The sequence below is a fragment of the Suricata suricatta genome, chromosome 1 (genome assembly GCF_006229205.1).
Source record: "Suricata suricatta isolate VVHF042 chromosome 1, meerkat_22Aug2017_6uvM2_HiC, whole genome shotgun sequence".
Lineage (NCBI taxonomy): Eukaryota > Metazoa > Chordata > Mammalia > Carnivora > Herpestidae > Suricata > Suricata suricatta.
The window spans coordinates 129,862,981-129,988,710 of record NC_043700.1 but is presented as its reverse complement, the minus strand read 5'-3'; the positions used below and the strand labels follow the sequence as shown (position 1 = coordinate 129,988,710).

Below are 125,730 nucleotides of genomic sequence, written 5' to 3'. Positions count from 1 at the left end.
GGTCGCCATTCAACTGGGGTTGTTATCCTCTTAAATAAGGGCTTTCTTATTTTGGAACTGAGAAAGAAGGGGAATTCCACGAAAAAAGCAACAGGGGAAAAAAGTGAGGTTTAAAACACACACTCACCCAAATATTCATTTAAATTTAGAAATATTCACACAATATCATCAAATCACTCTCCTGTTTTAGATAGCAGAGCTTAATCATCAATTAGTCTTCCTCGTTGCTTTGTATGAGTCTGTCTTTGAAGGCTGGTTCTATGGGAGCCGTTGTCAAGGCAACCTGGACCACCAGGCTGGTCTCCTGAGTTCATCCTGCCGGTCCCCAACTCCGTCCCTAACTCCAGGAGAACCGTGGGTCGTGTGTCAGTCGTGTGATGGGGACTTTGCTTGCACTTTCTTATAGCTTTACCTTGATTAAAATTAATAATTGCTGAATAATTGGGGGAAATATTTTACATCTTGTGATGAGGTGTTGAAAAAAATGATACCATCATTTTGTTCACCGTCTGGGTTTTAAATCATGTGCCCCCTAACAGTTCACTAATATTGTGTATAATTTGTCACCCCCAGAGACTTTTATATGTGGATTTAAAATGGTGTCCAAATGAAAGGCTGAGTAAGGAACACTACTCAGATTTTCAACTCTGCAAAGAGTTGAAATATTATTCACAGTCTCCCTTTCTCTACTGATGTCAATGTAAGACTCAAGGAATAAGAATCCTTACACTCTCAGTATAAAATTTTAAATGTTTCTCTCAGGACATCTTTTAGAAGTTTTTTTTTCCTGAAGCCATTGTCTTGTAATGTAAGGGTTTTAATACCGATAATTTCTCATTTGTTTTGCTTAGGGAAAATCCATAATATGCTATCATTTGACTCTATTCTGAATTTAGCTATTCCCTAAAGTCATCTTTTAAATGAAACAAGGAACTTGGAAAAATAATTTTGTTTCCAATATAGTAAGAAATTAGTAGATCAACTTTCCGAGCTCAGCAACTTTGTACTAATACTTGTACTAACAAAATTATTAGGGAGCATGCAGAGATTACTATGGTTCAGTCCCTGCTCTCAAAAGGCTTGTAGTCAATGGGGTACCTGGCTGGCTCAATCAGGGGAGCAAGAGTCGGTGAGTCTTGATTTTGGGATTGTGAGTTCAAGCCCCACATTGGCATGGAACTTACCAAAAAAAAAAAAAAAAAGCTTACGGTCTACTGGAGGAAACAAAAATATCTGTATTTATTCATCCAATAAATATTTAGACTTATGCTAAGTTTTAGAATGTCAAAAAACAAGATATTCATGATCCCTGCTCTCATGACATTTATGCACTAGTTGGGAAGAAGCACTTATAATACAAATTAAAACAAGCAGAAGTACAAGAAAGACTTCAGAGAGATTCTGATGTGGCGGGTTTTAGAGAATGAATGGGAGTATGCTAGATTTGCAAGGAAGCCAGGCATGCTATAGATGGAGTGCCTAGGATATGAAAGGAACAGAGGCATGAAAGGGCACGGTGTGTTCGAGGATCTACATGTTGGTACTGTTAGATGATAACACCGCAGGCAAAGCGGGGTGAGGAGAGATCTCATATGCAGTAATAAAAGGTTTGTGTCCTTATTGCCGCAGATGAAAGCCACTGAAAGATTTTGATCTGGGAGCAACATAAGTGACTGGGAGCAGCATGAAGGATGAATCGGAGATGCCGGAGTGGAAGTGGGCAGACCAGTGAGTGTGCTCATGGTCCAGGCAAGCCTGATGGAGGACAGGACGCTCAGGATGCTGTAGAGATGTTCATCCGGTAGAATTGGGGAGATCCGACCGATAGCAGGTGCGGGGAGAGGTGGGGCGGACTTAGAGTCCCAAGCAGTAGAGAACGGATTCAGGAGGGAGGGAGGGGATGCAGTCATCCGTGAGAGGTGTGGAGCTGGAGCTGCCTGAGGGGAAGTGAGGCAGAGCCGCCCCCTAGCCGGCAGCCGGCCCTGGAGCACAGGGGTCCAGACAGTCACGCACCTCTGCCATCTTCACTCTTCAGCCTCGGTGCTGGCTCTCTGCTTCACAATCCTCACTCTCAACTCTCCCAGGCCTTACCGTGATCTGCTAACAGGGCTTGTCCAGGCCTCAGCTCCAGGCCCTCCTCCACGAAACTCTCTGTTCGTGCTGCCCCCAGCACCACGCAACTGAGATGTGAATCTGTCAGGTCCTTGTTAATTTCCTTAAATGACATTTGATGTCGTCTCCTGATGAATTCCTTTTGGTGGCCCACACCTAGACGATCTGATAAAGGCCGAGCTTTCGGCATAGCCCATGAGCCCTCTGTAAGTGGCCTTGCCCATGTCACAAAACATCCCTAGCTCACATATTTTGTTCTCACAGCAGCGGCACTGACGCCCCCTCTAGCTCCCTGACCCCACTGAGCTGTTTTCTGCTTCTGCTGTCACTTCTTACCTGTGAGGTTGAAGAAATAGGAGCAAATGGGCTAATCTGTGAGACCAGGATGTGGAGGAAAGAGAAAGCAAGCAGTCAAGGACCCAGGAAGAAAGGCGTGCAGAGAGCCTCTGTTGGCATTTTAGGACAGGCCTGTTGATGGTAGGGGATGTGGACAAATGTGTGGGTGGTTGAAAGGATGGAAGTTGGATGCAGAGGGAACGTTGTCTCTGGGACATTTCTGCCAAACACAAGATCCCTCTGATGGGCAATTTTGGCTCAGGGACTTTCCCATGACCTGACCTGGATTCTCTCAGAATGATGTTGCATTCAGAAGCTCTTCTATCTCGAAACAGAGACCCTCCTACACTGTTGATAGGACTGCAAACTGGTGCAGCCGCTCTGGAATACAGTGTGGAGGTTCCTCAAGAAATTAGAAGTAGAACTACCTTACAACCCAGCCATAGCACTGCTAGGGATTTACCAAAGGGATACAGAAGTGCTGATGCATAGGGGCACGTGTACCCCAATGTTCATAGCAGCACTTTCAATAGTAGCCGAATTATCAAAAGAGCCTAAATATCCACCCACTGACGAATGGATAAAGAAGATATGGTTTATATACAATAGAATACTACTTGGCAACGAGAAAGAATGAAATCCAGCCATTTGCAGCAATGTGGATGGAACTGGAGAGCATTATGCTAAGTGAAATAAGTCAGTCAGAGAAAGACCGATACCATATGTTTTCACTCATATGTGGATCTTGAGAGACTTAACAGAAGATCGTGGGGGAGAGAAAGGGGGGGGAAGTTACAGAGAGGGAGGGAGGCAAACCATAAGAAACTCTTGAATACTGAGAACAAACTGAGGGTGGCTGGGGGGAGTGGGGCAGAGGAGAAAGTGGGTGATGGGCATGGAGAGGGCACTTGTTGGGATGAGCACTGGATGTTATATGGAAACCAATTTGACAATAATATTAAAAAAAAAAAGAAGTTCTTCCATCTCAACCCTTCCCACTCTCCTTTCACAGATGTCAGACCTGTGTCCTGGGTGGAAGCTTCTCCCCCATTACTCCTGCTCCCTCCCCCCTTTATCTTCACAGGTATTTCTCTCCATAAATCTTCCATATACCTAATTCCATCTTGGTGTCTGGCTCTTCGAGGCCCCAAAAGAACATGAAGAAATAACCACATGCCTAAGGATTTGGAGGTGAGGCCACTGGTGAGAACCACCGAACTTCATTTATTACATAAAAGGATCAAATAGCTGAGATGATAGGAGTGAATCTCAGCATTTTGGAAGTTTCTTGAAGAATATTAACCCCCACACTTCCCCTCCCACTGTTTCTTTCCCACTCCTAAAAATGCTGCGTGAACAATAGGACCAAATTTTCAGAATCCCAAAGGAAAGACACAGTGCGATCATAAGTGTGCTATGTCAAGAGGCCGAAATTCTTGAAACTAGAACAGTCTTCAAAAATGTGGCCTCGATGTTCAGTTCTCTATGACATTTGCTTTGTATAATGAAGTTAATTTTGTTTTTAAGATTTTGTGGCACTCATCCTATTTTAAGAGAATTAGAAAATATGTGCAGTGCTGCAAGTATAGGAATTACTAACCAAGGTATCTCCCAAAAGTCTGTTAGACATCCCCCGTCCCAACCTAGGCAATTTCAGAATCATCGTGCCTGCAGAGAACCCCCACTTCTTAATCTTTAGAGAGCGAATTGTCCCGAAACTTCCAAATAGCCCAGTGCCCAGTGAGTAACAAGTTTAAGTTCCAAGGTTTATGAAGAGACTGAGGGCCTTTCTGATGCTACTTTTGTCTCACTGCTTCAGTGATTTTGGATGTTTTCTTCCAATGGATTAGGATTAAATGCATTTTCCTAAAGTTCTGTTGACAAAAGCCAGGGACCTGCACTTATTAATCACTGTTCCCCCGCTCTTCCCGCATCCAGCAGATTCTCCCCATCTCTCCAGCCTCCCCTGTTATCTCAGGATCCCCTACACAGGCCTGGATGGGCCAGGCTGGGAGCATGGACACGGACGGCAAGCAAATGCAGGTGGGCTACCCAGATGGTGACAGGAACTGGAGTCTCAGTTTCCCTTCTTTGTTTATGGTCATGGGCAGGGCAGCCCTGGAGGGGCTCTGGGGCTTTTCCTCCCCAAGGCACAGTATGAACTCAAATGGAGAGCCATTCAATGAATATCAAGGTCTCAGGAGAGGGAAGAGATGCTAGTAGGGAAGAGATGCTACAAACAGGGTCACTGGAGAAGAGATTTAAAAGGACATGTGTTACACCTGGGTGGCTTAGTCGGTTGAGCCTCTGACTTTGGCTCAGGTCATGATTTCATGGTTCATGAGTTTGAGCCCCATGTCAGGCTCTGTGCTGACAGCTCAGAGCCCGGAGCCTGCTTCAGATTCTGTGCCTTCCCCTCTCTCTGCACCTCCCCACCTCACACTCTGTATCTCTCTCAAACATAATAAATAAACATAAAAAAATTAAAAAGGTATGTGTTAGATTTCCCAGAAAGCAGATGCTCGGGCAGGAGTTAGGGGTGTAATTGATTTGTGGGAGTTATGTCTGTGGAAGATAACAGGAGGGAAGCAGGAATGCACAGGGAAATACTTCATTCTCTGATGCAGATTGGATACCTATAAGAAATGAGGAAAGAAGCACAATTGGGCGGGGGAGCCTCAGAGCACGATTCAGATCTAACAAAGTCGTAGCTGGCCCAACAGGCACTGGGAGCCATGACTGCCAGTTTGTGGAGTCTTTCTTATTGGGCAGAAATGGTGCCCACCATGCTCAGTCATGGGCCAGGGCTGTTCAGGAAGAGCATGGCAAACAAACAACCAAGCAACAGGTTCTGACGTGTGAGGGTCATCAGTTCACTGCAACTTTGTTCGGGTGCAGCAAGTTCTTTCTTGAGAGAAGATCTGACAGGTGCACTTCCACAGCTGTCTTATGGGCTACTCCCAAAAGCCCAGGTTGAGTGTTGAGCAACCATAAACAATAGAGTTGGTCAGAGTGGGGCAGCATTACTCTTTTAGCTCCAAGGACACAGACAGGATCATGACTGTCAGGTCAGGGGGCAGCCTGGAGTCTGGAAATAAACACCTGGACCTCCCCTCCTCCCTCTGTCCTATTGGTGCTCCCCATTCTCCATGCCAGCTCACTGATAGGATGCATGCCTGGCAGCCTCTCTGAGTAGAGAGCAGTGTGGAGGGGCAAATAAAATGGACCTGAGCATCCAAGGGCAAAGAGGAGAAACAAAGTCTTTAAGGGAGAGAGAATCCAGCCTTGGAGAAGGCATGAGGCAGGGGAAGAGGTTGCCTTACTGTGCTTCTCCCGGCTGTCTGCCTCCCAGAGTCACTGGAGCTTCTGCGCGATCACTCCCCACCCCTCAGCAGCTCCACTTGCAAAAGCAAGGGCCTTAGGGACCAGCTATAGAAAGTTATTTATTGGAGGTTGGGGAAGGGAGGGAGGGGAGGAGAGAGAGAAGATAGGAAGATGGAGAAGGAGAGGGAGAAGGGGGAGGAGAAGGAGAAGAAGGAGAAGGAGAAGAAGGAGAAGAAGAAGAAGAAGAAGAAGAAGAAGAAGAAGAAGAGGAAGAAGAGGAAGAAGAGGAAGAAGAGGAAGAAGAGGAAGAAGAGGAAGAGGAAGAGGAAGAAGGGGAAAAGAAGAAATGGGAAGAGAAGGAGGAGGGGAAAGAGTAGTAGGAGGAGAAGGGGAAGGGGAAGTAGGTGGAAGAGAAGGAGAAGAATGAAGAGGACAAAGGACGAAGAAGGAGACATTGAGAGGGAGAGGAGAGGAGGTGGAGGAGAGATGCAGAGAGAGAGAGAGAGAGTCCCCATTCACACACATCACACACACGCACATACATTGTTCTACTTTTGTAGCTCTCACATCAGAACTGATGAGAGGACCAGAGCCTGAACCCAGTGATGCTCCCAGATTACTTATAAGCCTGTCTATGCGGTCCACACTCCCCAGTTCTGCCCATCTTTCGGAGGTCTCGGCGCTCTGCAGAGTGACCTGTGGCCGTCTGTGCACTTGGCGCCATAGGTCTTTCCTATCACTTCCTACAGAAGGCTCCTCTGTTATCAGCTCACTTTCTCCAGTGGCCGGTAGGCAGTTATCTTGTGATGTTATTTCACAGACATTCACAGCCACAGGAAACATTACTTCTGCTTCAGAGGAGTGGACAATGCTGGGCAAATTACTTTTGGCAGTGAGCAGTTGAGATTATTTTTTAATGATTCGAGGCCTCAGCCAATCGTATTCAAAACAGATCTGCTGGAGCTGAACCCAGAGCTGACAGATGGTTTCTCTCCTAACTTCGTTTGACTGAGTGAAACATTTGATTTGAGCTTCTATTAACGGGAAATAATGTATTTAATTGCTTGATGATGTTTGGCTTATGTTAAGTGAAAGAATGTGACTATTTTTGTCTATAACACTGACCACTTCCCTCCCCCATGTAATACGTCTAAACTCTTAAGTGCATGCTTAGGACTTCCTAAGTCACTAATTCATCTACAACATTTAGAAAAGTTATTGTGAGGGGCACCTGGGTGGCTCAGTTGGTTGGGTGTCTGACTCTTGAGTTAGGCTGATCAAGCCCTACAATGGGCCCTGTGCTGAGCGTGGAACCTGCTTAAGATTCTCTCTTTCCTCTCTGCCCCTTTCCTCTGCTTCTTGCACATGCTCTCTAATAAAATTTAAAAAATAAAAAAAATTATTGTGGAAAAAATGCGCAAGTGATGGCATCGTACTTGCATAATGGGATGGGAGATGGGGAAGGTTTGATTCCTTACCTTCCCGGTGAATTTGTCTCCTTCTTAAGAGTCAGAAACAAGATCCATCTATCTCCCCACAATGCTCCATCCTATGCCTTCCCCATAGTGGAAGCTAAGTAAATTTCTGTTGGTTATTAAGATGAAAGGCAGAACATTCTTTGGTGATATGATGCTGGTCTCCATGGAATCACCTCCAGTGCAAAATGAGGAGAAAGACCTGGTTGAGACAAGGCTTAACTTAATCACCTCTTTAAAGATTCTCTCTCCACACACAGTCAGATTCTGGTGTTGGGGGTCAGCCCCTAACACCATCTTGGCCTGTTTCCCTTCTTAGTATGATCTTGGTTTTGTGGCTTCGTGGGCAACTCCTCAGAACGGACGTGCAACTTTCAAATTCTGACCATCTCAGAGTGGCTCTGTGATTAGACAATCCTCACAAATTTAGGTGGACCTTGTGTCTCCCACCACATGTATTTCTTAAAAGTTGGTGAAGGGGGCTTCTGGGTGGCTCAGTTGGTTAAGTGTCCGACTTTGGCTCAGGTCATGATCTAGTGGTCTGTGAGTTCGAGTCCCGTGTCAGGCTCTGTGCTGACAGTTCAGAACCTGGAGCCTGCTTTGAACTCTGTGTCTCCCTCTCTCTATGGCCCTCCCCAGCTCATGCTCTATCTCTCTCACTATCAAAAATAAACATAAAGAAATTTTTTTAAGTTGGTGAAAAATTTTTTAAATTTGAGCCATGTTTTCAAAGCCTGCTTATGAAAAGAAATCTGTACCAAATACTTTTGTAAAATTAAGAATTGTTTTCTGATTTTTTTATTTTTGTAAGTTTGGATTCCTGGGTCAACTGTTGGTAAAAGTAGGGCCTACTTGTATCCATATACAATGACAGCTCAACCAAAATTTTAGAGGTCCTGCTTACATGTTAAGCTCTCTGCTGGGAGCTTACGGTACAATTGTGCCCAAGACAGAGAGGGGTTTGCCTTCCTGTGATTTCACATTTGACAGGGCAAACAAACAAACGAGTTACAAAGGTAAGACACAGCAATGTTAAAAAAGGTTCCTTTCTGCATTGCTGTACATTGTATCCATCCACTCATCCATGCATCCTTCCATCCATCCATCCATCCATCCATCCCTTCATGATCTTTGCATTCACCCACCCCATGCATGCATCCATCCATTCACCATCCTTCCATACATCCGTCCCCATTCATCCATATACCCATGCATCTATCCATCTATCCATCAATTTGTTCTTTCATTCATTCATTCATTCATTCATTCATTCATTCAGCAACACTTCTCTCTCAGGCACTATTCTGTGGGTTGGAAAAACACTTGGCAATTAAGACCAGCATAGTTTGCATGGCTCTTAAATGAGAGCTGTGAATTCATTGTGCATTGGTTTTTTATGCCATTGTAATAGATTTATAAAATCGAGTCAATTATAGTCAAAAGTAGGTGTAGTTTGGGAAAATACTTTCCTGATGAAGATTTTTTTCTTTTTCTTTTCTTGGTCATTATTTTTTTTCTAAAGGTGGTGTGTTGTGACTTGAGGTGTTATCTGTGGACCAGTTTGCTGGTGTTCTATGATAATGTCAGTGGTCTTTCAAGTCTGATGTGCTTTCATCTGATTTCGTTTTTTGTGCAAAATAAATTAGTAAGATGCATTATGATAAGTGGCCTAGAAATTGTCATAAAGGATGCTCTCCTCAATTAAAAGTAGCCTGTAAGTGGTATATACACAGCAGCCAGGGGCACTCATCTATTTAGAACGGGAAAGCCCAGTGAAACGGGGGTAGCAGAAAAATAGATAAATATGCGACTTTCAAAAGAGTAATTCTATTTTTACACCTCTTCAAGCTGTCCCATTTTCTCTTTCTCTCTCCTGTGGCAGTGCTGAATTTAAAGTAAATGGAAAAACAACAGACTGAATGTTCCAATCAGATTCTATCAATCAGAAGAACAAGACAAGCTTGTTGGGAAGGTTTAAATTATTCTCTGTGCACCCTCAGCCTCTTTCTAACACGAAGTATGGCTCCTTGGCAGCCAAACCATTATGGCATGTGATGGTTGGTGACCTTATCCTGAAGCCTGTTCTTGTTTCCAAGATTTATAATGCTGGAAATGTTTGACACAGCAATGCTCAATTTAAGGCTGTCTCTCAAATGGAAACTTAAAAACCAAACAATACAAAGCAAAACAAAAACACCCCCTCCCTTGCAATTGTTGAGAAATATTTAGCCATTGCAATGGCATTCCAGAAAAATCAACCAGCCTCAGAATTCTGCCTTTCCATCTACAAATGTTTACTTTGCTTCGACAGAGGCGATTTCCTAAGAATGCTCTGGCCTGCAGTCTCTTCCTTTTTTTTTTTCTTTTATAAGGACACAATATTGGGATGGCTTCTAGCCACATGTTTTGCTCGGATAGGGCAGAATCTAACATTTTCTAAGCTTGCATGCTATTGATTCCTGTAGTTTTTGATCAAAGAAGGGACCTAAGCAACCATTTGTTTCGGTGCTGACATAGATGAAGAAGCGGAGGTATTGCATATTTCTCCTAAGGCTGTTTATCTCCCAACAAAGTAGCAATCTAACCATCCTTAGGTTGTGTAAATGTAGGCCACAGAGCCAAATAATGTCAAAAAACAAACAAACAAACAAAACACATCAAAATGGCCTGTCCAGAGAGCTGCCCCTGCCGCCACCAAGATGGGGACTTCGTACTGGGTCCTGATCTTAGCACTCAAATGCCCCAGCCTGAGGCTGAAGGTGGTGGTGTCTTATATCCTCATTGTGGGAAGACTACTTTATGATGTTATTGTTGAACTTCCAAGTATTGGCTCTATGACTGATGAAGATGGACATCAGAGGCCAGTAGCTTTCTTAGCCCACAGAGTAAATGGACACTATATTATGGAAGGACTCGCACCAGCTTCCTATTTGCAGCAGAAGGCTTAGGATTCATAATCTTGGACCGATCAAATGCACCAGACATTCCAACCTCAATAAGATTTCTCCTTCTATTCATTGGATTTGTCTGTGTCCTATTGAGTGTTTTCATGGCTAGAGTATTCATGAGAATGAAACTACCAGGCTATCTGATGGGTTTAAATACCTTTTGGGAAGAGATCAGTGGATATTGGATTCGCTCCTGTTAATGAAGTTTTAAAGGCTGTACCAATCCTCTGATGTGAACTATGGGAAAGAATGAAAAGTGGCAGAAAGAAGCATCTAGTGAAAACATAGGAAGCATGTTAAGGCTTGAACTAGGATGTCTTCTTGGCATCAAAGAGATGAGCTTATCAGTATTTTCCCCCGCTGACTTTTACTGACCTACCAATGATGTTAATGGCATTTTTTTGTTTTTCATTTCTTAGAGAAAATATACTCCATTTCTACAACTATAATATTGAATAAAGTAATTATTTTTTACAGTTCCTTTAATGTGTTTTGGAAATGACATTTCTGACTTTCAAAAGTTAATATAAAATGACAAAGCAAGAAGATCCCATGAGCTAAGATACTCTGGACAATCAGCTTTACTTATGGTGCTTTGCCGTTAGACAGTACATTATTCAGATGTGTATGCAAGCCTGTTTCATGCATAGTAAGATGTATGATAGAAGAGGAAATGAGTAATTTTTCTAATAAAAAAAAAACCCCAACGCCCTGTCCATTTCAGTGTCTTGAAACTGATCCAGGCTTCTGGCTTCAAATAGACTTAAAAAGGTAGTTGGAAAGAGTCCAATATATCATTGCTGAAAATTTCCCACATAGAGGCAAAAATCAAGGTCTTCACTTTTAAAAATAGCACTGAATCCCTAAAGGGGATCAAAGATCCACTTTGAGATCATTTTTCACCTTGGTTGGCTGTGGTGCATCTGTGTACACATTCTTGCTAACAAGCTGATTTACGTGTGTGTTACAAACAGCTCATGCCAGCAGGGCCTGTAGAGAACAGTGCAAATACATGTGCTCATTGTTTGGCACATCTGGAACAAGAACTTTATGACGCTGGGCTTTTAAATTCAGAGAAATGAGTTGTTGTGTTCACAGGCAGCAATTTCAGGACCAGGAGAAAATGAGTGGGTCTTCTGGATCCCTGTACCTCAAGTGTGAGAAGGTTGTTTCCTGGCCCTGGAAAGTCATCACCTCCACTGATGATTCACTCTTCCTTTGGGACACTGGCTATCCCAGTTTACCAGTTCGTCCTCACTCAGTGATCACAATGGTCACAACATGTACCAGATAGGGTCGCCCCTTCCCTCTCACCGCCACCCTCACATGGTACGTCCTGAAAAAGGAGCACTCTCTACAATTAGCTCTTCTATTTTATGATTCGTACACTGTGAACACCAGCTTTTAAGAAACCTGATAATAAAAATACAACCATGCCCTGCTCCAGTGGGACCCAGCTACTATGTCCATTGACAGCATAGGGTTTGGTGACGCCACCCAGCCGTCGGTGCTTCTATCAGAAAAGCAACTTTGGAGATTTCTCTCAATGACATGAAAGATAGCCTTGCAGAGGATCCAAGAAGGGAAGGATGGGGACATCGATTTAGTAAATCCTGAGTTGCAGGGATTTGAACCAGTGGTCAAAGGCCAAGTCAACTTCTTCACTTAGTAACTGTAGGTCAGGAGCTGAAGGAAGGAGACTTTCTCAGGGCATAGGATTCCTGGCCCTAGCTAACTGGGGCTGTGGTCTGCTGGTCTTTTCCTCTTTACCGGTGGGAAGTTGAGGCAGCCTGCCTGTGCTGACTGGTATCCCAGATGCCCAGGCAGAGGCATCATGGGAGAGCAAAAGCAAGTGAGAAGACTGTCACAGAGGCACAGTAACTGCTGGAACACAGGCTTGCAGCGTTGCAACCGCCCTCCACCTCCCCCCACCAAGCCAGCACTTTCCTTCCTCTTGCCTCTGACTTGCCAATTTAGAAGTCAGGAACTTTCCTGGGAGTGGGGGTGGGGGCGGGCAGTTACGAACTCCATCACCCAAGGGGAGAGTGGAGAGGCAGTTCCAGGTCATTTATAGCACTTCCTTGACGTAGAGGAAAGGGAAGGAAAGGATTTGGGCGAATACTTTGAACTAAAAATGGGGAAATATTTTTAAAAAGGTTATAAAGGTTAGGCTACTTATTTCCTTCCTTGTTTCACATGAGCCCCTGAGAAGTCAGCTGGCTTCCAGTGTCTTCTATAATTGAGGACAGGAGTGACATGGATAAGTGAACGTCACAGATAATCCCCAAAGCTCATTCTTCTCCATTAGTTTCAGCCTTTTCCCTCTCTCAGTCTTCTATCCCGGCTCCTGCTGAGGAGAAAAGAAGTGGGGCCTGTCCTCTGAGGGGGGTGCGAAGGCACAGGAAGGAAGCCAAGGTTGAGAGGGACTCTCAGGGGGACTGGACAAAGGTCCTGTGGGTGTGCCAGGCTTCTTCACGTGGAGGGAATGGCTCCCAGCTGGATAGCTGGGTGGGACAATCCAATCCACAGTCTGGTTCCTTTACAGAAGGGCTGGCTGAGGCTCCTTTGTAGGAGAGGCAGAGCTTTCCCTGTAGCCTCTTGGGGTCAGGCTGGGCCCCGAGAACTAACCTAACATTAAGACAGATTAACGAGAGAGAGAAGCAAACAGACTTTATTATTACTTGCTTATGGGAGCCTTCGCAGGAAAGAGAAGACCCAAGAAGTGGTTGGGCCCAAGTGCCGTGTACCAGACTGGACAAAGAGTACTAATTGTGAAAGAGTGCCAGAAATATATGGGAACGCCCAAGGAATGTAAGTGTTACTTTAACAAGGTTTGCTTGCACTGATTCTCTCGGTGCCTTCTCCCTGTCTCTGATGATAAGAATGTTTCTTTCCTCCTGATATAGAGAAGGCAGCTCTCACACCAGAGTTTCATCTGCTTTTAGGGAGAAAAAAGGGAGATCAGAGGGCCCTTTTTGCATCTGCTGTTTTCAAGCGATTTATTTATTTATTTATTTAAAATAAGCTCTACCCTCAAGGTGAGGCTTGACCACATGACTCAGAGATCAAGAGTCCTATGCTCAGGGCACCTGGCTGGCTCAGTCACTAGATCACATGACTCTAGGTAACACACCAAGTTAGATGATGAGTTAGAATTCAAAATCTTGCCATTTATGACAACATGGATGCAACTTGAGAGCATTAGGCTAAGTGAAATAAGTCAGACAGAGAAATACAAATGCCATATGATCTCTTGTATATGTACAATCTAAGAAAAAAACAACTATGAAATCATAGATACAGAGAACAGATTGGTGGGGGATGGGCGTCAACAAAATGGTGAAGGTGGTCAAAAGATATATACACTTCCAGTTATAAAATAAATATCATGGGGATGTATAGCAATGTGATTATAACTAATAATATTGTATTTCATATTTGAAAGTCGCTAAGAGAGTAGATCTTAAAAGCTCTCATAAGAAAAAAAATTCTAACTGCAAATGGTGAAAGATGTTAATAAGACTTATTACTGTGGTGATCATTTTGCAATATACACAGACTTAGCCAGCCAGGTGGCCCTGCCCCCCCTTTTTTTCAATTTATACAAATATTGAATTATTATGTCATACACTTGAATATAGAGCTGTATGTCAATTCTACCTCAATTTAAAAAAAGGGAGAATTCAAACTCAAAACTTGAACTCGAATCCATTGCTATTTCTGCTACTTCACTGAGCCAGAGCTTTTTACAATACCTTTCATTAAATTGTTTTTCATGAATTATGTTCATTTTTGTTGTTTCATTATATTTTGAAAATGAATGAAACACGTGCATTTTTTTTTTTTTTACCAATCACATTCCTTTCAGCCTTGGTCTGTGTTCTCTCACTCGGAGTCAATGATTTCCCCTCACTTTTGACCTTCCAGATTCCAGAAAGGATGGGTACAACCTGAGGTGTTTCAAACCCCAAATCAGGCACGTTCCTATCTCTGTTGCCGTCGGTGACCATCAGGGCTTGGTGGAACCTTAGCCAGATTCTGGTTTCATCCTCTCTCTTTGTAGAGGAGAAAACTGGATCCAGAAAGACTGTTTCTCAAGGCCACACAGCCGGCCAGTAGCGCACTTGGGTTGGTTCTGCCATATCAGGCCAGCTCCATGTAGCTGCCATGACACGCATGGAATCCCTTCCCCTTGACTCCCCTCACCTGGGTGCATGGGCAGATGCTTCTGAAACAGGCCTTGTAAGACATCCCCTTGCTTTAAACTGTACCAATCTCGTTAGGGCCACCTTGGATAGTCTTGGGAAATACCTCCCTTAGATGCTACTGAGATCTACAGGCAACATTAATATGGAAGACTCCAGAGTGATCTAACCTTCACCTATCCACTCCTTCAACAAAATCATCCCCGTCCTCATTCATGAGCAGATATATACATGGTACTTAGATTCAGAGGAGTGAGGTTCTGGATTTCGTTTGACCACCTGGGGGATATCCTCCTTCTGTGAAAAGATTTCAAATAGTTTTTCCAAACTTAGCCTTTTCTATTAATGGACAAGCTAGAAGGTTAGTACATTTAAGGGGTCAAAGATTCACAGAAATACTCCTAATCAAGGTCTTTTTAGGTCGTGTTGATACAAACTCATCTTGGGATACAATTACCCTCTGCCAATACTCCATACAAGGTCTCAGCAATGTGTGGCTGCAATACAAAGCAGATAGAAGACGCCACAGTCATATCCGAAGGGTCCAGTGGCTGGAACCCCGCTCAGCTGCAGGCAGCCTAAGAAATCTGTATCTGACGGCAGGGGCACAGGCGCTTCAGGGCAAAAGAAGGACACAGAGTGATGCAGCACAAGGGAAAAGTTGAGGGGCAGGACTTGAAGGAGAGCTGAGCCCACCTCCCACTCCCCTGGTCACCACTAGTGGGGTCTGGTGGGGTTGGGGGAGGAAGGTATCCATGCTCTTTTGGGTGACAGGTAAGCTGGAAGCAATACAAACTTGGAGAGTGTTGGATAGTGAGAAGTGGGGAACGACACCACTCAGGGGTCCACATTCAAAAAAAAAAATAGCCAGTTTTCCCTCTGGCGTAAGGCTGATGGGATACAGGAGGCCTGGTCTTAGGGGCGTTGTTAGTCCAGTGCTGGAATCAAACGGGAATCACGTGGTTATAACGGAGCTTCAGGTACCCTGGAGAGAACATCCTGTGAACATCATTTAAGTACCTGGTCAAGAACACCGATCACTTAATAATCATTTATTGTAAATCACTCATAGCGTACACATTACGAATGGCAAAATTACACAGTTAAACACCTGCTGGATGTAGAACTTCATTGTGACAATTTCCTGTTGGCATCACTTCTTTTTTAAACATTTTAAATTAAATTCTAAAGGCCCACATCTTTCCTGAAAAGACCTATCGTAGAAGCGCGCCATCTTTCTTTTGCTCTAACAGCAAACACACAGGGCACGCGGCCCCATTAACTCCACACGCCCTTTACAAGGCAACTTAACACACAACATTGTTTTTAGCCCAGAAGCTACATCATAATCACTTTATATTTTTCTGCAAAATCAATGAAAGCGGCATGCAGGGGAAACATTAGTAGACATTGAGTTCTAGATAACTCAGTTATTAAGATCTGATGGCCTAGTGTGGAAAATTAATATGCTTATTTAGCAGGAGTAGTTAAAGTACATGCATCAGTGGCTGAGATCAATTAGAATATAAATTAGGTGTCTAAACATTTAAATGAGAGCTTAATCTGAGCTTAATTTTATGTCTGGCACATCTGAGTTATACACCTTTAAAATGACAATAGCGGAGAGAACAAAACCAAACACCTAAACAGGCACTGATTTATAGGGTCGGCCGGCCATAATCAAGACACAAAACTAGTCGGGCTGTGAACAGATCTCTTTGGAAGCAAAGACAGTGGAGCATTAACAAGCTGTAAACAGGGCAAGAAAATAAGAGAGCCATTTCCTGTATTGTCATTTTTTAAACTTTTCAATTGTCTTATTTAAAGAAGAACAAGAAACACACACACACACACACACACACACACACACACACACACACACACACGGTAATTACAAAACAGAAACTTTCTTTAGTTACTTAGACCCTCTCTTTAGTCTTCTATCCTGCCTCTCTGCTCCTTCAGATAATGTGTTTAAAACCAGTTCTGGGTCAACTGGTAGAAAAGAAAGCAAATGCTCTCCTGAATCACACTGAAAGGATATGAAATTCCTGCATCCTGTCAGGGTTAACATCATGTACAAGCACATGATCCTGTATGTGTGTTTGACATATTGTAGCTACAGCGATTAAATCACATGTTCATACTCTAATGCTAAATCATAGTTACACAGATGCTACATCGATGGTTATACCTTCACATTATTTTGAGACAAACGAAAAGTTCCCAAACCACATAGATTCCGTTCCCTCCCCAGCCTCTACGCCCTCCCACATCCAATGAACAAGAGAACTATAGGAACAAAAGCCATGAACTAAGGTGTCAATCGCAGACGTGTTGGAGGCCAGTTCCGGGTTCAAGTGCTGCCATCTCCAGTCCTGGCTTTCCGGGCCTTGATCATCGGCTTGGTTGCCCGTTTGCGGTCAGTGGCCAGTCCCAGCCAGCACATGAGGTCAATGAACCAAGTGGTTGGGTTAAAATTTAAGCCAAATTCACTTGCAGAGTAATCAAAGGGAAAGGTGTGGTGGTAATTGTGGAAGCCTTCACCTGGAAGACAAAGTGGACATTGAAATAACCCATCCTCACCTCTCTGCACAGATTTATCCCCCTCCCCCATTTATTGAGAATCTACATGTGCAAGGCACTATGTCAGACTCTCTGGACAGCAGAAGACTTGGTGTCTGCCCTTAGGAAGAATTTACTTAGTTGGCTACACTAAATCTGAACAGAAAAAAAAAGGTTATCAGCGCAGAGTCACAATATTAATTTCCCTGTATGAACTACTACCGTGATTTTGGAGCTGTACTTAGTAAGCTCAATGCTAAATGAACTGATCAAACAGATCCTCCTTTGGATGTATGTTCATAACAGGCAAATAGCTCTGCGGGCTGAACTGATTAAAGGAAGGCTCACTGGGGAGAGCTTGGATGACCCAGATGAGCACTGATCAGATAGGTAAGTAAGCTGAGGGGCCGGACCTTTACATGTCCCAAATTTGCCCATGCATTAGTCTCCCCTCCGGGAGAACAGCTTTTCCTCCCTTACCTTTTTTTTTTTTTTTTTAAATTAAGGTGTTTTCAGGAGGGATCTCAGGGCTTCTTTCATTTGACTTTTTGTGTGTGTGAGACTCATGTCTAGTTTTATTGTTTCCAAAATCATTTAATCAATTGTCCCTGATTAGGTTTAAAAAATTTTTTTAAATTTACATCCAAGTTAGTTAGCACATAGTGCAACAATGATTTCAGGAGTAGATTCCTTAATGCCCTTCACCCATTCAGCCCATCCCCCTCCCACAATCCCTCCAGCAACTCTGTTTGTTCTCCATATTTAAGAGTCTCATGTTTTGTCCCCCTCCCTATTTTTATATTATTTTTGCTTCCCTTCCCTTATGTTTTGTATCTTAATTATTTGACTTTTTAAAACAGCTTTATTGAGATATAATTCAACATATAATTCATCCACTTGAAGTACAATTTAATGGCTTTTAGTATTTTCACCAAGTTGGGCATCCATCACCACGATGAATTTTATAACATTTTTATTACCTAAAAGGAAGGTGCACACTCCTGAACTGTCATCCCCTACCCATCCCACCATCCCTCCAGCCCTCCTTTCTTTCTCTGTCATGGTTAATTCTCTGTGTCGGTCTGACTGGCCGGGGCACGCCCAGATTAGACATTTCTGTGTGGCGTGTCTGTGGGAGTGTTTCTGGAGGAGATGAGCATTTGAATCAGTGACCTCAGTAAAGCAGATTACCCTCCCCAGTGGTGCTGGCCATCACTCAATCCGTTAAGGGCCTGAACAGAACAAATGGTGGAGGAAGAGGAATTTGCCCCTTTTTCTCTGACTCACTCACTGAACTGGATCTATCGCATCTTCCCTTGCCCTCAGACTGGGATTTACATCATCTGCTCCCCTGGTTTTCAGGCCTTTGGACTCATATTTAATCGTATCACTGGCTTTCCTGAGTCTCCAGCTTGCAGACGGCAGATTGTGGGATTTCTCAGCTCCCGTAATCATGTGAGCCAGCTCCTTATAATAAATCTCTCCTCTCCCCATCCCTCTCCTCCCCTCCTCCTTTTCCTATACATATCCGCATATGTATATATATATGTATGTATACATATATACACACATGAAACAGGAGGATATCTATTTATGTCCTACAAATATATATCTATTTATATTTATACAGATATTGTACTGTTTCCCTATATATATGGAGATTTGTTATGAGAACATACAATATATACTACAGTATACATAAAAACTGTATAGTGTATGTATAACACATATATACATATACATACATGTACTGATTCTGTTTTTCTGGACAACCCTATTATAAATATCTGTACATTTTCCTATTCTGAACATTTTATATTAAAAAATTTTACAATATGTAGCCTTTTGTGACTCTGGCTTCTTTAACTTAACATCATGTTTTCAAGGTTGTAGCAGATATCAGTACTTCATTAATTTTTATTGCCAGATAGTTTTCCGTTGTATGGATGTAACATATTGTATTTAATTGACAGACTATTGAATTATTTCTGGTTTTTGGCTATTAAGAATAATGTTACTATGGTATTCATATACAAGTTTTTGTGTGGACCTATATTTTTATTACTCTTTATGTATAGTGGAGTAGTTGGATCATATGATACTATTTTTAACTACTTGAAGAACTAACTGCCAGATTCCACCTTCACTTCTTAAGGAGGCCCTGGTCATCATGTAGTTCTTCTCTTGACCACAGTTGAAGGATTTTGCTCTGTAATGAATACATCAGATGGGTGAATCTGTGATTCAGTTTTCTTTTTTATTTATTTTTTGTGTTTATTCATTTTTGAGAAAGAGGGACAGAGCATGAGTGTGGGAGGGGCAGAGAGAGAGAGGGAGACAGAATCTGAAACAGGCTCCAGACTCTGAGCCATCAGCACAGAGCCCTACGCGGGGCTTGAAGTCATGAACTATGAGATAATGACCACAGTCAAAGATGGATGCCCATCCAACTGAGTCACCCAGGTGCCCCTGCAGTTTTCTTCTTAATTTAGGTCTTCTTTATCCTGCCCCTTCCACCCTTATAATTTTTAGTGTTCTTCCTGCACTGGAGTTTAGTATAAAGGAGTTTCCGCCACTACTTTCAGAAGCAGACACTATTCTGAGAACCCTGTATGTACTCCGCATCTATCACACAGTGTAATGGGAGTCTTTCCAGGACCTCAATGAAGAAAACTGACTAGGAGGCCAGTGTTGACCTGGATGGACTTAAAACCAATAGCCAGCTCTTCAGGGCCAGTGCCACAGTCACATTCCTTGGGTTTTCTGGCCTACTGTCCCCACATAAGATGGTAATGGTCCATCTTGTCCCCTTCCTATCTGTTCCTAGGGTCAACATCGGATGTGGCCCCCCTCATTGAAGTCCTGGTGGAAGATGAAGGAGGAGATGGGGAGGAGGAAGAAGTAGAAGTGTCAGAAACTTCTTCCAAGACACTTTTCTCTCTGCTTAGCCAGTGTTTCCATAGTTAAATTTGGGTGCTTATTCCACCTCAGAATGCTGTTGTCAACACGACTACACGAGATTAAGACACGGGTCTTAATAAGTACATGAGCCTAACAGTGTGGTGGCAGAAACTCCTTGCTAGGTGATGCAGAGACCATTGCTGCTTAGCTACAGATCTTTCTTACCCGGAGTCGATCTCAATGCTCAAGACTCAGCTTATCAAGAAGCCTGAGTTACTTCTAGAAAGATACAGCTAATGCTTATTTCTTATTTACTGTGTCCCAGCCACAGTGCTGAGTGCTTTAACGGGTATTAACGCCTATAAACCTCACATCTCTAAGCTAGCTGCTATTATTTTCCGCATTTTAAAAACGAGGATGTAAATGTACAGAAGGGACAAGTAACTTCCAAAAACCACAAGGCTAGTCATAAGCTAAGCACTTATTTCATGCTCAGCACTGCTGCAAAGACTATGTATTAGCTCCTCTAGCACTCCGGTGACCCCAGGAGCAGGTGAATGCCACTACTGTCTTCACTTTACAGATGAAGACACAAGGTGCGGAGGAGCCAGACAAATTTCCCAGGGAGTAAGTGGAGGAACCAAGACTCAGCCAAACTTGTCAGAATCCAGAGGCCTTGCTCCGAACCGTTTCGTGGCACCATGAGATGCCACACTCTTGTTTCTTCCCATCTCTCTGTCTGAAGGCCTTTTGTATTACAGTCAGTCAAATGATCGGACAGCTGAATGGTCAGGGCAAATGAGAGAAAAGCCAGCTGCTACTCCCCCTTTAGGAAAATTTCCATAGTAAAATTAGTTCCTAATTATTGATCATTTACTATACAACAGCGTTGGTGGTATAGTGGTGAGCAGAGCTGCCTTCCATTTACTATATGACAGACATTTTACTAAGCAGTTTGCATACAGTATCTCACTTAATCTTCACAACATAGCTATGAAGTCAGCTTCACTGTTCCCATTTCACAGATAAGAAAACTCTAAATCAGAGAGCTTAGGTTACTTGTCCAAAAACCAGGATTCTAATATTAAAGCCCAAGTTCATCCTACCTGACTCCATTCCACTGCCTCTCTTTACAGATTCCAGAAAACCTTTGGAAGGTTGAGAAAATCTGAGCTGCCATCCTCTCCATTGGTTCTCATGCCCCTACTCACCAATGGCACCCAGGGTGACGAGTGGGTTCTGCCGAGGACTGATGTGTTTGTCATAGGGCCGGTTTCCATACATGTGGGCGGCACTGTTGACCAGCCAGCTGATGTTGAGTGAGATGGTATAGCGGAGGATGGAGGCCAAGAAGTAGGCGTTCCACAGGCTCTCTTCCCAGGCGCACCAGGGTACCAGCGTGGGGATCGCAAAGCACATGAGCACCACGGTGATCTTGTAGTACCTGCAAGGCAGGACATTACGCTACCATCGGGCACCTGTTGATGGTGGCAGGAATGAGATGAACAAGCCACAGGAAAAGCCGAGAATTGTGCCAGTCAGTTCCTTCAACTCCTTCTGTATAAGTACCCTGTCGCATATTGCTCTGTACAGGGGTCACAAACCTATCATATACCTACAAGGCGACGCAAGTAAACCCGATCTGAGAGTTAGGATGGGTAGAACGCTATGGGAAGTGGCAGGGCCTGTAGCGTACGTCAGAGGAATTGCAACATAAAACAAGGCATGCTGTGCTGGTGAGACCCGTGTACCTCAGAGCTCTCACAGATCACCAGTTTGACAACTCCTAGCTATTTCTTTGACCGATCAACTTGGTAATCAGGCTTTCCTAAATGATTTCAAGAACTGTGTATTACTTGAATAATCTCCAGACACATGATTCTGTACTAACTTAGCTTGAGAAAAACGTAAACAATCCAATCCCCTCTCAAAAATGTTCTCTGTTCATTGGTGATTACATTCCAAGCCAGCATAAAAAATAGATGGTAAATAAAGGAATAAGCACAGCTGCATAAAAAGTAATCTTTACAAAGAAACCATCAATAGTTTGATTTCCAGACCTGTGTACACAGGAAAGATTTACTGAGCACCTACTCTATGCTAAGTCATGAGTACTGGTGATACAAAGACAAATTCGACACAGTCCCCACCCCAGGCTTCAGTCAGGTGTAACCACTGTTCTCCACCCGCTAGCCCTGTGAACCAGCTCTATGCAGCACACTAAAGGGACGGTGACAGGAGTTCATGGCTTTCCCCTCCCTGGCCTCGCCCGGGCTAGTCAAGCTTCCAGAAGGCCTCTGTTAAGGTACATATGTATGAAATGGGAAGTGGCACAGTATGGAGCAATGACATTCAGGAGGTAGAAGACTTGAACTTGAGTCTAGATCTGATTCTGGATGTTGAACAAACCTTTTTTTTTTTTTTTAATTCTTTCACTCTCCTCTTGTGCACAGTTACATGGTTCCACAAAGAGTGAGCACGCGGCAAGGGCATGTATGTGGATAGTCTATTTTGGGAAAAGTGAGACAGGGAAGGAGGGAATGGCAAGCCAGGGGTGCCCATGCTTTGGACACCTGAACTTGGGTCTTGATGGGACAGAATATACCTCAGGGTTATCCCATTGGCTCTAACTCCCTCCAGGTCAAGGGATTCACAGGGGATATTAGCTCCCCCACAATTCCACGTTCACTCGGGTCAGGATTGAAGAGTGCATTTCTGGAAGCATCTCAGGTGGCAGGGGCAAAGCAACCAGGAAGGAAGCAAGAAATAAGCAGTCCAGCTGAGCAAGGTGCCGTGGGGTTACACCTGGATTACACGGCAGCCACGGCTGGAGTGAAAAGATGGGCAGAGAGTAGGCGGTGGGGCACAAGAGGTGTCTGCCACAGGCAGTAATGATAATACTCTAGGGGGTTTTGTGAGGATCTAATAACTAATGTATACTATGTGCATATTATATGTCACAGCTACTCCAAGACCTTTTTTTATTAGACTCACTTAAGTCTAATAAAAACTCTAGGAGGAAGCGAGCATTATTATTGCCATTCTACAGAGCAACAGAAAGATTATGTAGCTGGGCCAAGATCACAAGACTAAGAAGTAGTATGACCAAGATTCAGATCCAAGCAGAAACACTCCAGAGACTATCATGCTATTCTGCTTTTGCAAATGAAATCACGTGCCTAAGTGTGTTTTGCAGATTGCTAGCTGCATGTGTCGTTGCTATAAAATTTGCTTTTCTTGGGCAAATGTTAACCCATCAACACCCATTTTCAAGACACTGGGATACAAGATAGCTGCATTTTAGTGGAAAGAGGGTACTCAGGAGGTCAGATGAGTGGGCTATGGCTGGGAGGGGCAAAGACAATAGACAATGAAGGGACTGGTGGTCTTAGATTAGGCTCCCTGGAGTCACATGCAGAAGGATTTGGGAGACTGCTCTTAAAAGACACTTGTAAGGAAGGGAGGAAGGCGGGTTGGGCTGAAGCAGCTCATCCACAATGAGTTTCAGCAGATCCAACAGGGAGCTCTAAAGGATGACCCTATGAAGTTGTCCCAAATGGGAAGGTATACCCACATCATCCAGCCTTTGGCCTCAGGGTGCAGGGCAGTTCCATGTGGGTGAGGGCAATTCCTAGAGAGGACAGGAACTGCAAAGTGGGAGCATCAGCTGTAGAGCGGATCTGGGTGAAGCGCGCAGATACGGGTGGTTTGTGGTGGGATTGGGGGCGGGGCGTTTTTATGTTGTAAAGCATCATAGAACGGTAAACCTCCTGACTCTGTCATTTCCTAGCTGTGTTATCTTCAGCAAATTATTTAACTGCCTTGAGCCCCAGGTTTCTCTTCTGTAAAATGTGGTATTAACAAATTTATTGAGTTCTTACTATGTACCAAGTACTGTCCTGGTACTAGCGATATAAAGTGAACAAATCAGACAAAAATCCATGCCCTTGGGGAGTAGGGGTATTCTGGTAGAAAGATTTGATAAATATATATATTATGTATATACCATATAAAAATTTACACATATATATTCTGGTAGGGAAGAAAGCTAATAAACAATGTAAATAAACAATATATAGAGCATGTTAGTGGTAAATACTAAGGTAAAAATAAAGCAGAGAAGGAGAATATGAAGTCAAGGGCAAGTGCTGAAATTTAAAATAGGGTGTTGAGGGAAGAACTTCGTGACATTATAGCTTTTGAGTAAAGACATGAAAGTGAGAAGTTAGCTATGTGGCTAAATGGAGCAGAAAATTCCAGGCAGAGGAAACCCCAAGAACAAAAGCCCTGCAGCCAGAGTGTTCCTGGCACATTCGGGGACAAGCAGGAGAATTGGGGCTGAAGCAGGTGAACAAAGAGGAGAATGTAGAAACTAAGAGAAAAATGGTGGTTGAGTCACAGGAAGTGTGGCAGGTCGTCAAAAGGGTTTCAACCTCTGAGTGAGATGGAACCTTGGGCAGGTTTGGAGCTGGGTGATCTGACTTACAGGTTAGCAGGGTCACCCCAAGTGTTGTGTTGAGAATGGACTATGGGGTAGGGTCAGAAGCAGGGACAGTAATTAGGAGGCTGCTACCAAATCTGGGCAGGAGAAGACATTGGCTTGGACCAGGCCAAGGGTGGCGGGTGTTAAAGTCAAATTCTGTATATATTTTGAAAATAGAGTGACAGGACTTATTACCAGACTGAATGTTGGATAGAAAGGAGTCAAGGATGATACTAAAAATGGAGATGTCATTAGCCAATAGCGGGAAGCATGGATGGGGTGCTGGTTTTGAGCAGCATGTGAAGAGCTCAATCTTAGACATGTCAGGTGGGAAATGCCCACTATGCACTCAGGGGGTGATGTCAAGTAGGCAGCTTGATGTTCAGGTCTGGACATTAGAGGTGCTCTAGAGAGAGGTTTGACAGGAACCAAAATTAGGAACTCATTAGCATACTAATGTATGACACTCACATACATATATTTTTTTCATCTGGGTTCCACAATAACTCTGTAAGATATCTATCTATCTATCTATCTATCTATCTATCTATCTGTCTATCTTTTATAATTTTTAAATTTTATTTAAATCCAAATTATTAACATATAGTGTAGTATCAGTTTCAGAAGTAGAACCCAGTGATTCATCACGTACATATAACATCCAGTGCTCATCCCAACAAGTGCGCACCCCATCACCCATTTAGCCCATCTCCTCACCCAATACCATCCCTGTGAAGTGCTCATTATACCCTCACTTTGTAGGACTTTTCTGGAGCTCCGGGGAGGTCATGGGACTTCCTCAAGGCCATACTGGTTGTACGAAGCATAGGCAGCCTGCTACTTACTTGGTTTACCAAGAACAGGACACAGGGGATAGGTTTTACCCAGAAGTAAACCAGGCCAGAGTGTGGGCTCTGGCCATTGTCCTAAGAGATGCACATCTCTAAATAAAAATACTACATCCCAGCTGGACTGAACTTCTTCCCATTTCTCAGGCACCACCTTCCCTCTCCCGTGTCTATGACACTCTTGGCGTGACTTACTTAATGTTTCCAAATATCAATCTAAACATCACTTCCTCTGGCAGGATTTCCTTGGTCCGTCAGAATAGGCAGAGTGCCCCCCTATCCAGTGCTGCTGATGCAGCATGTTGTACTTCTTAGCTTCATACTCGCTGGTGTAGTAGTGGCCTCACCTACTAGGTCAGTGGTTTCAGCCCTGACTGTACATTCGAATCAACTGGGTGAACATTTAAAAATGACTGATGTTGGGAACCTACTGCAGACCAGCTCAATTGAATCAGAATTTCTGTTCTGGGCATTGATATTTTTAAAACCTCTCCATTGCAGACAGACATTGATGGTGGCCTCCCATTAATCCACCTCTATGCTTTCTTTCTTGTTGGAATGTCCTGATTTTGTTCAGGATCTAACTGTTCTCCCTTGCAGCCATGTCCTTCAGGGAATGTGGACTCTACCCAGGATGTGAGTCCTTACTGGTTTGAGGCAATCAATGGTAATCTCATTCACTTTCCCAATAATTAATTTGGGAACTGGCCAACAGTGGTCAGTAAGATATGAGGAGGAAATGGGTATAATTTTTTTTAAAGGGAAATAACAAATGTTGGTAAAGATGTAGAGAAATTGGAACCTTTATGCATTGCTGGTAGGAATGCAAAATGGCATAGCTGCTATGGAAAACAGTTTCTCAAAAGGTTAAACCTCAAATTATCATATGGCCCAGGGATTCAACTCCTAGGTATATGTTCAGAAGAATGGAAGGCAGGGATTTCAACATATATTTGTACACCAGTGTTCATAGAAGTGTTGTCCAGTGTATCCAAAATGTAGAAATAGGCCAAGTTTCCATTAATAGATGAGTGGATAAACAAAATGTTATATATATATATATACACCACGGGATGTTATTCCACCATAAAAAGGAACAAAGTTTTTATATATGCTATAACATGCATGGATGAATGGACCCTGGAAACATGTTTGGGGAAATAAACTAGACACAGAGGACAAATATTGTTATAATTCCACTCATATGAGGTACCTAGATTTGGAAAATTCATGAAGACAGAAAGTAGAGTAGATGTTCCTAGGAGCTGGAGGGAAACGGAAGTGCCCATTTCATGGGTATAGAGTTTTTGTTGGGAGACATGAAAAAGCTTTAGGTATAGATATTGCTGATGGGTTATACAACATTGTGAATGTACTTAATGCCACAGAATTGTACACTTATGCTTAAAACAATAATACTATGTTGTGTATGTTTTACCACAATAAAAAAGAGTGAGACGAGAGAATGTTTTCTTGACGAGAGAATGTTGTCTTGACCACAGAAAGAACACACGGGCAGAGACGGCTTCTCTTTTCTCACAGTGACGCCAGGTGTGGCCTTCTGTGACCATGAACAAGGACTAGGAAGAAGACTGAAAAACAAAATGGATCCCTTAGGCTAACAGAGCAGAAAGATGGAAAGGTTCCTGGAACGAGTCACTGACCTGACCAACCCCAGAGTGGCTTTACCCCCAGTGCCTTATTCTGGGACAAACCAGCTGAGTCAGGACCTTCTGTGGAGCATCTGAACACATTCTAGTATCTGTAGTGGATTCTGTTGTGCCACCTGGATCTCCTTTCAATGGAGAGTTGCTGGCGGTGCTGCCTTTGCTAGAGAGAGCCGCTCTGCCCTAGGTCACGCCCTCTCCTAACAACCCTATCCAGTGACGACTTACATAAGGGGAGTAGTCCACTGCCTGGTCCCACGGCCTCACCTCTCCATGACTCTGTTACCCCAACTTCAGTGCCCACTGTAAGGGAGGCTGAGGCCTTCACTGGGACCGATCAGGACCCAGCTTCTTCCTTTGCCCAGTCTTGTTTCCATCACTTCTTCCACAGGGGTTGACCCAAAGACTCCCTCCGGTACACTTCTTATGACATAATTTCCATCTCAGAGCCAGCTTCCGAGGTAACCTGCCATGCAGCGTGGATACACTGCTGGGCCAGCAGAGTCCAGCAAAAGGCCACTCTCCAGAGCCTGGCACAGGGGCTTGCACATAAGCAGGCATTCCCACGTATTTGCGGGACAATTAAGTAAAGGATTCTTTGGTTAATAAATTATGAGCTCTCAGCTTCTCAGGAACATGAAAAACCTACAGTGACCAGTAGGGCATAAAGCAAGAGAGATAAAATGCCCAATTTTCAAAAAAAACCCACAAACCACACAATAAATGTGCAGCCCACTTTGGGGTTCTTCATGAGATTCCTATCTCTTGGACTGGTGCAACACAGAATTGTGAATACGAAGCCAGCAACTTGATTAAAGACATTTGTGCTCATCCGGGCCCCAAACCCCAGCTTCCAACAAGTTTCACTGTGAGACGTCGCAGCTCCAGTTTAACAGAATGATTTCTGAGCATAAGCTTCTAGGTCATGCTCTGAGCTGCCAAATATGGCGAAATATTGGCAATATTTAAGAGAACAGTCACTCTAACGGGTTTGGTCTTGATTTAGAATGCGGGTGATTTCTTCCCTGTCTTCCTGTGAACACTCAGACCCTGAGATAGGAGAAGACCCCTCCTATCATCAAGGGAGAACAAGATAATGGGGAAGGACTAGAGAGAAGGGTTGGTGTGAATCCAAGAACGTCCCAAGGAAGAGTAGTTCTCTTCCACAGATTTAAAACCAGAGAACCACAGGTTTGAGCGCAAAACACAAAAGCCAAAGTACTCAAGCTCCCTCTATAAGCAGCTCTGGAGCCCCAGCTATTGCGTTAAAGTGACAGCTTTGGGGCACCTGGGTGCTTCAGTCGGTTAGGTGTCTGACTCTTGGTTTCGGCTCAGGTCATGATCTCTCGGTTTGTGAGTTTGAGCCCTGAGTCCAGCTCTGTGCTGACAGCATAGAGTCTGCTTGAGATTCTTTCTCTCCCTCCCTCTCTGCCGCTCCCCTGTGCACTCTCTCTGTTTCTCCTTCAAAATAAATAAATAAGCTTACAATTTTTTTTAAGTGACAGCTTATCAGAACAGACCTACACCAGATGTTGGAATCCTTCCCATTCCCACCACCTCACAATTCCTCCTAACACCAATTTCACAGTGGGAAGACGCTTTTCAGCATTTAGCTCAAGATAAGAAGTCCATTCACCAAATCAAATGCCATCACACACCATGATACCCCAGCGCAAGTAAGTTTCAGTGGTGGGACACAGATGAAGATATAGGCCCTCATCTTGCAACTTTGGCAATGCTTTGAAAACTTTCCTTATTCCAATAAACTGGATCACAATAAAGAGAACTGAAACATTAAACATAGAATTGAAGTGCCCGTGTAGCTCAGTTGGTTGGGTGTCCGACTCTTGATTTCAGCTCAGTTCATGGGATGGAGCCCTGTCTCAGGAATGGAGTCTGCTTAAGATTCTCTCTCTCTCTGCCTCTTTCCACTGCTTGTGTTCTCTTTCTTTAAAAAAAAATAAATAAAATAAAAATAGACCTGGAACCAAAAATTCTATGGAAAAGAAAGGATTTGGAATTTCTTTCTTTTTTTTCTTTCCCGCTGTTCCCAAATCTGGGTGTGCAAAGCATCTTAAAATCTCTTTTTCTTTAGATGAAAAAGAAATTGATGTTCTCTGCCTGCAAGTATTTCCTATTGCTTGACTAAGCCTAAGCACAGTGAGTGGTCCAGAGCCGATGGAGTGTGAGATCTCCAGAGAGAAAATCACGAGAGCATGAAAGAAGGGGGAATATCTGCCCACTGCTGACTTCTGAGGGGGGCTGGCCCAAAGAAATGTGAAAAGAAGCAAATACCACCACGGGTCGGAGAGAAATTACAGCCCCACAGACATTCTCTAATGATGAGCAATGAGCTGTCACTGGCATCTTGATTAAACTTATTTGGTTTTGTGATTTCACTTAAAGCCTAGCCAGAAATTCATTTTCCCTAAAACTTTTGCATCTTGCAGGGAACCAGACAAAAATCATCTGGCTGCTTACTCAACATTCATTTAGGGGACAGATAATACGCACTGGCAGTTTGTAAATGGAATGGATGAACACTCTCTCCCCCCTCCTTTGTCCCCTCCGGCGTTGCCCACAGGAGGCGAAAGATGTGATTCGTTTGGATGCAGACCTGAAGATGGAAGACCCCTGATGGGGGAGCTCTTTGGAGTGTTTGAGAAAATATTCCAGACTGTTTGAATTGTTTAGGTTGAAAATGGGCTCCACTGCTGTGATTTTACCTGTGGATTTTACCTCTCTGGTGTTGCAAGGCTTTGAGTGAGACAGCTCAGGATGATGGCATTTGAAGCGTGCTCTGTAAGCCGTAATCATTCCAGATTTGGCTCTGACCCTCAATTAGTGTTGACATCACTTCCCCTGTGCTACTTCATGATAAGCATTCCCGTAGAAGAAAATCTTTTAATTGGACTATCTGGATGCCTAATCGTCATCTTCTGGATGCCTCTTCTCCCCCATGAAGGAAGCAGAGATGAGGGACGGCTGCCCCATGAAAATGGCTCTGCTGGAAACTGCGACACAGTGGGGAGAAGATGTATTTTTATTTTCTTTCCGACCTTTCGCTTTATTTACTTTTGAGGTCTGAATGTGGAGGTTAGTTGCATCCATCCACTTGACTTTAATCTGTCTTTGTAGAAATAGTTTGTATTCATTTGCTAAGCAGCTTAAAAGATAAACACAATCATTTCAGAATTTCAACACAAAGAGCGTTATTGGACCTCACTGGACAACAACATTGGACAATGAAGTGCTTAAAGTAAGGACCCCGACATGCTGATTGCTGAGACCGAGTAAGAAGGTTTAAAAGGCCTTTTCCCTTTTTCAAAGCTTTGATTCCATCATGGTAAGTAGATGGCAAGTTCTTTGTGGGCAGGATTTGCCTTGATCCAAGTCAGATCGCCCTCAGTTTCTTGAACACAAAATGCTTGTTAACACAGTAGGTGCCCAGGAAGCAGCTGAACTGATGACCTGCACCAGGAGTGAGGGGCAGAAGGCATCTGTCTTTGGTAAAAGCAATTAGGTCACTTCATCCTCCTAATGGTTTGCTACTTAGAGCTTCTCTAGTTTCTCAATACAAACTTAAGTTCATTAGACTGATACTCTGTTCTCTCTCCAGGGCTCTTGGTCTCTGTCTTTGCCTTTCTCCGCCCTTCCTCCCACCCACTCACCTCCCTCCCTCTTCCTGATTAGTTCCGAACACAGACTAATTCCTGATGGTTTGTTGAATCGGGTGACTAAAATGAACACTTAAAGTCGTGTACAAAATAATTTTTTAAACAAAGTTATAGCTGCCATGCCACTTTCTCTCACACTTACAACTGTGTTCCATTTTCATCCCTACTGCCTCAGATAAAGTGAGCACCGCAGGAAGAAATATAACCACTTTTCTTAATCTGGGTGCCATGAAATTGTGTGCAAACACTTTTGTGTATTTCCATTTGCTGAGGTTCAAAGTCCACAGCTTTCATCAAATTCTCAGAGATACTCAGTTTCCAAGACCCCAAACATTTGATGTGGTTGCCAATGACCTTTGGTTTTCTTTGTTTACTTTAGAATTTGGCTTGGGATTTAAGTAAGAAAATCTAATTCACTTTCAGGAAGGGTGAACTGAAAGAATTTAAAGAATAGTACTTTTAAAAATGATGATTGCCCTGCCTACTTTTTTAGCAATAAAATGTTAAAAGGGACTGCAGTGACACTAGATACAAGTGTGTGTGTGTGTGTGTGTGTGTGTGTGTGTGTGAGTGTGTGTGAGTGTGTGTGAGTGTGTGTGTGCACCTGGACACTTTCCTGATCATTCTGGACCGGATATGTGGACCTTAAAGGATGGTGACCAATTGACAGAATTCAACTTTCCACCCCCACCCAAGGGAGCAAGTTTACTTCCAAACTCTCATCAATGATAAGCTACTCACGGGCAGCCAGTCTCTGTGTCAGAAAGGAGACAATGTAGTCATTTCAGCCACTTTCATTATCCATGTCAACTGCTGCCATTGAACTGATTAGACAGGCTGACCATTTTTTTTGTTTTGTTTTTGGGTTTTTTCTTTCTTTTTTTTTTTTTTTTTGCTGTTGTTGAGAATGAATAGGCTGATATACACATGGCTTCTTCATCTCACATTTGAAAGCTTCAGAGAAACTACCTCACATTGACATGCAGTCAGAAAAGGGAGGACCTCACAGACCTCCTAAAAGCGACTTGGGGCTGCCCCCCAACCCTGAGAGTCCTTGAACTGCTGACCTCAGCTTCCTGGAAGTGAGTTTTGAAAAATGAGTAAAGACTGTCTAGGAGAAAAAGAACATTCTAGATCAGTGCTTCTCAAACAGTCATGGTGCATCTAATGAGCTCCCAGGTGACACTGATGTTGCTGGTCCCACAACCACAGGTTAAGTAGCAAGGATCTAGGCCAGAGAAATAACACAAGCAAAGGCAGCATCACAGAACAGCCTGAGGTGTGAGGGGAATGGCATAGAGAGTGAAGTACAAGGCAGAAGTACCAAGACGTAACGTAAGCAGGCCAGAGGGATAGCAGACAGTTGTACCTTTTCCCTAGGGGAAGTCTTGAAAAAGTTTTAAGCAGGAGACAACTCTGGCTCACACATATGTATAATTTCTTATTCTCAATAACTCAGAAATGCAACAAATATAAAACTCACATGCAAAGTAAGCGGGCAGCAGGACGAAGCAGAGGAAGAAGAAAGCTGATATTCCCTATACTATTACAACATAGCTTAGTAGCAAGCGCACGTGCTTTGGACTTAGACAGAGTTTGCTTAAATTCCGTTTACAAAATGTGTCCTGAGTCAGCTTCTCAGAGCTCAGATTCCATCATTTGCAAGGATAGGAGAGATACTAGTTATAAGGGCAGAGAACAGAATCTGCTACATCGTGAGTACTCACTATACTGAAATCTATATGATAAAGGAGGTTATAGAGTAATAAAAAATAACAACTGGAGGCTATTATTGTTATTCTAAGATTAGATGTAGGCCTGAAGTAAGATCATCGAGCTTATTAGAATTTTACATTTTTGGGGCACCAGAGTGGCTCAGTCAATTAAGCGTCTGACTTCGACTCAGGTCATGATCTCCTGGTTTGTGGGTTCGAGCCCGGCATTGGGCTCTGTGCTGACAGCTCAGAGCTTGGAGCCTGCTTCAGCTTCTGTGTCTCCTTCTCTCTCTGTCTCTCCCCTCCTCACACTGTCTCTCTCTGTCTCTGTCTCTCTCTCTCAAAAATAAACATAAAGAAAAGAATTTTGTATTTTCAAGAGCAAAAAGATTCTGAAGGGGAATCTGAGAGGAATCACCTAACAATGTTTTGCTCATTTGCATGCCAAGCCGCGTCAGAGGACGAGGCCGACAGCTACAAGACCTCAGGTCTCCTGCTTACCATCCTTTTGGACAAGACAACTTGGACCCAAATTTTCAATACAAACTTTGAATGGCTTATGTTGCTGTCTCTCCACTCTTCTTGCTCTTTTCCTAGTAGTACTTGTACCAATAATAAGGAGCAAAGGCACAGAGAGCCCAGAGGGAAAGAATAATGATTGCATATTAAATAGAGCCTTCACAGTTTACAGAATCTCCCTCTGCATGGGCACTTTCATGAGAAAGGCTTTCCTAATTTCTATTCCTCTTTTTCTCTGAAGCACTTGCCATTAAAGATCCAGAAAGCCCCTCATCACCCTGGGATTCTGAGACTCTTCATATCTCATTCCTGCCTTGAAGGGTTAGTTAGTAAGTCACCCGTGATGCATTGCTTTCTCAATCCATTAAAACAAATATTGGCTCTTTGACTGTAAATGAAAGTTTTCATCTAAAAATCCAGGTTCTTAGTTGGACAGAATTTGAAAGCCTGTTCATTTATCTAGAAACACACATGTAGAAAAATGGGGTTTGTCTCAATCCCTTGATAGTTAGGACATCTGAGTAATTGTTTTTCTCTGTTTTTAAATGAAAGACCAGAGTAGGTTTATAAGAGGAAGCCAAATGTCAGAAGAGATAGCACACTTCAGCTGAGTCAATGAGCATGTTTTGACAAATCACGTTATCTCAGCACTAAGAGTCTTTGTCTCTGTGTGACAGATTTGTTACTGTTTTATTTGAAAATAGGTAATGTGAGGAGAAGTAAATGACTTGGACAGGGGGTCAGCTCAAAGCAGATTTCTGACAGGGTTTCCTCAGCCACTGGGCTGATGGTAATGTCTCTGGTTTTTCTTTCACCAGGAATTCATCCTTTTTAATTTTTATAATTTTCAGTTTTTTAGACTTAAGAATTGGATTCTAAGAAGACCCTTAGCAATAAGGAATGTTCCCCAGGAAGGGAGGATTCACTTATGCTCTCATTCATTTTTTTTTTTTCATTTTCTGAATCCATGGAAGCATTTCTTTAAGAAAAAGCAAAAGCAGAAGTGGCGGGGGGTGCCTGGGTGGCTCAGTGGGTTGAGTGTCTGACTTTGGCTCAGGTCATGATCATGCAGTTCGTGAGTTCGAGCCCCACATCAGGCTCTGGGCTGACAGCTCACTGCCTGGAACATATTTTGGATTCTGGGTCTCCCTCTTTCTCTCTCTCTCTCTCTCTCAAAAATAAACATGGACATTGTTGAATTAAAAAAACAAGAAAAGAAGCAAGGAAGAAGGAAGGGGAATTTTTAATTTTGAAAGCTGCTTAAGTCCGCTATGTGGACGGTGGTCTGGAGCCCCCCGCCTTTGGGCAACAACCTCAACGGCATCCTCTCAAGGTGCGGCGCCCAGTGGTGCTTGCTTACAAGAAGTCAGGGGTGCCTTGACAGTTTCCACTGTTCATCGGGGGGGTGGGGGTGGGGATGAGTTGTCTGGGTGTCCACTCCCTGTCCTTTTCATTAAGATAAAACCGGCAATTCTTGTTAACAGTAACCACAAAAATTATAGAATATTTAGGACTAAACCCAACAAGAAACTTAGAAGATCTATATTTGGAAAACCACAAACATTTACTGAAAGATGTAATAGAAGTGGTAACAAAGGGATAGACTGTTCTGGGAGAATGAGAGTGTCAGGAGAAGGTCATGAGCCCGCAGACCTCAAGGGCCTCATTCTACCCTTTTCTCCTTTACTGTGAATTCTCTCAGCTACTTTCATATATGGACTTGGAAGCCTCTGGCTATTTTATAAATGTGTGTCTTCTCTTCCCAATTAAATGATAGGATTAATAAAAGCAAGGACTATCCCTTTTCCTTTCTTTATATCTTCCATATCCCTTAGTACAGAAATGCCTTTACTTACAACTTTTCCATTTAGAGAAGTTCAAAGTATGGAGAACGCAGGGTGAGAAAGCGCACCCACTCTGCCCACCACCAGCGGATGGCGCTAGCAGCTACACACAATCACTCCGCTGCACACTGTCTGCCAGGCAGGGCGCTGTTGGCTGGGTTTGTGCTCAGTTTTAAGCCATTTGATGAACATCAGTAACATCACCAGTTTGAAAAGCATAAAAGTAATGATTCCATGTAAAATGCTGCAAAAATAGACACACAATTGTGACAGAAACAAAAGTGGAGATAAGTTTTCAGGACTGAAAGCGGTGAGAGAATGCTTAATGTTGGAGGTGCTCCTGGCAGAGCTGGAAGAACCCTGAAGGCCAAGGACTGAATACTGATTGAAAAGGAAGGAACGGGGATTGGTGGAACGAAAAAGGCAACTTTCAGGGGTTGTGGCTAAATAGTAGCAGCAACGAGCGATATCCCTTGGTCTAAGCTTTGTCAATCCTGGCGAAGGCCCGGAGTTTACGAGTGAACTTAAGCCTAGGCCTGGTGAAAAGTGTTGACGAGTCTGCTGTGAGGTAAAGGTGGCCTCGTGGGTTCAAAGTTGCTGGGTTCATCCGAATCAGCAAAACCTCATGTGGTGGTGAAGGAGGGTGATGGAGCCATAAGAGGTCCACGTTTGGGGGGAAATGTTGGAGAGAATGTAAGGAAGAAAAAGCACTCCTGGCTGAAAGCTTTGAAGGGCCCATTTATGTTTTTATTTATGGAGATGGATCTGGGAACCGGTAACTCAAGCCTCTCTTAGTCATTTTGAACTAATGAAAAAAATGGACACCTGAGCAGCGTTTGAGAACTAAGGTCTCCTTGAATGGAATAGCTTCCGTACACTCCCTTACGTGTGGTCAACTGCACAAATATATAGTGCACATCTCCTCTGTGATGGACACTTTCACATACATTAACTAATTTATTCACTCAATAATCTGGTAAGATGTATATCACCACTATCACCACTTCATGGCTGTGGAAATGAAATCCTGGAGAATGCCCAACGTGGGCTCTTTTGATTCCAAGATGCTGTTTTACCTCACCATACGTAGTTGCCTCATTGTGTCAACCAAATTAATGAATGAATAAATAACCCAATACAATATACATTGTAATTCTACCTATGTTTCACAGTTAACAAAGGGCTTGATTTTTTAAAATGTTTTATTTATTTTTAATACAGAGCATGAGATGGGGAGGGTCAGAGAGAGAGGGAAACACAGAATCAGAAGCAGGCTCCAGGCTCTGAGCTGTCAGCACAAAGCTGAATGCAGGGCTCGAACCCAGGAACATGAGATCATGACCTGAGCCGAAGTTGGAGACTCAACTGACTAAACCACCCAGGCACCCCAAGGGCTTGATTTTTGAATGACATTTATTACTTTGTATGTCACAAATACATGTAATATACATAATGCCACCAGGGTTACTTTATGTAATATCACCAAGTCCCATTGCTGAGTGTCTCTCTTCTGACCTTCAAAATATCTCTAGGGGCGCAGAAGGGGCATTCAATATTAAGAGACACTCTGAAGACTGCTTTCAGTGAGAGTATAATGAAGTCAAACAGGACACCCTGGAAGGGTCACTTTTCAATATATATTTTTGATCAATTCACAAAACATCTCATAGTGCAGACTCCTGGTTAAGGATCCTTTCTGGTCTCTGGAAATCCTTTGTGCTGATAAGAAATAGAGAAAATGGTCAAGAATTCTAACCAGGGTTGTTTAGTGTTATTTTTCTAGTGCTCCTGTGTAAAGTGTGGCTATCTCTCAACCTAATCATTCCATGACACGTTCAATAAGATATAACATGGTGATATGAGGCTGAGGAGTTAGAATAAATTGTGTCAAAGGAAAATCTCCCTAATAGCTCTGACACGACAACCTGCACATGAATAATCTAAGTATTCATTTTGAGTAATCAAAATCAATATTTGTTGAGCTATCAACAAATTCATTACTGAAGAAAATATTTTCACTTGAACTGTCAACTGACAGGGGGTCCCCATAATAACTGCCATTAGCAGTTTGCATCAGTGACAAAGAAAATACATTTGAATTTCGCAAATATGTATGAATTGTACTCTTTGAATTTTAAAAAGGGACTCAGCCTCATTAAAAATGTTCACAAAATAGCTGTCACAAGGACACTAACCTCGTAAATCATTTCATGGCAAGAACTACCAGTTGGAAAGTAAGTAATGGATTTGTTTCCAGTTAAACTATTTCTTACCTTAAATACATGCATTTGTGCCTTCTGATGCTTCTTGTTTAAACAACTTATACTATATTACTCACTTTCTAGCTTAGTAGTTGCTGGATTCTTTAGAGAGTCTTCCACAAAGCAAACCAGCACTAAAATGACTGTTATTACTTATCTAGTAAAATATCCCAGCCCAGAGCACCAGGGACAGTAGGAACAAGAAGTATGTAAATGTTCAATGTGTTAATTTGCCTGTGTAGACAGACTCATTTGTGGCTGTTCTACCTTCCTGTTCCAGGAGGGGCAGAAGGATTCTGGGTAGGAAAGTGGGCTTTGGCATCTCACTTTGTCAGATCTTCTTCTTCAACAAAAATGGAGGAAGGAGATGAAAAGATAGTATCTCTGTCCTTGACCAACAGTGGATTCGGAGGTGTGAGGAAAATAAACGCATATTGCTTTTAAAAGGCAAATGGCAAAAAAACACATGAACAAATATTTAGTCTCACTAGTAATCAAAGATCTTCAAATCCATTATGACGATGAGTATCACAAGCTGAGAAATTTACATATTATTTGACTCAGCTCTTATGATTTTAGCCAAAGGAAGATATCATAGTTATGATCAAAAATTTATCTATAAAGTTATTCATCTCACCATTGTTTTCATGGTGAAGGTGAAAATCTTTCAAAATTCATCAGAAATAATGACCCATCTTCACAATGAAATATTAAGTAGGCACTAAAACTGGAAAGACTTCACAGGATTCCATCAGGCAAAAACTCTAGGTCCTATTAAATAGGACACAGAGTTCTGCTTCCACTTATAAGGAAAGTCACAAGTGAACATTGTTTCCATCAGAACAATGAAAAAGGTGGAGAACATACAAAATAATAACTTTTCTTGAGTGCATCAGAGAGTTGAGGTCACAAGGCAACTAAATGAATTGAATTCCAAAGAGTGGTAAGCCCATCCACAAACTTCTTTGCTTGGCAGAGCATATGGAAGGATGGGGCCACCATGTTAGTAGATGAGAAGAAATCAGCTAAAAATGTAATGAATCCTTAAAAGCCAAGTGTGGGCTAATTTGTCACTTTGGAATAGCTTAGAGCCTCAGACACAAGGGAGTTTGCACTCACATTCCAGGTCTTTTCTCTAGACCTGCATTAAGTGTTCACAAAAAAGTCAGAGGTAAAGTAGGAGACTGGAGAGAGTTCCCTCCCACTGTATAGACATGCAGGAGATGACCAGCTGCCACCAAATGACAAGCACAAAGCGTTGACCTCTTCCCCAGAGACTTCTCTTGCAAAGCCAAAGTCTTAAGCGCCTGGGGGAGGGCAAAAAACCTTTTGCCCCTAGGACTGGGAAAAAGTCCAATGCTTCTGGGAGAATAAGAGAAATAAAACCGGATTGTCTCTGAAGGAGAAGTAGAAAGCTCTCCCCCACTCTCAGACATAGGCAGAGTTATTACTGCTGAAGGAAGTAAAAATCTGGCTTATGCCCAGGATCTTGCACTGCTCAAAGCAGAGATCTCCTATTGTTGGGGGAGATGCAAAAACGCTCAAGGTTCAGACACACAGAGGTTGCCTAAGTCTGATACAGCACTAAGACAACAAAGAAATCCCAACCCCTTACATTAAGACATGCATAGAGAAGCAACAATAGAAGTCCCCCCTACTTCAGATAAGGGCAAGAACACACAGTGAGATGCCCTCTGTGGTGCAGGTATACAAGGAAGCTGAAAGCTGAAGGCAAAAGCATTAATACTTTGAAATCCTCCCTGGTACTCCACAGTCTATTTTAAGCATTTGGTAACAGCAGCTATCCACTGATGTCTGTGGTACACTAAACCCAAATCTAACTTAACTCCTGATTCCCTGATTCAACCTCCACCCTTTCCCATCCCCTCCCCCTCACATTAAAGGCCAGAAAGAAGAATAGGTGTGGCCATTTTAAACATAAATTGTGTTTACCTTAGTATTTCTATTCTTGTAGGCATTGTCAGCATAGAATTAAAAATCACAAATCACATAAAAATGCAAAAAAAAAAATATGGCCAAGAGATAAAGCAATTAATAGAACCAGACTCAAAGATGATTCAGCTGTTGTAACTATCAGGGACTTTCACTATATTTAACACATTAAAGAGATCTAGTGAAAAAGGTGGACAGGTGGGAGGCATCATCAGAGAAATAAAAGATATAAAAGTGCAAATGCTCTATGTAAAAAACAGTATCAGAAATAAAGAATTCCTTTAATGGGTTCATGGCAGACAAGACATAGCTAAGGAAAGAATTAGTGAACTTGAAGATATGTCAATAGAAATTATTCAGATGGAAATATAAGATAAAAAGAGTGAATTAAATAAAACAGTACCTCTAAGAGTTGTGGAACAATATCAAATGGTATAATATAGGTGTCCTTAGAGTCTCTGAGGAAGGAGAGAAAAAACAAGGCCAAAAAGAGTCTGAAGAGCTGACGACTAAGAATTTCCCAAAAGTTACAAAAGAAAACAAGTCACAGATCCAAGAAGTCCAAAGAATCTTGAACAGGATAACTGCTTCCTTGCAAACAAACAAACATAAACAAAACCAAAAAACCCTTGACACATCAGAATCAATTGCAGAAAAGCAATGACTAAGAAAAATTCTTGAAGACAGTGAGAAAAAGAAACATCACATGCAGAGGAATATGGAGAAGAATCACAGCAGACTTCTCAGAGACCATGCAAAGAATAAGACAAGGGATTGACATCTTTTAAAATCTGTAAAAGAAAACTTGCCAATCTAGAATTTTATGTCCAGTAAAAATACCTTTTGAAAATGGAGATAAAGACCTCAGATAAGCAAAAGCTGAGAATGTACTGCCAAATGGCCTGTGCCACAAGAACTGTTAAAGGTAGTTCTCCAGGCAGAAGGATGATATCAAATGCAAATTAGGATACACACACACACAGAAAACAAAGAAGCTAGAAGTGAAATAAAGAAGGCAAATATAAAATATGTTTTTCTTATTTAATTACTTTGAAATGGTATATAGGGTATGAATAAAGTTTTATAAAAAGAAACCAGAGCATGGTTCATTACAAAGAACTTTAAAGGATAAAGTGCAAAATTTTAACTGATTTTCTTCCTAAGTGGAAGGATTACAAATGATTTTATCCTTCATGAAGCTTATTTGCATTTTCTAAATTTTCTGCAATTAACTTTTATGACATTTTGTACTAAAAATAGAATTTATTTTTATGTTCTCTCTTAATTATTTTTTAAAGATGATGTTTGGGTCCCAAGCTTTACCACCAAAATTTCCCTATTTTTCTGGTTAAAATTTTGGGCAAGGGAGAAACAATAATATGAAAAGTTTTCTCTACTTTTTTACCTTTCTTGTGAAAAAGAGACAATGAAAAGGCAAAAGGAGTCTTTTTCTCTGAGGGCAAAAGCCACTGGTAATACATCTAACTTTCAGGAGAAGAAATAGCATTAAACCAAAGCCTCTTGTAAGAGTTATAGACGCTCTCTCTATTGGATAAAGCCTTGGAGCATAAAGCCCTTGACTGAAGGGCTTTGTATCCCAAGAAAATATTAAAAGATGATTCTCTACATGGTCACAAAAGAGAGCCAAGAGTTGATGATATCTAAGTATTACTGAGAATTTATGCGTCTACAAAAATGTCTTTCATAAAGTTTAATGCTTGACGGCTGCACAATTGCTTAATTTTTACATTAAAACTTAGCTAAGATTTCTTCGCAGCTTTGGTAGCAACTAATATTTTAATAAAAATAATAATTCAGTGCAAATATTTGCTATTATTTTTTGACATGGTTAATTGAGGCCACAGGGAGCCAGGATATTTGGAATTCAAGTCCAGAATCCAGATACCATCATCTATGCAGTTATTGAAAACATCAGAGATAATGGGTGAAAAGATACAAGGCAAATTCATAATAGGCAGTTAATAAATGGTAGTTATTATTGGCTACTGAAGGATATCAAAGATGCATGAAGACACCTTTGCTGCCAACAACAATGAAGCTAAGATGACACTTTTAAAAACAGCAGTTCCAGAATCTATTATCACCTGTTAATTAATGTGTCTAACATGCTAGTCAACGATGTATTCAGATTCCAGACATTTGAGAAACTGTCTCCTCATCTTTCCAGGGGAATTTCACATAGAAATGGAATGGTCAGTGTGGGGAAAGAAAAATGACTAGTAAGGCAGTTGATGTATTCTTATGTGTGTGCGCCCACACACACGGAGAGAGAGATGCAAGTTCTCACAAAGTTCTCATAGGAAAAGTACCTCTTACAGAGGCAAACAAATAACATTTTGACCGGGAAACTTTTAAAAAGTCAAAATCAGCCACTGAATTAATATGCCACACTGGTTTCTCCCTTGCCCAAAATTTTAACCAGAAAAATAGGGAAATTTTGGTGGTAATGCTACAGCTTCAATATTGGACCATCTTGGTCTTATAACCCAGAGTATAATTTGGCTCTTTGGTTATAGTGATCGGTTGCTTTAGAAAGGCCAAAGGTTTAAGAAGAGTAAAGGACGTTCTATGTCTTCCATTGACTTTTAACAAAAGAAATCTAATTAAACACAGTTCACCTTTCTTTAGTTGATTTGATCATCTTCCGTGGAACTTAGAGATTCATAATTTTAACTTCTGGCAACTACAGCTGGATGCAGGGAACACTATTCAAAGAAAAATTATATCATCCTCCAAACTTTCACAGCATCAGGACAAGATACAATGATTTGAGGTGAGGACAGAATGGGAGAGAAGATTCCAGGGCTCAAGCTGTTAACCAAAGATAGACTGTCCCTCAGAAATGGAAGCCAAGATTCAAGGAGAGAGAATATTTACATGCACAAGTAATGTATGCAAAGAATAAATCAGAAAAAGATCAGGATGTGAGGAGCGAATATAAGAGGACAAAAAATCCTCATCTCCCCACAAAAAGAAGAAAAATTCTGCCTGAGCAACTCGCTAAATGGCTTTTATTCTCTAATAAAACTATGCAAGAGGAAGAACATCATGGCTTGGAGAACATGGTGTGATCAATGAGGGAAAATGTCCTCATGGAGAGAAGGGCACAGAGGAAGGAACAAAGCCCTCTGGCAGATGAAGAGACAAAGACTATGAGGGCAGAAAGAGGCAAATAGACAAGAGGAAGTGAACCAAAAAAGATTCATGGAACAGGGACTGAGTACCAGGAGAAATGTAACGGGGAGCAGCAAATGTCTTTCTGTGGAGAGAGAGGCCCGGTCAGGCAGGGGGGCAGATGTATGGGGGGCATCCTCTCTCACATTCCCAAACCCAAATGGGGAACTCTAGAAAGAGGGAGCAAGTATCTTCCAGAATCTGGTTCTCCCGTCTCCAGCACCTAGAACAATTCCTGGCATATAGTGGGTGCTCAAAATATAGTTGTTGAATGGAAAGTGATATATGCAGAAACGAGAAGAAAGCTGAATCCTGAGAAATGCCATGTGCCTCATGGCTTACATGATTTATTTTTATTTTTACTTTTAAATTTTATGTAAATTCAAGTTAGTTAACACGTAGTATAATAACAGTTTCAGGAGTAGATTTTAGTGATTCATCACCGAAATATAATACCCAATGCTCATCCCATTATGCATTTGGCCCACCCCTCCCCCACCTCCCCCACCCAGCAAGCCTCAGTTTACTCTTTGATTTTAAGAGTCTCTTATGGTTTGCATCCCTCTCTGTTTTTATCTTATTTTTTCTTCCCTTCCCCATGTTTATCTGTTGTTTCTTAAATTCCATATCACGTGAAATCATATGATATTTATCTTTCTCTGACTGACTTATTTTGCTTAGCATAATACATTCTAGTTCCATCCATGTTGCTGTAAATGGGAAGATTTCATTCTTTTTGAATATTTGTAATATTCCATTGTGTATATATATACACACACACCACATCTTCTTTACCCACCTTATCAGTCGATGGACTGATTATGGAAAGAGCCCATAATTTGGCTATTGTTGGTAGTGCTGCTGTAAACATTGGGGGTGTATGTGCTCCTTTGAATCAGCATTTTTTTCTCCTTTGGATAAATACCTAGTAGTTCAATTGTTGAGTTGTAGGGTAGCTCTATTTTTAATTTTGGGGGTAGCCTCCATATTTTCTAGAGTGGCTGTGCTGGTTTGCATTCTCACCAGCAGTGCAAAAGTGTTCCCCTTTTGGGGCGCCTGAGTGGCTCAGTCGGTTAAGCGTCCGACTTTGGCTCAGGTCATGATCTTGCGGTTTATGAGTTCGAGCCCCACATCGAGCTCTGTGCTGACAGCTCGGAGCCTGGAGTCTGCTTCCGATTCTGTATCTCCCTCTCTCTCTCTCTGCTCACATTCTCTTTCACTCAAAATTAAATAAACTTTAAAAAAACGTTAAAAAAAAAAAGAAGTGTTCCCCTTTCTCCACATCCTCGCCAAAGTCTGTTGTTTCCTGCGTTGTTCATTTTCTCATGGCTTACATTATTAAAGTATGAGTTGGCAAAGAGTATACCAAAGAGCTGGGGTCTGCATATAGCATAAACAAGTGATGTTCACCTTGGGACCAGTTGGTTTTGCTGCTGCAGGACCATTAGTGACCCAACTAAGACAGGCAGTGATCAAACTAAGGGTAATTGATGAGCAAAGGAGTAGCAGAGGGTGGTTGTGCTTAAAAGGCACTGTCTCCATGTCCCCAAATTTCACTCATGTGTCTAGATGTTTGAATATCTCACCATCCAGGGCCTCTCTTTGAGGATCATTTTCTGTAGAGTTTTCCACAAAATGCAACTAACCAACCAAGGCCTTGAATGCACTCAGCCACTCAGCATCACTAATATCTAGAGAAGAATTGTTCTATTAACTTAGCAACAAGGTCTCCAAGAAAAGTGGACTCAGAATAGAGAGACTCCCTGGGGGCCCTACATGGAACCCTGAGGAAGAGCAAGGATTTTGTCTGCTAAGATGAGGTTATATTGGTTGTAAATTCCCAGATGACTCATCTCACTCCCTAGGGGATCCCCCACATGGAAGATATGGGGATGAGATAGAGAAGTGAAGATGAGTCGATTGTAGATTTGTCTGACTTGCTCTGCCCTGGCAATCTGATGTCACCAACACAGAAATACATGTGGGGTTTAGACACAGGATTGACAAAAATCACAAAAAGGAAGGTAGCACTAAGAGATGTGATACTCATTGTTGAAGAAAGAAAAAAAGACTAATGATAACAAACTGGGGGAGAAATGGAAGTAAAGGAGGTCTCAAATAGATTCTAGCCATTCAAGTCTCAATCTTATTGGAATGGCAAAATGTATACATTTTCATATCTTTCCAGGGTACCAAAACAGAAGTGCTTTACCCTTCTGGATCATTCCAACCATATTTCTCTTAGCTAATCCCATCACTATGGCAATGAGGCAAGGACCTTGCTTTTGTGTGTCTGGACTAGACTAGCAGCCTTGTCAATTACTTCAAAAATGCACATGATAGTATCTGCATGCTACTTCTTTTTTTAAATTTTTTTAATGTTTTACTTATTTTTGATACAGAGAGACACAGAGCATGAGAGGGGGAGGGCCAGAGAGAGAGGGAGACACAGAATCTGAAGCAGGCTCCAGGCTCTGAGCTGTCAGCACAGGGCCTGACACAGGGCTCGAACCCACGAACGTGAGATCATGACCTGAGCCGAAGTCAGAGGCTTAACTGACTGAGACACCCAGGTGCCCCTGCATGCTACTTCTAAGGGGATTTCTTATCCAATATGGGAATCAATTGGATAAGCAAAGCATTAGGAGGAACAGCTTCTGGATTTTTATCCTCATTCTGCCATCTTGGAAAAATGATGTGAGATTCCAGTTTCTGCTTAGAAAATGGTGGCAGAAAGGCCACTCATTTGCTCTATGAAAATACTGTCAGGCTGAGCCACTTGGGATGGTTAGTCATTTTGCTTAAGTAATTAATTAAGTACCTATGGGAGAGCCTGCTAATTTCTTACCTCATATCAATTCACACTGTCTTCCATAGGAACAAAACCAGGAATTTATGCAAGGGTGCAAGGCATCAACCAAGGGCCTACCATTTCCTGACATGGGTAATAAGAGGTGCATGGATGGGCTGTGTGTGTCTCCTCAGAAAGCTCCTTATCGGTGACTGACTCAGGTGAACAGTGTCATCCCTCACCCTCGCCCTCGCCCTCACCTTCCTTCTGATTAGGGCTCTAGTGGTCACACTGGACCTTAAACTGAAAGAATGAAGTCACACGCTAAGGTTGGTGGAGCAGAAAGATCAAAGAATCCCGTTTTCAACTGACACTGTGGTGCTACTATAACCTGGGCCTTCACAATTCTTTGATATGTGAAGGAAATAAGCTTCTATTCTGTTTAGGCCAAACACAATTCCTAACTGACATACCTACTGCCACTCTTATGAGTGGCCCCTTCTGGTCTTACTCTGACATTCGTAGGGCCCAGACCATGAGCAGAGGTGTAGGCCCTCAGCCTGACAGCCCTATTCTCTTTCCATCCCGAGCTCTGTCCTCTTTCCATACACAGCCAAGCTCATCCCCAAGCTAACACTGCCTCTTGGCCACTGTTCAGGACTAACGTATAGACCCCTCTATACCAGGAGGACAGAGCCCTGGAGAGGCTGGTGTAGACTCTGGAAGTAGGCTCAGAGCCATTTGGACAGGGAATTCTAGGTTCTGTGGAGCCCAAGGCATGGTATACAAGTGGGAGAAGATTCCAGGTGGTATGTGCCTCTGCCCTGTGATCTCCTCACCCTGTGGGGAAAGCACAGCCTTTGTAGGCATAGGACCTAGGGCAGGGCTCAGTTGCCAAAGTCTGAATGTAACACTACTAGCTTCTCTCCTTCTCACCTCCGAATGCCTGCCTTTTTGTCATTCACAACTGGGCAGTAGAGCAAACCTTGAAGTAATCCAGTTAACTACTTGTTACCATAGCTTTGGTAAAATGATCCTTTAGAGGAAAAGTCTAGAATTATAGCTTGAACTGTGTTGTTTTCCTGTTATCTTTAATGCCACTAGCCTCTCTTTTATTACACTGTGTAATGGAAAGCTGAGCAAGCCTGGCTCTCTGGCAAGCTCTTCTTTGGTGCGTTGTCATGAGGATGGCTGAGCACAAATTTATCAACCAACTGCAATGTTAGTGCTGGGTCAGCGCTAGAGTTAGTGGGGCGGCTGCGAACCCCGGGCACCAAAACTGGAACAAAGACCGGTGCCCTCAGAGAATCCTAGAAGAGCAGGTGGGGATTCTGACTCCGAGAGGTGCTCTAGAAGGTGTGCTATCGAAGTGATCCAGGACTGAATCTCTGTTGCGCAAGGAGTTCCCCACTCAGCTGAGGGTAGCAAGGACAATCCTGATGTGGCAGTGCTGCCAGTGACAGGGCCGCTCCTCCTCCAGCTCACACCCCAAGTGCAAGAACATTGTCTTTAAGGAATCTGTTGCCTCCACATAGTCTGATGGCAGGAACAATAAAGCTGGCATCTCAGACTTGAAAATACCAAAACCCTTGTGTATTCTGGAAGCTCTCCCCTTTAGTGCAGTGATTCTAAGCCTCATTTTGGATTACGGATCTCTGTTCTCCAGGCTGGATAATTACCAAAGAACATGGGTACTCCCCTACACAGCAGATAACCATTGTAACCCTTTTCAGACAGCAAGGTATAATCAAAGAACATGGAGCAAATAATTTGAGATGTAGGAGCTTGCCACAGAGTAAATATATGTGTCCCCCCAAATTCACACAGTGAAATCTAATCCCCAAAGCAATGGCATTAGGAGGTGGGCCTTTGGGAGGAGATTAGGTCATAAGGGAGGAGGCCATGGGATTAGTCTCCTTACAAAAGAGACCCCAGAGAGCTCCTTCCCCCCTCTGCCATGTGTAGAAATTGCAAGAAGTAGGCCGTCTACGAACCAGGAAGAGAACTCTCACCAGACACCAAATCTGTGGCACCTTGATCTTGGACTTCCCAGCCTCCAAAACTGTGAGAAATAAGTGTAGTTGTCTAAGGTATCTAGGCTATGGTATTTTTGTTATAGCAGCCCCACAAGACCAAAGCAGTACTTCTGTCTCCAGCTTTCAATCTACATTTTGTTTATTCATTTTCTCATAGGAGAAATGGAAGGCATGAGCTAAATGATTTATAAAATACCTCCCTATTCTTTTTAAAATATAATTTATTGTCAAATTGGTTTCATATAACACCCAGTGCTCATCCCAACAAGTGCCCTCTCCATGCCCATCACCCACTTTCCCCTCTGCCCCACTCCCCCCATCCACCCTCAGTTTGTTCTCAGTATTCAAGAGTCTCTTATGGTTTGCCTCCCTCCCTCTCTGTAACTTTCTCCCCCTTTTCCTCCCCAACGATCTTCTGTTAAGTTTCTCAAGATCCACATATGAATGAAAACATACGGTATCGGTCTTTCTCTGACTGACTTATTTCACTTAGCATAATGCCCTATGGTTCCATCCACGCTGCTACAAATGGCAAGATTTCATTCTTTCGCATTGCATTGTAGTACCTCCCTATTCAAAAGTTCAATGGCTCTATAGAGTCCTATGTATTGACAGATACATTAAATATCCTTTCCCTCGTCTTCATCTAACTTCCTGTCATCTTTCAGGTCTGGGTTTAGAAGCGAGTTCCTTCCCTAGGCCCTCCCTCACCCGCACCACCCTTCAGTGTGCGCCCATGTGCCCTGCACCACCCTTTTATAGCGCTTCTCTCACTAGAGTATAGTTGTCTGTACATTATTTGTGGGTTCCCTGCTGGTCTGCAAATTTGGGGGAAACAGACACTAATCTTTAAGGTTGTATCCTCAACTCCGATTCTTAGCAGGGACTCAGTGTCATATATGAAGTGATGATTGAGTGGATGACACAAGTGGGTGGACGGCTGCGATCCCCTCCGGTCACCGGGCCGGTGAGGAAAGATGTTCTCAGGTAACTATTTAGGGAACATGCTGAAATAGTCTCTGTTCTTCTGCCTACGTCTAGAAATAGTCTTTGGACATAAGTGCCATGAGTATATATCTAATGAATCAAATTACCACATTTTTAAGAAAAAAAATGAAAAAAAGATCTTCCATTTTTATGGTGAGAGAAACCCAGACTATTATACTCAGCTCAGTTCTCATCAATAAAACAAGATCCTCAGAGCTCTTCAAATTAATCTAAGGCCTGATTGTCCCAAAGCATTACTAATTACAGAGCAACATCATTTATATCACAGAATTGGAAATGACACACATATTCAGTTGCAGAGTGATCGGTAAATAAACCATGACACTCAACTAGAGAACTCACACATCCTTCAACAATGGTGCCTCCAAGATAATCTGAAGTGCAAAAGCAAGATATAAAATTACATATGCAGTGTGCCTGTCATCATGGGAAATATATCAGATATGTGGATAAAATGTGGAAAGATATACCACAGATTATTAGTGGCTGTGTTTATGTGTTAGGACTTGAGTTGTTTTCTTTCTACTGTTCTGAATTTTGCAATTTTCTTTAATGACTTTTAATACTTTATGTTTATGGTGAAAAATCAAAATGAATAAATCATTTAATTATTAAGTGAAAACCTCTTGTTATTTTCTGCCAGAGAACTTTTGACTACTGATACTGGGTGTGTCCACTGAAGGAGCTGTGTTGAGGCTCACAGTGACCCTCTGGAGAAACCGACGGATGCAGGGGATGGAAACACACTGAATCCTCCTCTGGACTAGCAACTGCCTATGTGTTAAAAATAATCACTAATATTAGCTCTTAACTATGAGCCAGGCATTTCCCATACATTTTTTTCCCATTATGTCTTCATAAGAACTGTAGGACATAATGGCCAAGAGCAAATCTTTGCTAGCACATGGAGGAGCCACAAAGTCTGATCCTAGGCAGTCTATCTCCATAGTCCACCATTTTCTCACTACGTGCTGCTGCCCACTCCAGTGTAAAGAGAGAGGCTGAGGGGAAAGTGAGCACAATTCTAAGCCATACTTCTTTCATGAAAGAATCACTGTGTCAGGCAAAGGTACAGCCTCTATTTCTATTTTCAGGACTTTCTATTTAGATAAGATCTCAAATATGACTCTTGCTTGTCAGTGGAGATGGTCTCTGGCAACCATTTTTCCACCATATTATCTCAAGGCTCTAACCAAAGTACAATCCATAAATTGTTTCTCTTTCCACATAAATTCATTACATTGGGGCAAAAAGCCCATGTATAAATGTTCTCCTAGTGGCCAACTTTGCAGATCCAGACCAACATGGATATAGTCTATGCCAGCTTCCTGGTTACAAGGTGAAAAATAGCCACTCTCTATTTGTTAGCACAATTACAAGTGATTTTCCCCATGTGCCTGTTGAGAGTAGATTTACCTTGCAAATGCTGACTGGCTGAATATATTCAGCCAACACCATGAGTGCACACAAGCATTTTGAGGCTTTCTGTTACACGGTCCCAGTTTCTCTGCACAGAAACCCACTCGTGTAACATTTCCAGGAGTCAGGGGAAAGGAGCCATCACTATCAGAGAATTCCAGGAGAATAGAGAAGGATACCTGGAGACAGTCCAGTGTTGTTGGAGTCAAGGATCACTGGAAACTCTAATGGGGGAGTAGGCAACTACAGAAACAGGTTCTATGAAATCAGCCATGTGGATTGGTCTGAAGGAAATGACACTGAACATAAAGAAAACACATTTAAAATTAAAACAGCTGTGTAAACAGGGAAGAGTTAATGAGCAAAAGAAAACACAGTAACAGAGATAATCGTAACAAGAAGGGTAAGTGCTCAGTATGAGGAGAACTACTTGGGGATATATTTACACCCCACTGTGCTCTGTCTCTTGGTCCTGTCCTCTGAGGGACAACTCTATGGTGTCTGTTCACTTACTTTCTCTGGAATTGGACCACGGGATCAGCCAGCAGGTCTGTGAGGTCAAGCTTTCTTCCCTTCTCAATGACGTCTGGATGTTTGCGAACCAACAGCCACCCAATATGGGAGAAGAAGAAGCCCCGGCGGGCATTGTGTGGGTCAGCGTCAGTCTCTGAGTACTTGTGGTGCACTCGGTGGTCCCTGGACCACTCGAAGATGTCATTCTGCAGAGAGAACACACACCCTGAGTGAAGAGACAAAGCACCCTGGCGCCATCTTGAAAGTTTCTCAGACGCCCCCTGTGCTGCACCCCCCACTGTCCTCACTACTGACTTCCACTTTGCTCCCATCTTCAACCCACAGTCTCTTCACTTCAAGTTCAATCCCTGGGATTGGTCTGGGATGGTTTCCATGAAAACAAGAGGAAATCCTCATTTAGTAGGGATCTCGCTTGGGTTGAGGGTGTGTCCACTGTAGGAAGTTCAGGCTTGCTGAGTGAATGAGAGGAGAAACCTGGAAGTTCTGGTGGAGGGGGGGGGGGGGTATTGAAATCTCCTGGGACAGCATTCAAGTCAAGAAGAGAGAGATCCAGTCTCAAAATTAAGTCTTGTTGTCAGAGGAGAGAGGTCATCTTGAGTATGAAAGAAGGTTGGTTCTTGGCCTGAGTCTCTCTGGCCACCCTCTCATTCTTTAATGGCCTTCGTGTCCAACTTACAGAGAGCAAGAAGCCAGGAAGTAAAAACCCAAAGAGCTACTTTACCAAATCTCTGCAAAATACCAAGACACAAATAATACTGTTTGAAGACTGTTCTATCAGTGTGTCACAGGAAGGGAGAGGAAGTGATTTTGGTTCCTTGAGGAATCTGATGTACTTGGTCATAGAAGCAGAAATGCTTAAGGTACAGGCTGTGCTTCCTGGAATCCCAAGAGAGACTCTGGTTCCCAGGGAAAGAGAAGCATTGTCTAGCAGAGTATGCCAAACTCAGGCACACTTGGGGGACACATCCTACTGACCGTCTTATAATAGGAGCCAGAAGGAGAATGTCAAAAGACTGGAGGTCCTGGATGAGCTGTCAAGGGCAAGAACCAATGTCGTGTAGGCTGATATTATTAATGAAACCTTATCCATAGCCATGGCCAGTGGGATCTATAGACTCAGTTTATACTCAGTTTTGTTTTTCTCTGACAATGCTTTCAAAATGTTGAGCAGGCAAATTATGCCAGGAAGTAGTTCTTTTGATAGGAAAATAAGTTTGAAAATAAAAATAAATTTATAGGGGTACCTGGATGGCTCAGTCAGTTAGGTGTCCAATTTTTGATCTAGGCTCAGGTCATGATCTCATGATTCATGAGTTTGAATCCCTCCTTTGGCTCTATTCTGATAGTGTGGAGCCTGCTTGGGAGTCTCTCTTTTTCTCTCTCTCTCTCTCTGTCTCTGCTCCTCCCCCACTTGTGCTTTCACTCTCTCTTTCAAAATAAACAAACTTAAAAAATAAAATAAAATAAATTTATAGAGTGCATAAGCCCCCTCTTTAAAAAAGTCATAATGCATTGACACCATACTATTCAGGACATAGTTATGTTTTCACTAGAAATCTGTCATTTCACAGGCTGGCTTCATCCTGCTGATGAGAAGAGAGGGAACTGCTTTATGCTCAAAGTTCCAATAGTTTCTTTAACCAAAATGGGGTTCACTGAGTTTTTGTTTTCTCTGGCTCATCCAGTACTCCTGGGAGGCTTTTCAACTTTGTTTATCCAATAGCACCACTGAAAGCTTCTCAATTTGTTTTACCCTTGGGTAACAGGACAGAGAGGGGGCAGGTAGAAAGACGTTAGGAGTTATGTGCTCAGCTTTGACTATAAGAAGAGAAAAGAAGCTTTGCACAGTGGCAGTATCATAGCCAAAGGTTTATCCAAGGCCCGATTATTGCCAGTTAAAAAGAGAAAAGAGGTTCTTAGTAGTCTGTGCAAGGCAAAAATTATAGCCTGGCTTAGTGAGATAAGAAAGAGGTCTTTAGATTTTTACCAGATTATTTAAACACAGTGGTTGGAAAGAAAAAGTATTTGTTATTTATAATCATAGAATCTGGAGTTAGAAAGGAATTTCAAATGTCAGTCAAGACCACTGCAGCCCAAGGAATAATTTATTCCTTTTGCATTAGTTTACTGCAATGCCCAAATGAACATAGGAAGAAAGGGGAATACTCTGTCTCCAATTCACAGACAGTAAAATTAAGGCTTAGAAGAATTTTGCTCAAGTTCGTTGAGTAGGTCAAAACAGCAATGGAAAAAAAGATAGTGCTCTTCAGTTTTCAGTTCCCTGTCTTTTCAACAAGGTATTTCCCCTAGTCTCTAAATTTAGAGGGGGGAAGTCTTTTATAGAGAACTCTCATTTTCCTTGTTAAAAGGTTATATTTGTTGTTTATCACGATGCAATTTTATAAAAATCTGAGGAGAGGGTTCCAAAGAACTAGAAACATTATCCTCACACAATTAAGCATAATACAACTACAACAAAAGAATGGTAATGAAGACAGGTTGGAACAGAGATATTTATTTGCTTTAACTCCTCTTACTTGGATATTTTCCCAAAAGAGGCCACTTAGCCTGCAACATTGGAATGAAGCAAGGGTTTTGGCCAGATTCCGAATGGCTGAGCATATAATCGAGCCCAAAATACTTTAAGATGAATTTTTTTAAATAACCTTCTTTTATTGTTTTGTTTTTGTTTTTAATGCTAAAGCGGAGTCCAATGAAAAAGTGATTCAAAGATGTAAGCCACCAACAGGGCAGAAGAGAGCAAGATTCATATGTTTACCCAAGGGCCTTTTTCTTCCTCTTTATCTGCATTTGCTTCTGTCCTGGAGTGACTGGGAGCGGAAGCCGACCTGTGAATGGCATCTGTCTTTGATCTGTGTGTACCTAGGGTGTGTTTGGTACAGTCAATATATGTGGAAGGGCAAGTGGAGGGCTGATGAGAAGGGCGAGGTTGCTGATCAAACCTCAGGGGCGGAGAGTGAGAGCAAACAGCCCGTAGCTGCCGCCACAGCCCCAGCAATCTCCTGGTCATCTCTTCCGAGCGTGACCGCTCTTGTCTGGAACTATGTGCACTACTCCATCGTTCTCCCTTCACGGTAAAGAAAAACAACACTGAGGCATAGAGAGATGGCGAGCTTCCATCAATGAGCTGACTCTCGAGTATGTGTATTCTGTCTGTGCCCTGTGCGCACATTTCAGTAGGGCGTGATATGAAACTCAGTGGCAATTTCTGAAGACTAAATACTTACACGTTCTAACAAATCAATTGACAAATGATTCCATCTGCGACTCAGAGTTTATACCTTACGGTACTGGGAGATCACAGTCTTAATCTGCCACCTCATTACCTTCATAAGTGGACGCTCACTTTTATGGAGTTTATTGATCATTCCTGGCAAAGAATTGGGGTGGCAAAAAGTGCTACATTAGTTTTCTAAGAGTCGTGGGTATAAATGAGGCACAGGCAGCTGGGGGCACTAGAGAACAGGCAGAGGAAGAGAAGCAAATCAGGGGTGGATGGCTCAGGTGGTAGGTTTTGTTATCTGAGGAGCCATACTATGTCCTATTTTGTGCTGTCCAAAAGAAACATAATGCAAGAATACATGTAATGAAAACTTTCCTGGTAGCCTTAAAAAAGTAAGAAATAAGTAAAATTAATTTTAATAATATATTTTGCTTAATACATCCAAAATATCATTTCAATATATTATTAGCATAAAATTATTGATGAGATATTTTATATTATTTTTTGGCACCAATTCATTGAAATTGGGCATTTCTTCTTAGATTTCTAGCATACCTCAATTCAGACCAGCTACAGTTCAAGTGCCCAGTAGTCACGTGTGTTTAATGGTTACCATATTGAACAGTGCAGGTCCAACTCATGACTTGTCCACTTTTCTGTATGTGTGTTATGCTTTTCGAAGTTTAAAAACATTCAGTGTCGTTTACTGGTAAGAGTGTCAAACTGTCACAAGCCATGTGAAGGGCAAACGAGCTGCACATATCAAAAGCATTAAAATTGTGCCTATCTTTCAATTTAGCAATTTTGTTTTCTAACCCTTTTTTTAAAGTTTATTTATTTTTGAGAGACATGGAGACAGCTCGAATGGGGGAGGGACCAACAGAGAGGGAGAAAGAGAATCCCAAACAGGCTCCATGCTGCCAGCACAGAGCCTGATGCGGGGCTCAAACCCACAAAACCGTGAGATCATGACCTGAACCGAAACCAAGAGTCAGATGCTTAATCAATTGAGCCACCCAGGCACCTCTAGTAATTTGTTTTCTAGAATTTATCTTAAGGAAATAATCATGGTTGCGTGCAGAGATTTAACAGCAAATATGCTCACTGAAGTGAAAACTGGAAATACCCTGGATTTCCACATAATGGGATTTGATTGAGTACTTTGTGATACACTAATTAACTGAATACTATTCTTGTGTGTGTATGTGTGGGTGCACATAGAAAGTTTCTGGAGATAACTATTAAGAGGAAGGAAAATCTTAGGGTTCCCTCAGGGGTGAGACTGGAAGGGAGGAGATGAGGAGAAACTTTCATACTTTACCTTATACTCTGAAATTTTCAACAAAAGCATCTGTTGGGTTTTTCTTTCCTTACTCTTTTTTTAAAAATATTTTTTATTTAGTTTTGAGAGAGAGAGAGACAGCGTGAGCAGGGGAGGGTCAGAGACAGAGAGGGAGACACAGAATCCGAAGCAGGCTCCAGGCTCTGAGCTAGCTGTCAGCACAGAGCCTGGCGTGGGGCTCGAACCCACGAACCGTGAGATCATGACCTGAGCCAAAGTCAGATGCTTAACTGACTGGACCACCCAGGTGCCCTGCATCTGTTGGTTTTGAATTAAAAACCAGTTAACAAAAAAAAAGGATACTGTACACTGACATGGAGTGATGAAAGGGAAAATAGTTAAGTGAAAATTAGTTTTCAAAATAAGTACAATTTTAACCAAAATGGGTGCATAGAAAAATAAAGAAAGTATGTTAAGTCAACCTGTTTTAGAGTGGTTCTGTCTAGGAGATGGGATGGTGGGTGAACTTAAAAATTTTTTCCCCTGCATTTTCTAAATTTTTATAATAAACAAGGTCTTTTTTTTTTCTTTTCTTGTTTTTTGGGGGGAGGGGTAAATCTCAGGTAAACAGATTTTTTAAAACATTTCTATACTCCTGAGTCTAAACAACCCAGCTTCCGCCATTAGCTCCATGTTAGGAAAAACTCCATTTAAGAGTACGATTCGTTTAGTGATCAGGTCAGTTCCACATCTTCACACCGTTCTTCTACTATCTTTTTTCTTCTTAGCACCCATCAACCAATCCCACCTCCATCAGCGTGACAGTGCCCTTGCTGAAGGGCACCCTGTGTCTTGTACCTTTAATACTTCACTCTCTGTCATAGACAACGTCCCTAAACAGGGTCCCTGCTGAGACTGTGGAAATTGAAATTGATCGTGGGGTGATTTTTCTCCATAAGCACAGCCTTTGAGTATTATCAAGGTCTTGGGCAAAGGTGATCCATCTCAAAAGCTCCACTGAAGCAGATTATAAAGCAATGTGCTCTATCAGAACTACTTTGCTCCAACTTCCTTTTATGTTCAAAATAAGTTCTTGAATCCAGTCCTCTAAAGTGGCAACAGGGAAGCCTGTCTTTTCAAGCCCACATAATTTCCACTGGTTAGCTAGGTGAAGGCTAAATGTAAACAGTATTTTTGGCTTGTGCCGGTCAACAGATCTGAAGCCAGAAGCGTTGATCAGCTTTCCCCCAGCCTAGCTGCAAACAGATGTGTGCTTCTGACCAGACACCACTGAGGTCGTTCTGTCCCCTAATTCAATTGTGTGCCTGCTTAAAGTTCCAAAAGGGGAAATTTACCAGGTGGCCTCAACACATAGCCAAAGGGAGTTCCATCTGTGTTCATAAGACATCTTTGTTTCTTGTCAGCAGTGGAAAACAAACTAGGACCAACATGTCCCCTCCAACAGTCCAACAGTCAGGTTTTAGAGGAGAGAGAGAGAGAGAGAGAGAGAGAGGGAGTGTGTGTGTGTCTTGTGAACGAATGGCATCTTATCTGGAAAAATAGTCATTCTGCCAAGGGAATCAGAGAGGAGAACACACCGCTGCCTCTACTCTTTGGGGCCCACAAAGCTAATCTGAAATAGACTTTACCTCAGTCTCTGGGGTCTGAATTTAATCTCCTCCAGTTCAGATGCCAACACTGTACTATTCAAACAGTGAGGAACACTCAGTGCTTTCCCCATTGTTGATATTGGGTCGGCATTGATATCCCTCCAGAGAACACTGACAATCTGTAAGAAGAACCCAGAAGTCTATACCACCTGGCAAACTGTAGCTTCCAGAGCACAAGTTCCCACCTGCTGCACAGCCTTCATGTGGCACTCGGCCTGGGGAGGTTTGTATAAGTGTTGAAAGCCAACTTTCATGATTCAAAAAGTGCTGACAAAACTTAAAGATTGGAAAGAAGGAAGGGGACGTTTTATGTTTTCTTTTATTACTCCACTGTTTAAATCTCTTACAATGAGAAACATTTTTTTAAGGCATATTCTGAAAATGGCTTGGGCAGTCTTCTTGGTAGACAAATTGGCCTCCTGTGAGTCTTCCCAATATGGCTTTTGGAGATATTTTTGGTCAGTTATGTGACACTGTTCTAGTATCCTGAGTTATATCTCCTTCTCTCAATGAGTCAAAATTTCAGGGAAGAAAGAGCCTCAAAAACAATGACAGCCCAGCGGCCAAGGGCACACCTTGCTCCTCAATCTTGCTTTTTAAATACCACCTCTTACACCGTTGGTGGGAATGTAAACTGGTGCAACCACTTTGGAAAACAGTGTGGAGGTTCCTCAAAAAACTATCGATAGAACTCCCATATGACCCAGTAATAGCACTGCTAGGGATTTACCCAAAGGATACAGAAGTGCTGATGCATAGGAGCACATGTACCCCAATGTTCAAATCATGGAAAGAGCCTAAATGTCCATCACCTGATGAATGGATCAAGAAGATGTGGTATATATATATATACAATGGAGTATTACATGGCAATGAGAAAGAATGAAATCTGGCCATTTGTAGCAAAGTGGACAGACCTCGACGGTGTCATGCTAAGCGAAATAAGTCAGGCAGAGAAGGACAGACACCATATGTTTGCACTCATAGGTCTAACAGGAGAACAGGAGAAACCTAGCAGAGGACCATAGGGAGGGGAAGGGGGAAAGAGAGTTGGGGAGAGCAAGGGACACAAATCATGAGAGACTATTGAATACTGAAAACAAACCGAGGACTGAAGGGGAAGGGGGAGAGGAGGAAGCGGGTGATGGTCATGGAGGCAGGCACTTTTGGGGAGAAGCACTGGGTGTTGTATGGAAACCAATTTGACAATAAACTATTATAAATTTTAAAAATGTAAAATTTAGGCTTGAAAAATAAATCTTTCATGAAATAAAAGAAAGAAACAGACTTTTAATTCTAGAGAACAATCTGACGCTTCGCAAGGGGTGGTAAATGGGGTGATGAGTTAAGTAGGTAATGGAAACTAAGGAGTCCATTTGTGCTGACCACTGGGTGATGTACAGAAGTGTTGAATCACTATATTATATATCTGAAACTAATATAACACTGCATGTTATCTAACTGGAATTAAAATAAAAACTTAAAGGTAAGTTAAAAAAATAAATAAATACCACTTTCCATTAAAAAGTGTCAGGACTTTAATGATATGGCAGATGCCTAAGGCAGGAAAAATATAAGAGGAGTGTGGTCTGTTTTGTTGTGCCAGAAAGTCAAGAATTGCTCAAAAAATGATGGGAATGTGTCAAAAAAGACAGCAAAGTCCATTTGTAGTGCCTCCCACTGAATAAACTGGGATAATTTGATAAACAATCTGGGGCATTAAGATGACTAACAGTAATGGATTAAAAACCATTTCATAAAATAAGCAAGCATCCATGAGCCAATAAACAAACAAACAAACAAACAAACGATCAATGTAGAGGTAGAAGAGATCACGGAGTGAGACCAGCACTGTTTTGCAGGTGCCATGGCAATAACTGATTCCAGCAAGAATCACCCATGTATGCCGAGACTACCAGATAAAAGGTTGATGAAGGAAAAACATTTACATAGGCTTATAGTATCTCAGCTAAATCACTTATTCATTACAAAAGGAAAAATAATCATTTTGCAAAAGATATTGAGTAAACACCACCTTAACTAAGTGATCAAAATTCGTACTACCTATCATGGGATGATGACAAAGTATATCACGCACCTCTTATTTGGTGCTCAGGACACAGGGTTATTCATGCAGCATTCCTGACAAAGATGCACAGAATGTAGGTTTGAGAAAACATGAGCAAACCAAAATGGGGGACAGTCTACAAAATAGCTAGTCTATGCATTTCAAAAATGTCAGTGTCAGAAAATCAAGGTAAGGACTGAGGAAATATTCTAGATGGAAGGAGACTAAAGGGTCATCACAACTCATTGTAATACAGGATCCAGAACAGGTTCTTGGGCTAGGAACATAGATACAGCATTTTATCAACATTAAATCCCCTGATTTTGGTCCATGTTCTATATTCTTACAAAATGTCTTTCCTACTAGGAACTACAATGAAGTTCCTATAAATGAAGTATTTAGGGATTAAAAGGTGTGCTGTTTATAACTTAGTCTCAAATGATTAAAAAAAAGTAACGCAGAAGAATGCATATACACACACACGGAAAGAGAAAGAGAGCGATAAAGCAAATGAAGCAATAGTATCAATAATTAGTGAATGTGGGTGAAGGGTATCCAGGAATCCTCATGGCATTTTTCCAATTGTTTTGTAAGTTTGAGATTATTTCAAAATAAAGATTTAAAACTACAAAGAAAAATATTTTCCCTTCCACTCCATTTCTACCCTGTCACTTTCATTCAGGCTTTTGTCAGTCTGCTTGGCTCCTGTAATGGCTTTCTGACTCATAGGGCCTCGGTTCTCTCCCCTGGGCAGTACACGTGGTACACTGTGACCTTCTTCCCCATATTCACTCTCCCCAAATACCTATCACCCTCTTGTTTATCATCCAAAGCCTCTCCATATTCCTTTTCTCACCAAGCCTAAACATTTCTTCTTCCTGACAATCAGAGAGCGTCAACTGCTCTGATCATCCTTATCTTTCCCACTTCATTTATTCTTTAATTGGACAAATATTTACTGACTGTTGGTATGTGCTAGGAGATAAGAAACAGGACAATCAAGGCTCTGTCCTCAAGGAGTTTATATTGTATGGAGGAGACAAACAAAATTAATGGAGTCAACATAAATAAAATCACTTCAGATCAGATTAGTGCTATGAAGCAAATATGTACAGGAAGTAATGAGGGGACCGGAAGAGAGGCAAGGACTTTCTTACTGGGTAATCTGCAAGCTGGGAAGAACTGAGTGGGAAGGAGAAGGGAGCTGTCTGGGGCGAAGGGAAGGACTGGGAATGATCCTGGAAGTAGGAGACTGGTGTGCAGGGTGCAAGGAGGTAGGGCAAGAGTGAAGCCTAAGAGGTATGTGGTGTGATGAAGAATATATCTGGTGTTTGTCCCCTGTGGTTCCTGGTTCAGAGCTTTACAAACCTTTGGAATTTCCTGAGTGGTAAGTTTCCTTATTATGCTAATGGGGTGACTCTGGTGGGCCCCCAGATAGCTTCAGGCTCATGCTGGTCACCAGAAAGACCCACCAGGTGACTACGAGGTTGGCACTTTGGGAGGGTAGGGGGACTGGAGACGGAGTTCAACCATGCGGCCAGTGATTTAATCATCACATTCCTGTAATGAAACTGCAGTATAACCTCTGGACACAGGGTTGGAGAAGCTTCTTGACTGACGAAGGCACTGATGTGCGGGGAAGGTAGCACACCTGATTCCACTGTGAGAGGGCACAGAAGCTCTACTCCAGGGACCGTCAGCCCTCGTCCCATGTGTCTCTCCCATTGCATGGTCTTGATTTTCTATTCAGATAATCAGATCCTTTATCATTAAAACTGTGATAAGAAGTACAACACTTTCCGGAGTTCTCAATTGTTCTGGTGGATTATTGAACTGAAGAACTGTGGGAGTTTGTAGCCAGCTGGTGAGAGACACAAGGGCTGGGAAACCCTACTTGCAGTTGTCACCTGAAGTGGAGGCAGCCACGCGGAGGGCAGAGGCTTTACCTTGTGGAATCTGACGCCAGCTCAGGGGCTTAGAGTCAGAATTGTAGCGAGGCATGCTTGGCGTGGAAGGGAGCATTGGGATCAAAAGCCTGAGCACTCAGGCCCTTTGAGGCCATCACAACAAGGCTGGATTTCATTTCAAATGCAATGCTAAGCCACGAATTCTTTTTTTTGGCTAGCAAATGGTTTAATTTTTGATAAGTTCTGTCTGGCTGCAGTATGGGGAGGGGCACGTGTTGCAGAAGAAGGACCAGTTTATGAGGCATTTGCGGTAGTGGAGGCAGGAAATGGCGGTGGCTTCGGCCAGAGGGGGGCACTGATGAGAGGCGTGCAGATGCAAGATATTATCTAGAAAGCGGAACTTGAAGAGATTGGCTAAAAGACAGCAGCAAGGGATGATGAGGAAAATGAAGAAATCATGATTTCTGGCAGGGAAAACTAGAAGTGGTTGAGGGGGAGACGGGAGATTCATGACTTGGGTTTTGGGCACATTCGTTTGGGGAGGCCTACGAGTCATCCAATGAGAGATGTCCTGCGGGTAGCTGGGCTTGCAGCCTGCTACAGCGGTCAGTTTCCTTCTCCAATCAGATTTTCTACTCTGCGGGGACCCCATCCAGTGTGCCATCATCATTCCTCTCTCTCCGCCTGTGCTCAAGTCTTTCCCCTACTTCCCCCCACCTCTCTTCCTTGTCTATGCAAATCTTTCTCATCTTTCAAGGTCCAACTCCCCTTCTTCATTAGGTTTTACCCCAGTACCCCAGCCCATATTCGTATTTCTGCAGCCCTAAGAGTCAGTATGAAGCTTTTGAGCAATTTAACTCCACACTGCCTTGTAAAAGTCCCCTTTTATTATACAAAAGGGGAGCTGGCTCTATCAGATTGTAAACTCCTAATAACAAGGGCCATTTCTTATACATCTCTTGCATTCCTCATAAGCACATAGAGGTTTATGCACCTTTAAATTAAAAAGGAATTAACTAGCAGATTTATACAAAAAGCCACAGAGGAGTCAACTGGAGAAGATGAAGATAATCAAATGTGTCTGTCTTCTAAGAGTTTTTAAAAGCAAGGCTAGAAATTTCCTCTGACATATAAAAGTATAAAAATTTTACTATTAATTAAAATTGTTGACTCAATGGTTCTTGCAGCCATTGTATCTCTGGAGCTTAATAAAGCATGTAAAATAGCATCCCTGAAACACTGCTGGGACAACAGCTCTGACTAGCGCTAGAAAGAACTATGGCAGGATGACTGAAAGCCTGAACTCTGATAAACAAGGACAAGGGATGAGAAACAGCTCAATATCTAATGAGCGGCAAGGGGGCGGGGAGGGGGCTAATGGAAGGTCCCAATGGATGTTTAGCATCTTCATTAATGACTGGGAGGCAAGGGGAGGCAAGGCATACACATTTTGTTGATACCGTTTTTTGGTGGTTACCAAATTAGGAGGTGCTACAGACATTGAGGATAGAGAAATAACACAGATGGATCTAGAGAGGTTGGAAATATGAATAGAGATTATCACAATGAGATTTGATTTAGGAAAAATGTAAATGAAGGCAGCTGGGGGAGAAGTCATCCGAAATGCAAAACAGTCAGTGGGTAGGGAAACCTAGAAAGCAGCAACGCGTGGAGTGTTTGGCAGGAGAGCAGTGGGAATCAAGAGTAAGGAGTGACAACTCCGTGCGAGCTCAGCCCGAAAGGTCGGCGCCAGGGCTGGGAAGAAACAGCTCATCAAGGAACTGCATCGCAGCAGCGTCCTTCAACACCTATACACAGTTTTTGAGACAATGTAGAGAAATAAACAAAAATCAGTGCACACATTTGAGCCTTAGTTCCTTCAGCTGTTAAATAAAGGATTAGACTTCGCTTCTGAGCCTCCCCCTCCCCCGCTCTGTTCCAACCTTCTGGTGGGTTCTAAGAGAAGAAGAGAGTGGGGGGGGGGGGAAGGGTCTGGTTAAGGAGGTACGTGATCCAAGTGCCTCCTCCGAAGGTCTTCCTCATGAGAAACAGCAGAATAAGACACTTAACTTGAAAATAGGTTTCAGAATAGATCATATATTGACAGGCCTGCATGTGGAATTCATCTTAACAAGTGTTAATTTCTTCCAATATAGATGTGGAGCCAAACGAATATATAAAATCTCATAGCTACATGTTTGCAAAAACACACTCTACTTTACCAACAATCTCCTTAGATAAAAACTCTCTGGGTGCCTTTAAGTATACATAATTTTCTTTATAAAAATGTAATCACCTTGAAATGCTTAGGAAGACAGAGGGCGAGACCCGAAAGGGGGGGCGCTGCTCTATCTGGGATTAGGGCCACGTGACAGGCAGGCTCTGGCTCGCACTCCCATCTGTGGAATGAATCCCAGGCTATCACCTTTTCATTCCCTTGAGGTGGTTTCACTCTTCACCCCCACTTCCACTGGCCTAGATCCACAACAAGGAAGGAGGTGAGGCATCTTAGGACAGGAGCCATTTTAACCTCTGCCTTACAAGGTCCATTTTTACAGGTAGGAAATCCTGCCAGGTAAGCAGAGTGAGGAAACACGGTGCCTCCTGTGGCGGCCTCAGGAGTTTCTTCTCTCTCTCTCCCCTCCCGCCTCCAGCCTGTCATCGGTAGGAGCACCCTGCCAATGCGGACGGACTTACAGAACAGTATGTAACAATGCCCTGATGATTCTTTAAATCACCAACATCACCAACAGAGAGCTTGCTCAACGGCAAGCTGTTTGCCCTTCTGACGTGACTTCCACACGTGCACAGGAGGGCCAACAGCGGTGGGGACAACGTGAGGCACAGGGTGCGAGCATCTTCCAAGAGCACGCCGAGAAACCTCACGGCATCCGCGTCAGGGCGGCTTCTGCGACTGCCCGTTTACACTGGAAGGAGACCAACAACATCCACCCAACCTGAAAGGAGGAAGGCGAACCGGTTTCTGACGCGCAGAACAAGGGCTGTATGTCTGAGGCGCAGACCTGTGTGGTTAGGAAAGGTGGCCAACACTGAAACAGGATCTCTGCAGAGAGAGTTAGAGCCTGCCCAGAGAGCCACGTAAGGTAAGGATTCTTGAGCCTGCGGTAAGTGTTCCGATGTCTTACTCTCCTACCCCACTGCCACCAGGTGCTGCTGGGAAGTCACTGCCTCATATGCAAGTCCCTCTCCTTCACATGCACATCCACACAGACCCAGCCTTGGGGGCTGGTCTATGATCCTGAATCTGGCACGACATCTCCGGGTCTCATGACTGTGGTCTGAGGCTTAATCATGTCACTGAAACATAGGAAGCCATGTTGCTCCCCCTCCTAAAGTTCCGGAATGCCTAGCCATGGCATTTAGAGCAGCCAACCTCCTTGCTATACCTGACAGAGCCCTGCACTAATGTGGCACCTGTCCCCCTCTCTATAATCTCTTCAGTAACCGTCTCCCACACCCACGTGGACCAGCCACGCTGGCCACCTTTCTCTTCCTTGCATACACCATTCTTGTTCCCATCTTTGCTTTGGCTCCTCCTTCCGTCTGGATCCCTCTTCCCCTAGCAGTTGTCTCCCTCAGGTCTCAGTTCTAATGTCACTTTCTCGGCAAGGGCTTCTCTCACCAACCCCTCTAAAGAAGCCACCGCCCTGGCACTCTGTCACATCGTTGTGTTTAAATTCTTTGCCTTCTTTTCTCCCCCTGAATACCTCTCTTGATTCATTTGTGTACTTGTTTATTTACTCTCTTTCCCACTGAAATATATACTCTCTATGAGGGACCTGTCTGCCTTTCTGTTGTGTTCTCCAGTGCCAGGAACAATGCTCAGTCCATCTAACTGCTGAATGAAAGGATAAAAATATACACTTTGATCCTGGGAGAGGCACTGGAGCGTTGTAGTGAGAAGGGGGACCTCTGAGTGGAGCTGCCTGCACTTAAAATTCCCCTTCAGTTATTTCAGTCCGTACGTCCTTGGAAAGCTTACATAGGCTCTTTTCTTTCCATTTCCTCACCTATCAAGTGAGAAAAAAAACAGTAGCTACCTTTTAGGGGTATTGTCAGAAGACTATATAAAGTACTTAGTGAAGTGCTGGTATGTAGTAGCACTCGATAGTTGTTTTATTGTTGCAGACTTCTATCCTTGCCAAAGTTTATGGTCCATGACTATGTGATTTACTTGACACATTTAGAGATAAAGTTTGATCCATTGGCAAATCACACTGCAACTTCCGCTTTCTGGTCTGACACATAAAGAGCTTGCAAATAGTCACTCCCATCCTTGAGACAACCACCAAAATCCAAATGAACTGAAAATCAACAACCCTTCTTAGATCCATCCGATAAATGAGGCCACAGGGCAAACTGCTGCCCTAAAAAGTAGAGAAACAGGCAGTTACAGAGAATCACTGCCTCCCAGAGGCAGAAACCCAGGAGCAAAAGTCTGTAGCTGTCCCAGGACGGGCAGGCACTTTAATCCGTAATTGATGAAGTGCTCAAGTCTGAGTGTAGACAAGCTTGAGAGTTAAAAACACTAAGGCCCAGGACTTGGGGGCCCCAACCTGCATAAATTTTACCTCCAGGAGCCCTATCGGGTTCTCCAGAGGAGAAAAGTAACCATTCTGAAATACACACAGAACTCTCTGTTCTCTTCCCAAGACCTGTGCTCAAAAGAAACTATTTTATCAGATCCTAATCAACCGGGGTTTTACCAAAGCCTCACTGAGCTGGGGAGGGGAGATACTCACCTCAGGCTCACAGACTGAGAACTCGTGCCCCATCTCCATGTTAATAATGCTCCTGTATGATGACAGGACCTCAAGTGACAGAACTGAGAGCTTAAGCCTCATTTAAGAAGAAATCTCTAGGAATACCCAAAGACAATACAGGAGAGAAAAAACAAGGATTCCAGAGGAAATTTTAGCCCCTGACACCATAGCTATAGCTATAGTGCATAGTAAGCACACAGCCCAATTCCTAGCCAGGTGAACATAACACTTCATAGTAAACCCCTATTTCTTCAGTTCCTCTTACCCAGTATATCATGTCCAGCTTTCAACAAAAAGTTACAGGGGCACCTGGATGGCTCTGCTGGTTGAGCGTCTGACTTCGGCTCAGGTCATGATCTCACGGTTTGTGGGTTCAAGCCCTGCATCGAGCTCTGTGCTGACAGCTCAGAGCTGGGATCCTGCTTCAGATTCTGTGTCTCCCTCTCTTGCTGCCCCTCCCCTGCTCATGCTCTGTCTCTCTCTCAAAAATAAATAAACATTTTTAAAAAGTTATAAAGTATGCTAAAAGGCAAAAAAAATATCCATCTAGGAAAAAAAGCAAGCATCAGAATTAGATTCAGATATGGCAGAGATGTTGGAATTATCAGACTGGAAATCTAAAACAACTATGATTAATATGCAAGGAGCTTTAAAAGAAAAGGTGGACACCATGCAAGAACTGATGGGTAATATAAGCAGAAAGATGGAAATTCTAAGAAAGCATGAAAGAAAAATGCTGGAAGTCAGAAAAACTGCAACAAGTGAGGAAGAATGCCTTTGATGGATTCACCAACAGACTGGACATGGCTAGAGAAAGAATCAGTGATCTTTAAGAGACATAAATAGCAACTTCCCAAGCTGAAATGCAAAAAGACGAGATGGACCAGAATATCTAGGAACCATAGGACACCTATAACAGGTGTAACAAATGTGTAATTAGAATACCACAAGGCGAAGAAATAAAGAGAGAGGAAAGAAGGAACGAACAGCAGAAATATTTGAATAATGATGGCTGAAAATTTTCCAAATTTAATGACAGTCACCAAACCATAGATCCAGGAAGCTCAGAGAATACTAAGCAGAATACATAGCAAAAAAAAAAAATCTATACTTAGATATATCATATTCAAACTGCAGAGAATCAAAGGCAAAGAAAAAATAATGAAAGAAGCCAGAGGGGAAAAATACCTTTCCTATAGAGGTACACTATTTATTAAGATTTATTTATTAAAATTTCTCTCAAAAAGCATGAAAGCAAAAAGAAAGTGAAATAAATTAATGTGTTGAAAGAAAACCCTCGAAATTTAGAATTCTATACCCAACAAAGTTATTCACCAAAAGTGAAGGAGAAATAAAGACTTTCTCAGATAAACAAAAACTGAAGGAATTTGTCATCAGTAGATGTGCCTTGTGAGAAATGATAGAAGAATTTCTTTAGAGAGAAGGAAAATGGCATAGGTTAGAAACCCAGATCTACATAGAAAAGGAAGAGTGAAAAAATGAAAGTGAAATAAAACTTCAATTTTTCTTATCCTTAATCAATCTAACAGATAACAGTTTGTTCAAAATAATAGTAGCAACAATGTATTTGGTGATTAGAGCTTATGGATAAGTGAGGTGAAGGAGAGTGACGTCATAAGGGACAGGAAGGAGGAATTGGAAATGCTTTGTTTTAAGGCTGCTGGGAAGGGCTGTAATGCTATTTGTAAGTGGATTTGGATTAGTTCTAACTGTGTATTACACACTCTAAAACAACCACTACACAGTTGTAAAAAGAAGGATAGGTGATATGCTAAAAGGGGAGAGGAAAATAGAAATGTAAAATGTGCAGTTAAAACCAGGGAAGACTAAAAAGATACCAAGAACAAGGGTAATGAATAGCAAACAGAAACAGGGTAAATGTTACTCCAACTGTATCAGTAATTGCTTTAAATGTGAATAGTTTAAATATGCCAATCAAAAAACAAGGTGTTACAGTGTATAAAAAAAACAAGAGCCAACTAGAAGCTGTTCACAGACCACACGGTTGGACATCACACAAGAACACCCATGCGTGGGCCTAAAGCATCTCTGGCCTGAGGGTCAGGAGACAGCTTTCGCTCTGGTCTACCCACTAACTTGCTGTGTGACCTTTCACAAGTCACTGACATTCTCTGGGTGTCTCTACTCTTCTCTTTACCCTTTACTGCAAAATAAGAGGAGTTAGAGTAAACCCCTTCCAGTTCAAAACCCAATGCCTCTTTATTAGGAACTGATGAGTAATTGTGGGCAGAGAGGAGGCTGCAGCATCTAACAGGTGCTATTTGGCTAAGCCCAAAGTGTGAGAGCACAAATCCAAAGTCCCGGCCAGTGCTTGTGAAAACTGAACTCTTGGGTACCACTGGATGGTAGGAACATCTCACCTGAGTCCATATTTGACTAGGAGAGAATTACAAGGAATTTGCAAACCCATACTGCAGGTTGACTGGAATCCTACTGATACGGAAAAAGAATGGGCCAGAGAGGAGCTCAGGGGTCTCTACTGAACGCAAGGGACAGGGTTACCATAGCTCCTTGTCTATCATCGCTGCCCTGTCTTCATCTTTCAGATGAAAGCACCTTCCCTCCATCACCCCTGCCCCATGTGCATACATTCTCTACAGAAGAAAGAGAACAGGAAACTTCAAATGTTTACGCCCCAATTTTAAGAAGATTGTTCTTGAAGATATCGCTTGCAGCTTCTAGCAAAAGCCCTGCTCATGGTCTTCAAATACAGATAACCATGGCACGACTCATCCATTACAGCCAAAGGCACGACCATTCTGATGGAGTAAAGCAGAAGAGAACCTTTGAAATCATCTTCAAAAACCCATGAGGACATCAAAGGAAAGCTGAATCAATCACTTTGCATTAAATCAGGGTTGCAGGTCTGTACCCTACATGGACAGATCATAGCACATTTTTACTTTCCTAAGTTCTTCTTTTCCCGGGGTTAAGCGGTCTGGATCAACCGTATTCTTTCCCACTGACACAGTTATGCACTGTAGGGAAGCTGGCCCTATGTCGACCTTACAGATACCTCCCATCTAGGTCTAGGACGTTGTTATAAACCCCAGACCCATGAAGTACTGACATTTCCACTAGGAAATTGTGGGGATTATAATATTGCACTAGATAGAAGGCTGTATGAAGGCAAGGCTTGTGACTGTGTTTGCTACTATTATACCCACTGTGCCTAGCTCAGTGCCTCGCATAGAGTAGATACTGAATAAATACTCGTTAAAAGAATGGGGGCAAAATCCACCACAATGTGAGCCTGAAAGAAGTAGGCAGAATTCAAATGTGATGGTTTATAAAAACACTTCTTGAAACTATTCATTCCTCATTTCTTTAACAAACTAACATTTAGTGCCTTCTATGTGATAGGCATTGTAACACAGAAATGAATGAATGAATGAAGACAGTATGCCAATTCTCATTAAGAGGAAACAATAGTCACTGAATGCAACTATAAGCTGGGCACTTTATGTTCATTATTTCATCCTTCCAACAACCTGTGAGGTAAATACTATTTACTCCTCCCTTGCTTTGCAGACGAAGGAAGAGGGACTTGCAAAAAGATCCACATTTAACAAATGGCAGAGCCAAGAATGTATTCCAGGACTGGATACTTCCCTCTACAATGTATTTTCTCCCCAAAGTAAAGTTAAAACCACAGTGTGATGTTCTGTTATGTGATGTTATGCTAAGGAAACTCAGGTCATCAGAAACAGAGTTGTAAATAAATAGTTTCATGGGGAAAAGGGAAATAAGAATTTTATGTTCTCAATTTCAGGTTGTTTAGGTAGGAAAAAAATTTAATAGCAGAGGTGCTTTGTAACTACACGAGTGTGTGATCGAAGGCTAGAAATGATAAACTGCTCAAACAAAACAAATGAAAATAATCCGAGTTAAGTCCTAAACCGCATCTAAGGCCCAGGTCAATGAGATTCTAAATTATCATTATCATAACTCATTGTTATGATAAACAAAGCACAACACTGAACTCTGATGGTTGAAGTCGAAATAAAGTGTGGTGTAGTTCACATTGCCAACCATGAACAAAAGAACATAAAAACAAGCCAATGGCTCCTCTGTGCACAATAGCTTTTTCCCCAGGACCCTGGTACTAATTCCTGACTGTGCTTGAATTATAACCAGGAGATATCCATGATAGGAATTGTGTTCCTACGATCTATTGTGTTATATCCTATGTGCTTTATGAATGCTCAGACTGTGGGAGGAAAATAGGGAAATGAACCCTTAGACATGAGAACTGGGAGAAATGCTCAGGGTCAGGCTGTCTTGTAGGGACGGGAGGCCTGCTGTGGAGGTGGCCATGGGATTTGCATGTTTGAGGGTTGCCTGTTTCCCTGGACCCTAAAGCCATTGTGGGAATCACCATTTCTTCCCAGTGGGTGAAAACACATGGAGCCTGGAGTCATTTGCATTCATATATTGGCAGAAACTGTGAGAGCAAGCTGTTCCCATCTACCCTACCTGGATCAGACGAGGAGCTGGGAAGACAGAAATCCAGAATCAACTCAAAATCCAGCAGCTCAGAAAGTACCCAAGGTGGTGGGCAATGTTCTACAACTGGAATAGTCCTAAAGGATATGGCCCAATCCTAATGCAGTGGTGACCCTCTCTTACATTTTTGTAGTTCCCTGCAATTTTCAATGATTTCATAACAACTTGAGACTGAAATCATATTCTTATTTTTATAGATGAAGAAACTGAAGGTGAGTAAGTGATTGCCAGCAACCATCAGAGTTAAGGTTCAAAGCCTGTCTTCTAGCACTATATTCAATAGATCTCTACCACAAAATGATAGGGTGACCTCAGGGATAAGTTTTCTAGGAGCAATGAATGGCTTGAGTCAGACCTGCATTTGCAATCCAGGGTATATATCCAAGAGATACCACATTCAGCCATATAATTTGGCAAGTTTTTTAACCTCATTAAGCCTTAGCTCCTCGTCTGTAAAATGGGGTCACATATAATATCTAGGTCATGGGGTTACTATGAGGGTCAAATGCAATATGCAGGTAGCATGCTCAGCACAGAACTTGGTCCTGGGTGGGGCCAGACAAATGTTGAGGGTTTCAGGGCATGGGTTTTGGGTGGAAAAATCTCTTTCCTCCTATGTGGTTCAGTATTTCTAGGGGCACCAAACCGCTAAGGGACATTTTACCATATCTAAAGCTACAAGGAGATAGAAATTTGGGACGAAGGGAATGCTTGGGGATCTGATCACTGAACCTGGAATGGAAGCGAATGAATGACCAGTCCACAGGGAGCAGGTCTGTGCCCCATCCCCCAGTGCCACCTGCATTGGGTCCCTAAAGCAGAGAGGACCCTCCATTCCCCACCTGGAAAGCCATGGAGTTGGCGACGGCCAGAAATATCCTCAGAGGCAGCTTAGCTTTGTAGGACCTGTGGCTCCACAAGCGATGGGCACCAGCAGTCACGCCCAAAGCTGACAGAAGGAAGCAGAAGTAGGCTGCAAGACACAAGTGGGAACAATGTCAGCAAATGCCACCGAGCGTCTACACATCCCCCATGCTTTTTTCTCTTCTGCACAGACCCATGGGAAATGGTGACAGGAGAAGAATCTGCACTGTGAAGGAAGAGTCGATAACTTGGGGAAATGCAGACTTTTTATTGATTTGGAGCTTTCCAGTACCAGGCAGAAGTGGTGAGAACTTTCCTCAAGAAACTGTTTGACCTTGGAACGTTAATTTTTCTCTATCAAAGAAGTCTTTTATTTGCTAATGTTTCTTGCCAGTCTTGATGGAAAGTCTTAATCACATTAGTGTGTATTTGTAATTCAGGCTTATATGCCCACTCTCCGTGGAGCTGAGGTTGATCTCTATATTGCCTCCTGACTGGCACCCGTGCTAGGAAGTGTGTTATTTAAAGACCATATTTCTATGTCGCAGTGCCATTATTGACTCCACAGGCCTTGGCTTGAAGGAAATCAGGCCAGACCTGAAAGCAGTGAAATCTGGCTCAGGACCAGTAAGAATGAGAATAAAAATGACAATAGGACCAACTGAGATTTGCCTTCTAAGATCCCCACTCACACCATCCCTATGACCTGGGATGGCGAAGATGTCCAGGGGGGGAATGTTTTTAAAGCCAGCCTGCAGTGGAGCTTATTATCCACAACACACTTAAATATGTCATCTTTAATCCTCATTGTCTCATTTTACAGTTGAGGAACTGGACCTCTGAGAGTTAAATCCTGCATATAAACCCAAGTTAGCCTTGTCCACACGCTGCCCCCCAGTGGTGGGGGTGGATTGCTCTCTGTATGAAGACCTGGGGCAGGTTATAAAAGCATGGTGTAGGGGTCCCTGGGGGGCTTAGTCAGGCGACCAACTCTTCATCTCTGCTCAGGTCATGATCTCACAGTTCATGAGATCAAGCCCTGCTTTGGGGTCTGTGCTGACAGCGCAGAGCCTGTTTGAGATTCTCTCTCTCTGCCCCTCTCTCCCTCTCTCTCACAAAACAAATAAAATAAACTTTAAAAAAAGCATGGTACAAAGGGGACACGCAGGGACCCCCATCCCTCAAATAATGATTCTTGAGATTATTACAATTACTTTAGTGCTTTTAAGCAATATGTCCACACAATGCTAAATGTTTTACTTGGATTATCTTACTAAAAACACGTCAAACAATTCTATAGGTTTACATTATTATTACCCCCATTTTATAGATAAGGAAACCAAGGCTTACAGAAATTAACCAATTTCCCAGTGTCAGAAAGCTAGGAGGTATCTTTGGTAAGAGTCAGTCTCTAGTTTGTCTGAACCAAGAACCAAATTCCTGACCCTTCCCCTCTCCTATGCCTCTGAGAACATGAGGTAAGTTTTATCTTTACTTCTCTACACCTCACTATCATCCTTAATACTGGATTCCAGTCTAAATTTAACAGTGAGCTTCTTCCTTACTTGGGGGGAGCGCTCTAAACCAAGCTTTGAGGAGGCAGGATCAAGCATATTATCCTGCACAATTGCATCTAGCACTTAGCACATACAAGACCCTCCATAATGATCTGGCAAAGAACAAGTGATGGATTGTGAGTACATCACTGACAAATTGTGAATGGTACCAGGACAAGACGAGTTTTTAGGGAGACTATTATAGCACGTGTATAGAAGAATTACTAGGGTAACTTCAGTGTCAATACACATATTTAAAGGTGGAACCATACTACATCTCCCAAAGGTCAAGTCTAACTTATTTTGATCTCAATCCATATTTTATATGGGTCGAAAAACAAGACTTACCCTTGGCACTAAGATTGTTTCTGAATGCATGTGGTTTTCATGAACTTGACAATGATTTCTTACTTGAAAGGTTAAAAACAAAAAACAGCAATCTGTCCATAAATCACAAAAGTAACAGTATATAAAAAGGTTTGGCCTATTTTGTTATTATAATGTAACATTGGTCATGAGTCAATGAAATGGATAGCTATTTTCCATGTCATCCCTGGCCTTCATGTCTCTACCAATAATTTTTTCCCAACTGTCAAGTAGTTAGGGAATAAGAAATCTATAATGGAAAACTCCAGTGTGACTCTATTTTGCCAGCGGACTAAGACACTGGACTTTGGGTGCAGCAAAATAAATTCCAAGAGTCCATGCAAAACATGGGCCAAGGAAGAATCCATTCAAGGCATGGTTCTCAGACGGGGCCTTATCACAGACAGTGGCTCTCCAGAAAGGGATTGCCAGCATTTCAGTCATCACTTATATGGTTGATCTGAGCAGGGCAGTAGTGGCTTTTGGTTTTTCATGGTCCTTCTTCTGGCAACTAGAATGTGGCCATGTAACGTAGGCCTGGCCTAGCATAGTACCCATCTTTCTGGCCCTGGAATAAACACCTGACCCAACCTTTCTCTCTCTTCTGGCTCAAAGACTAAAAGGTCACATATCAAGACATGACTGCAATAGTAGAGAATGAGGCCAAGTGAGACATGAAGATGATGGAGATGCCGGTAAGAGCTCGGAGGAGAGCTGCCCGCCCTGAGCCACCGGCTGCCGCCCCCAGAGCTCTACAGTTCTGATGCTGTGAGCCTCACCACTATTTCTCTTAGTTATACGGGGCAACAAATTCCCTTTCCTTGTTGCTAGTTTGCTCTGCATTTCTTTCTCTTTTTTTTAAATATTTATTTATTATTTTGAGAGACAGACAGAGCATGAGCAGGGGAGGGGCAGAGAGAGAAAGGGAGACACAGAATCTGAAGCAGGCTCCAGGCTCTGATCTGTCACCACAGAGTCTGACGTAGGACTCGAACCCATGGACCCCAAGATCATGACCTGACCAGAAGTTGGACACTTAATGATTGAGCCACTCAGGTGCCCCTTGATTTCTGATACTAAAATTTCTGCAGAACCACTGGGGAAGAGAGCAACCTCTGGCCATGGCCCAAATGAGGACAAACTCCAAAAACCCTGATTGAGATTTAATATCTCTCTCTCTCTCCCTGCCCACCTCCTGTTCACACACTCTCTCTCTGTCAAAATAAATAAATAAATAAATTTTTAAAAAGAACAGTTTGCTGTCTATAGGGACAGAAAGTAGATGCATGTTGCAAAGAGCTGGGAGGGCAGAGAGGGAAGAGGGGAGTGACTGTAAATGGGCATGGGGGGGTTTGGTGTGAAGAGTGATAAAATGTTCTAAAATTGATTTTGGTAATGGTTGCACAATTCTGTGAATATACTAAAAGCCAACAGATGAGTTGTATGTCATGAGTAAAACCTCAATAAAGAAGGCATTAAAAAAACTATTACTGAATTCCTAATAGACTTTGTTATTATGTATATTTTCTCAATGTAGAATAAAACAGATGTACCACAAAACACAATGGAACAAAACCAAAATCTGCCATTTGCCTAGGATGCCAACACAGGCATCATCACGCTTCGGCACTGGGGCCAATGGACACTCATGTCATACTGTGGTCTCTCAAATCTTCCACAGCAGCCAAGAAGAGTCTCTGTTTGACCCTTTGCCTATGCCTGAATGTATCAAGACCCAAGGTTCCAAGGCAGAAGCACCTGTTTGCCCTAGCTGCCAGCAACAAAAGAGAAGGAACCCACAACCCCTTTGGTTTGCATGGTGGAAGGCAGAGCCTTCCATCTATCAAGAGTGCTCTATTGGAACAATGTTTACAGAATCATTGTAGTGTCCCCTCTGGACCAAACAACCAGAAAACAGTCCTCGCAAGGTGTTAAGAACCAAAGTTACAACAACACGTTTAATTCTGGACCTGATCAGAGGGAGAGATGGACAGCTCCCTTCGGGACCCATCTGTGAGCACCAGACAGAGGAGGCAATTGGTGAAACTCTTTAACTGTGCATATTATTTATGTCCCTCTAGCACTGGAGTGAAAGTTACTAAATAATAATAGCTTCTATTGACCGGGAGCTTTCCATGTGCCAGTCTGTGTTCTAAATTTATACACAGTAAGTAAGTCACTGACTACTCACCTCAAGTGTAGTGGGTGGGTAATATGATCTCTATCTTACAGATGAAGGCACCAAGACAAAAAGGGAGCAGCCAGGAAGCAATCTAAGGCAGGAAGAGCCCACATCCCACACCCTTGTTGGCTGCTGGACCTCTCAGGGTCGCCTTAATTCTAATGGGAGGAGCTTAAATGCATCAAGACTTTTTAGTCAGCTCAAAACATAAGCTGAAAGTCAAGACCCTTGTTTTGTGTTTTGCCTTTACCAACTGGCAAGTTCACTTCCAAAAACAACCTCACCATCAGTCTGCATCCAGTTCAGCCTCAGCTTGCCTTGGGAACTCCAAGCCTTCATGAAACAGTTTAGGACCATGCACTGAGCTTAGAACTGGGTCTACAAGGTGACCACACAAACATGGGCCTTTGCCTCCTTGAGTCAATAGGAGTTTAAAAAGTAAATTAGTTACTATATAATTATAAATTATGGCAAGTGCTGCAGAGGAGACGAACAGCATAAGGTAAAAGAGATTAAAAGGCAGCTAATTTAGGGGTGTTTGGCTGGTTCAGTTGGAAGAACATGCAACGCTTGATCTCAGGGTTGTGAGTTCAGGTCCCACATTGGGTGTAGAGATTAATAGATAGATAGATAGATAGATAGATAGATAGATAGATAGACAGATAGATAGATAGACAGATAGATAATTTAGTTTGGGGGACCAGAGAAGACTTCGCAGTGGAAGAGAGACTTAAGCTAACCCCTGAAAGATGAGGAGACAAGATTCAAGAAAAGGGACCCACAAATGCACAGACCTAGACTGGGGAAGAGGAGATGACAAGAAGTCTGTATCTAACCACTTCACATGCACTCAGATGGCTACTAGAACAAAACAAAAACAGAAAATAACAAGTGTTGGAGAGGATGTAGACAAATTGGAACCCTTGTGAATTGCTGGTGGGAATGAAAAATGATGCAGTTGCCATGGAAAAGTTTGGCAGTCCCTCAAAAAGTTAAACATAGAATTACCAGGTGAGTCAGTCATTCCACTTCTGGGTATATATCCCCAAAGAATTGAAAACAGGCACTTTTTCACCAAAGGGTGAAAACAACCCTGAATGTCCATGAACGGATAAACAAAACGTGGTGTTCATACAATGGAATGTTATTTGACCATCAAGTGGAATAGAATTCTGACCCATAGCACAGAACATGGATGAACCCTGAAAACATTATGCTAATAAGTGAAATCAACTAGACACAAAAAGAGAAATGTACAGAGCCACTTATATGAGGTACCTAGAAGAGGCAAATTCATAGAGACAGAAAGTAGAAGAGAAGTTACCAAGGGACGGAGGAAGCGGGAGATGAGGAGTTGTTCAATGGGTACAGAGTCTCAGTTTGGGATGATGAAAAAGTTCTGGAGATAGTGGTGATAGTCGCACAACATTGTGAATGTAGTTGATCGCACACAATTGCACACTTAAAATGGTTAAAATAATAAATTTCATTATGTAGATTTTACCACAATTTTTTAAAAGCCTATATTTGGAGCGCAGGGTGAGAGGGGAAAGGGAGGTCCAAAAAAAGGTTAAAGAGGTTTAAATGTAGAGCCAAACAGGTCTTGTTTGCCGCACTGAGGTGACTGGACTCCATGCTTAGGCCAAGGGAAGCTATTAAAGGGCATTCAGCATGGACATATTTAGAAAATGCATGAAGAGTAGATGCAGGAAAAACAGACACCACCCCAGATCAGTCCCCCTTAATATTTTGCTATACAATTCCCTCTAATATTTCTTAAAACAATCTTCTTTTTTAAATGTTTATTATTTTTGAAAGACTGTGAGTGGGGGGGGTGGGCAGAGAGAGAGAGGGAGACACAGAATCTGAAGCAGGCTGTCAACACAGAGCCCAACACAGGGCTCAAACTCATGAAAAGCAAGATTAAGATCTGAGCTGAAGTCATACGACGCTCAACCGACTTGAGCCTCCCAGGTGCCCTTTAAAACAATCTTCTTTTGTTCACCTTCAGATACTTTGCATACATAAGATCATTACAACTCCTATTACAGCGGCGATTGAATGAAAGATCAATATTTGGGAACAGAGTGCAAAAGGAAGTTTGGTTCCCTTGATTTCTTAAACCAACACACAATATAAAAATTCCTCTTTAGGAGTGCCAGCATCTCTCCCCAGAGGTGATTCTGATGCACAACCAGAGCTAAGAAACCGCTGCCCTACGAGGTACACACTAGGAGACCATGTGGTCCCATCCCCTCAATTTACAAATGGAGCAGCTGAGATCCAGCAAGGGCTAGGTGCTCTCTCTAAATCAGCCAGACGCTGACCCTCTGCGGAGCCAGGAGCTCCAGGGGACCTTGAGGACCCATAAATTCTAAGTGACTCTCAGGATAAAAGAAACCAGGTTGCCCTTTCATGTGAACTCTGCTCTTGTCCACATTCCCCTCCCAGCGGCTCCCTTTGATGGTGTGAGCTGTCCCCACCAGGCCCCAGACAGTGGGGACTTTGACATCTAGGCACCCGGCTAAGGAGTGGGGTGTGCAGCAGGGTTCCTGCTGCAGAAACCTGCAGGAAGATGTGATTAACACCAACTAATTGTCTTCCACCAAGGGGAGGGGAAGGTTGCAATCTGAGCAAACGCGCAGGGTGAAGGCTCCTAGGGACAGTGCAGCCTGGGGGAGGGGTGAGAGCTGCAATGGAGAAGATACTGTGCTTGGATACCTGGTTTGCCAGCCAGCTCAAGTGCTCTGAAAGTCAGTTTGGGGCTCTGGCCAATAAATGGCTATTTCTCCTCTCCAGTCCTTCCTAGATGCAACAGATAGTTAAGAAGAAGCCAACAGACCCATAGATGGAGAGACACAGATAAAGAATACATATAGAAGATAGATAGGCACACACAGATGTATATGATTGGCAATGTAGCATTATGGTTAAAATGATCCCGGGAGGGCATCTGGGTGGCTCATTCAGTTAAGTGTCCAACTTGAGCTCAGGTCAGCATCTCATGGTTCATAGGTTCAAGCCCCACATCAGGCTTTGTGCTGTCAATACAGAGCTCGCTTCAGATCCTCTGTCACCCCCTCTCTCTGTACCTCCCCCACTCACTCTCTCTCTCTCAAAAATAAATAAGCATTTTAAAAAATAATAAAATGAACCTGGGACTGAATCCCTTGTGTATCACTTACTAGTGTGACCGTCTCTAAACCCTGGTTCCTCCATCCATAAAGGGGATGGAATAGCACCTGCTTCACAACAAACGTGTTACAAAGATGGAAAGAGGCACGCATGCAAAATGCAAGCCACACCCAGTGAGCAGTGAGCACTGGCACATATTACTGCCCCTCTCATGAATGCCACTCCACTGCCTCTGTAAAATATTCCCTTTCTTGATAACACCCTCGGAAGACACCTACACCTCTTACCACTCTAAGCCCATGCTTTCTCAAGGGGATGGGTGATTTTGTCTCCTCCTCACTCCCAAGGGACATTGAGCAAAGTCTTTAGACATCAGCTGTCACAAAACCAAACTTGAAAGGTGCCCCTGGCATCCAGTGGGTAGAGGCCAGGGATGCTGCTATACAGCCTAAGTGCCCACACTCTCCCTCCGACAAAGAATTATCATTACCGAAATGTCAGCAGTGCCAAGGTAGAGAATCCTGCTCTACTCTTAGCAGAGTTCTTGGTAGCCTTCTGTTCATTCGCCCAGTGTGACTGCACCTGTCCTTGCTTCTTTACACCTCCCTGGTTTCACTGGGAGGTGTAGGAGTAATTTCCCTCTGAAATTATTTAATAAATAGGCTGAAAACAAAGGGCTGGGATAAAAGATTGATAGTATTTTAGGACACTGCTTCTCCAACTTTAATGTGCTTTATGCGTCACCAGGGGATCATGTTCACATGCAGATGCTGGGCCCCCCTCCCAGAGATTCTGATTCTTGCCATGGGAGGAGGGATCACAGGCAGTGCTGAAGCTACTGGTCTAAGATCCCAGAGCGTTTTGCTGACCGGCCAGCCCTGTCCATGAATGGATAAACAAAACGTGGTGTTCATGCAATGGAATGTTATTTGACCATCAAGTGGAATAGAATTCTGACCCATAGCACAGAACATGGATGAACCCTGAAAACATTATGCTAATAAGTGAAATCAACTAGACACAAAAAGAGAAATGTACAGAGCCACTTATATGAGGTACCTAGAAGAGGCAAATTCATAGAGACAGAAAGAGGTCCTGCTGTGGGGTTGCCAGGGACAGGACAAGGTCCTCCATGGCCACACATGAAATAGTGTTAACAAAGGATTTCAACTAGACCTGACATCTTCCCTTTAAAGGTATGGGTTTATAAGTTTTGAGACTCTGAGGCAAATTCATCCTAGGTACTATTTCAACAGCTCCCTCAAAAGCAGAACATTTTCACAGGACCTTACAGGCTGAAAAGCAAAAGGTTTCTGTTTACTGTTAAAACCTTCTAACTTCTGTTAGACTTACAATATCCCCAGCCCGGTTTTGCAATTCCCACCTCCCTCCACTAAACCACCTTCTCTTGTGTTGTACGTGGGCCGCAAGAAGGTCCGTTCTCTCCTCCCATGATGTGAATCTTTAAGCAACTGCCTGCATCTTCCAGGAAGATATTGCAGAAAGGGAATGGAGCAAAAGAGAGAAGACATATTTCATGCATCTTACATGTACTGCCCATTTTCCTCAAGCGTCCTTCCTGCCTTCTATCAGGTCCACTTAACATGCTCTAAGTTCCAAGTAAATGCTACTCTTCCTGGTTGGTTTACGGCTTAGAAGACAGAATGACAGTCATAGCAGTTCACTAAGAAACACAAAATCACAGTGTAACTCATTACTACTCTGCTACCGCACCACCCTATTTGCAATTTTAAAAAATGGGGCACCTGTAGGGCTCAGTCAGTTAAGTGTCCGACTCTTGGTTTTGGCTCAGGTCACAATCTCGTGGTTTGTGAGTTCAAGCCCTGAGATGGGTTCTGTGCTGACAGTGCGGAGTCTGCTTAGAATTCTCTGTCTCTCTCTCTCTCTCTTTGCCCCTCCCCTGCTCACTCACTCATGTACTTGCGTGCTCACTCGCTCATGTACTTGCATGCTCTCTCTCTCTCTCTCTCAAAAAAAAAAAAAGAAGAAGAAGGCAAGATTTTAAGTATTTTCTAGGACCCCATTCTAGGAACCACACAGGGCTCACTTCAGGCACTCAGGCCAGGCCAGGTATCCATGCTAGATGCTCTCTTGCCGTCTGTGTTTTCCAATATGGCAGTCATCACATTGTAATAAATAAGTGATTAGTGGTCTAATGCCATCTTCCCTTCTAAAACATAATCTCTAGGAGGGCAGTGAACATATGTTCTCGTACCTGTGCAACTAACTTAGCCAGAGAAAAACATACAACCATGCTGATTGGTCTCACTTTAAAACTCATGACCACTAGCTTCACTTGGACGCAATGTTACTCAGCAATCATTACATTTCCCTGGTCCATACGTGCTGTCTCTCCCCTGGACATCAGTTTCATACCTGCTCCAATCCCTTCACCCCCCAACACATCCCTTCTCCTGCCATCTGATAGCTTTGCTTCTGATTTCCTTGAGAATACCAACATCTCCTCAGCCCACCCTCCAGCGTCTGAGCCTGAGCACCCCAAATTTCTCTATGACTACAGAGGCCCACACTCCCTTTAAGGCTGACCTGCCTTCCTTGCACATCTTTTCCACTCCATCCTACTCTGTTTCTCTACAACTCTCCCCTCCTCTCTGTGTCATCAATAAATACTTCCCTCTATATCATTCCCACCAGCCTACAACCACACTGCTATCTCTCTCTTGTCAAAAACAAGGAAACACTTCTCTTGACCCCACTTCCCCACCAAGATCCTATTCCATTTCCCTGCTCCCTTCACAGCAAAGCTTACTGGATGGATTGGTCTCTTAACAGGAGATTATAGTTCTTCACTGCCCATTCTCTCTTACACCCACTAGGTTTTTGTCTTTCTTCCTCCATCTCTACCTCCAGCCAAAACTGTTCTTACCCAGGTCCAAGCAAGACAGAATTGGTCCCTTTTCCTTGTGGGTAGTTTCTAGATGCAAACTAAGCACACCATCAGGAGGTGACGGGAACAATGAAGGAGGGCCCCCGTGCCATGGCAGCACCTGAAGGGTGCGCTCCTGAGGGGTAGGAGGAATGGCATGAGGAAAGGCTGGACGTGTGAAGGTCTGTGTATTCCAGCAGAGAGAGATTTGGTTTGGCTCCCGGTGGGGAGGGCGGGCTGGTGGAGTAAAATGAAATAAGAAAATCAGACAGGGAGCACCTACGTGGCTCAGTCGGTAAAGTGTCTGACTTTGGCTCAGGTCAGACCTCTCTCTCTCTGATAGCAAAAAGCCTGCTTCTGATTCTCCATCCCCCCTCCCCTCCCCAGCTCGCACTCATGTTCTCTCTCTTTCTCTCTCTCTCAAAAAGAAAAAAAAAAGGAAAGGAAAAGTAAAGAAAGAAAGGGAAAAGTGAAAAAAAAGAAAAGAAAAAAGGAAGTAAAAGGAAAGAAACGAAAAGAGAAAAGACAATCAGACAAGGGCCTTATCAGAAAGGGCCTTATGCATGATGCTGAGGGATAGGGTATATTTGATCACGAGGACAGTAGGGTGCCCAGAAAGAATTTCACATGATCAGACTTAGAAAGCATCGTGGAAGACAGTGTAGAGGGTGAGAGTGGAGAATTTGTGCAGGATTTTCTCCACGTGCCGGCAAACACACCCTCCCCTCTCATGCTGCCCTATGCCCTGGGGGGCGAGCCTCCATAGGAGAGGTACGGTGGGCTTCTTTTACCTGAGGGGCTCTAAACTCTATACACACCCCCTAGAGCCTCACACTGATGAGGCAACTCGGGGGGCTCCCCCTGGGTGATCCTGTTACACAGCCTGCTACAGGGGTGATGGTCAAGGACAGTGCCTCTCAAACCAATGTCCCCATAAATCACCTGGGGATCTTGTTAAACTGCAGATACAACTCCAGTAGGTCTGGGTGGGGCCAGAGATTCAGCAGGTGCAACCGGCTCCCGGGTGACACCACCGCCGCTGTCCCCAGGACCACACTTAGAGTTGCAAGGCAGGGGCAATCCTGCAGAGACTCATTTATGACCCAGGAAACTTACATTCTCTCTTGGTTTAGTGATGTGGACAAAAGGTTTTGTAGTGACTGAGCCCAGATGGAAGTTTCTCCCCACTCACTACCCTACACTTGTTCTTCCTTCCTTCCTTTCCTGCTTTCTCTCTTTTTTCAGGTATGGAGTGGAAAAAAATGTACTTAAGTATACTAAAGAATGAGGCAAGGATTGCCTTCAAATCATCACAAGAACAGTTTTTTAATATAAAAACACGAGTTGCTAAAAGAACCAAGACTGAAGGGGCACCTGGGTGGCTCAGTCAGTTAAGTGTCTGACTTTTGATTTCAGCTCAGGTCATGATCTTACAGTTTGTGGGTTCAAGCCCCACATCGGGCTCTGTGCTAACAGTGCAGAGCCTGCTTGGGATTCTGCTCCTCCCCTCCTCATGCTCTCTCCCTCTCTCTAAATAATTAAATAAATAAATAACTTAAAAAGGAAAAAAGAACCAAGACTGAAGATCATTTGTGCCTTTGGGTCCTCCCTTCACACCTCAGTGTGGGAAGAGGTCTCATTAAAACAAAAATACCCCTTGATGGGGTGCCTCGGTGGCTCAGTCAGTTGAGCCTCCAACTTCAGCTCAGGTCATGATCTCACAGTCTGTAGGTTTGAGCCCCACGGTGGGCTCTGTGCTGACAGTTCAGAGCCTGGCGCCTGCTTCAGGGTCTGTGTCTCCCTCTCTCTGCCCCTCCCCCACTCACACTCTGTCCTTCTCTCTCCCTCTCAAAAAATAACATTTAACTAATTTTTTAAAAGAGAAAGAAAATATCAGACTAATACTGTTCTGCATCCAGTCCAATTTTGAAAACGTCTGGTATCTAGCAGCAGTGGCCACAAAAGTGTAAGAGCTATATCTGGAGTGGCCAATTGCTTAACATTTTAGTAAAAAATGCAAAAAAAAAAAAAACCCACCCCACAAAACAAGCAAAAATCAAAGTTATATTATTTTATTATCTATCAGTATTTGTTCAGTATGACAGCAAAGCAAATCCTTGAGAGATGGCTGTTCAAGAACACAAAGTAGTTTAGACTTGGAGCTCCCCACCCTTCTCTGCCTGTGTGGCTTCCAGCTTCCTCTATGTCTTCCTCCTTCCCTCCTCAAGGCCTCTTCCTCTCCCTCACCTGATGCAAAGCTTCTTTGGGTGGGAGGCGGGGTGGGGAGTGGATCACTAATTAGGTGTGGGACTCCGAGCTCTGTGGAACAGCTTCATGGAGGAGCTATGGGCTCCCTTCACAAAGTGTGGGGACGCCCAGGTAACTGAATTGCCCGCCTGTCATTTCCTAGCTGGGAGGGGGGGGGTGGGCGGGGGCAGAATGTTATCTTACACTTTCTTTGTCTCAGCTCTCTTACCTGTGAAGCAAACAAACCAACAAAATAAAAACCTATCTCAAACAGTTGTGAGAAAAATGAAAATGTGTATAGTTAGTAAACAGTAATATCTCAATAAACATTACTGAAAACACCATTATTCTTTTTTTTTAGTTTATTTATTTTGAGAGAGCGAGCGAGAGTGCACGCGCACAAGCAGGGGAAGGGCAGAGAGAGAGGGAGAGGGAGAATCCAAATCAGGTTCCGTGCTGTCAGTACAGACCCCACAAGCCAAGAGATCATGACCTGAACTGAAATCAAGAGTCGAATGCCCCACCAACTGAGCCACCCGGGCTACCCAAAACAGCATTATTCTTATCGCTAGGCTGCCCTTGCAAGACAGGCTGGGTGACCAGGAAGCAGGGACTTCTGGGGAAAGAAGTCCCCAGGTCCCAGCAGAGACTCTTTTTTCCTACCCTGACCCTCAGCCCTCCCAGGTTCTCTGAGGTGAATTTAGAGGAGCAAACTCATTCAGAGTTTATGATTCAGGATAACTCCCGTCACCTCTCTCTCTCTCTCAATCAATCAAAATCAAACACAATTACTGAAATTAGAATTACGGATAATTGAGCACAAAGAAAATAATTTATTGCACTATGGATACACTGAATTTCCTTTTCCATTATTTAGGTTTGATTTTCTCTTAGACAGTAAGCGTGTGTGTGTGTGTGTGTGTGTGTGTGTGTGTGTGTGTGTGAGTGTGTGTGTGTGTGTGTGAGAGAGCGAGAGAGAGAGAGAGAGAGAGAGAGAGAGCGCGGGAGGGAGGGAGGGAGGAAGGGAGAGAGGTGTTCATACATACATTTTGCTATACTAAGTCCATGCTCATTAATGTCTCTGGCCATAAATGAGCAACTATAATGTCAAAAAGTTGGTCCCTCTGAAGGAAGACTAAGATTAAAATCATGACCCAAACTGATCAATTTGGGGAAAGTGGCAAAAAAAAAAAGGGGGGGATAATTTCTGCCCTCATCATCTGAAGTATCTGGGTAACTACTGGTCATCAGCCTTCTCTCTCTCTTTTTCCTAACAAGCAATTTCTCTAAGGAAATCAAGTTAGCTAGTGGTTGGAGCCTAGGACCTGGAAGTTTAGGCAGGAGCTAGCAGGCACCTTCCCAGCAAAGAAACATAAAGACAGGGAGGCCCAGACCCTCAGAGGGCTGAGCCCGAGGAGCATCTTGGGGGAAATCTCTGACAAGAGAAGCCCAGGGCGCCGCTGCTGCCTTTATGTCTGAATCAAACGAGCTGGTAAATAAAGTCGATGGAAAGCCCCCTGGCAGGCACTGCTTTCTGTCCCCACTTCTCTTCAATCTCCTCATTCACCTCATGCTCTCTGGAGCAGACGAAGGTCCTTCCTGGGGCTTGGCATGAAAGCAGTGGATTCTGACCCGACCTCCCCCACCTAGCAACCACAGCCAAGGACACAGATGAAAAACGTTCGGTGGTAAGGTGTACTTGGTGCCCCCAAAGGAAAAAGTGACAAAACACAGTCTTTTTACCACCATAAGAAAACTGCCTGAAGTAGGAAAAAAAATTTTAATTTAATCATAAAGTGTTCTATCAAGATACTAAGAAATCCCCTTTGATCGTCTGGTTTACTGAGGCAGCCTGACCTAGTTCATGAACTCTGGTTTCAATGGTTTTCTTCACACATTTTTATTCCTGCCAAGTCTCTGTAAGTTGCTGTGAATAGCCCAGGGAAGATTTGTTTTTTCTTTGCAGCATAATCCAGGGCTGGTTTTCTGATCTTCACTGTTTTGATGCATAAAAGCCGACCTGATTTTAATAGGTTGCCTTAGCAAAATATAATTATCCATTTATTCATTTCTCAGCAAACAAGTACCTTCCACACACCAGGTTTTCTGCAAAGTACCAAATATGAGAATGGTCAGCATCTCTCCCCAGGGAGGCTCACTGCTAGCCAACTCCTCCAGCCACAATGAGCCCAAAGATTTTTTTTTAATTGAGCCAACAATTAAAAATAAATAATTTAAAAAATTTTTAGGGGCGCATGGGTGGGTCAGTCGGTTAAGTGTCCGACTTCGGCTCAGGTCAGATCTCATGTTCGTGGGTTCAAGCCCCGCGTCGGGCTCTGTGCTGACAGCTCAGAGCCTGGAGCCTGCTTCCGATTCTGTGTCTCCCTCTCTCTCTGCCCCTCTCCGCTCATGCTCTGTCTCTCTGTCTCAAAAATAAATAAAACGTTAAAAAAATTTTTTTTAACTTTAAATCTCTATTTCTGGCTTCTCTGGAAAAATGTCACCTCACTGTCCTGCACGGCCACTTACTACTAGAGCTAAATGTTCCTTCCCCTTAGAGAGTCACCTCCACTGATCCCAGTCAACCCTGTTGGATACTGCTTGCCTGGCCCCTGATCTAGATGGAGCATAACCTGGACCAGGTTATTCATCAGGTAGAGTAGACCCAGGGCTGAAAGCCCACAGCACATTTCCTTCCGAAGGAAAACAAGTGAATACACTACGAAATACATGATAATGAATCCAGCCTAGGTTATACCCAGCCTCTTTATATCAACACAGTTGTAAAATGTAACTTCTAACGTGTTCATGGCAGAAGAGGCTCACATTGGCAAAAGTCATAATGCAACTCTGAATAGAGCTGAATGATATCAACTCCTTGTTTGGAAAATGGTGATTAAACGGGAAAAATTTAAGCATTTAAGATTATCCCCATCTTTCTAGAAAGGACCATATAATTGATTTCCACTTGATGAGAGAAAGTTCTTATTTTTGGAAAAGTGCCAGGGGACAGATGGAGATTTGCAGGTAAATCACCCTCTGCCACTCCCAGTTGTCCAGACGCTGTGGTTCCTGTCTCAACCTTTCCTTCATGACCCGGGCGCTCCTTCCCGCCTCAACTGCCCGCACTGTTGGGGTCCAAAAGCTCACGGCTGAGTCTCTCTCCGGCTCTGCCCTCATGAAGGACGTGGCCAGCCCACGGCCTCACTCCTTCCGGTGGTAACCTGTATCCAATGCTTAGCTGATAAAGGGGCACAAAGGCCTGGCCCTTTGCTTCAATTTGTGATATCCCTGAAGCCCATCTGGGTCCACAGCTGCCTGCAGTGTAGACTGAGATCTCTGTTGCAGCTGTGGTGCACCTCAACTTCTCTCTCTGCCAGGCCCTGCTTCTCCTAGTCTCTCATGGACGTCACCAAGCACCATCTCTGAGAAACTGGCACACAAATCTGCACCCCAGAATCTGTTTCCCAGGGAATCAAACTAAGACCCCCAAAAATAATGGATTCCAGTGAGAATCACCAATGGATGCTGCTGTGGGTTGAATTGTGTCCTCCCTCCCAAAATTCTTATTGCCCGGACCTCCAGTGCCCCCAGAATGTGACCTTGTTTGGAGAGAGGGTCTTTACAGACAGATTCAAGTTAAAAGTAGTTCATTAGGGTGAGCTTTAGTCCAGTGGGACCAGGGTGCTTTAAGAAGAGATTTGGATCAGGCACCCAGAGAGGGAAGGGGATGTGAGGTGACATGAGGAGAGCCAAGGAGAGAGGTGCTTAGACTGGATGCTGTCCTCACAGCCTTCAGGGGGGCCCAATCCTGCGGACACCTTAATTTCAGGCTGCTACCGTCCAGAACTGTGAGCTATAAATTCGGGCTGGTTAACCCCTCTAGTCTGTGGTACTTATCAGAGCAGCCCCTGCAAATGAATATAGATGCAAAAATCCTTAGGTCAAAGGGTTACCAGGAAGCAGGATATTCCCATGGTGTCAAAGCATCAACCTCCAGATTGCCTACTGGGTGTGAAGGGGGAAATTGTGTTTATTGTGGAGGAATCTGGCACTTTACCAAAAGATGAAACTTAGCATCAGTAACAGTGGAAGAACTTGACACTGTGTGCCTTTTTAAACATTTATTTATATATTTTTTCTTATTTAAATTCAAGTTAGTTAACATACAGTATAGTTGGGGCATCTGGGTGGCTCAGTCGGTTAACTGACCAACTTGGGCTCAGGTCATGATCTCGTGGTTCATGGGTTCGAGCCCCACGTCGGGCTCTGTACTGGAGCCTGCTTCAGAGTCTGTGTCTCCTTCTCTCTCTGCCCTTCCCCTGCTCATGCTCTGTCTCTGTCTCTCAAAAATAAGTAAACATTTAAAAAAAGTAAAAAAAAAAAACACCCCAGTATAGTCTTGGCTTCTCTGATTCATCACTTACAATATAACACCAAGTGCTCATCCCAATAAGTGCCCTCCTTAATGCCCATCACCCATTTAGCCCATCCCCCCACCTACCTCCCCTCTAGCAACCCTCAGTTTGTTCCCCATAGTTAAGAGTCTCTTATGGTTTGCCTCCTTCTCTGTTTTTATCTTATTTTTCTTTCACTTTCCCTATGTTCACCTATTATGTTTCTCAAATTCCACATATGAGTGAAATTATAGGATATTTGTCTTTCTCTGACTGACTTGTTTTGCTTAGCATAATACCCTCTAATTCCATCCACATTTTTGCCAACAGCAAGATTTCATTCTTTTCCATCACTGAGTAATATCTTTATCCATTCATCAGTCAATGGACATTTGGGCTCTTTCCATACTTTGGCTATTGTCAATAGTGCTGCTATAAACAGTAAGGTGCATCTGCCTCTTCAAATCACCATTTTTTGTATCCTTTGGATAAATACTTAATGGTGCAATTGCTGGGTCCTAGGGTAGTCCTATTTTTAATTTTTTGAGGAACCTCCATACTGCCTTCCAGAGTGGCTGCACCAGTTTTCATTCCCACCAACAATGCAAAAGGGTTCCTCTTTCTCCACATCCTTGCCAACATCTGTTGTTTCCCAAGTTGTTCATTCTAGTCATTCTGACAGGTGTGAGGTGATATCTCATTGTGGTTTTGATTTGTATTTCCCTGATGATGAGTGATGTTGAGCATCTTTTCCTGTGTCTCTTAGCCATCTGGATGTCTTCTTTGGAAAAGTCTCTATTCATATCTTCTTCCCATTTCCTCACTGGATTATTTGTTTTTTGAGGGGGATGCTGAGTTTCATAAGTTCTTCATAAATTTTGGATATTAATCTTTTATTTGATGTCATTTGCAAATATCTTCTCCCATCCTGTAAGTTGATTTTTAGTTTTATTGATTATTTCCTTTGCTGTGCAGAAGCTTTTTGTCTTAATGAGGTCCCAATAGTTCATTTTTGCTTTTAATTCCCTTGACTTAGAGACATGTCAAGTAAGAAGTTGCGGTGACTGATGTCAAAGGCTGCCTGTTTTCTCCTATAGGATTTTGATGGTTTCCTGTCTCAGATTTAAGTCTTTCATCCATTTTATATATTTTTGTGTATGGTGTAAGAAAGTAGTCCAGATTCATTCTTCTCTGTGTTGCTGTTCAATTTTCCCAGCACCATTTGCTGAAGAGATTGTTTTTATTCCACTGGATACTCTTTCTTGCTTTGTCAAAGATTACTTGGCCATATATTTGTGGGTCCATTTCTGGGTTCTCTATTTTATTCCAATGTGTCTGTTTTTGTGCCAATACCATACTGTCTTGATGATCACAACTTTGTAATAGAACTTAAAATCCAGAATTGTGATACCTCACAATTTAGTGATACCACAGCTTTAGTTTTCTTTTTCAACATTATACTGGCTATTCAGGGTCTTTTCTGGTTCCATACAAATTTTAAGACTGTTTGTTCTAGCTCTGTGAAAAATGCTGTGTTATTTTGATAGGGATTGCATTGTAAGTATAGATTGCTTGGGTAGTATCAACATTTTCACATTGTTTGTTCTAATCCATGAGGGTGAAATGCCTTTACATTTATTTGTGTCTTCTTCAATCTCTTTCATAAGCTTTCTATAATCTTCAGCATACAGATCTTTTACCTCTTTGGTTAAGTGTATTCCTAGGTATCCTATGGTTTTTAGTGCAAGTGTAAATGGGATCAATGCCTTGATATCTCTTTCTGCTGCTTCATTATTGGTTTATAGAAATGCAACTGATTTCTGTACATTGATTTCCTATCCTGTGACTTTGCCAAATTCATGTATCAGCTCTAGCAGTTTCTCAGTGCAGTCTTTTGAGTTTCCCATGTAAAGTATCATGTCACCTGCAAAGTGAAAGTTTGACTTCTTCCTTGCCAATTTGAATGCCCTTTGTCTCCTTATGTTGTCTGATTGTTGAGGCTAGGACTTCCAGGCCTATGTTGAACAACAGTGGTGAGAGTACACATCCCTGTTATGTTCCTGATCTCAGGGGAGAAGCTCTCAGTTTTTCTCCACTAAGAAATATCATTATTTCATTGAAATATTAGCTGTGGGCTTTTTTAAGATATGGCTTTTATTTTATTTTACTTTTTACATTTTTTTTTGTTTTATTTTTGAGAGACAGAGAGAGACAGTTCAAGCAGGGGAGGGTCAGAGAGAGAGTAAGACACAGAATCTGAAGCAGGCTCCAAGCTCAGAGCTAGCTGTCAGCACAGAGCCGAACGTGGGGCTCGAAACCATGAACTGTGAGATCATGACCTGAGCTGAAGTCGGACAAATAACCAACTGAGCCAACCAGGTGCCCCTAATATGTGGCTTTTATAATATTATGTTATGTTCCTCCTATCCCTACTTTCTTGAGGGTTTTTATCAAGAAAGACACTGTATTTTGTCAAATGTTTTTTCTGCATCTATTGGAAGGATTATATGCTTATCCTTTCTTTTATTAATATGGTGTATCATATTTATTGATATGTGAATGTTGAACCAGTCTTGCAGCCCAGGAATAAATCTTGCTTGAACATGGTGAATAATTCTTTTGATGTACTGTTGAATTAAATTTGCTAGTGTCTTGTTGAGAATTTCTGCAACTAGGTTCATCAGGGATATTGGCTAGTAATTCTCCTTTTTAGTGGGGTCTTTTTCTGGGTTTGGAATCAAGGTAATGCTGGCCTCATAGAATAAGTTTAGAAGCTTTCCTTCCATTTCTATTTTTTGGAACAGTGTGAGGAGAATAGGTCTTAACTCTTCTTTTATCTCTTGTTGGGAGATTTTTAGTGACTGATTCCATTTTTTTGCTGGTTATGGGCCTGTTTGAACTTTCTATTTCTTCCTGTTTGAGTTTTAGTAGTGTGAGACTGTCTAGGAATTTGTCCATTTCTTCTAGATTGTCCAGTTTGTTAACATATAATTTTTCATAGTATTCTCTTATAATTCTATTTCTGTGATGTTAGTTGTGATCTCTCCTCTTTCATTCATGATTTTACCTATTTGTATCCTCTCTCTTTTCTTTTTGAGAAGTCTGGCTAGGGAGTTATTTTGTTCAGTCTTTCAAAAAACCAGCTACCAGTTTCATTGATCTGTTCTACTGCTTTTTGGATTCTATATCATTTATTTCTGCTCTAATCTTTATTATTTCCCTTCTTCTACTGACTCAGGGCTTTATTTGCTGCTCTTTTCCTAGCTCCTTTAGGTGTAAGGTTAAGTTGTGTATTTGGGACCTTTCTTGCTTCTTGAGATGGGCCTGAATTCCCTCTTAGGACTACCTTTGTTGCATCCCGAAGGTTTTGGAGTGTCATGTTTTCATTTTCATTTGCTTCCAGGTTATCTTTTAATTTCTTCTTTAATTTCCTCATTAGTCCATTCACTCACTCTTTATTAAGGTGTTCTTTAACCTCCATGTGTTTGAGGGCATTCCAATTTTTTTTCTTGTGGTTGACTTCAAGTTTCATAGCATTGTGATCTGAAACTATGCATGGTATGATCTCAATTATTTTGTGCCTGTTGAGGACTGAATTGTGACTCAATATGTGATCTAGTCTAGAAAATGTTCCATATGTATTCAAGAAGAATGTGTATTTTGCTACTTTAGGATGAAATGTTCTGAATATATCTGTTAAGTCCATCTGGTCCAGTGTGTCATTCAGAGCCTTTGTTTCCTTGTTGAGTTTCTGCTTAGATGATCTGCCCATTGCCATAACTAGTGTATTAAAGTCTCCTATAATAATAGTATTATTATTAATGAATTTGCTTATGTTGGTGATTAATTGATTTATGTATTTGGATGCTTCAAACTGAGGGCATAAATATTTATAATTGTTAGCTCTTCTTGATGGATAGACTCCTTAATTATGATATAATGCCCTTCTTCATCTCTTGTTATTGTCTTTGTTTTAAAATCTAGTTTGTCTTGGGACACCTGGGTGGCTCAGTTGGTTAAGCATCCGACTTCAGCTCAGGTCATGATCTCACAGTTTATGGGTTAGAGCCCCACTTCAGGCTCTGTGCTGACAGCTAGCTCAGAGCCTGGAGCTTGTCTTCAGATTCTGTGTCTTCCTCTCTCTCTCAAAAATAAATAAAACATTAAAATAAAATTAAATTAAAGTTAAATGAGATTTAGTTTGTCTGATATAAGTATGGCTACTTTGATTTTCTTTTGGCATCCATTACCATGATAGATGGTTCTCCATCCCCTCACTTTCAATCTGTAGGTGTCCTCAGGTCTAAAATGAGTCTCTTGTGACAGCATATAGATGGATTTTGGGGGTTTTTTCATCCATTCTGAAACACTAGGTCTTTTGGTTGAGGCATTTAGTTCATTTACATTAAGAGTGATTATTGAGAGAGATGAATTTAGTGTCACTGTATTTCTGCAGGTTTCGAGCTTGTAGTGATGTCTCTGACCCTTTGCATCATTCCCACTCACAGAGTCCCCTTTAGGATACCTTGCAGGACTGGCTTAGTGGTCATGACCTCCTTTAGTTTTGGTTGTCTGGGACAGCCTTTATCTTTCCTTGTATTCTGAATGACAGCCTTGCTGGATAAAGGATTCTTGGCTGCATATTTTTCCTATTCAGCACGTTGCATATTTCCTGCTACTTCCCTTCTGGCCTGCCAAGTTTCAGTGGAAGAGTCTGCTGCTATCCTATGTGTCTACCCTTGTAGGTTAAGGCCTGTTTGTCCCTAGCTGCTTTCAGAATTCTCTCTTTATCTTTGTATTTTACCAGTTTCACTATGATATGTCATGGTGTTGACCTGTTTTGGTTGATTTTGAAGGGAGTTCTCTGTGCCTTTTGGACTTGGATGGCTGTTTCCTTCCCCAGGTTAGGAAGTTCTCAGCTAAAATGTGTTCAAATAAACCTTCTGCCCATTTTTGGTACTCTTCTTCTGGAACTCCTATGATACGGATATTGTTTCATTTCATGGAATCACTTAGTTCTCTAATTCTCCCCTTGTGATCTAGTAATTTCCTTTCCCTTTTTTTTTCAGCTTCATTATTTTCCATAATTTTACCTTCTATTTCGCCTATTCTCTCCTCTGCTTCTTAAATCCTCACTGTCACTGTATCTGGTTTATCTTACATCTTTAAAAAAATTTTTTTTATTGTTTATTTTTAAGAGACAGAGACAGAACATGAGAGGGGGAGGGGCAGAGAGAGGGAGACACAGAATCCAAAGCAGGCTCCAGGCTCTGAGCTGTCGGCACAGGGCTCAAACCCATGAAACGTGAGATCATGACCTGAGCCAAAGTCGGTCACTTAACCGACTGAGCCACCCAGATACCCCTAGTTTATTTTACATCTTGACTATAGCATTATTTAATTCAACCTTATTAGTTCTTAGGTCTTTGATCTCTGCAGAAATACCAGGTGCCTTTTGATGTGACAAATATGAATCACACAGCATCACCCTTGAGCATTCTTGCCAGATATGCTCAACTTTAAATATGGTCTTAGAGCTACTTCCCAGTTTACAAGAAACAAGAGAGAGAGAAAAAAAGAAACAATCAAACAATCTAAAATGTGAAACATTTTGCCAAAATCCAGCCCAGTCTCTTCAAAAAGTCAAGGGCAAAAGTGAGGGTCGGTTCTACAGACAGTGAGCACAAATAACAATCAAATGCAATACAATAAGCTTGACTGAATCCTGGTTCCCAAAGTTATAAAAGATATTTTGAGGACAACTGGAGAAATCAGAGTATAAACTAGATAATGGGTTATTATTAAGTTATGACCGTATCCTTATTTTTAAGGGGTGCATGTGGGATTACACAGGGATAAAAGGCCACAACATCTGCAACTTACTTTTAAGTGACTGAGAAAAAAATGACAGGATAAAACAAATATGGTAAAATGTTTATAACTGTCCAATTAGTAGTGGATATGCAGGTGTTCACTGCTGTGTTCTTTATAATCCTTTGGGTTTGACAATGTCCCTGGGCGTCAATACACACAGGCTAAACCTCGTCCTTCTTTCACATCTCACATGATTACACCGACCAAACTTCAGAGTCGGAATGCAGAGGACCAGCCTGAAAAAGTATGGGTTAAACCTTGGGTTTGCTGCCTTCATGATACAAAGTGATTAAAGTTAAATACACACATACTTCTCTTCCCTACCTACAGATAAGTAGGTCCTAAAATAAGCGGGAAAGACAAAGTCAGACCAAAATAATGATATAAAAAGATATACATGTGGGGATGTTTAGCTCTTCAATCCTTTCTGAGTCTATCTCCCCATCTGTAAAATGGAGAGAACAATAAATGTGGAAGGATTGTTTCTGATATTAAAAATGAGGAATGTCAAGTGCCTGACACACAGTAGGCGGGGCATCGATATCCTTCTGACTCTGTCGATGTGGCTGAGGGTGGCGGTGGCCGTGGCAGCAGGAAGGTGACCCAGACCTTCTGGCCCCAGAGCCTGTCCTCCAGCCTGTCCCGAGCTGCACTGCCTCTGAGAGAAACCATCCATTTGTTTCTAATGAGCACAGTAAAGGTAACCACTCTCCCATTCAAAGAAAACAGCGGACAAGTCTTCTACATGTCAGACTCTGCATTAGTGTTTAGGATAATAATCAGGACGAATTCAGAGCACGTTTTTTGCAGGCCTAAGACAACAAGAAAGGAAAACCAAGTGAGAACAGTTCCACAATAAAGAGGTCAAAGTCTTCCTGTAATCTACATCAAGATCTTGGAATATTTTATTGCTTGAAAAAAAAAATAACTTCCCAGAGCTTTACGAAGAAATAGATCTTTCCATTTCATGTGCAGTATACATGATGGTAGGCTTCCCTCCAAGCCGAAGGGGCTCAAGGGTCAAAGGCTTTTGATGTTTAGAATAAAACCCTGAATGTGAATTCCATTTAGACCCCAAGAACGCTGTTACTCCTGGCAGCCAACATAAACTTTCTGAAGGTAAAATCCGAGTTTTACTTTCATTTCATTGTCAACCACTCACTCACTGTACCTCCATGGCTCCATTTTTTTTTTTAGTAGGCTTCACATGCTTGACCCTGAGATGGAGGCCAGAGCTGAGATCAAGATGCTTAACTGCTTAACCAACTGAACCACCCACGCAACCCTCAATGGCAGCTTTCTGTCTCTCCAACAAACAAACAAAATGACGGCTTTGGGTGGCATAGGCACATTTTCCCACACATTTGTTATCGTGACAGCTTGAGTTCATCCATGAAATATTTTTTAAATGTTTCTTTATTTATTTTGAGAGAAAGAGAGAGACAGAGAATTCCAGGCAGGCTCTGCTGTCAGCACAGAGCCCGAAGCGGGGCTCAAACCCACGAACTGTGAGATGATGGCCTGAGCCGAAACCAAGAATCAAATGCTTAACCAGCCAAGCCACCCAGGTGCCCTTCCATGAAAATTCTAAGACACAATACCTCATGAAAACCAAGCCCTGGAAAGAGGCATTTGATTTTGGCCCAAACCTAAGAGGAACAAGGACAGTCACAGAAATGGAGTGAAGAAAAGCCAGGTAGAGGGTCTCTGAGCTGAGGCCCCAGAGACCCTGCATCAGCTGAGCAGAGACAGCCTCCTTCCCAGAGGCTCTTCAGCAGACACACGAACAACCACTTTCTGCTACTAGCATGTTTGTCACAAACAAAACAAAACAAAACAACCAACTTGGATTTTTATCCCAAGGCTAATAGGATTTTCCCAACTGAGCAAAGAAGTTACCTGGACCCCAAGACCAAAAGGACAGTCACTGCTCTGTTAAGGAGATACCTGTTTCTTTTTTAAGAGACTTGCGGTAAAGTGCATGACACAACCTAGAAAATACACGAATATAAAGCTTTTCATAAAACAAGTTTTAATTCTTACTATATGCAGTACACTGATACTTTCTGCTCTATTTCATTATTTTTTAATGTCAGTCACAATCTGAACTAAGTGTTCCACACCCACTAATAGGTTACACTTTGCAGTTTGAAATGCACTGGGCTGGACGAGCCTATGCGTTTCAGCATATTCCCGTCATGGACATAACCCTCGTCATCCTGTTCCTTTCCCCAGGAGCTACCACAAGTCAATCAGGAGACCACAGGGGGGTTTTAGGGTCACCCCATCTCACATCTCAAGGCTCTTGGGTTCATATCCAAGGAGCAGAAATTGATTTCCCCATCAGACATACCCACCCGATTCTGAATTCCTGATCCTTGGATTCAAATGAAACCCCAAGCTCTGCTATGAGACGGTAGGATTTGGGTGCAACATGCGGCAGGCAAGGCCAAGTGCTGCCCAACTGCCGAAGATACAACCTGCATTGTCTCTGGAATATTCCATGAAGGGATGCCATCCATAGAGCACAGTGAGGATGGCACCCTCGGAGTTGTGTGTGTCCTAGCCCACTGGCGAGAGTTGAATATATTTCAAATGCTCTGAGGCCCATGTCCTTACATCTGTGAGTGCACGGGCTCCCCCTGTAGGTTGTGGTCTCCCCCATATCAGGGGTTATGGCCTCTATGAACAGTTTTACTTTCATCTCCCAGAGATAGGGGCCACTCCAGGCTTTGCTTCCCTTTTGGTTCTTTTGAGAAGTAATGGTTTTTCCTGTTTGTCCCTTGGATAGCCCCATGGATAGCCAGTCAAAACCACTCTGGTTTCACAGGAAAATCCCATACCAACTGGTGTTTCCCTGTGTCTGGGAAGGTCCAGCTCCCCTTGGGCCTCCCCCTCTTTGGTCTTCTGCTTTTCAATGAGCAAAACTACCTATTTCCTTTGTCTCCTCTGCACCTTTTCCCCGTCTGCCACTAATCCAGTAGGATAGGCCATTTAAGAGTCCTCATCCCAGGGGCACCTGGCTGGCTCGGTCAGTAGACCATAGGACTCTTGATCTCTGGGTCATGAGTTCAAGCCCCACGTTGGGCACAGAGATTTAAAAAAAAAAAAAGGAATCCTCATCCTAAATATACTTGTGCAGGTCTTGTTTTGCCTACCTGTCCTTTTTTCCCCCTTGAATGAACTTATTCTAGTTCTCAGAATTCTTCCCTGGCATTGGATGTCCCCCAGAGATACTAATTAAGTCTCTGCTTCCTGCAAGTAGTCATCAGGCGGCCTGGCTGAGCAGTTGTTCTCAGCCTGGGTGGCACATCGCAATCACCTAGGGAGCTTTCAAAATCTCTGGATCCAGGCTACACTCCAGACCAGTTAAATCAGAACCTGGGGGTGGGACCCAGCTGGGATATGTTTAAAGCTCTCCAGGGGATTACAAAGCGTAGGCAAGGTTGACAACCACTGTTTACTGTTCCCATTTCCAATGCCCGTTTCTATGTTTAAGACACTTCTCTACCCAGTAGAACAGAAGCGCCAGCTTCCAGACTGAAGCTGATTTCCACCTCCATTGTCCAAAAAGGTCGCTTGCAAAGGTCACATCTCAAGCCGAGACACGCATCTCAGAGAAACAGTCTTTTAAATAAAAATAAAGCCAGTTATTATTCCCCAGCACAACACAAATGTGAGGATGCCAAAGTGGACCTGGCTTGCGCCCCAGCACCAGGAGCTCTGGTCCCAGGAAGAAATACTGAGGGGGATTTCATCTCTCAGGTTGAGACCCATGGGGCCCCAGGGTTAAGATGGCAAACCAAAAGACGAGGGAGAGCTACGAGCAGCAGCGACTCCATCTGTCTGGAGGAGTCAGAGGCTGCAGAAAGGATGTGGTTTCTGACCTGGGTTTTTGAGAATGAATGGGACTTTCCCAGGCAGAGGGGGAGAACAGCACAGAAGTACTTGGAGAAGGGCCAAGGGAGCCACAGCTGTTTGATCCAGACCTCCTACCTCATAAATGAGGGACCCAGCTTTGAGCTTCCAAAAACAGACATTGTCACACTGAAATTTAAAAATCCAACCTCCCAAGAGGCATCCATCCCAAAGAAGTGATAAGTGGCCAAGTCACTGTTCAGAAGGCAGACGGATTCGTTTGAGACTGGAAGGGTGGGGCAGGGTTTCCTGGAAGAGAGAAGCTGCACCTCCGGGGGTGAAGAGAACCAAGAGGGTCACTTTGGGGAGCACAGAGGCTGGGCCAAGTTGGAGGTTGGGAAGGTGGCTGTTGAATACCAGGTGAGGATTACAGAGAGTCGTAGTCCGGTATCTTTTCTTGTATCTATAAGCTCGTCTGATAAGCTCCCTTGTAAGGTCCCTGAGGGCAGCTGTCAGCTCTGGGTTTCACCCCACCTCCAAGGGCACCAGCACAGAGCTGTACCTCCAGCAGGTCTGATTAAAGAAAAGCCCGCCAATGGGATAGTAAACATCACTGGAATTGGCAGAAGTAGGAAGGATGGAAGGAGTGTGTTTAAGAGAAAGAATTTTAAATACACCACTGTCTTATTGTACCAAAAAGCTTATCTCTTGAGAAATACTGCTCCTTCTTGGGAAGGTTCCTCAAAGCAAGTCTAACCTTCCTGTCAGGGGTGCAAGGAGGCCCCCAGACCCATCGACTACAGTCTGGGATGCTCACTCCATCAGGATGTTTCAGTGCTTTTCAACCGTTTCATTTCATTTTCATGTTCAGCTCTGTGATTGGTATGCAGAGGACCCACCACGCCTGACATCGTTGAGAGCTGGCTGTGAAGGACAGGATGTGGAGGGCCCAGCAGAGTTCTCGTGGGCGACTTCTGCTAGCCCGCTGGCTGGAGCTGGCAGCAGCAATTCTTTCCCTTCGTCAGGAATCCAAGGTCCAGGACACAGCTCCTGGGCCAAGGCCTGGCATGGGTCCAGCCTGGCTAGGACCACCTTGAGGAACCTTGCAGGGGCCGTGAGCACAGAGCAGGTCACTGGGGAGAGTGTCAGCTCCCTCCTCCTCCTCCTAATCCAGAGGTAACTTTCTCAAAGCCTTTCAGCCTCAGTGCAGTGAGACTTACTGTGAGCCCCTGCGGGACCGGACAGGATGGGACGTGGGGCTGCGAGAGCCCACAGCAGCTGCCAGCATGGCTGCAGCAACTAAAAGCACAAAATGCATCCGGGGACCGCGCGGTCCTGGACTTGGAGTCACACCCCAGCTCTGGTCTCGCAGCCTAGAAGCGGAACGTTTATTTTCAAAGCTCATCCACTTGCTTCCCACGCAGAGCCTCTCCAGGTGCAAGGAGGCAGGGCAGTTCCCTGAGGGTGGATTCCAGGGTTCGGAGCCCTGGATGGGGACCCTGTCCACTCTATTCGCTAAGACAGAGTGAGCGGCGGAGAACTCAGGCCTCACAGCCACACAAACATAAGTTCTTCTCTCTATCCCCCCCACAACATGCCAACTTATTGCTCGCTCCCTTCCCTCCCCTGGTAGCAGAATGACTGCACTTCCCTCCTTCCTCTCTTGTACACCTTTGACTTTGGAAAAGGCAAGCCATCATCTCTCTAGTTCAGACCAAGGTGTCTCCAGCTTTTGCTTCTTAGGAACCCCACATTTCCAACAGTGAGTGTTGTAAATTAGGGCCCCTCCCCCTCCTCTCCTCACTCACCTTCCTCACCCCCATCTTCACTCAAAGGACATTTTCTGCTCAGGAGGAAGATTCTTCCCTCCCCTCTCCTATTACTTCCAGAGTGACCTACTGATTTCAGCCACTGAGCCCCTCATCCAGGTGTCTCTGTGCCTCCTGCATGTGCCACAGTTATAGCCCAGTCACCTCACTGGCTCGAGTCCCCTCCTGGCTGAGATGTCACGGTCAGACCCTGCTGGAACTCGGATTCCTAGATAGGTTCTGAGAAGTCTTTCACTGATAACTGCTGGCCCTGCCAGCCTAGCCGCAGTCCCTGGGTTCCCCCACTCCAGGCACAGTCAAGAAGTGCAAGTACTTCGGGGACAGAGCTCCAGGAGAGGAACAGAACTCCAGCCACTGGGAAACAGAGATCCTCTTCCTCATTGTGGGTGTGGTTCCGGAAAAGCAGCAGCAGCAGGACCTGGGCTTGTTAGAAATGCCACTTTCATCACCGCGAGTCTAGAAAAAAGAGGCGGGGCAGTGGTTCCCAGGCATGAACGATGGTGGTGAGGATGATGGCTGACGTTAAGCACAGTAAGTCTGCACCGGCCCCTGTCCTACGGGTTTCATTAACACACTTCCGCATCACAACCACCCTCTGAGGAGTAAAGTACTATTCATATTCCTGCAATTTTACAAATGAGAAAACTGAGAACAGAGGGTTAGGCAACTTGGTGTAATCACAGAGTAAATGACAGAATGACGGGTCAGGCTGCACACACACACACACACACACACACACACACACACACACACTTTCATGGACTGCTCATTTGGCTTCGGCGATCTCCTGCCAGAGCACGGGCAAGCTCGGCCTGGCTCACTCTCCTGATACCGTGCCCAAGGCTCAGTGCCCAAGGCTCACTTTGGGCCAAATGCTTGGGTTTAAAGTTTGGTTCCACCGCTTTGTGAACTCGGACAAGTAACTTCGGCTTTCCGTGCCTGTTCCCTCAGCTGTACAATGACGGTAATAACTGTACCCATCTACCCCATAGGGCGGTCGTAAAGATTAAATAGGTTAATGTACGTAATTGTGCCTGACACATAGAACACGCGCAATAAATGTCACCTTGAAGGCCTCTAATATGTAGAGAGGGAAAAAAAGAAGACAAATATAGGAAGGAGAAGAGGGAGAAAAAAAGAATTTGGGAATACCAGCCTGAGAATTCTGTGACAACTCTTCAGGTAAACACTCATCCAGGTTGCTGCCCCTCCTCCCCTCTGCTGCAAAAACACCTGCTATCGAAGGACTTTGTGCACAAGTGAGGGAGGGGATGTGAATCTCTTCCCTCTGGGCCTCAGGCACATATTTCATCCTTCCATGAAAGCAAATGGGTTGACCCAGGCCCACCACCTCTAACTCTGAGAACCACCTGGCATACGCAGAATTTCATGTCAAAGTACAGAGACCCACAGATGCTTGCTGCTGCAAAGAAGCAAATAAGGTGGAACCTGCGAGATTCGGTGCCCCGCTTACACAGAACAAAGACAAGAAAAAAAATGGCCATGAGTCAATAAAATGAAGTCTGAGTCCAAACCCTTAAGAACCTCTGGCTACTTAGAGGAAATGTGTGACTCTATTTTATTAGGATTATTGCTGCTCTTCCAGGTGGGTAAGATAGCAAAACCATCAGAAGATGCCAAGCTTGTAGGGCAAGAAGGACCAGGTGCAAAGGTAAAGGATGCCAATGATGCTGAAACGTGTTGACGTCATTAAGGGAAGAGATTCTTATGAGCGGAAAAAGGAGCCAACACTTTGCCTCTTCCTCTCTCCCACACTGGCCTCCCTCTCTTCCAGAAACGCCAGAACGATCCAAGCACCAGGGCGAGGCAGCTAAAGCTTTGGCACATCCGATGAGCCAACCAGAAAGCTGATTTGACATAATTTTCTCCTACAGTCACTCAAGGCTCTTGTAATCACATACCCACTTAGCAGGGGATCTGCTCAGCGAGGAGCTGCAGTGTCTGTGCTATTAGGGCTCATGTTTAAGATCTGGGCGGTTATCAAAAACCACATGATGAAGGGATAAGAGGTTACTGTGCTTCTGTCCTTGATAAATTATACATTAAATCATATATTTATATTAAATAGAAATTACATAGAGAACAGCCTCTAAAATTGTGTTTTTATTGATTTTATTTTTTTTAACATTTATTTATTCTTGAGAGAGAGACAGAGTGCAATCAGTGGCGGGACAGAAAGAGAGGGAGACACAGAATCTGAAGCAGACTCCAGGCTCTGAGCTGTCACCACAGAGCCCGACACGAAGCGTTTTCAAACTCACAAACCACGAGATCGTGACTTGAGCTGAAGTCGGACATTTAACCAACTAAGCCACCCAGGCGCCCCTAAAATTGTGTTTTTAAAGAGAGAAACACAAATGTCAAAGCAACGGAAAAATCAAATTCAATCCTCACCCTGCCGTGTAACAAAAGTGAATCATCTCTTTGTAGTTTTATTATTGCTTGGGCTTTTTTTTTAAGCACACCTATAGTCAATATTCACAAAATTAGCATGTTAGCCAATTTGACAATAAATTACATCTAAAAATATTCACAAAATTGAGGCTTAACTATTTTTCACTTAGCATTATTTTACATCAACATTTCTATTCTTTTCATCATACACAAATATGACATTCTTAATAGCATTTCTATATTTCATTTTATACCATAGTATGCTTTTATTTCATCATTTTTAGGTATTATTTCCATTTTTCTTCTTTTTGTCTCTTCCGTGCTCTGTGACTTTTCTTCTTTTGAGTTATTTATTCAGAATACTGTCTTAAGCATATGTTTACCAGGCCCAAGGATGTGATATTTCGTGGCTCATTACACTTTGCCATGCTGCTTTCCAGAAATATTGTACTAATTTATGTTACTATGAGAATACAGCTTTCCCAAAAGCCTTGCCAGATTCGGATTTTGTAATCGTAATTTGCTTTTACCAGTTTAACTGGCATTGTGCTTTAAGTTCCTATAATTACTAGGGAGGCTGAATTCTTTTCCACGGATTTGTTTTCTATTTCTATTGCCTCTTGTGTAAACGACATGCTCAGATTTTTCTGACCAGGAATGCAGTAGAAATAGTATTGCCCTTGTGGATTTGGTTTCATTTCCTAGAGATTGGGGATGTTGATTTTTTCCATCTATTCTATTCATCACAAACAGTTTCCCTGTTAAGTCACTTTGACTCAAGAAAGTTTTGCTCAGTCCATGTAGGTCCCATTCAGGGGGAAGATCAGCAATTCCGCCCGGGTTCTTGGGGCTCTAATTACTGGTGGCTGCACAGCACAATCCTCTCATACACTTTCTTGCAGGCAGCCTGATTTTAAGTTCCCCAGCTCCCTAATGAACTTGGTTCCCGATCTGTCAAATATACCCAGCAATTGTTCAATCTTGTATCATGTGCTCCTAGAAAAAAAAAATCAAGGAAACTGTTTTCATGTTTGCCTTTCCAGGCATCTCAGATTTATACGGCGCCTTTCTGGTAGGGTAGCGTTTACATATCGTGATCGCAAAGAATTCTGCAACTAGTGGGTCAGATTCTGAAAAGGAATCTGAAAAGGAAGAACCAAAGTGAAGAGGATATCTATGGCACACAGGGGTAGGATGGCAGGGGAAAAACCAGGTCATAGACAGGATAAGATGAAGTTAAAATGAAGCATAAGTGTTTGAAATATGTTACAGAATGGACATAAGGCCAATTTGGTTGGTTCAAAGGATATCCGCCATCTAGAAATATATCTACCTTTTGTGCACATCATACAAAATTATAAAACAGAAACAGTAATTAAGAACTGTATAAGAAATGCCAAATATTGAACAAATTATTTGATTTTTAAAAAATGACCAAAAGCTTAACAGACACATGAAAAAATGCTCAACATCACTCATCATCAGGGAAATACAATTCCAAACCACAGTGAGATACCACCTCACTCTTGTCAGAATGGACAAAATTAACAACTTGGGCAATGACAGATGTTGGCGAGGATGTGGAAAAACGGGAACCCTCTTGCACTGTTGTTGGAAATGCAAACTGGTGCAGCCACTCTGGAACACAGTATGGAGGTTCCTCAAAAAATTAAAAATAGAACTACCCTATGACCCAGCAATTGCACTACTAGGTATTTATCCAAGGGATATATGTATGCTGCTTTGAAGGGGCACATGCGCCCCAATGTTTATAGTAGCGCTATATATTGTATATATACATACACAATGGAGTATTACTCAGCAATCAGAAAGAATGAAATCTTGCCATTTGCAACTACGTGGATGGAACTAGAGGGTATCATGCTAAGCAAAATTAGTCAGAGAAAGACAAATACATGACTTCACTCATATGAGGACTTTAAGATACAAAACAGATTAACATAAGGGAAGGGAAGCAAAAATAACAGAAAAACAGGTAGGGGACAAAACATAAGAGAATCTTAAATATAGAGAACATACAGAGGGCTGCTGGAGGGGTTGTGGAGGGGGATGGGCAAAATGAGTAAGAGGCATTAAGAAATCTACTCCTGAAATCATTGTTGCACTATATGCTAACTAACTTGAATGTAAATTAAATAAATAAATAATTTTTTAATGGGCAAAAGATTTCTATTTTTTTTAAAAAAATGTGTGGCAAGTCAGGCAGAGAAGGACAGATACCATATGTTTGCACTCATAGGTCTAACAGGAAAACAGGAGAAACCCAATGGAGGACCAGGGGGAGGGGAAGAGGGAAAGAGAGTTGGGGAGAGAGAGGGACACAAAACTTGAGAGACTATTGAATACTGAAAATGAACTGAGGGTTGAAGGGGGAGGGGGGAAAAGAGGTGGTGGTGATGGAGGAGGGCACTTGTGGAGAAGAGCACTGGGTGTTGTATGGAAACCAATTTGACAATAAACTATTTTAAAAAAATAAAAATAAAAATAAATAAAAAAATTAAAAAATGTGTTGCTGTCCATCCCTTGGCTTTTTTTTTTCTTTTGCCTATAAGAAGGATTCCAAGGGGGGAAGAAGGCATCTCAGCACACTTACTCTCTCATTCAATTCTTTCTCACCACAAGCTTAGATTATGCAGCTCGGCACTGATGCCCCTCCCCCCACCTCTCCGTTCCCACTCCCCGCTCTCCCAACCTGGCTAACGCTGGGCCAAACTTTGGGTCTCTGGAGAGGAGAGACTGGAAGATAGCAGAGAAGCTACTCTGAAGAGCTACATATCTAACTGATGAGGGGAAGGGGCATTTGTCCTTAGTGGTAGAGACAACTACATTGTAATTCCAAAGTTCAGGTGCCAAAGAGTTACCATTATTATTATTACTATTATTATTAACCTTATTGAACACTTAGAATGTGCTGTGACCTAAGATAAGCACTTAAATACCTTCTCATTGAATTTTAACCAACACCATTACTCCATTTGACAAATGAGTCGAAGTGACATCAAAAGCCTGGCTAAGATCACCCAGCTGGTGATGACAGACAGGACTGACACTCTCTAACATCCTGTCTCTCATAATATAGGTAAATGTCTTGATTGTTTATAATAAATTATAACTTTTGCCACACATGTGCTATTTTTAACTGTTAAAAAAACAACACAGTTAAATCTCATCCCTACTAGTTAAGGGCTGACTATTCCTATGAGGCCAAATGAAAATAGCTTCAAACTGGGACTGCCCCGGCAAACAGGAGCAAGCACCTTACCATGTCCTGTTCTCTTCTAATAATTCCACATGCAAGCTGTGTTCCTTTCAACACTGGTAAGATATTTGAGAGGGGGAGGAGGACTGGAGGGTAGGCTGGAAGCGTGGAAGTCAAGAGGCCTGTGTTTTGGCCCAGCTTTTTACCACTAATGAATCTCTTTGGACCCGAAGTTCCTCATGGGCAAAAGAATCCCATGGTTGACATCCCCTCCAGCTTTAAACCTCTAACGTAAGAGGCCTGGTGGTGTCAGCACGCTCGTGGCTACAAGTGTAGACACAGCACCCCCTACCGGCAGCCTCTTGGTAGTGAGGTCGTGGTCAGTGGCGCCAGCCCGTGGGTCCTGGCTGCGGTGCCCAGCTGTGGGGACTGTGGGAGAGGGCAGCAAAGGGCAAAGCGATTCAGGCATGCCCCCAACTCACCCAGATCTGCTCTGAAGTGCGTATCACCATGTGTTTGCTGAAAGAAATGTGCTTAAGATTCAGATGGGCAAAGGTTTTAAAGATGACAAGATGGTGGGGGTCAAGGTTTGCCCTCAGTCTTTTTGATCATGAGAAGCCACAATTTAAAAAAATGCTTGTCTTTTAAAGTAAGGAATAGTCTATTAAAGGTAGGCATATGTCTATTCTCTGAAAGTGAAAAATAAATTCTATGGATTTTGTGTGTTGGTTTAAAATATAAGGCAGATAAAGGTTCTGTGCTTCTCCCCAAAGGTGCTTATCAACATCTACTACGTGCTGTGTGGGCCTGCTCACCTCTGCCGCCGACAACCAGCCCCGAGCTCCTCACTTGTCAGCAAAGTGACCTGCCCTTCCAACGTCATCAGCCTCTGCTCCCTTCCTCCCGGGGCATCTGACAGGAAACACAGGCCCTTTCAATTTAGACTCCGGACAAGCACACGTAACACATTGACATTTCAAGGCTTTAGAAATGGTTTTAAAAAACGAAAATCCTGTGCATCAAATCTACAGCCCGCAGCACAGCAATGGGGCCACCAATGGCCTGGGTCCTCCGGCTTCTCCCATTCACCTCTTCCTGAAGCCTCACATCTGAGGACGAGGCTGATGCCAGCACCCCGCGCCTCTGCTGGGACTCACCTTCCCTCTGAGCACATCGGAGGAAAGGAAGGATGGCAGGTGGGAAATGTGCAGGCGGGAGAGGAGGAATCCAGTCTATCGGAAAGTCCATTTTCACATTAAGTTCCAGAAGTCTCACCCTCCAATTCACACAGAGATATTGACTGCTACTACCCTCATGAAGGGAAAAACCAACCAGGCCTGATCTCTACACCAAGGGCTCCTAGTTCCCAGCCTGTGGTTCATTCCCCTGGAATGCTTATGCAAACCCCCCCTCAGTTGGCTCTGCCTTCTTCCCCTGGCTCTTACCTTCTAGATCTTTTCCCTTCCTTTCCATCCTTCCAAATATAAGCCCATCAAACCAACAGAGTCTCACTTTAATCCCTCCGCTAATTCTCCACATCTGCTCAAGCTGGCAGAGACAGAAAGCCCTAATGAACTGGGGAGAGCCAAAGACTGTAAATGCTAATGCCAGAGTCTTTTCTTCCCACCTACGGAGCCTAGGTTGGTCTTGTGGTTTTGCTTGTGGCCATGAAAACGTAGGATAGTGATTCTGCGTGATTTCCAGAGCTGAGGCCTTCAGAGGCCTTATAGCTTCTGCTCTGGTCTCTTGAAATGTTGCCCAGATCACCATGAAAGGAAGCTTGTTTAGCTTCCCAGATAATGAGAAGCCATGAAAACAAGGTCCGAGGCACCCAGCCACCAGTCAGACTAAATGTCAGCCATGGGAGCGATGGCTGGCCTCCGACTCAGGGCAGCTCCAGAAGCAAGCCCTGGTGAAACCAGCAGATGAGTGACCCAGCCAACCCACGGAAGCATGAGAAACGACATATTGGTGTTGTTTTATACCCCTCAGCTTTAGGATGTTATGCAGCACTTGACAACTGAAATGCACACTTTTACCTTTTTCTCTACTGTTTATGAAATAAGATACTAGAGTGGAATTCTTTCTGCCTGTTTTGGCCAAGGCACCAATATGATAGGTATCAGATACCTGCATGAACGTGGAACAAGCCCCCTCATCCAGAATTCACAAAGGACATTTCGAGACCTGGCTCCTTCCCTCTTGGATGCCTCACCCATACCAAGGACATGAAAAGGGGTCAAAGGGTGGTGTGGGGAGGAGACATAGGTAAAGAGCTTTTTGGGGAAAGAGCTGTTAATGAGCTGTGAGTGCCCTCTTAACACCCAAGGAAAGAGGGGCTAGAGCTTCGTGGTGAGGCAGGCTCACGTAGACCACCTGGAGTATCTTGAACTATCAGGAAACAGCACGCGTGATGGGTCCCAGCTTTGCGCTTTTGACAAAGCGCTGAGAGTGGGCTGTGACAGTGGGGTGGTGGGGCACGGGAGACTGGTCTGGTTTTGCGGGGTTTCTTGGGTAAAGTGTGTCCTGTGGACCAAGAGAGAGATGGCATGTGGTCAGCTTGGGTGCTGTCTCATAGGACCACCTGGAGGGGCAGGGAGACACCAGCAGCAACAAGCTGGGCATCAGATTGCTAGGATCTTAGAAAGAAATCCAGGGGACCTCCTAGAATAAAGATACATCTTCACATGCCCTGAGAACTGTAGGAGAGGTATGGCCAATAGTGGGGGTTTCTGAAGAACCCACCACAACATGCAACTAGGGAAAGGGTTCACATCCAACACTGGCCAGGCTTCGAGTGGGGAACCCACCTTGCTAATTCCCTTGTCCCAAACTCCCTACTTGCCACCCAGTCCTGGAGGTTCAGAAACTAGCTAGCAAACTGAGAACTGCAGGCAGGAGAAAAGCACAAGCAGAGATCATAGAGAGGCCACGAGCTACCCAGCAACCCTTCCCCTGCCAGCCCCCAGCCTGATGCAGGCTAGAGATGGAGAAGGTGAGGGGCGTTGACATTAAATCAGATTCAGAGGCTCCATCCTCATCTTGGGCTAGAAGTTCTGATTTCCGACTTGAGACAGAGCTCAACTTAGAATGACACAAGCCCTGTCTACTTCCTAAGAATAAGTTGAAAAGTCGGGGTGCGTGGGTGGTTGGTTAAGCATCCGACTTTGGCTCAGGTCATGATCTCACGGCCCGTGGGTTCAAGCCCCCTGTTGGGATCTTTGCTGACAGCTCAGAGCCTAGAGCCTACTTCGGATTCTGTGTCTCCCTCTCTCTCTCTGACCCTCCCCCGCTCATATTCTGTCTCTCTCTGTCTCAAAAATAAATAACATTTTAAAAAATTTTAAAAATTTTTTAATATTTATTTTAGATAGCTAGATCTCTGAGCTATCAGCACAGAGTCCGACATGGGGCTCAAACCCACTAACTGTGAGATCATGACCTGAGCCGAAGTCAGGTGCTTAACTGACTGAGCCACTCAGGCACCCCTAAAATTTTTATTAAAGTATGAGTTGAAAAGTCATAAGCCTGCTGAGTTTTCGTATCAAACTTCCCCTATAAATAAAATTTTAAAAGGCAATGGGGGGAGGGAAAATATAATATTTTGATTACTTTGGAAAGGCTAATTACACTTATTTTGTCTATTCCCCATTTCTCAGGAACATAGTTTCCAAGGGACAGAAAAGTTGTCTTGGGGCAATTCTCTTTTTCCCAGTGACCCATACTTCTCTTTGACCACATTATTCTCCTAGTCATACAAACTATGTGGGCTTATAACTTAACTCCTGTAATTATATTTGCCTGGGTCCAGAAAGACCCTAGCTGCTCATCAGTTAGGACAGAGAAGACACTGAGGCTATAAACTTGGAAACAGGTCCCTCCAGCTGCTTAAGGCTTTGGCAAGTTTTATTCCCATGACCGTGGGAAGAGGTCAGCACAGGTGTCTGTTGGCATAAGGCCAGTCTCACTTGTCTGGAATGCAGGACTTCATCTGGCTACTTGCCTAAAAGCTTTCAAAGACTGAAATCCGTAGGTGAGTTTTTGGACTTCATGCCGGGAAGCTGAGATCCAAGAGGGAAGATGGGTTGGCAGAACCTATGTCTGAACTTCCAGCAAGTAAATTTTTATAAATAAAAGATGCAATCAATTATTTAGCATAACCAAACATGCTTGAAAAATTTAGGTATCAGTTGCTAGTTCTCAAGAAATTAATGCATAATCATAGAGATGCATAATGCACGAAGACACGGCCCCACTGGGGACCCTCTTAGGAGGGAGACTGGCTGGGCTAAGTGGGAAAGGGATCACATTTCAATCAATTATTCGCAGGGAATGCACTGCATTTATTCATGTAGTGTAATAGAGCTCAGGTGGAAAAGGAGCATCAATTTCTTTTCTCACAAACATGCGAGTCAATGAGGACGTGTACTGATGAGGAGAAGGGTGCTGGGCTCTCTTTCTGACCACGAAACAGATGGTGCTCGGTGCCATGGAAGTTTAAACCCTAGCTCAATGCTGGGAATCACCGCCCCTGGGAGAAACCTGCAGGCTGTCCTACAAAAGACAGCACAGCATAGACCTTGAAGATTTTGTCAAGGTTTGGGGTACAGTCTTCGGCCTCACTGGCACTGACCCTGATCCAGTGACCCCAAGACCCATTCTTGGGGGCAGATTTGCGTTATCCAGCCTCACAGCCTAAACCAGAAAGACAGTTTACTAATTCATGAGGATTCTCAAGGTCCACATAATCAATGCACTCTTTCCCAGCAGGCGGATCTCGGGTAGGGTCCAAATCCTAAGCACTGGGTTGTGGGGTGAGCATGGCGCTAGAACCTGAGACGTGAATGGAAGGTTTCAGGCCCCCGGACATCTCACAACAGGGGAGGTCCAGCCAGGGGTTTTCAAACTTCCTACCATTAGAACTGTAAAAGCATTTCTCGAGCCACTCCCAGACACCATTTAAAAAACAAAATAATAGGGGCACCTGGATGGCTCAGTCGGTTAAGCATCTGACTCTTGGTTTGGCTCAGGTCACCATCTCATGATTTCATGGGTTCAAGCTCTGCATGGGGCTCCGCACTGACAGTGAGAAGCTTGCTTGAGATTCCCTCTCTTCCTGTCTGCCCTTCCCTCACTTGCACTGTCTCTGTCTCTCTCAAAATAAATAAATAAGCTTAAAATAATAAAATAATAAAAAAACATACAGTAGAATAGAAAGTATCAGAGAGCACTGCATATAACGGAGATAAGTAAGAGGCAGTACAAAGTGGTGGTTAAGAGGGTAGACATTAAATACAGGATCTATGGGATCAAATAACAGTCATATAACCCAAGGCAAGTTGCTAAACCTTTGCTTCAGTTTGTTTGCAAAATGGAAATGTTAACAGTACATACCTCCTAAGGGTACTGTGAAAATTAAATGGCTTAATACCCACAAAGGGCACAGAACTATGCCTGCCTGTAGAGTTTTCATTACTAGTAAGAATTGCTTTGTGAAACTATTGCCCACAAGCTGAGAGACCAGAATCGAGTTCCTGTGACCATTGGAATCAGACGTGCTGAGCAGTACGTGAGGGGGATGTTTTCCACTGTATTGGATCAGAACACTACGGAAGCAATGCCAATGCGGGAAAATGAGAACCGGAGGAAATTATCCAAAAGGACATCTCAGATGACCAGGCTAGAGCTCTCTCCAACCCAAGGAGTACTTTTCAGCGAATTAAGATGAAAGTGCTTTTGCGGCATTGAGATGCTATAAATACCTCTTTCCTGGAGAGAACTCTCATTCTCTGCTGTGCACTTTGCCTTTTTCTCTTGCCTTTTGGCTTTCATCTGAGACCATGGTGACATAGTTTGGTCCGCTAGAAAAAATCGTCACGTTTAAATTGAAACTTGAACTTGAATTTCCTCTCTTGAGATCGATCAGAATTTGCATCTTCGCTTTTAAGAGTATCAGCTCTACCAACAACTGATGAGTCCATTCTATACCACAAGTCCTCCTTTCATATATTTTTCATGTTCCACAGAATTCTGAATAAACAAAAGGTGACTGAAAACGTAGAGGCAAGAGACTAAAATATATTTCAAGAAGAAAGGATATCGTTGAGGAAGATAGGACACAGGAAATGGGGAAGAGTTAATAACGTCCAAATAGAAGTAAGAATAGTTATAATATGAGCACCTCCTATGTGCAAAGCACAGTGCTAAGCACTTCATAACCATTAATCACACTTTCCACAATGGCTCAGAAAGGTGGTGATACTATTTACAACTGCAGGCGAGGAGAAGGGCAAGGACCGCCTGAGACTCACTGCTAGTACGTGGTAGAGGAGCATTCCAACTTGGACTCCAGACTCAGGCCCTTCACTTAGCCACTGCCGCAAGGGGTTCAGAACCAGACCTGCTTAGTCAGCGTCTCAGCTGTAACACTCGCAGACCTTCTTCAGACCTCACTTAATTTCCTCTTCCATAAAATGGGGGTGGTAACACTGGCTTCCTCACAGGATTTTGTGAAAATTAAATGCGATGTTTATTCAAGTATTTAACATCGTGACTAGCACACAGTAAACATTCAAATAGATGCCAATGATCATTACTGTCATGCCCGCCCTTGCAAGGCTGCCTATAATTGCGAACATTAAATATGGATGATCAGTGGACTGGGCCGACCAACAATCTGCCATTTGGCCAAGTGCCTTTAGACCCCTCTTTCCCTATAAAGGCATTTCCCATGGCACCTCGTTCTGCCACTGGCACAGGGAGGAAACAAGGCAGCACTGCAGGCAAAAGCATGAAGTGTCAAGGTAAAACCAGGAAACCAGCGGGGCACCTGGGTGGCTCAGACGATTAAGCGTCCGACTTCATTCAGCTCAGGTTCCTGAGCTCGAGCCCCGAGTTGGGCGCTGTGCTGATGGCGCAGAGCCTAGAGCCTGCTTCAGATTCTGTGTCTCCTTCTTTGTGCTCTTCCCCAACTCATGTTCTGTCTCTGTCTCTCAAAAATAAATAAACGTTAAAAAAAAAAAAAAAAGGAAACCAGCACGCATCTGAAAGGTTGCTTCAGGCCTATGGAATCAGGAAGAGAAAGGAAGACCACCATGGAGCCTGTCTCATAAAAGACAAATCCAATAAATTATGGAAGGCAGGAAGATTACCTCTGGGGAAAAAACAACTTCCTTGGGGGTTTGAGGGGAAGCTCTTGCTCCTGTTACCAGGTGGAGTAGTCCCACAAAAGAAGTAAACGATTAGGGTTAGGGTTGGGAAGAATTTAATCAGTTTCTCGAGCCCACTTTAACCTAAAAGAGAAGGATGTGATTTCCAAAGTCGTAAATGGGAAACAGAATTCTGACAGAATCAAACTAGGGGAAGAGAAAAGATGAGAAGGACTCATTTATTTTCCAGAAATCAAAAGGAAAACACTTGCCTGTGGGAGAAGTGCCCAAGTTCAGGTTTAAGGGCTACTCTGACTCCGAAAGCACAGAGCATGGGGAGGGAGTGGGGGTAAGAGGGCACAAAGATGAACCTTCATTATCTCCACTCTTTGCAGAGAGGGGACCAGCTAGACGAGGACATCAGATTCAGCTGTGTTCTTTTCTGCTTTGCTGGCCAACGATGCCAGGATTTTAAATTTAAGTTTAAATAACCAATAGGCAGTGACATTTATTTTTAATACCTGCCTGTCTGAGAATTAATGCATCTTCTGAAAGCCCTGGGGTACACGGGCAAAAAAAAAGTTGCACGGCATCTTTATTATCCCAGCAATGTGGAATTTAGACATATGTTCTTGAATATGCAGATGGTTGGATATAATATATACTATGAACCCTGCTATAAAGGGTCCCAAACAACGCTAAGACCCAAGAAACAGTGCAAGTGAGTTTACAGACGTTAGTGGGAGAAGAAAGCAAAACAGGAAGCAACAAAAAGAATTCAGTGCAACTTCATCATTAGACAGAAGTGGGCCCAGTAGTGGGCAGCCGGTCATGTGTTCAGGGAACAACACTCTTCGGTAGAAAAGGACAGAAGAAAGGACAGCAGTAGTTCTGTCATTATCAGCACTGTCATCAATAAGTATTATTCGATACAGTGTGTGAGTCATTGAAGGACAGTGTTCTCAAGAAGCTTACAGTCCATCTAAGGAAACAAAACGTGTACATAAACAGGAGAGTAAGTAACAATTCTTAGAAGCTGCTGAGTATCTTCATGTTACAAAAACATAAACCCACCTTGCTGGGCACAAGCCAGCAGGTGATGCTAGACTCAGGGGAAAAGCCCCAAATGCTAACAGGATACAGTGACTGTCCTTCTAAGCCCTCCAACCATGCCTCTGTCCCATGCCTAACAGGAGAGCTGTGATGTTAAGATATTAGGAATCACTGCCTGAGAACACATTCAACAACTGCCTTATAGGCTGTTTAAAATTGTCCATTTTAGGGGTACCTGGGAGGCTCAGGCGGCTGAGCATTCGACTCTGGCTCAGGTCATGATCTCACGGTCCATGAGTTAGAGCCCCATGTTGGGCTCTGTGCTGACAGCTCGAAGCCTGGAGACTGCTTCTGGTTCTGTGTCTCCCTCTCACTCTCTGCCCCTCTACCACTCATGCTCTGTCTCTGAATCTGAAAAATGAATAAACCTTAAAAAAATTTCTTATAAAAATTGTCCATGTTAGGGGTGCCTATGGCGGCTCAGTCGGTTACGCATCCAGCTTCGGCTCAGGTCACAATCTTGGGTTTGTGAGTTCAAGTCCAGCATCGGCTCTGTGCTGATGGCTCAGAGCCTAGAGCCTGCTTCAGATTCTGTGTCTCCCTCTCTCTCTGCTCCTCCCCTGCTCGCAGTCACTCTCTCTCTCTCTCTCTCAATAATAAACATTTTAAAAAATTTAAACTGTTCATTTTAGCCTCATGTTGATTTGGGAGTTACTCATCTAAAATGACTTTAGGCTTTAGACCCTAAGCATATTTTATGTTTATTTAGGGAGGCAACAAGTAGAATGGCTTAAGAGTAAGGACTCTGGAATCAGATTTCCCGTGTTCGAATCCCAGTTCTACACTTACCAGCTGTGTAAGTGTGGCACGTTATTTCTCTCAGCCTTGGCTTCTTCATCTGTCAGTGCAGTAACAATAGGATTTTCCTCATGCAGTCATAGTGAGGATTACATAAGATAGTCCATAAAGTACACAGCCCAGCAGATGGCACATGGCCTACAAAAATGTGTGCTTCGTTTTTATCATCAACTGAGGTGGCTGAGAGCCAGAGCTGGTGCGTGACGGCACGAGAGGGGCCCCAGCCCGGCACAACCGTGGCTCCCACACCGCTGAGCCCCACCTCCCCAATCTCTGTGTTTAAAGGAGGTGTGTGCACAGAGACAAGGAAGAGGCATGTAACAGTCTGAGGGAGTAACACATAAGGAAATATTATATCCAATATACATGCTTACAAATTACTGGTTCTGGGGAACCTGGGTGGCTCGGTCAGTTAAGCGTCCGACTCTTGATTCTGGCTCAGGTCAGTGAGATCAAGCCCCACACTGGGCTCCATGCTTGGCACAGAGTCTGCTTAAGGTTCTCTCTCCCTCTCCCGCTGCCCCTCCCCTCCCTCAAAAAAATTATTGGTTCATATACACAAAAGGTGATAAAAAGAAATTTGAAATTGGAAGCAAATAAGCACACGTTGGGAGGATTGAGAACGTGATGGGCACAATGGGTGAGAGTGTTCGCTGAGTCAATAAAATTACTTATAAAAAATGTTGTTAAAGATCCAGGAAAGTCATGGCCCCCTGAGTCTCAGAGAATAACTTTATTTCTGCCCGCTGCCAGAGAACTGCTTGTAGCAAAGAAGTTGTGAAATCAAAAGGCTGTTAATTAAGTCTGTTTTAAGAAAAACAGTATTGCAGGCGACACAGAGGAAGCTCTGATGAAAAGGTCTGGGTGGGGAGAGGCAGCGAGGTTCAGAAGCCCACGTTACACATAGTGCTGATCTCACGTGTCAGGTTTAAGGCCAAGGGCTCTGCGGTCCGAGTTCTTCCAGAGCTCTGCAGCAAGTACCAAAGACTATGCCTTCCCCAGAGTCGCCCAGCCGCGGTAAAACGCGCACAGACAGCAGGCCCGGGTCCGTGTCTGCTACGTGCCCTCAGCTCTGTAGCCTCCTCCCTCCGCAGCAGGCTCTCAGTCCTCGCTGCCACTACTGGTCTCCCGTGCCAGTCCTCAAACCTCAGGAGAACAGGGGACAGGGCTGCGTTTGTTTTCCACAGGAACTGCCGGGTAATAATAAGCCTGCAATAAACACCTGTGGAATTAACGCCTAAGCGGATGGACAAATGTGTGAGGGACAACAGAAGCTTGAGGACTGAACTCCTGCATTCTACTCTCCACGGGGATGTTTATGAGGCTCCGGGGTGGCTCAGTCCGTTAAGCGTTGATTTCGGCTCAGGTCATGATCTCACGGTTTGGGGAGATCGAGCCCCACATAGGGCACCACATGGACAGCACGGAGCCTGCTTTGGATTCTCTCTCTCCCTCTCTCTCTCTCTGCCCTTCCTCTGTTCTCTGCATCTCAAATAAATAAAGTTTAAAAAGAAATTATGGGGATGTTTACATTGGGACTGATTATTGGTATTGCTTTAAGTATTTCTGCTGTACCTCAACAAATGTTTGGGTGTTGGAGGACTGAAGAAAATCAGATCCTATGAGCATTGGTCAGGGAGGTAACCTCTCTATATATGCAATTTTCAAGTTACAAGTATCTGCCTTAGAGCATAAGGGTTAACTAGGTAAGCCTTTTGAATTTCTACTTTCCAAAAGGAAACCAATTAGATTAGCCAAAAAGTATCTTCCAAAACCATTCAACAGGTCAAGATATTTTAAACACTCTCATTAACAAATGATAACAATCTATGCTTTTTATTATAAGGAGGTTTCTTGTTAATGGAAAAACTATAATAAAGTATGTGTGTCTAAGGGTGCCTGAATGATTCAGTCGGTCAAGCGTCCAACTTTAGCTCGGGTCATGATCTCACTGCTCTGGGGCTCGAGCCCCGCCTCGGGTTCTGTGCTGACAGCTCAGAGCCTGGAGCCTGCTTCAGATTTTGTGTCTCCCTCCCTCTCAGCCCTTCCTCTGCTCAAGCTCTGTCTCGCTCTGCCTCTCAAAAATGAATAAACTTTAAAAAAAACAATTAAAAAATAAAGTATGCATGTCTATGTGTGTGTGTATACATGTACATATATATACACATACGTGTAGACAAACACAAACACACGTATGCATATTTCCCATTTCCTGGGGTCACACCCAGGAAAACCCGGCCTCTTGGCACATTCAGTTATAACTAGGCACCGTAATTCACTTGCTGGCAGCTACTTTTATTGCTTACATAGTGTTTTCCACGGGGATGGCAAACACACAGACCTCGTGACCCCTGCCCCTGCTGTAAGTCCATGTTAAATACGGCTAATCCACAACGCCACTTTCTCTCTGAGTCTAGACACTGCCTCTGCATTGTTTTCAATACAGTATCCTAGCCAGCCACGACAAATCAATTAATGCTGGAATACAAGGTGAAGAATCTTTGTCTTCTCGGCCTACAAGCATACATTCTAAAGCCTTTACTAAGGCATTCACCTCAAGTACACACGAAGTTGCGCTCAATAATACTAGCCCTTATTTGTGTGGCATATTCTCATTTTCTCTTCTATTTCATTTTGCAAAATGCCGTTTGCAACCTACTGATTTTATTATCTATATAAAAACTTTGCTCTAAAGGACTACCTTTGCAACTTCCAAATTCTGAGGTCATGGCAAACAACACGAGGAACCTGTGTTAGCTTTCTCAGTCGGACGGACCACTGCGCTACTGTACTCCTGCCCCATCGAGCCCTACCAACTCTGAGCTCTGAGCCATCTGTGAATGCCTAACTCTAGACAGTCACCTCAACAGGCCCCATCCTTGGCACGGGCAGGATGGCACAGGAGGCAAATCTCTTACTCTTTTGTAAAGAGTAATTTAGAATACCCATTCCACTACTATGGGTCAGAAAATCACTCATACCACATGAAAGACTATACTACCTGGGAGAAGTCTCATTCCTGATTGCTCGGTTCCCATAAAAACCAACCAAACTATCTTCGGCTTGCTGAAGGCACACGTTTTCTCACTACTGTGTTCTCTCTGCCTGGCTAATTTCTCTAGACTGGAAAACCGGAAAATGTCTTCATTAGAGAGAGTCTTCTTTCCTAAACCACAAGTTGGAGGAACCACTGAAAATAAGACAATGACAAAGTCCTGGACTGTGGATTTTAGCAGAAAACTCTCTGCTAGAGGTTTGTTCGGAAGCAAAAGAAATCTCCATAATTATGTGGGCAGGGGAATCACCACCACAAAGGTCTGAAGTATTGAACTGTAATTAAATGCAATTTTAACTCAGAGGAATTTGTTCATGTTTGGCAGTTGGTAGTTCTATAAAAATTAGAAAAAAAAAAAAAAACCCAGAAAACAGAATGCAGGCAACATCTCTCTAAGGCTGACTTTGACTTTAAAATATACAGATAATGGTGCAGAAGTCCGGCAGAATCTTTTTTAAAAGTTGTTTAAGTTTATTTATTTATTTTGAGAGAAAGCAGGAGAGGGAGAGGGTAAGGGGGAGAGAGATAAAATCCCAAGCAGGCTGTGCACTATCAGCACAGAGCTGACATGGGCCTTGAACCCACAAACTGAACGGTGAGATCCTGACCTGAGCCAAAACCAAGAGTCAGAAGTTAGCTGGCTGAGCCACCCAGGCACCCCTGTCACACAGAATCTTGCAACTCCAGGACAGTGTCTATGGCTCACAGAAGGCTGGAGGTGCGGGGAGGTGGAAGAAGTGGGAAGGAAAGCGCCTTTTAAAAGCAGCCAGCTTAGCTCAGAGCCTGGAGCCTGCTTCGATTCTGTATCTCCCTCTCTCTCTGACCCTCCCCTACTCGCACTGTCCGTCTCCGTCTCTCTCAAAAAAAGAAAAAACATTTAAAAAATTTTATAAAAGCAGCCAGCTGAGGGGTGCCTGGGTGGCTCAGTTGGTTGAGCATCCAGCTTTGGCTCAGGTCATGATCTCACGGTTTGTGGATTCGAGCCCTGCATCAGGGTCTGTGCTGACAGCTAGCTCAGGGCCTGGAGCCTGTCTTTGGATTCTGCGTCTCCCCTCTGTCTCTCCCCTTCTCTCTGACCCTCCCCTGCTCACACTGTCTCTCTCTCTCTTTCAAAAATAAAACATTAAAAAAAATTTTTTTAAGCAGCGGGCTGAAATGATCCGACCAAGAAAGGCAAACTTTTATTTCTGTGCCTAGGTTCAGATGATTTGAAGCCCAGCCTAAACCAAAAGCTGTCACTATAAATCAAGAATAATTGGAGCAAATGGCTGCTTAGCACAGGAAAAAGATAGGGCTGAGGAGATGGAATCTTTGGGCCTCTGAGTTCTGAAAAGCAAGAGCTTCACCTTAAATCCCAGCTGAATAAAACCTGCCTCTTCTCATCTCTTCACCATAACTGGTCTGGGAGAAGCCTATACATTTGTTGCCTTTTGATCTTCCCAACCCCTTAGATTCATCCAACATAAAATACTCACCGTGTGAACACTCCTACATCTCTCTCTCTCTCTCTCTCTCTCTCTCTCTCTCTCTCTCTCTCTCTCAAAAATAAACATTAAAAAAAAGGCGGTGTGACTACCACTGTAGGTGGAGGGCAAAACAGTTGGTGATGAGATTTGCCAGGGCACTGCAGAGACAGTTTGGGGAAAGCCCAAATGTCAGGGTGTCCTTGCTCCTTAGGATCCTCTCACAGAGCATGCGGTTCCTCATCAAGCACAGACCAGCCTGAAAAAGGAGACGGGAGAATGGGGGCAGGCACACTCAGACTCTGAGGCGGGGGCTTTTCATGTGGAGGGAAGCCTGTCTCCCTGTTTCCCGGGAGTTCAAAGGCCAAAATGGACGAAGGCAAAAGGACTTACATGGAAAAATCAGAATAGAAGGAGGAGGAGAATGAACAGGAATTCAGGGGGAAAGAAATGTGTAGTTATTATAAATCACAAAGGCTCTGCTTTTCACTTTCTGAATTTCGATATCCTAGAAAAACAGCGAGCCTTCTGAGGTAGCTCCAATGGAAGGGCTAGGAAGGAGAATTCCTCACACTCTGGGGGCATTGCACTGGACGCTGGTGACATGGCTGTCGCCGGGAAGGCGCGCTGGGGGGTCCGTGGAGGGAGTGGGCCCCACCCCCTGGCTGCACTGCAGACCCACTTTCCCAGAAACGGGGACTGGAGCAGCCAGCACTCCTCCCCCCGCCCCCAGGAGAATCACTCAGTGCATCTACCTACGACTTCCATTCAGGCCATCGTCACATTTTGGAATGAAGTGGCTAAAGGAGAGAATTTCAGCTCCTCGTCTACTTTCGGGTTCCCTCTTAAATGGAGGGCAGCGTCAACTAAGCTCCAAGAGGTAATTTAGAAGCAGAGTTGGTGGGAAGAGGGGAACCCCTGCCAACCTACGAACCCGCAGAGCCTAGAGATGAAGCTTTTATTTTTAACACTGGGCTCCGTGAGGCTGACCTATATTTCACTTCTTATATTGACAGACACGACAAGCCTGGAAGGCCAGGACACAGACCCGAGCAGATGCCCTCTGAAGGCTTTGCACAGAGGAGCAGTAGGGGTAAGACCAAAACTCCACCATGGACAGAGACTGGGACTAAACCAGAAGGATCTGGAATGTCTGAGTAAGGGGTGCACTCAGGTAGACTGGAGGGAAAGAACCAGATCTTAGCTTTAACTTTGCAGCTTAGAAATGAGTCCATAGCCAGACTGAACCATGCAGCTACCAGGAAAAATGGGGCGGGGGGCGGGGAAGGGGTGGAGTTTGCACAGGCTCAGGAAAGGAGAAAATTAGGAGGTGAAAGAGATAAAAAGGAGTGTTCAGGACGGGGATAAAGGGGTCAGCTGAATTTCTAGATTTCAGGAGGAGAGCCTGTCCACACATCATAGTCCCTTGGTCAAATAGGTAGTAAAGGAGCTACTATTTTTGTAAGTTTATTTATTTATTTTGAGCAGAGAAGGGGCAGAGAGAGAGTGAGAGAGAGAGAACTCCAAGCAGGCTCCACACTGTCAGGTCAGAGCCTAATGCAGCGCTCAAACTCACAAACCAAGAGACCATGACCTGAGCCAAAACCAAGAGTTGGATGCTTAACAGTCTGAGCTGCCCAGGTGCCCTAATAAAAAAAAGAGACACTCTTAAACAATGTGATAAAAGGTCTGCTTAATACCATCAGATATGTCTAAAATGTGTTATCTCTATTATTTTATTCCATATTTTATTTCTCTTACTCATTTCTCAAAACCTAATCCTCTAAATCATATTTGTCTGGTCAGCCTTATGATGACAAGTCTTCAAATGCATAATACAATGTTAAATTTAATTTTATGCCTGAGACACTGAAGGTTGGCCTGGCTACATTATTTTTTGTCAAATCTTCACATTTTAATCTGCCATCCTGTCAGCAGACTGGAAACAGAGAGGAATCACATCAGATTATGAGAGATTTTAGAACCTGCGGCACCAAATCATTTTTTTCTTATCAGCCTGTCATCTAAACGTAAAGCAGTCTAATGATTTAAGCCCCACGGCTCAGCGATGAGAGGCTTCTGGAGGAAGGGCCTAAGCCCGATTCTTCCACTGGGAGCTCCACAGGCACCTCACAATAAGCCATGTAGCGTGGAGCCCAGTGTCTTTCCCTGCTCCCGTCTGGAATCTTTGGTCAGTGGTACCACCGTCCATTTGGTCATCTGGAGGCAATGTTGGAGGCGGTGGTGTGTCACCTACTTGCCTCCCTCTACCCCTGGGGCTCCTCAGGAGTGGTGCAGCATGATGATGGAGAGAGCTGGTGACAGCCAGAATACCCACCCGAGTCCCAATTTGTCCCTAGCTGGCCATGAGAGTGCCCTTGAGTCAAGTACTTAGCCTCCTTGTATGTCATCTTCATCATCTATAAAATCTCTAAGGTTGGAGTGCCTGGGTGGCTTAGTCGGTTAAGCCTCCAGCTTCGGCTCAGGTCATGATCCCAGGTTTGTGGGTTCAAGCCCTATATCGGGTTCTGTGCTGACAGCTAGCTCAGAGCCTGGAGCCTGCTTCCGATTCTGTGTCTTCCTCTCTCTCTGCCCCTCCCTGCTCATGCTTTCTCTCTCTCTGTCTCAAAAATAAATAAAACATTAAAAAAAATTTTTTAATCTCTATGGTTGTTGTGGGAGTAAATGAGTTAAAATACATCATACATTTAGAACCATACTTTGCATATATTAAGTACTCGGTGTTGACTAAGCCTTCCTGCTCCTCTAGCTCATATCCACTCAATATGTACGATCTGTCAAATTCAGAATCCTCCCCACCCCCACATTCTTTCCTACTTGAAACCCTTACCACCTCTCACCTGGACTCATACAACGCCTTCCTCCCCGTCTCTCATCTGTACTTATCTGTACTCTTGTCCCCTCAAACCACCCTCCACAGAAATCACTCCATTGATCTTTTCACTACTTGAAACAAAACATTTCACTCTTGTTCTCAAAACCCTTCAATGGCACCTCGACCTCCACAGGAGGGAAATCCAAATTTCTTAGTGTGTCACGTTAAGCACCTTCCCACCCTGCCCCTCCTCACCTTCTCTCCCATCACCTTGCCTTCCAAGTCAGTTACACTGAACTGATGCTCACCCAGAATCTTGACATCTCAAGCCTTTATGCCTTTGTGTGATTCTGTGTGAATCCTCTCTGAGAAAGTCCTATACATCCCTGTTTAGTCATCATTTCCTTCCATCAGCCTTTCCAGAGAACCCATCCCGGGGAAAGCTCCTCATCCTGGATTGCCAAAGCTCGGTGCATTTCTCCTTCACCACATTGACCACGTCATACTGAAACTTCCTGGAGCTCGAGGCTGGGACTCATCCCAAGCACCCGATACACCCTGCACGGCCATCTAAACCCAAGTTGGTTATTTTGACGTGTAGGGGCATGGGCTGGGCATATATCCTGGCACCATGATGTACTGGCTAACTTGACCAAGTCACTTACCACAGAGTCTCATCTACAACATGTGGATGTGCTACCACGTCCTTCACAGAGATCTAATGAAGGGTAAACACAATTAGTACACAGTCCTTAGGGTGGTACCTAGCACATCCTAAGCACACATACAAACTTCAGGGCAGCAAAGTCCTGACACTTAAAAAACACCAATAGGATACATATTTAAAAAAAAAAAAAAAGGTATGGCTACCAGCTTCAAACACTTTTGCAGTACAGAATTCGTTAATGGGTAGTGCCAAGAAAATTTTGGATATCATGTTCATCTGGCTGCTTCTGAGACTTCAAAAAATAAGAGAACACAGTAAGCAAGAGAATATAGTTCAGTCAGCAGGTGGAAACCCATTCCCAAGAGACTGGGTTAGTGACAGCAGTCCTCTGAGGAGCAAGTGGAGAAATTCTGGAGGATTCTGGAGGATAATAGTGAACCCAGAGCAAGTGGCTCACTCCCTGCAGAAGCCAGAAGAGTAGGGGGTAGCGGGAGCGGTGGGAAGACGGTTTACAGAACCACGGACCCACCTTCCAGATCAACTCGTCAGAGCCAGGCTTCACCAAAACTCTTTCAAACAACAGGTTATTGATCTGCACTTTGCCCAGAGGACCTGCTTTAACTAATCTCTGTTTCCATGACTTCCCTGTGCCTCAGCCCCAGCAGAGAGAGGTGCTGCTGCTACTGCTGCTGGTAATCGGAGATGATCCTCTGCCCTTCATTCCAGGATTTTAAGTGAAAACCCTCACGGCTCACTAAAATGCTAGATCCCTTGTGAATCCTGCCAAACACCACCATGAACGTGTAATGACTTTTTGTTTTTTTAACTGACCTCCTCACAAATCCAACAGTCATCTGGAGGAGCCTATCTTGAGGTTCTGCCACTTTTAGTAATGAGAATCCTCTGAAAAGGAAAGAGCCGGGAAAGGGAGACACACAGATATTGACCAGTTCTCTGAAGGAGCTGAGGGCCAGTCAGTCACACCTAAACTGCTGAGTGGGACTGTTGGTGACCATACTGGAAACACCGATTTCAACAACACCAGAGGAGGGACCTCACAGACTGTGACGGTGGCAGAGGTCAGCGGTGGGAACAGACCCCACAGGCTCCTGGTCTGAAAGACTTCAGAGTTACTGACCCACTAGGCAGCTAGGCCTGTCATCCAAGTACACAGACTGAGGGCTTCCCCAACAGAACCTTACAGTCTGAGTTGTGGAGGCTTCATGCCTGAAATCAAGGTGTGGACAGGACTGTCCCACAGAGGACACTGAGGGAGACTGGGTTCCTCAACTCTCCCCAGCTCCTGGTGGCTTGCCAGCAATCTGTGGTGTTGGTTAGTGTACAGAAGCATCCTCCTTTCTCTCTGCCTCCATCTTCATACGGCGTTCTCCCTGTGCGTGTGACCATGTCCAAACCCCTTCCTTTTATAAGGATCCCCGTTATACTTGATGAGGGTTCACCATAATGATTTCGTTTTAATCTGATGACCTTGTAAAGCCCCCAGGTCAAATACAGTCACATTCTGAGACACTGGGGGTTAGGATTCCAACATATGAATTTATGGGGAAGCAGTTCAACCCATCATACCCCCACTCTCTCTCCAGACACCACTCTGTAACACCTGTTAATACACCGTGGATCAGTGTGACAGGATTTGGGTGTCAGTGCGTGGGATCCTCCTTGTTGGGTGGACCTTCTTTGCTGGTTTCCGTCAGCGTTCAAGTAAACATGGTGAGAAGAACCAGCACTTCAAGAGCCCCGAGCTCCGCTGAGAGGGGTCCTGGTGGGCACAGAACACACAGGGCTGCCCATGCCTGGTTTTAGCTGCCATGGTTACAAAGATGCCCCCACCGTGAAACAGCAAGCAGCTCACCTCACAATCACGAGGCACACACAGATGTCTGCACTCGTTTCGCAGTCTGACTGACCCCTGCTCCCGAATGACCTCTCCAACCGCTGTTTAATGTGACTGCCATTCATCTCTCACTTCCAGACAGCACATGCGTCTCAGCGATGGCCCCAGCAGAACCCTGCTCTTCTCCTCTATGCTTGAACCTGTCTTTCACTACTTAGCCCAGTTCTGCTGGGTTTATTTTATTTTATTTTATTTTTTAGAGAGAGGGCGTGAGTGAAAGAGAGGGGTGGAGGGAGAGAGAGAATCCCAAGCAGGCTCCACATTGCGTGCAAAGCCTGACTAGGGGCTCTATCCCATGACCCTGGGATGATGACCTGAGCTGAAAATCAGGAGTCAGATGCTCAACTGACTGAGCCACCCAGGCTCACCTTTTTGAGTAAGTTCTTAACCGTGAGGAGGGGGAATTTAGTCCATTCTGTTCCCTTTTGCATTTCCAGCACCCACAGTAGCACCTGGTGAGTATGAGAGTCTCAACACAGGAAATCTGAATGTAGGAATGAAAGTCTTTTTTTTTAACTTTTTAAAAATATTTATTAAAAAAATTTTCTGGTTAATGTTCACTTATTTTTGAAAGAATGAGAGTGTGAATCAGGGAAGGGTAGAGGGAGAGGGAGACACAGATACAGGCTCTGAGCTGTCAGTACAGAGCCTGACGTGGAGCTCAAACCCATGAACAGTGAGATCATGACCTGAGCTGAAGTTGGATGCTTAATTCACCAAATAAGCCACCCAAGTGCCCCTGGATAAATAACATTTTCTCAAGGACATGGAGAGAGCCCTATTCACCTCTTTTTCCCTTGAGTTCCTGCCTTGGGGCTACCTCCTATGGAGGTCCCTCTATAACAAGGAATCGGTGAGTGGATGCTTCCCACTTATGCTTTCTGCTTCCCCTCAAAATAAACTCTGAAGTCAAATATAACGTATACTTCTTCCTCAAACTCCTCCACAATATTCAGCTCAAGATCATCTTTGGCGAAGTCATTCCTGCCCTTCCTCTTCCCCAGAACTGACTACTCCTTCCTGTGACCCCCCTCCACTGTACTTCATACATACTTCTATCCTAGACCCCCTAACCACACTTGTCTTTTCCTACTAGGTGTGAGCTACTTAAGGGCAAGAACTCTCCTCTTACCTTGTTGATTAACAGAGGGCTTGGTGAACATCATTTAAAGGTAGGTATAAACTCCTTTCCTACCGACTCAGGCTTAAACCTCACGCTCTCCCCCGCCTCCTTTGCTGCATCCTGTCAGAATCTATTCTTTCTCAGTATCTCTGGGATCCACCCATTCCATCCATGCCTCCACTCATATTTTTTTTTCCATTCCCGTAACCTCTATCCTAACCCCTGAAGCAGTTTCCCATCCAGTCTTTCTGCCTCCTCCTTCAAACCATCCTATACAGGGTCCCAGATTAAGAATCCTGCAGCATCACTTTGCAAAAAACAACAGCCCTCTGGCTCTAAAACCTTTGATAATTGCTCACTGCCTGCATGAGAAAGTCTAAACTCTGCCACGGCCCCTCAGAATCCTGACAACCTGAGTCCCCGCCTCTGCCTTGTCAATTTTATTTTCCACTCTCCTCACAGAGGTCCATCTCTTTCCCTGAACAACCGCCGTGTTCACCCCTGTCTCAGCACTTAGCGCTCCGGCCACTCTCTTAATTCGTTTGTTTTCAAGATCCTTCCTGTGATCCCTGTCCTGCCCTTCATTCAAGCCCAGATCAAGTCCCTCCCCCATCTCTGAGCCTCTCCCTGGTCACCCCAGCCCCAGAAGAAAGGCTGCCCTTTAGAGTTCCTGTGGAGCTTTTTGACTGCACCACTGATTTGAAGCCCATGCCACCTTGCGTTACCATTTATTCTTGTCACGCCAATGTTCATCATTCTATTTGGACTTGGACCCCCAAGCCTCCCAAGGGGCAGAACCTTTGCCTGGTTTCACTCTTTTTCCTAATTCCAAACCCTAACACAGTGCTCTGAGCACGGCGCACACATGACAAAAGTGTGGGTGAAAAGAGGCAAGTGGCCCTTTGGAGGATTTGAAGCATTAGCCTTTATTTGCTGCATGTCTACCCCAGGAAATGTAAGCCATCAGCATTCATGCGGCAGGTGTGCGTTTCACCAGCGTGATGGATACTTCTGGTAGAATTCCATGCTAGGCACTCTATAAATATTTTATCAAATGAATGAATTACAGGTTGGCAAGTGACCTCTGGTTATCAAAGCCTGGAGGCAGGAGGCAAGTTGTCATGGCCTTTCTAACCAAAGAGTTGCTGCACGATTCCCGTAAACCTCAGAAGAGCAGGTCACCACTGACATCCCCCCTGGTGACTTGAGGCCTGACTCTCAGGAGAGTCTTCCCTAACAGCTAACCCAAATTTTGTGTTCTCCCTTCTAAGTTTAGTCCCCTGCCGTGGGTCCCCTCCCTCCAACTGACACCAAGATTCTGTCCACACAGAGGAGAGAACACTTTATAGTAACCGACAGAGTCGTCTGAGATGTTGCCATGGAAACACAATGGTGATTTCAGGAAAGCCATCTGGTTTTAAATGGTTCTACAGACTTGCTCT

At 43.6% G+C, this 125,730-nt stretch overlaps 1 protein-coding gene and 1 pseudogene across 1 annotated transcript; one reads left to right on the top strand and one right to left on the bottom strand.

Annotated features, from left to right (window-relative positions):
- Positions 1-9,946: 9,946 nt before the first annotated feature.
- Positions 9,947-10,395, top strand: LOC115301670 (annotated as a pseudogene).
- A 5,042-nt stretch (positions 10,396-15,437) lies between these two features.
- On the bottom strand, positions 15,438-105,418 carry SCD5 (stearoyl-CoA desaturase 5). The gene is made up of 9 exons (XM_029951621.1): positions 105,328-105,418; positions 104,523-104,599; positions 98,849-98,991; positions 97,927-98,079; positions 97,606-97,808; positions 70,162-70,292; positions 49,796-50,001; positions 21,078-21,310; positions 15,438-16,947 (listed from the first exon to the last, which is right to left on the bottom strand). The coding sequence occupies exons 1-9, from the start codon at positions 105,416-105,418 to the stop codon at positions 16,757-16,759; spliced, it is 1,428 nt and encodes a 475-aa protein (XP_029807481.1). The 3' UTR covers positions 15,438-16,756.
- Between the last annotated feature and the right edge of the window lie 20,312 nt (positions 105,419-125,730).

Coding starts and splice junctions, on each gene's coding strand:
- SCD5 (XM_029951621.1), bottom strand. CDS start 105,418: ATGGACTTTCCGATAGACTGGATTCCTCCTCTCCCGCCTGCACATTTC. Junction 98,992..104,522: donor TCACTACCAAGAGGCTGCCG/GTAGGGGGTGCT, acceptor TCTTTTTTCTAG/ACTCGCGGTGATGAAAGTGG. Junction 50,002..70,161: donor CCAACTCCATGGCTTTCCAG/GTGGGGAATGGA, acceptor TTCTCTCTGCAG/AATGACATCTTCGAGTGGTC.